Source organism: Embiotoca jacksoni, unplaced genomic scaffold (assembly GCF_022577435.1).
Source record: "Embiotoca jacksoni isolate LCO1_2020_lvr unplaced genomic scaffold, fEmbJac1.0.p SCAF_7, whole genome shotgun sequence".
In the NCBI taxonomy this organism is placed as follows: Eukaryota; Metazoa; Chordata; class Actinopteri; family Embiotocidae; genus Embiotoca; species Embiotoca jacksoni.
This window is the reverse complement of record NW_027185425.1, coordinates 14,428,672-14,561,910: the sequence shown is the minus strand read 5'-3', so window position 1 is coordinate 14,561,910 and position 133,239 is coordinate 14,428,672. Positions and strand designations below refer to the sequence as shown.

At 42.4% G+C, this 133,239-nt stretch overlaps 7 protein-coding genes and 1 pseudogene across 12 annotated transcripts; 5 read left to right on the top strand and 3 right to left on the bottom strand.

The window, feature by feature from the left end:
* The first annotated feature begins 27,785 nt into the window (after positions 1–27,785).
* mfsd2ab (MFSD2 lysolipid transporter A, lysophospholipid b) lies at positions 27,786–43,188 on the top strand. The gene is made up of 14 exons (XM_069176111.1): positions 27,786–28,063; positions 31,108–31,230; positions 32,157–32,281; positions 36,301–36,424; positions 37,089–37,167; positions 37,297–37,472; positions 37,646–37,736; positions 38,172–38,290; positions 38,523–38,606; positions 40,070–40,153; positions 40,248–40,360; positions 40,462–40,605; positions 40,995–41,171; positions 41,256–43,188. Exons 1-14 carry the CDS (start codon positions 27,974–27,976, stop codon positions 41,308–41,310), a joined length of 1,584 nt encoding a protein of 527 aa, XP_069032212.1. The 5' UTR covers positions 27,786–27,973; the 3' UTR covers positions 41,311–43,188.
* A 772-nt stretch (positions 43,189–43,960) lies between these two features.
* Positions 43,961–44,994, top strand: LOC138214302 (SOSS complex subunit C pseudogene; annotated as a pseudogene).
* Positions 44,995–46,645: 1,651 nt separating this feature from the next.
* yars1 (tyrosyl-tRNA synthetase 1) lies at positions 46,646–51,760 on the top strand. 2 transcript variants are annotated; one of them, XM_069175794.1, is made up of 14 exons: positions 46,646–46,752; positions 47,871–47,949; positions 48,036–48,182; positions 48,271–48,446; positions 48,557–48,686; positions 48,804–48,884; positions 49,524–49,616; positions 49,725–49,860; positions 49,963–50,048; positions 50,173–50,305; positions 50,417–50,523; positions 50,662–50,855; positions 50,943–51,084; positions 51,190–51,760. In XM_069175794.1, exons 2-14 carry the CDS (start codon positions 47,893–47,895, stop codon positions 51,298–51,300), a joined length of 1,593 nt encoding a protein of 530 aa, XP_069031895.1. In that variant the 5' UTR covers positions 46,646–46,752; positions 47,871–47,892; the 3' UTR covers positions 51,301–51,760. The 2 variants fall into 2 exon arrangements, with proteins under 2 accessions (XP_069031895.1, XP_069031894.1); XM_069175793.1 differs by lacking the exon at positions 46,646–46,752 and adding an exon at positions 46,761–46,779.
* Positions 51,761–52,620: 860 nt separating this feature from the next.
* nhsl3 (NHS like 3) lies at positions 52,621–92,258 on the bottom strand. 4 transcript variants are annotated; one of them, XM_069175789.1, is made up of 10 exons: positions 91,922–92,258; positions 90,845–91,247; positions 59,242–59,400; positions 59,056–59,099; positions 58,746–58,887; positions 57,709–57,816; positions 57,450–57,616; positions 57,144–57,341; positions 53,580–57,024; positions 52,621–53,096 (listed from the first exon to the last, which is right to left on the bottom strand). In XM_069175789.1, exons 2-10 carry the CDS (start codon positions 91,074–91,076, stop codon positions 53,056–53,058), a joined length of 4,536 nt encoding a protein of 1,511 aa, XP_069031890.1. In that variant the 5' UTR covers positions 91,077–91,247; positions 91,922–92,258; the 3' UTR covers positions 52,621–53,055. The 4 variants fall into 4 exon arrangements, with proteins under 4 accessions (XP_069031890.1, XP_069031892.1, XP_069031891.1 ...); XM_069175791.1 differs by having other exon boundaries at positions 57,144–57,338; XM_069175790.1 differs by having other exon boundaries at positions 58,746–58,884.
* A 13,576-nt stretch (positions 92,259–105,834) lies between these two features.
* sync (syncoilin, intermediate filament protein) lies at positions 105,835–109,907 on the top strand. 2 transcript variants are annotated; one of them, XM_069176366.1, is made up of 6 exons: positions 105,835–105,944; positions 107,058–108,668; positions 108,758–108,972; positions 109,156–109,363; positions 109,453–109,577; positions 109,656–109,907. In XM_069176366.1, exons 2-6 carry the CDS (start codon positions 107,121–107,123, stop codon positions 109,702–109,704), a joined length of 2,145 nt encoding a protein of 714 aa, XP_069032467.1. In that variant the 5' UTR covers positions 105,835–105,944; positions 107,058–107,120; the 3' UTR covers positions 109,705–109,907. The 2 variants fall into 2 exon arrangements, with proteins under 2 accessions (XP_069032467.1, XP_069032468.1); XM_069176367.1 differs by having other exon boundaries at positions 105,835–105,954.
* Positions 109,908–110,230: 323 nt separating this feature from the next.
* On the bottom strand, positions 110,231–115,602 carry rbbp4 (retinoblastoma binding protein 4). Its single transcript, XM_069176368.1, has 12 exons — positions 115,437–115,602; positions 114,704–114,854; positions 114,425–114,570; positions 114,068–114,241; positions 113,781–113,893; positions 113,444–113,604; positions 113,186–113,312; positions 112,928–113,005; positions 112,699–112,775; positions 112,237–112,294; positions 112,026–112,136; positions 110,231–111,055 (listed from the first exon to the last, which is right to left on the bottom strand). Exons 1-12 carry the CDS (start codon positions 115,450–115,452, stop codon positions 110,993–110,995), a joined length of 1,275 nt encoding a protein of 424 aa, XP_069032469.1. The 5' UTR covers positions 115,453–115,602; the 3' UTR covers positions 110,231–110,992.
* A 1,302-nt stretch (positions 115,603–116,904) lies between these two features.
* tert (telomerase reverse transcriptase) lies at positions 116,905–125,839 on the top strand. The gene is made up of 16 exons (XM_069175964.1): positions 116,905–117,127; positions 117,390–118,638; positions 118,720–118,909; positions 119,021–119,174; positions 119,265–119,432; positions 119,603–119,764; positions 120,615–120,716; positions 120,803–120,888; positions 120,978–121,094; positions 121,234–121,305; positions 121,815–122,003; positions 122,263–122,389; positions 123,106–123,167; positions 123,511–123,635; positions 123,727–123,864; positions 125,693–125,839. Exons 1-16 carry the CDS (start codon positions 116,912–116,914, stop codon positions 125,794–125,796), a joined length of 3,261 nt encoding a protein of 1,086 aa, XP_069032065.1. The 5' UTR covers positions 116,905–116,911; the 3' UTR covers positions 125,797–125,839.
* Positions 125,840–125,844: 5 nt separating this feature from the next.
* slc6a18 (solute carrier family 6 member 18) lies at positions 125,845–132,876 on the bottom strand. The gene is made up of 12 exons (XM_069175961.1): positions 132,735–132,876; positions 131,523–131,663; positions 130,890–131,027; positions 130,171–130,352; positions 129,962–130,072; positions 129,764–129,876; positions 129,551–129,679; positions 129,304–129,460; positions 128,896–129,100; positions 128,610–128,769; positions 128,356–128,518; positions 125,845–126,797 (listed from the first exon to the last, which is right to left on the bottom strand). Exons 1-12 carry the CDS (start codon positions 132,874–132,876, stop codon positions 126,585–126,587), a joined length of 1,854 nt encoding a protein of 617 aa, XP_069032062.1. The 3' UTR covers positions 125,845–126,584.
* Between the last annotated feature and the right edge of the window lie 363 nt (positions 132,877–133,239).

Below are 133,239 nucleotides of genomic sequence, written 5' to 3'. Positions count from 1 at the left end.
GCCTCCCCTCTTTGAATTAATCATCAAAAGTGAATGAGTGCAAGAACCGGCTCCTTAAAATGTACGACGAAATTTTCTTTTTTGATTAAATAAGTGAGTTTAAGGAGTCCCTGCGGTCTTAATCATTTACATGCACAAAAATTAGCATTTAATTTACATTAACATTTAATTGGTTTGTAAATGTAAATATGATTCTGGAAAATGACGATCCTGACATGCATGTGGTGCAGTGAGGCTCACAGGGAAATTAATTTCAGCTAATTTACAGTAATTCCCTTATGGATTATTGAACCTTGTTTGCATGAAAATAGGAGGAGTAACTTGTGATGTGGCTGAATCTCTGTTCTGTCTCTCTTTCTTTTATTTTTTTTTTATTTTTTATAAAAACCATCCATTCATGCAGTACAGACATGCAGGAAACAGTCTCATGGGATTATTGAATCGTCATCACTCATGAAGCACCGATTAAGTGGCATCTTCTCCCAGAATAGAGAAACCGATCGTGTATATGCACTTTAGCAACAGCAACATAGTGCTGGTGTGCAACAGTTTAAAGCAAAAATGTATGCCGAGTCTAATTAAAGTCTTGGTTAGCATAGCTTAGCATGAAGACTGTGAACAGGGGAAACTACCCATCCAAAGGTTGAACAAATTATGATGGAAACAAAGGAGGAAGTGAGGCGACGTAGTTATGCTGCAACATTTGAGTCGGGAGGATGTCAGGGTGAACGATGGGGCGATAAAACATTTGGTTTTAACACAGGAGACCGTTCTTTGTCTCAAACTGATCATCATCATGTTACCTTTAACTGCATGGCAACAAAAGTTTTCCTTTTGAATATTTTTTCGATTCGATCTTTCCCGAAACATAACCAAGTTAGTTTTGGGCCTAAAGCTCACTAAGCAGGAACAAACTATTTGGGCTACGTTTCCTGTTGCTTGTGTTGGCAATAATTAAAGAAACGTGCCAAACAAGCTGGTCTCGTCCTACGGTTTCAGAGCCCGCTGGCATCTCACAGGTACACAAAAGGTGTCTTATTTAGGCACCAAAAATCACGTGGTTATGTTAAGGAAAGATCATAGTTTGGGTTAAATTGGCCACAGTCGCAGTTTGTTTAGATTTAGGCACCAAAACTACTTGGTTGGGGTTTGAAAAAGGTCATGGTCATCGCTTTTCCGTTAAAAAGTTGATCCAAATAATCCAAACTTCCTCCCTATATATGTAGACTTTGTCACTCGATCTCCTCTGTCACATGAACTCCTCAATCGTCAGCTCACTGTCCTGTTTGAACTTTCTCCAGCGATCCTCAGTTTCACTGCTGTTTTTCACACTTTTAATTCCAAGAGATCTGCAGCGAGCTACAGGTGGGGCAATTTGTCAGTGAAAAAAGATTTCACCCCACATCAAAGACACTCACATCAGGTGCTGTTCTTTCTGCACTGTCTCTGCAGCCTGATAACATATTGTTCACAGAATTGTGTATTCATTTTATGTAATTTGGTTGCCTCTAATCATTAGATTAGATTGGACTGGGTTTAGTAAAGTGTGAATGATCCCCACTGGGCTGTTGCAGCAGCAGCAAAGGATGGTGTCATCATACACAACACTGCAGATGACAAAAACGATCACACTTATTATGCAAAGAGAAAGAAAGGTAGTATTGTAGAAGGACTTGCGTGAACAGAGAACAGAGGTTTACATGAACAAACTTGTGCTAAATTTGCATGCGCGTACCGATTAGATTCATGCATTTGCAAACAAGTGTGCTGGTGTGCAATGTTTGCTGTCGCCACGTCGGTTTGGCCATCAGTTAAAAGAAAATGAAAAGGCGCATAGGTTTGTTTTGTTCATTGAATATACAAATGAAAACATCTTCTGGCAGGAATATTAATATTCACATAACAGGTGAATAAAAAAGATGCTTTATTGTGCTGTGGGAGGAAAGGATGGAAGTAACGTTCCCCGAAGGATAAAAGGCGATGAATAAAGGAATGACGGCTGGGACATAGGTGTCCCCCCTGCACCTCCCTTTTCCGGGTCACGCTTCCTGTCATTCCTCCGACCACCCCCGCTTCACTCACCTCTGACTCTCCAGACTGATCAATTGAACAGTGAGTCTGGGACCCACCCATCAGCGTGTCTGTGGCGTCCGGGCGGTCGGCTTCATGTAATCTGGGAGACCAGAGAGGAAAAGTGACATCTGCTACCCACTGGATGGTGTTGACCTCCTGCTGACACACACACACACACAAACAAACACACACACACACACACACACACACACACACACAAACACACACACGATAAGTGAGAGGATTGCATTTCAGTCCAGATGCTCATTACATTGAGCTATTGCACACTGAGCTGCCCCTCTCCCCCCCATGTATAAACATACACACAACACTTTCTACCTCTGTTTTAAAGCAGCTGTTCACACAAAATAAAATAAAACATGTTTCTCCTTGTTAACACTGTCTACTGTATGTAGTGTTGGAGCCGAATGAAAATTTGTTTTTGTTTCTTACAACATTAAAAAAAGTGTTTGTGATTTGACTAAGTGAGTATTTAAAGGTCCTTAAACACCTATTTTCTCAATTTGCTTCCTACTTTGAACAATGGAGTTCCTATATGGACACATACATCTGCTAAAGTGGGAGTTGCTTTTAATTTTCCACAGGAGACGTTACTGCATTTGTGTTTTTGTCTTTGCTTTTCTAACTGGTTTGATGCGGGCGGGGTTCAGATGGGAAAACATGATATTGGCCTATCACAGATAAATCCGTATCAGCGTATATGTTGTCCGGTATAAAACTTTTCTTTTACAGAACATACTGCAGAAAAATATGCAAGAGGGGATTTAGAAATCATCTATTTGTGTTTTATTTATTTTAATTTAAAGTTATAACATTCTGAAAGAAGTCCACTGTTTTAATGCACTGATGTCACTTTGTACATTAAACTATAAAATATCAAAATCTGTGACTGGCGTCGCCTAGCCTGGTGCCAACCAGACCCAATTTCATTTTGTGATAATATCGTTCCATCCTACTGGGCGTAGACCTCGGGTTAAAACAATCAGCATGCACTCGAACCAGCCAACACTCTGCCACTGCTGCAACTATACCTACGGCCATGTGCACCACGAGTTTTTTTCCGGTCAGAGAGAGCTGAAAATGTTTAATGTTTCGCTTGTCACTGTCAACAGCCGTCCAATCACATTGAAGGAGAGGCGGGACAAACGTTGTTAACCACCGACACTTGTCGCTGATTGGTCAGCCCTGCGGAGTGGCTGTGCAAACGCTAATATGAATGACAGTTCCCAGACTGTAATCACAGCCAAGAAAAACTGAAGCTGTTAGAAAAACAGCCGGCGCAGCCAGGGGTCGCATGTTTTTCAGTGTTAAACTCCAAAGAAATAATACCTAAAGGTGATTTTTTTTCTTCAACTCCTAACTTTAATTGCTGCTTATTTAATTGTAAAAGTTTAAATAGGACTTTAAAAGGCTTTCCAGTGATGGATGGGAGAATGTTTTCATTTAATTAGAAAATCAAAGCAGGATATTCAGTATACCATACATTTTAACTGCCTCTCACACAAAACTGCAGTATATCTTTATAATCTTTTTTTTATTTGCATCTCCAGGTGTCTGTCATGTGTCCGCAAAAATCCATATATATCTACATCTGTGCAAAAACAACAGCTGTGTGCGATCAAATGAGAAATTGATTTTAATCAAATGGCAGTGCAGCTAATGATCAGCAGTTACCGAAAAAAGCGCCAAGATGGCAGGAAATCCATTCGGCCTTATGAGGATACGACCAAATACTGAAAGTGCTTTCACACGTAACAAACATGCGATGTATAGACAGGTAAATCAACTTTCTACCCTGCATAGCCTGTATGTGTCTGCATGAGCACATCACGGCTCATCCCAAATTTACACACCTATCAGGGCTGATTGACGCGCAGTTGTTACTCAGCTGCTCCTCCTCTTTCTTCAGTGACTTTTATTGCATTCTTGGTAGAAATCAATTCTGGAGGAACAGGCTGTCAGCACAGACGGTACCCTGGAGACAGAGAAAGAGAGAGAGAGAGAGAGAGAGGTAAAGAGAGAGGGTGTGAGTGTGAGTGTGAGTGTGAGTGTGAGAAAGAGAGTGGTATATGTGTGTGTGTGTGTGTGTGTGTGTGTGTGTGTGTGTGTGTGTGTGTGTGTGTCAGAAAGCAAGTGGAAGAGGTGGAGACAGAGGAGAGGGATGCCGTGCAAAATAATGAATCAAAGAAGGGTGAGAAGACACAACTGGGGAAGAGATGGGTGGAGAAGTATTATCCATCTAGGAAGTGAGGGGGAGAAAGAGGGAGAGACAAAAGAGGGGAGAGAAGAATTGAGATTTCGGGCGGTGAAGTGATGGCAGTTCACAGGAACAGACTTGAAGGAGTCGATGCAATTACATAACTGATATTTGGCAGGGGCAGTGTTTCTGAGCATTCTTCAAGCATAGCTCACACTGACACATACACACACACACACACACACACACACACACACACACACACACACACACTGACAGATGTATACGCAAACTCTCACACACACTCAGTCAACACGGGAGTCCAGATAAACCCACATATATGCATACAAAGCAGAGTAAACAAATGCTGGCAAATAGTAGTCTGCTAACGTTCCTTCTGACAAATCGCCTCCTGTTTCGCCTTTACGTTACATAACTGTTGTCTGGGATATTATTGGTGTGTGTGTGTGAGTGTGTGAGTGCCTCTGTGTTTTACACAACAGAGCTGATTGTTTTGAAGGTGGGTGTCCTTCTGCTCTGGTGGCTATCACTATTTTGTCTGCTCCTGTCATAACAACCTCATATTCTCAAATGTTGTGTTCATTTAGAGGAGGATGGGTTTCCTCGTGGTCATCAGGACTTCAGGCTTCTTGTAACTTAAGTAATTATTGATGATGCGATTCTAAATATAAAGGCTGGGTTAAAGACATTTGTTAAAATGTGTAATTCTACGCGAGTAACGTCACGTACGTCATTTATGTGTAATGAATGTTATGCAATTTAAACTTTTGCTTTTTCAAGGACTCCAATGTTGGTCTCCCGTGTAAAGTCCTGCGTTTGTTGCGTCCAAACACCCCTGAAGTCCTCCCGACGCTGACTTTATCACTCTTTGTACTTCGCTACATTACCTCTGTCACATGCATGTACATTTCATGCTCAGGCAAAATGTGACACTGACACTGTCAGGTTTATTACACGCTTTGGCTTGATACCGGGTTGTTCATCATAAGTTGTGTGTCTGTCCACCTTATGAATGTAACACCAATATTCGGTCACATTTCGCTCCGATTTTTGTCCCCATCAGCTTCTGAGGGAAATATCAGGCACCTTAGCTGCTAAATGCTGCGCTATGTTCACTGGCGTGTCAATAATAGTTTTTCTGAGTGAAAACAGCTGCCTGACGCTACAGGAAACAAGAGAGAGAGCGTGACTCACAAGAGTAAACTTGTGGACCAGAAAAAAAAGAAAGGAAAACGATGAGCTGAAAGACACTAAATCGCTCCATTGAAGTGATGGGAACCATGGAATCGGGTTATAATTATCTGTGGGTTCCTCAAACTACCACTACCGTGATACACATAGTTTTTCAGTCCTCTGTTAATAAAGAAATATTGATTAGAGTAGCTTTAAATTGTAGTAATATTTTCAACCCACGGATTAAAAGGTGGGTGTAGAGAGTTAATGTTAAATAAACCAAAAACAGCATCTCTGTGCCCGTTTACAACTTTTAGTGCGTTGCATGAAGCGCTGATTGTCCTCTCTGCAACAGATTAAAACGTACAGTTCAGTAATAAGACATCTAGTGGTGAGAACTAACACTCTGACTCCCGATTTCTTGACTGGTACACTGGCCTTCAAGCTGAAAAAGCAGAGTCAACAATTCTGTTTTGACTGTACTTTTTTCCCCCCATGCATTTAACCACGTGATCATATTCTAACACTGTGTTTTGTACATCATGTGCAAAATGTGAATAGCACTAACCACAGGAGGGCAGATAGTTGTCAAGGCAGTAAAACATAAAATTAAATATTTCTCAATGTTCATTGCAGCAAGAGCGCCGTACTAATTCAACCAAGAATTTATTGACAAAGAAGTACAGACTGCAGCCCTGAATGTGCTCTCTGCCTGCTGACAGGAATGAAGACCTCGCTTGACTTGTGAACACAGTGAGGATTCAGCCTTGACAAGCTGATAAGAACAGTCTATGTTGCTGGCTTTTGTACAGACAACATCTTGGCACTTTGATGCAAAGCAGATGTCAAAGCAACAGCCTGCACTAAGAAAATCTATCAAATATAATGCTTTTTCAAATATATTTTGAAAGTGTGGAACTTAAATATCTCTAAGACACAAAGACGCTTTGAAATTTAAAGGTTTTACCGGTTAGTGACTTATTCAACCCAAAGAGGTCCGTTAAGGTCCTGTGAACATTTCCTCTGAGATTTGTAACCTCTTTTATGGTAACAGGGTGTAGATCAGGTCCCTTTAGTTCATGTTTGGCCACATTAGTTGCGTGCACTGCAGTAGGATTTAGTGGACATCTGTGTAATTGTAAATGCAGAACCCTCCCCAATTGAAAATTTTAGGAAATGTATGCAGAAAAAAAAATCATGCACATGCTGCTGAATTTAAGCTGTTGTCATACAAAATTTTTATGTTGAGTATCAATTTGTTATTGTTCGCATAAAAGAAGCTTATTCAGCTGGTTTGGGTGGAGCTCAGCTAATTGAGTAAATACTACTAAACAGGAGTCAGACACTTTCATATCATCAAAACAGCTCTTAGAGGAAAAAAAGGTTAGAAACCCCTGCTTGAGTCCATCAGAGTCCAAACCCATGCCCTGTCACTCATTTCCACATTTTTGGACAACTCTGTGTCTCCACTAACCTGCGTGTGTTTGGACTGCTGAAGAAAATCCATTCATGTCCTGCTGTTAAGTGACAAATGATGAATAAAACAGAGCAAATGTTGACATGTAATGTGAAACGGGGGCAGCAGTTCATCAGCTCTGTGTAGCATTTGGCATTTTTTTTTTTAGCTCATTGTTTAAGTGTGTTACTGAAGCAAGCATCTTTTTTCAGCAAAAAAAGCTCCAGTAGACCCATTGTTCACACACTCAGCACTGAAAGGTGTATAAATTTAGCAACCAGCTGGTGAACACAGTGATGCAATTAGCAGGAAAAGCCAGATACTTCCCTCAGAGATCGGTGTTGACCAAACAAGAGCTAAAAGAAGTGTTAATGTTGGACCTACATTTGCCAGGCAGCTCTAAACACCACAACAAATGGAGGCTCCGACATTGCTAGGTGTGTACAGGCAACTATTAACACATGCACCATATTAACTGTGTATTGTAATAATAGATCTACGTTTACAGCCTTTTTCTGGAACTCAAAAATGTATTTACTTTTTCCTGTGTTATTCCAATGAAAATGTTTTGAGGCACCTCTAAATCTGGATCTAAATAACTCAACTATTCATCAAAGCAGCAGAAGGTAAACTGATTTAGCCTTTGTTGGTGAGATAAGATGCAGAATATCCAGCATGTCAACATAATTAGCAATAGAAAATGATACGAAAGCCAATTAGGACAAATCTGTGGAATCTCAAGGCCAAACTCTGGATTTAAGATAACAAAATTGAGGTGTTTTTTTTTTTCTTTAAATATAAAAAGCTCACTTCTCGCAGCTTTATATGAAGGGTGGGGGTGTTACATGTGGCTTGGTGGCTGCTGAACACTGGATCTGAGCTGGTCTTGTAGCCTGGAGGCAGGAGAGGCAGAGATGTGTGGTAACCTACAGATGGGCGCCCAGACACAGATGGGTACACGTACACACACACACACACACACACACACACACACACACACACACACACACACACACACACACACACACACAGAGGAAGTGTGACTCCAGCTTGTCAACAGTAAAGACAGAGACATCTGTGTAGGGTTGGAGAATGGGGGAAGTTGAGGGTGGATGTGTGTGTGTGTGTGTGTGTGTGTGTGTGTGTGTGTGTGTGTGTGTGTGTGTGTGTGTGTGTGTGTGTCTGTGTGTCTGTGTGTGTGTGGTCGTGTGGTCTTTTTAAATGATCGTCACATTCACTACATACAAAACAATATGTCTGGGTTCCCTAGAATGTTCGGGAGGACTGAATAATTTAGCATTAGTAAAATTCATAGTCTCATCAAGTGTTATTTCTCGTAACAGTTGCAACCAGCTGAGACATGATGCTTTTTACTGAGATGATGTATCCATGCTGCTAAATATATTTTATAATTATAATAAACTATATTTGTACAACACTTTATTTGAACAAAGTGCTCTACAGTGAGATGAGATGGGAAATCTGTTTTCTTATTCCATGGGCTGTTGTCCGAAATGTTCAAACTGTTAACAGAGCTGCCGTCACAACAGAGGAGGAAGAAGAGTGGAGATGAAAGGATTCAGGAGAAAACACCTCTCCTCATAATTATTCCTAATTAAGATTAATTGCCTTTTCGAGAGAGATGGTAATTTCTACTAGCCCTGTGGATGTGATTTCCCACACGAGGATGATTCAAAACAAAACAAGACACTGATCTCCTCTGTAGTTTGCACAGTGCCTGGTATGTTTTAGCGATGTGGTACATTAATGTCAGAACTACTTTAGAGCTCTACAAGACCATTTCCTTAGCTACTGGAGGCATGTTTGCAGAGCGTTTGTGAGGTAAGCAACCACCAAGTGGCAGAAATCATTTATTTAAAGCTGCCCTGATCAATATTTCTATATTAGCAGTGGGTCACATGACTACTTGTGTATGGTAGCTTCACTTCTCAGTTCCCTAAAGCTGCGCAGGGCATTTAACCAGCCTCAACTTTACTGTTTTGATTCACACCCCAGATGCCTTAATAGTGTCTGTTTGTAGTGATAATTTACACAACCTTCCCCAGCTCCTAATGACACTCCTAAATTGGAAACTAGCTCAGCGCGTTCTCATTCATAGTGTTTCAAATATTGTCGTTTTCTGTGTGTTAAATACTGACTTTTAATCTATGCCTTTTGTGTCTCATAGACAGACAATACGCTTTACGTTTAGGCACCAGAAACCACGTGGTTATGGTTGGGAAAACATCATGCTTTGGGTTACTTAAAAACAAAAACAAAAAATCCAAGTTGACTTTTGCCTTAGAGTCAAACACAGTTCTCCCAGGTGTCAGTCCTGGGTTAGTTCTGTTCAACCACCACTGACTTTCTCCCTCTCTAAACTTCATCCTCGTCACGTGACTTTTTACAACCCTCGTCATGGTTAATAACACGTAAGGTACGTTGTGTGTATCTCTCTGACGTCAATGGCTGTGACAAAACGGCGGCGTGTGACGCTCGAGGAATGAGAATGGGCTGCAACGCTTGGTAAACACAATCGACATTTAGCAGCTAAACAGCCAGATACCTCCCTGAGCAGCCAGCAGAGACCCAAACCAGAGTTCAAATTACTCCTCCCCAGCTCGTCCACTTCTAGCTTACAAAAAAAAAAGAAAAAAGAAAGATGGCGACCACAAAAATACCTGACTCATGGCTCCAAAGTTAACAAACCAATGGGTGGGCTGCTGCTTGCCCTAAATGGATGCTAACTTTGCTCTGTATCTGCCAAATGTGTTTGCCACAGTCACAGATTTAAGAATTGATGACTCAGCTTGAACCCTGATGGCATCCTTACATCATCAAAAGGGTTCTTAACATGAAAGTCTCTTCAAGAGCATAAGACTGTAGAAATCTTATGACAGACTGAGTTGTACTCTATGTGACAAGTGTAAAAAAAAAAGTAAGGCGCCTGCTGGTAAACTCTATTAAAAACCTCAATGTTCCTCTAGTGTCACAAAGCTGGTTTCAAACTGACGATCGACATTTCTGGTTTATTTTTCTGGAGATGAAACAATCCAGAGAAGGAGTCAAAATTGGTCCCATGTTAACTCTCTTTTTTTGAGCATGATTATACTCTCTCTGATGATAGCTCTTGTGCCGACACATTTCAAGTGTGAGTGATGAATTACTGAAGTGAAGATGTGTGTTCAGGTTTTCATAGAGCGGGGGAGGAGACGCCACCCCAAATAAAAAAATAAAAATGTCTTGTATGGAGGCAAATCCAATTTTCTTTTTGCGTAATGGCAGGTGATCATTAAGTGGAGGATACTTATCTTCTATTTTCCACAGACAGAATAATAGTGGTGTGATGATGTTCCTCTGGTCGGTAAGAGGAGATGAGCAGAGCTAGAAAACATTGTGATATTTAAACAGTTGCCTGAAATCTGTCAAGCTCGATAACAAAACTGAACTTTCAGGGTTGACCCGGAAGAATTGTGGGAGTTTCTGTTCAGTGTCCAGCTTTTGACTTAAGTTGTCTTCCAAATGACACTGAGTGCCCACACACAATCTGCTGTTTATATTCATTGGGGCTGTTTGGGTCCTCCTCACCTCACTACAAAGAGTCGGTGCTCACCCCTCCACCCCCGGCATACTCCTCAGCTCCACCTCCACAACCGCAGAAGCACTCAGCGATTGTCTCTGACCATCCCTGCCAAGGAAAGACACAATGGTTCACGTGAACAATGCCTCCGCCAGCTAATCCTAAATGTAGCGAGGCGGCCGCTGTGTGTGAGAAAGTGTATCTTTCTCTTATTGTTGGTGTGGAGCATTTGGCCTTCTGACACCTCAGGCAGAAGGTCAGCGGCTGAAGGAATTCAGGTCGGTCTGGGAATCTTCTCCCTTTCCCTTTAACACATTTAGTTATGAAGCACTCATGCGAGAAAGTGCACACGGACACGCACATAGATATCTGAATATCTCACACACTCGACAATTCAGTAAAGAGGCAGGACCTCACACTTCGCGTTTTTACTAAACGGTTTTAAAGTGGTGATTCCAGCAACTTGAGATCTCAGAAACACGTGAGATCAAATTAAACTTCAGATCAAACATGGAGGCAGATGGTCCTTGTCATCTGTTTGTACGTTTGTTCTGCTGTTTTTCACGAAAAAACAAAACAGAAAAGAGAAAAAAAAAAAACTACAGATGAAGTGATAGATGAGAAGACGTAACCAGCATGTCTTCTGCGTGTCTGAGGTGTGTTGGAAATAAAGTTTTGTTATCTGAAACGGAGCTACTACAACAATGTAATGTTATTTGTATACAGCCGTCCTGAAACAAGTCTGATGAGAGCGGTAAGAATGAATGTGGGCCTAAAAATCAAAACAAAGAGTGGAAAAAAAGTCAAATGTTTCATAGAGCTGAGAGGAACTGCAGAACTATGTGAGAGATAACACCTTTCACATTACACATACTAACTTCATCCCCTGTAATTGATCTATGCAGCATATTTGCCCTGGAATATTTCCATTTTCTGATCATTTACTTTTGGTCAGTTTATATGAATATGATCCATTGACCAAATTGTGAACCAGGTACATTACAATGCTGCTCAAAACGGAGTGAATTAGAGAAAATGATCCACTAATATAAATACATTTTTATTTAAGAAAAGATTGAATGCAGCACTTTTCTATTTGCATGTAATCTATCACTATTTGACCATCACTTTTACTTAAAGGAGATAAAAGCTTCTTCCAGTCATTGTAAATATGGCCAATGAGAAGTGTTTGATAACAATCCCATCAAATTCAGATCTCATAATGAGGAGTTTAATGATTTCCCAGTACGAGATAACATGAAAACATCCTTCACGTGTTGAAAGAAATTGTTTTTTTTTTCTAGTCTGCACTTCATCAGGAATTTCCTTCAAGATTAATGAAGTCCAATCTAATCTTAACTTGAAGTGCCAAAGCATGACCCCATCGTGTATTAAAGTATGTCTTGAACTGAATTTTGCATACCATTACTACCTTATTATACACGCATACACACACACACACACACACACACACACACACACACACACACACACACACACACACACACACACACACACAGAGAGAATCAAACCAGCCAGATGTAATCAACGGGAAGTATCTTGTTGCAGTTTAACTGTGGAGGGAGGGATTCTCTGAATAATACACACTACCACATTGTGATGCTATTATCTCTGGGGGGGGTGGGGGAGTGGTGAAGGTGGAGATGGGATGAAGATAGACAAAAGAAAATGTCTCTATAATCTTGGTCCACTGCATGGCTACACACAAAAAAAAGAAGCAGCGGTGCAAGAGGGAGAGCATCAGAAGAAGAGAGAATTAAAAAAGCAGACGCGTGGAATATAAGTGGAGGTTTTCTCTTTAGAGAGATGCGGGTTTGAGGGGGGAGAAGTCCTAAGACCCAGGGGGACAGACCACCTCTGATGGTGGGTTGCGGTCTCTGAGGTGGCAGCCTCTTGCCTCTGGGGGTGTGGGCGGGGGGAGGGCAGGGGGTGGGGCTCTGGGTGGGCTTCCTTGTGTCAGTCCTGGCCAGTGACAGATGTTGCTCTCTCAAAACAGCAGGAAAGAAAAGGCTCTAATCAGCAGATGATACTGTAACGGAGCGTGGATGGGGGTGGGGGCGCGGGAGGGGGGAGGGGGGTTATTTGCTTTCCAAGAAAAAGTGTGTTGCAGCTATTTTTTTCTGTGAACTGCTCCTCTGTGCATGGCTCCACGTGGCGGCGTTAAATCTAACATTGCGCTGTATATCTTTAGCCCAGAGCTCTCCTCTCAACAAGCAGCAACCATGATAAGAATGTGCTGCTGACACGAATAGATGGTGACGATCACAGACTGTCTGTGTGTGTGTGTGTGTGTGTGTGTGTGTGTCAGTTAATCCATCTGCATGCAGGCTGTTATTATCCAATCTGTACCTGGGTATATTTCTTCAGTCCTGACACATTATTCAAGAGAGGATGTGAGAAGAGGAGCAACAATCATGTGCCTGTCTGTGGGCACTTTTGCATGTTTTTGTGCTTGTAATTATACTTCAAATGCAATACGTAGATGTACATGTGTGTCCCGTTTGCATTTTTATGCCTCGTGTCCGACCGTGGTGATGTAGCATCTTCCGGGGAAGCTGATCCTCAGATCGAGCCTGTCAATCACGGAGATTGATCAGCCTTGTGCCCCTCCCTTGCTCATTCCAATCCGATCCCCCTCTCCTTCTCCACCCACTCCAAGCCCCCCAGGTGATCAATCACTCAGCCGGGTCTGACAGGTAGCAGTGACATCATCTGATACTTCCCCCCGGCCCGTTTTAAGAGACACACAAAGAGTCGGTGGTCAGCAAAGTGATGGAAACAGACAAAATCATCCGCAGAAGTCCCTGAAGTAAACGTGTCAACATTCTTTCACACTTTGTGATCGAAAGGAGTGTAACAAAGGCTGCAAAGACAACTGGACTACTGCTCAATGAACAAGAGCTTATTTGTCTGGCATTCAGCATGCATTCCCTAGAATGTCCAAAATACCAAGAAAAAACTAAGTGAACAAAGCAGACCAGTCACAGTTCATAAAGTGTCCAATTCTGCAGCATCCCTCAGGTGTGCAGTAATATTTTTAAGTATAATCAACAGTCAGTAAACAGGGCTGAAGGGGGCACAAAGAAGTCAGGCCCACTGTATTTTTACAGGAAAATTGGCCGAATAGTGAATTGATGTTAGTTTAAAACAGTCTGTAAGTAATCTGCTACATTGATATGCACATCATAACCTGAAAGTACTCCATACACCAGAGGAAGCAAAAACAGCATCAAGCATGAACATCCTATATATTGTGCTACCTCTAGTTTGTTGGTATGCAGCTGTCGAATAGATTCAAATATCAACTGACAAAGTAATTTGGACACATTATGTTTTATTTGTGATGGCAGAGATACCCTGCATCCTCTTCCAGGTAAACAGTATACAGTGAAAGGAAAGTGTCTCTCTGCTCATGCAAATATTACAATTCCACTATATTAAATGAGTGTGGTAACTTCTTTTAGTAATTACAAATACCTCCTTATGCATAAAGCATCATGCCGACTGACGGTGTTGCTGATGGCAACACCACATTATCTATAAAATATCTTAATACCATAATTTGTCACTGGCTATAATTATTTTTACTTATCAGAACAGCTCGTTCTAATGGTGCAATGTCATTGTATAAAAAAATGATGTTGAAATCGTGATAACAAGAACCAGAGTCGTGCTGCAACCTTGGTATGTCCCTTACTCTCTAAATGCAATGTTTCAACTCAAGGACCAGGAGAAAGACGCCTCTAAGACCCTGAATTCTGCGTGCAAACTTCAAGGTCCTCTGAAAAGAGGAGGTGTGTTGATATCGACACCGTACATGAGAACTCCACGTGGTGTTCCACCAAACCCCGAGCCACCGAGATAAAAACAAAGAGAAAGTGAATCCTTTCTAAGTTCTGTTGTGTAATTGCTTTGTCTGTGGCATATAGGTCAGTAAAGTCAGTGTCCCAGGGGCCTCGCCAACCTTTCACCTGCTGCTTTCAGATCAGACGTTCTGGGCTGTCCGTTCGCTGCTCAATACTGTTCATGTAAAATAAAATATCCTGAGTTAGTTCCTGGAATAATTGCACAGCACATGAACAACAGAAACAACATTCACCATAACACACACACACACACACACACGCACACACACACACACACACACACACACACACAGATTTTTACTGCACCCTACTGGATAAAATGTTTTCCTGCACACAAGATCAATTAGTTAAAAACCATCACATTGTTTTGTGACTGATACATGTGTGCGTTGTTGTTGATTTTTAGTCTTTCAATAATAACTATTATTATTACCATTATTATTATCATTATTATTATACACATTATACAATTGTTTCAACACATTTCTTTATCGTAAGATTACTTTTTGAAAAGTCTTCACAGTTTTCTTTAGCGACATAAAGATCTGCATGGTAAAAAAAAAAAAAAAAAAAAAAAAGGGGGGGGAGGATTCATACATATTTCAAAAGCAACTCTTGCATGGTTCCATTACAATAAAATGAAAGCTAGCTCTTTGACTGCATGGATTGTCCTACTTTAAAACACACTGTATATATATTTTTTTTAAATCATCAGAAGTCCTGGAGTTGAGCATATACTGTAGGTTTGACTGTAAACCTAACTTTAGAAATAGCATAATATTTAAAATATTTTGAGAAGATAAACCAAATTGACTGACTTTTGGCCGTGCTTGAGCTTGAGTGAGAAAACTCACAGTTTTAACAGGAGAAAGGACCCAAACCCATGACACTGAGAAATGAGGAAGAAAACATAAGAGCTACTCTTACAAAGTGCTGTGAGTCCAGGAAGTGAAACAAAACACAGAAGTAAAACAGAGTCTATACTCAAACAAAACTAAAGGAGACACAAAAAAATCAGAACAAAGCTTTTCAAATCTAACTGACCAGCAGGGTTACATACAAAGAGTGGTGACCCTCTATGAAATACATACTAAATTGTTGATTGATGGGTGAGTGCAAGTGGGGCAGATTAGGAAACAGGAAACAGGTGAGGTGGGCGTGGTAGGCCAGAGACTGATGTTAAGGAAAAACAAACTGGGGAGTTTTGGCGGGTGGACACAGGGAATGACATGGAGAGAAATACAAAGGATTACCGATTAGTAGAGAGAGTGACACAGGGGCTAGACAAGAAGAGTGGCACACCCAATCCCAACATCCGTCCTAATGATGTGTTCTGATCAAACACGAAGCTCGCCAGTCGACCTGTGTCTTCTCTACACCACCCATGCTTGGTTTGTTTACATTTTGTTGGGTCAGGACAACTGCATTTATACATCACTAATTTCCCAATGATATAAACCCTACACCCTCGCAGATTTACCAGGAAAGCCCCTCAAATGAGTCCGTGAGTGTGCAGACTGGGACTGGGCCAGAGAGAGACACACAGGGAACCTCTGGTGGGTCGAGAGAGTAACACAAGGAACAAAAACAAAAGACAATCAGACCAAAACCATGACAAAAACAGATCATGAAATGTGGCCACTGAATACATTTTATATCAAAACAGTGAGAAGTTCACCGCTGAAGAGATTTATTGAGCCCTTGTGTGCCTGTGGTGTCCTATGATCAATCTCAGCTTTACAAAAACTGTAATACCACATTCAATCCAATGGGTGGCAGCAAAGTGGCAAAAATGCAAAGTGGGACAAAAAGTTCCGACATGGTCACACTAACAGTGTATATATTCGTCTGTAATATTTGGCTGATTTTTAACAGTGGTTAAACTTCTATTGAAGTGTAAGGAGCTATTAAATGCACATAGTCATAAAATTCATCTTGCTGTCACCAGTGTTCTTGGACGACTCCACATTTATGGAGCAGCTTGAGGCTTCCAGGAAATAAAAAAGTAAATGTTTATGTGGTGTCAAACAGCTCTGGAGAATCTATCCACTACTGACAGTTTATGATTTCAAAGAGGTGTAGATTATTTTACAACTTCCCACAACTGCCCTTCTGATCAAACAATACTACCTTTCACTTTTTCTCACTCTGACATGCTTCACAGAGGCTCTCTTCAGAGACACTATTAGAGAAGTGAAATTTAGAGGTAATAAAGGGCAGGAATTAGAAGGTAATGACTGAAATATCTCTTGAGACGTAATTAACATAACAGCTAATGATTTTAGATAATGGTTTACTCCTCGAGATAAGAAATCTAAAGCTGTGATCGTGACCTTTTTGGAGATGATTTAAATGTGTGTTTGGGAATTTGGAAACAAACCGGGCCTACTGCCACAAAGGTACATGATCTGCTTGAACTGTTTATGTTGCTGTAAGTACTGAGAAGTACAGTATTAAGCGACAGGTGCTTAGCCACATAAATAACAGAAATGCAGAAGAGGCAGCAGAGATGACACCAGTTAAAAAATGTCCCCTCGGGGATTAATAAAGTAACTACCTAACCTAACCTAACCTTAAAACCTGATGACAGAGCTAATAAGTCAACCGGCTGGCAGAGAACCTGTGAACTCCAATTTCCTTTGACTGTCCTTGTCTATTTTCTCCCAAGGGACAGAGGCAGACATGCCAGTGGGTAGATGAGCATGCGCACGCACACACACACACACACACACACACACACACACACACACACACACACACTCAGAGGGAGACATGCACACGTCACAATTTCCATTCTAAACAAATATAAACCCCGTCCGCCTCGTGAGAACGTAGCCATACACAGTCAGCTGTATGAAGCCTATCGTGACACCCCATGCATGTTGTACAGCGTCACATGATGATCTGAGTTGCTAAATGTTTTAATGTCCTGCTTTTCAGCGGATTGACACCAACACAGCGTCTGATGGCTCACCGGACACAACCTCAGCTGCTCGCTCACCTCCAATGTGTGTGGCGATAATGACCGACATCACTCTGATGTCCGTATTCTGACTTAAAACAGAAAAGTATTCAGCAGTCAAAATGACCTTCAGCAGCATGAGGCAACCTCTGACTAAATCATGACCCAGTCACACCATGGTGACCTCTGACGTGGCACCGGACACAGGATCCGTTATGAATACAAGACGGCCCGAAACCTCACAGAGAGCAAGTGTTGCTGATGTGATGTGTGTTATCACTAAATTGTTATCTATAAATGTAATGTCTTAATTTTACTGCCTGTGATGGCTGTAATCAGTGGTAAAGTAACAACAATTTTATTGTTAGTGGATTTCAGAAAGTTGCCCCAGTGTAATTTTCCACCTCCCACCTGGACTTTGACTGTTTGAGTCTGTGGGTGTATGGAAGTCATTTTCATATCAGAGTGTGCTGCAGCAGTCTGTCCGTGTGCATAGGGATTTGTGATGTGTACTTGTTTGTGAACCAGAAATAATAAAAATAAAAATAAAGACCACTTGTTTCCACCCCTGATTACTGTCTCTGTGCTAAACAGAGAGGCCGAAACACATTTCTGATCATTTGACTGTTGATTTGAAGTCAGGTTGTACATTTTAGAAAATACACGTATTTTCTTTCTCACTGAAAGTTGAATGATAGAATTGCAACACGTCCTCATACCAAAACAAAACAAAAGGTCTACTGCCAAAACAACATGCAGTATGTGACTTTTTGTGACACCGGGCCTTCTTCGTCATGATAAAAATAATAAACACATGGTTAACGCTGTGAAACGGTCGCTGGATGATTAGGTTTAGGCACCAACACTACCTGGTTAGCTTCAGAAAAAGATCATGATTTGTGTTCATTATGTAAGTTACGACGCAACACAAGTTATGTTAGCTACGTGTTCGTACGTTAAATACATTGCGTGAGTTAAAATAAGTCAAATTTTACTTTTTGGTTTTAAATGGGAAGCAGACAGCAGTGTCCTTGGTGGAAGTCCTGTTTGATCTGTCCGACCATCCCCAGCCTACCTGCCTTCACAAACTTTGTTACTCCTTGTACTCCAACACCTGACTCCCTCCACCTGTCTAGTCCTAATTACTACGACCACTCGTACATATAAATGTAATATGTTGTTTTAACTCCCTTTAGGAATCGACCAATATCGTCATCTTTGGAGTGAGATTGGGCTCGAAGATTGATACCACTGGTTCTCATGTCTGAAGCTGCAGCCAGCAGCAGGTCAGCTTAGTTTAGCAAATATACTGAAAACAGCGGGGACAGCTTGCATGGCTTGTTCGCTGCATCCCATTTAATCAGTCCTCTTTGCTTGCTCGTTTAACCTGCACAAAAACCAAATGATGTTTTTGGAGGTTCTTATTTCCTTCAGCTTTCACTGCCCGTTGTTAGATTGTGTTACCTTTGGAGCCAGGCCAGCTGTTTCCCCACGTTGCCCCATTCTTTATGCTAAGCTAAGTTAACTTGCCTCTAGCTGTGACTTCACATACAGCAGATAAACTTCAGGGTGATATCAAAATTATAAACCAACCATAGGCAAGTAAGCTAATATTCTCAATCAACAAATTTCCCCAAATCTCCTGTGTTCACGGCTCAACTTTGCTCAGCGACATTTAGTATCTGACTTTTCAAATTTATGAACTCCAGACTGCTCTTCAGATCATTGTTTTTCTGACATGCTGAGTCATCACTCGAGAATTAAACTATCTGTAAAAATTTTTACTTTTTCTACAGCCATTTCTGAATTGTTAGCATATGCTTTTTCTAATCAAATATCAGTGTAATTTGGATTTACAAAAAATGTGATGCTCACTTCATAAATTTCTATTGAAGTGTAATGAGCACAGATGAAACATATGTCCAGCTTAGGAACACAGTTATGTCCTAATGCAAAGGTTTAGAAAAACTGGTAAAAAAAAAAAAAAAAGAGAAAAAGGCAGACCCACAAAGGATCTAGTTAATATTATGAACTAAGATCTAATTGCAGGATAACAAATTTTGATTGTGGTATCAGGCTGAACTGGATTGAGGTGGTTGATACAAGAAAAACAAGTGAAAGTTACCCGTTAAAACAAAATAAAATACGACTCTATTCTCCACATTTGTAGATGTTATTATAATGTTGAAACCTTTACTTTAATGAGGCTTCTAACACGACATACCTGAGGTTGTTTCATGCTGAGCTCTCAAGATCAATTAAATAGGGTGGGGTACAGCAGGAGGAATTTTTTTCCAAGTAATTAACAAACCTGGGACTGGCACATCTACATCTGTTCACCTGCATGTTTTGTGTTGCCGTTGTTGTCTCCCTGTTATTATTACTAAGTCAACTGCAGCACATTTGTGTTTGCAGGTAAGGGATTATTTTGTCTGTGCATGTCAACATGGCCTTCTTTTCTTTCTCACCAATCTCCTCTTCACATTCTTTCTGCTCAGAGGTGCGTTGGAAATCCCTGGAGCTTCTCCGATATCTGCATCATTTCACCAAGATATTGTCTGCGGACACACAGCACTGTTGACATTGAAAACACAATTATCCCTGTGTGAGCTTTTTATTATTACCCTATGTTCTTTCATAACATCCTGATCCTGTTTTGATTTCTTGAGCGCTCTGTGTATCTTGCTATGAAGAAAGGAAAGATGAAAAGAAACAAACTCTCCATTCACCGCCCACTGCTGGAGTGGGATGAGACTCAAACTTCTCACCTTTCTTGACCTTTGAACTTTCCTGTGAACATTTATGAGGCTTAGACAGTTTACCTTTTAAGCTGCAACATTTTGTATACGAATTATGTGAGACTCAAATAGTGAAAAGACTCTTACCAGTATTTAACATACTTTATATTCTCCTTCTTCATCACTACTAAACAGTTCTAAGAAGTAAACATTAGATCGATAAGCATGGCATCATATGATTTCTGGGACGTGAACAACGAAGCAGTCTATCAACAGATATCTGTATTTGAATGTTGAATCTGTAGGAATTTGGACATTTTTGGTACTGGAAGTGTTCTGGTTTCCGCTTGTAGTCCGAATAGTATTCATCACTCGTGTGTGAGGTGGATTTGGTTGCAGTTAGCATGGAGAGAAAAAGAGGCAGAATAGGCTGGCTGAAATGTAATCTCTGAACCCATCAGCTGTTGTCCGGCAATGATGTAACTTCTTATTTACTTTTTTAAAAAGGTTTTAAACTGTTAACTGAGCGTAAACTGCATGCTCAGTTAACAGTTAACGGTTATTAACCCTAATGTGGCAACAACAAGATATCCCTTATCTGCAGTCTTATAGATAACCCACTTTACTACAAAACACATCCACTTCGCTGCAGGACACACCCCCTGAGATAAGTAACCCCAGCTGAGGTGAATGTGTTGTGTTAGGCTTGTTGGGTAGTACTATACATCTGCAGATGGACCTATTTGTCATTTGCTGTCTATCAGCAGGTGAGATGCTCTGCCTGTGATTGGTTGTTACACTGTGGGAGGGTTAAGTTAGGATTTCATGAGCGGGGTAAGGCCCAGCTGATCGACATTTAAACAACCAATCACAGCAGCATAGTGCTCAGAGCACGTGTCCCTCCGGCTCATCCGATCGACCACCCATCATAATGGCCGATGCCCACAAAGTCAAAAACCTCATCCAACCGATATCCAAGGAGTTCTGAGGTTGATCGGGGTGCGAATGTACCTGGCCCATTTCATGTGATCATCTATGACACAACCGCACAGTAGTCTTTGTATAAGCTACAGCCAAGACAGACAGCTAACATAAACACTATGACTTAGTCATGATGTCATCAGGGTCAGTCCAAACCTGATAACAATGAGGTCAATGTTCTGTCACCAGGAGCCACACTTTCAATAAATGTGGACTTTGAAACAGTCACCTCAATTCTGTCAACAGTGTGTCCGTCTGTGTTGTATCAGTGGAGGTTGTTGTGTCTGCAGCCAGAGAGGGGTCATGACAGAGACGGATGACAGTGAAATCTTAAACTGTTAAATATCATTCTTTTAACTCACTTTCCCTTTAGCTGCTTTGCACATATTACATTTATAAAACCAATGTTTTCACAGAGAGAGGAAGGTGCATTTCTTTCTCCTTCCTATCCATAGATTTCATTAGTGTGAGAACCATATCATGACAGTGAGTGAAAGAAAATGATATTCACTGTGCCTGCTGAGCACTGTGATGTACTGCAGTTTATTAAAAATAACTTGATGTGACATCATCTGTTTGCAAAAATAATAAACAATATTGGACTAAATATGCGACACAAGTTAAAGTGTAAACTTCTCTCCAGCTGTAAAGGCAGGCACACTATTAGCACCCACAGATAGTTTGACAGTTCTTTTCTGCATATCATTTTCATATATTCATGGAAAATTAAACACTATAATTGCTTGAAATTTATATTTACAATAACACTCTGACATGGGGGGGAAAAGGCAAGCAGGAAAAGCCAACACAGATATGCAAAACACTTAACAACATACACCAAGAACGTCCCATGACTCCTTTTAGATCCATGACTTTATGCTTACCCTGAATTTCTCAGAGCAAACCACACTATGTGAGTGTGAAGACATCTTTGGTCCTGTATTTCTTATTATACTTGATATAAAGCTATCCTTTGCAACTAAAGCCACCACAACCACTACCCCCATTGAGGGAGTCTTCATTTAGGCATATAATATTTGAGTTTTATTCAGCATCCAAGAATATTTAGATGATCTCTAACTGTACATGTTACTGTATAAAGAATGAAAGGTTTCATCTTATCTGTTGTCCCTTAAAATAACAGCATTTAACCTCAGCTTTATTAACATGAACCAATTACACAGAGCAGAATGCTCTGCCAGGAGCACTATCAAACTGAGACTTCATCATACATCGTACATAAGAATCACCACCTGAACACAGTCTCTGCGGTCAATAAACTTCTATCACATCACCTCTTGAGGATACATACAGTTAAAACAGACTCCATCCAGCCCTTTCATTTCAACTCTCTGCAGACACACACAGGACAGAGCCACCTGGCATGAAGTTAGCAAACCGTCCCTTTAAATCCTTGGTCAACAAGACCTCACATTCTGACGTGTGTTCAGGATGTGGTGTTTATGTTTGAATCAATCACGATCTCTCATGCCTTTCACGTGACTGTGGTGGTATTCGTAGCAGGAAATTAAACAGGCTAAGTGAGATCTGCAGTGAGGCAAGATGTGACTGCTAGTCTTAATGATAACCAGGTATCAGAGCTTTTTCAGACTGCGAGATATGACCTAGAAACAGAAAATGACTGCGCTTAGTACAAATTACATATCTGACTAGCTCTAAATTATACTTCCGCTTTGATCAATACAGAGATGCTTTTGTACTTTGTAGATAAAACATAATGGTAAGGAACTCCATCTTTTTCCGTAAATGTTATGTACACCTGTGTTTCTTTCAGTGTACACGAAGAAGGGATTAGACACCTGTCTACGTTTCAATAACTCAACAGAATCAGCACCAGTGTACTTTAGCACATTGGGCCGACTTAAACTACAAGCAGGAATGCATGGGTGTGGACAGGAGAAAGAAAGTAGCTTCTTGATACAAGTCACAACTGGTTGAGACAAACACAATCAAGGAAGGGTTTTGTCCATTTTCATCGGTAAGATCTCCTTCATATCCCGGTGGATTAACTGTGATCACAGCCACAAAGATATGTTAACCCTCGTGTTGTCCTCGGGTCAAAATGACCCGCAGCTGTGTTCAACCAAGTTCTATTTTATTTCTATATTTTTTGTATTTGTTGGGATCATTGGTCATCATTCTTTAAAGAAACCCTCACAGCCTCCTTGTCACCAATGATCCTAAAAAATATGAAAATAAAATAGAACTTGGTTGAACACAGCTGCGGGTCATTTTGACCCAAGGACAACACAAGGGTTAAGTCAGAGCTGCCACATTGACCTGACTTGGCTCCGTCGAAATCAGGTCACATTTCATAGCTCAGAGGTGCATTACCTCTATTACTAAATATGTGGGTCCTGTTAGGAAAACCTAAATGAATGGAAATTGGAATCTGACACAAACTCAGAACTTTAAACACATATATTGGAAAAAACAACAACACAATTGTGTCTCACTGAGATCACAAATATTGACAAAGTGAACAACTGCTTTCCATTTAATCAATCCTCTTTGAAATCCACTTCATGGGAAAACCAGAGCACATGACGACTCCCCTTTCCCCTGCTACTCCCCTCGCATGGTTTGATGTCTTTGTGTTTGAACACGTGTGTATTCCCCTCCCTCCTGAGTTTCCATCCCACCGGCAGCTATGAATGACCCTGCTGCTTGCTTGACGCACACAAAGTTCACCCTACTGGACTACCTCTACATTCACTGCATTGCTTTGCATTCTCAGGCTTTCACACACACTGTGTTTGGCAACAAACACACACAGTCATGAGGCCCTGCTACCACACACACAAAACAGATACACACCATGAAGTCATCACAAGTGCCAATGGGATGCATTAACAAGCAGCGTGACTTTAACAGTACCACTCACATGTGCACCTGCCCTCAAACACACACATGCACACACAAAGTCCTGCCAAAAGATTTGCTGCCATGCCGCGGTCAAGCTGTTCCAGTGTACCTGCATCTCTGTTTGCACTCATTTTCACAACATCAAGACAAATGGGCATCACTTTAAATGCTTCTTCCAGATTCCACCCATTGGTCACTGGCGGTTCCTCAGGTGGGGGGGGGGGGGGGGGGGGGCGCAAACCACTTTGGGTGCCTTTTCAGTAGCCGTGCTAAAAGAAATGGGACAGGTAAGGCGATCCATGGGAAAGTGCCTTGCTGGATTAGGGTTAGGTCTCTCAGGATGCACGGTGCAGAGTACAGTCCTGTTGCAATAAAGTGCGAGGGAGTTTGATTTCCATACTGGAAAAAGTGGTGCATTCATTAGTGCTAAGACAGAATGCTTGACTTTTACATAAACCTTTGAACACGATGATACAAGTGCTTCAAACACAGGAGCTGTGTGAAAACAGGGAGATAATTATGGCGTAATGGTAATGATAAAATACAGCATGAGTTGGATAAGTTGAAAAAAGTCAATGAATGGATAATTGTTCCACAGTAATATTCATCTAAAGTTATCTCAAAGCAAACATTAGCCACCATGATGTGCTGGTCATAGTGGACCTGGTAAGGCCGTAGCTGCTAAATGCCAGCTTGTATAGAATGAACCAGAACAGAACCAGAAACAACAAAGATGATTCTGATTGTAAACAGATACTAAAAAATAAAAATGTTGATTTGTATGCAGAAGTGGTATTACCATTTTAAGGAGTTGCACAGTTTCACTTTTAAAAATAAGAAGTCAGTGATGCCTTACATTTTTTTCTCCTGCATATTTTGTTTGTCAGTCTTGCCCAAGCGGCAACCGACACTGACGTCACCCGTTGGTTTGCGAACTGCTGTTCTGAAGCCTGGAGTTCGGCATTTCGGTCGTCATCATCTTACTATTTTGGAGCCAGAAGTGGTCATATTTGCACGAGCGAATGGCGAATCTGACTTGATCTTTGAGGACACTACGCCCCGCCCACCTTTAACAGAAACCTGACTGCACCCCAAAAAAAAAAAATGCAGATTTTTTTTTTAGGCCCAATATGTAATTAATAATGGAATTATACTCAGATGGACCAACAACAACAAAAAAACTAAAGAGAAAGAGTTGCTTTAGCTAACAATACCATTATAATTTGTGGAAAAAAAAAATGTTGACTTTGTATTTCATGAGAAGTTGAATGGGAGTCTATAGAGCCAGAGCCCCTAGTGGCCCTCAGTGGTATTGTAGTTTATAGCACTTTCACATTGGCCTCTTTTTTTTAGACCTGCAAGCTACATCCTCTTCTTTTTTTTTTCTTTTTCACATTACCATTTGCATTTCTCAAAACTTCACTCCTTCTTAGCCTTACAGACAAGTGATATTTTTGCAGATATTACTAGCAAATAGTCACATTTCAGCATGCAAACCCCACTTTGCAATCTTTGCCCCGGGGGATTGTAACAAATCCCTTAATTATATCGAAATGAGCTCAAAGAGGTGAAGTCAACTGGAAGAATGTAGAGAAATTGTGGTGTAATGTGTGACACTTGTGTAATTCTCACAGAGTACAGAGGAAAACACCCTCCAACATCATGAACGTTTACATTGTCTCTGCTTTGATTAACAGTTTTTGTGCAGTTTGTTTCTTTTCTTGGAAGCGACTGAGTTTACCAACACAACTTCAAACATGGCCAGGATATTTTTATCTAATCTGCAGTGTGTTGACACATTGGTTCATCTGTCCTAGTACACATTCATACCACGTGTGCAAATGGTCTGAACTTGACTCTACAGCTGGTACGGTCAGGGTTCAACAATCTGACGTTTAACAATGTTGCCGGCAGTGTCCCTCTCAGAGGTGTCAGAGTAAACAAACAGGTGAAGGTGAAGAGATAAAACTTTATTGCAAATGTGCTGGAGATAGAGGAGACGGCGGGTTTGTGCGCTCGTACCTGTGCGATGCGTTAACGTGTGTGGAAAGACTGTATATGTGCAAAGCCAGAAGAAAACACTGCAAATGTCTATACGTCTCCTGTAATCCAGAGGTTCCTACCAGACACGCAAATGCGTATTCATCCTTGTGGTGGTGTGTGTGTGTGAGTGTGTGTGAGTGTGTGTGCGTGCGTGCGTGCGTGCATGGGTGTGTGTGTGTGCATACGGTATCTATACTGTAGGTGTCATGAAATGTGTGCTCAGTTAAACTGGGAACATATTGACCGAAGAGAAAAACACTTTGCAAATAAATACATTTGAGAAACCCCTGAGCATGTGAGCAGGCAATCTCAAAAAGAAAAGTAATTTTTTGTTCTACCACACATGAGGAATCTTGTGGATGCTTCTATTTAGCAGTCGGGCTACATGTGTGTCCACATTAGGAGGCGTTTAAACGGTCGTCTGATGGTCAATACAGAGGAAGGTGGTCAGTTGGAGTTGACCAGTATCCAGGACATGTGAAGGTTGCAATATGACCAGAGTTACACACACAAACAAACAAACAAATACAAATACACACACACGTGTACATCACAACTAGATGGATAACCCCAACCCTTCCTCTAACCTAACCCTTTAAGGGGTTTCAAAATGTTGTTACTTTGTCAAAATATCCTCCCTCTGATACTTTAAATAGAAAACTGGTCCTTACAAAGACACCAAGTACACACACACACACACACACACACACACACACACACACACACACACACACACACACACACACACACACACACATTTGCCAAAATACACATCTGTTTCCAAAGAAGTATTTGCATATGCATATGAGAGTATCTTATATATTCAAAAAAATAATACATTTATTTATATCACGCTTTTCAGGATACTTGATATTTTGTTTTTAAAATATATAATTTTGGTGAAAACGTTTGACTTCACATGAGTAAGCACAGAAGTACAGATAGGATACTGTATGTGTAAGAGATTTCCATTTATTAATGTAAAAAATAAAATCACAATTTATAGGTTACTAGAGCATCTTTGAACCCTGAATGTTTTTTTTATTAAGGCTATTTGTAAAGAACTGGAACGTTTCAGTGTGTTTAAATACATGTATGCAAAGTGGGAAAAAAAATTACTGCTTTGAAAAAAATATCAAATAACATTTGTTCTTTAATTAAAAATTCTCAACTGGGCCAGAAATGTTACGATATTGAGGAGAACAGGATTTTCTACACCCCTATCACATAACAAGATGTTTAATTTGCATATTTATATTTAATTAATCTGTAAACTGTTCAATGGTCATTTCTGTATTTCTGTTTACATATATTGGGCTACAGCTTTCTTTTCTTTTTGGGGGTCCAAAAATCATTCAACTTGAACAAAAACTGGAACCAGATTAGACCCAGTTTACATTTTTTTTTAATTTTTTTTTTTTTTATTACAAATGGTGATCTGTTTAGGATTGCTCCGGAAATCCCAGGGAAAAAAAAAGCACATGATGAATCCAGTATCCTCAGTGGATTGATATAATGACAATACAGGAGCAGCTAATTTATTACAGACTACGATGATTAAAAACAAAAAACGTAGCCAGACTTTGATATAGTTCTGACGAAATTTTCCACGAGGATGTGGGTGATATCTTACAAGGATACAGCGTGAGCGCTCGTCACAACTGGCTGTGAGCCGGCTGGAGGGCGGGGTGAAGAGATGGGGTGAATGGCACGTTAAAAGGGGCGGGAGCTCTAAAATTACTATATTCTCCCCCCGCTGCCACCGCATCTTCTCAGTTTTCAAACAGCCGATAGCCACGACGATATTACAGGACGTGTTTTCTCATACATTAAATCGGGAAGACTTGTTTGAGATTGTTTTTTTTATTATTTGTTTGTTTTATCAGTTGTTATCATTACTATTTGGACCAATTTCAACCGAGGAACCAGCTTCTTTTATTTATTTTTTTTCTGCGATGGCAAAGGGAGAAGGAGGTGAACAATACTGCAACGCCAGTTTATTGAACAAACCGATCAGCTCGGATGGCATCAAGCTCGCCAGGAAGGTGAGTTATTTAATGATTTCAACTTCTTCTTTCAATTCTTTCACTTGACTGAAGAAAGAGGAAGACGCGGGTTTTGACTGGACTGTTGGGAGAACATTTTAATGAATGGAGCACACTGCCGAGAAACTGACATGTTAAAGAAGTGAGTCATGGACGTTAGTCAAGACAGGGCGCGTGGGCGCGCGCGACGCTCATTGTGATATTTGTAGACAGCCGCCGACCAACTAACTAAAAAATAAATAAATAATAATAAAAAAATGAATCGATAGAAATCTTAAATTCTCATAAATATAATGCATTTCATTCATTTCTGTTTCCAGGCGTCTCCCTCTCTTCGTCTGCTCCGCACGAGACATCCTTCAGATAGTTTAAATCATTCAAACCGGCGCTTTGGGAGGCTCAATAAGCAGCTTTAAGTCATAATTTCGGTTTAATGCTGACATTTTTCGGTGCATCCATTCCCCCCCCCCTAGCCTCATGAAACTGACTATAAATCCTGGAAAAAAAATGCCAGTTTTGTCTCATAATTGCCTTTTTAAATATGGTTATTCATTAGTTAATCTTTTTTTCGGCGTAGAAACTCTCATTAGCCACACACACACACACACGTGAATTTCTCATATTTGGATATCCGTCATGAAAGTGGTGAAATTAATTGGATACAAATGTTGCACTCACACTAAAATGTGAGTGTCTCCTCAAAAAACAAAAAAAATACACTGCAGGGTGTTGTCGACTATTACCATGAGATATCCTCGGATACAGCCTTCCAATCAGTGTGTAGGTGTGTTAGTGATGCGTTCATGGTCTCCTGAAGTCCCCACCCCCGAAATAAAGGAATTTCCCCATCCCTTGTCGGTGTATAGGCTATTTCTGAAACAAACTTGTTAAAAAAAAAAAAAAAACCCATGGAAACAAATGTAGAATTAGAGGTGGGTGTGTTTCTACTTCTGAAATAAAACGACACAATGATTTGCATTGTAGTAGCTAAATTAGCAGGAGATTTGCCTCTGCAGGAAAGTTCATTGACCCAGGAGTGTGTTGTAATGAAAAGACACTATCACTTTTCTGTGTCTAGCTTTTCATATGATGCCAAACGTCACCTCGTTTACTAAAACAAATTTAATTTGATGTTTCGAGCGTATTTCTCGAGAAAATATCCACATTTCCGATCGCCTTGAATGCAACATAAAGCACCCACCAAGGCGACGTGTCAGATACAGAAGGAGCAGGCACAGGATCATTTTAAACCCATCCAAAATCAGTTTTTAATATTTCTGTCCTGGCTCTTAGTTTTTCAAATTATTAAAAGTGATTAAAATCCTTTAAATGAGGCATGACCCAAAAAGGTTTCTGCTACTTTGAGGTATGTGTAAAAACCCACCTGTCTCAGGACAATCCTCTGGCCTGCCCACATCATCTGTTTACAGATAGCAACGTATCATTACTAGTGGCACTGATAGCAGAAGTTGTAGCCTTTGAAGTAATGTAAAGCACAGCTGGGCCTATTTATTTAATCCAGTAGTAAGATACGCAGACTAATCTAAATAATCCTCCTCCACTTCTACCAGTAAAGACACATAACGCGGCATAAAGCCGTGAAGACGGTGACGGTAATATGCCGTCACACTGACACATTCCTGTGGAAGTTATATAACGAAGCCTGCACGGTGTCTGCGGTGTATTTTTGAAACTAGGAGTGGCAGACATATTTGTAACCTCCTGTACACAGGTAGAACGGGTGCAGGTGAATAAAGTAGAGAGAGAAAAAAAAAAGAGTTGAGACTCGAGGGGTAGATTTGCATCGCAGCACATGGAGACATGATCTAAAAGAACAGGTATTCCAACTTCAGAAATGCCGGCCATAGTGTTCATAATTGTTTCTCAGTTCTGGTGGTGCTGACTTCTCACTGCAGCCACACAGTGTGCTGTCACTTCAACAAAGGCCTAGTTGGGTGTATCAACAAGGCTGGGTTTATTCATTCGCAGACACAAGGATGTTTTGTGTTGTGGTCCGACGTGAGATCGGGTGTTTTCTTCCCATGCGTATCAGTGACACGCGCATGCACCAGTAATCCTGAAATGTTGCTTGCGTTTCAAGGTCCTTTTTTTTTTTTTTAATTTTTTATAAGATGATATCTCGACAGCGGACCTTTTCTCATTCAGCACCTGGGATGACAAAATTCTTGAAAATGTTGGCAGCAGTGAACACAACGTTTTGATTGGTCAGGAGGAGGGTGTGTTTTAACCTCTCTTTTGGGCCGTCAAACTGGCAGTCCTGCCTTTGGGGCATTAAGCCCATCCTTGGCTGCTACCAAGGTGCTGTCACCCTGCCTTTTACACACGTTGTCATGACCTAGCGCCAGTAATCAACACACATAGTCTATTATTAGAGCTGTTTAGATTCTATCTGTCGAGGAGATTATTACATCTACAGTGGAGAAAATGGAGAAGAATACAGCGCTTGTTAGAGAACCGAGGGTTTCTTGTTTTCCACTCGCTGCCTCTGACTTCTGTCCAAACCCTGACGATGGTATAGCTTTCTGCCTGCTGAACTCTCGGGGCTCGTAAGACTCTGGTGATTTAATAATACGCCGCATGCCTTTATGAGGCGCTGAAAAACGTGCTATCGTCACGTGTGAGAAAGAGGCGAGCCTCGAGATGAAATCCTTCAAACAGAATCTGAGAAAGTTTTTTTTTTTTGGGGGGGAAGAGGGGTGGATGTGAACTGTATGCTGCTGTGTTGCAGTTCACCCCGTCAGTATCGAGCTGCTGTAATTCACCCCGCCTATAATTACTAAGGCTTGGTCCTGCCAAGAGCCAAAAAAAAGTTTGCAAACAGCTGCAAGTCAATTCAGGACACTTTCTCCAAAAGTTTAACTTTAAATATGTTGATGTGTCTCAAGTCAGTGTTTAGTTGTGACGTGTTATCTTTACAGTATGCAAACAAATGTGAGGTGTCTGTGTGAAATGCTCTAACCCTGGTTTCACAGGATTCATGTGGTTCTCTGTTCTTTTCCTTGTGTATTTGTTTAATCTCCCAGGAGGACAGGAACAGGTTGTCGGTGTGCAACAAGATATGCTACGCCATCGGCGGAGCGCCCTACCAGATCACGGGATGCGCGCTGGGCTTCTTCCTGCAGATCTACCTACTAGACGTCGCTCAGGTGAGTCATCCGAGATCTCCACAGAGCTCCACGATCGCACCTGTCCGGACCTTTAGAGTCACTTTCATATCACAAGAACCAAATATAGCCAACCCTGCTGTCTTTAAACGACCACTCGGGAATGGGAACACAGTGGGCATCCACGACTGCCCTTCTCACACCTTGCTGTCCTGCCCTGCCACAATATATGCGAGGTTGTATTTATAGGCTTGGTGACAAGAAGCTGGATGTGATCTGTGCAGTGTCCTCGAAGCACCTCGGTCATAAAGCCACATGCAGAACATTGTGTGTGTCAAAGCTCCCGGAAACCAGTTTCTCTCTCGTTTCCATTATTGACTCAGTGATCGGGTTGCAGCGTATCATGAGATTTACAGGGGCTTGTTCAGAAAAAATGTTTGGGGGAGGTGGTGGTGGTGGTGGGAGGGGGGAGGGGGGGGGGAGTGGCCCGACGAGGAGGGGCTCGCTTTAATGGGCTCTGACACTAATCTGATGGTTAAAGCCGCGATAGCATGCGAGTCAAAGGCTTCCCAGGGTTCGGCTTTGTTCGCCCTCCAAGGTTGTTGGTTAAGAGTCTATTGGGTGACAGCGTGCTGCAGATTGTACAGTCAGACGTCAAGTATTCATCAGGGTTTGGCATCCAGTCCGGCGTGTCCTCTCCCTACAGCCGACCGGCTGAGCTGCCAGCAGCCACCTTAACTACTAAGTCTTGTCAATGGTTTCCCTTTGACTCATCCCAATAAAAGCACTTTAAAAAGTAAACATTGCTGGATGTAAGTTTCATGTTGAGTTTTACAGCGTCACTGCTGCTGTTTATATGACCTGTTTGATCAGGTGACCTGTGACCTCCAGTCTGGGTCCCTGCACTGATACTTGTGTATTTTCACATTCACAGTTGATCTTATCTTTCATGTCCTCTGCTTTCACAGTTGGATCCCTTCTATGCCTCCATCATCCTGTTTGTCGGCCGAGCTTGGGACGCCGTAACTGACCCCACAGTGGGCTTCCTGGTGTCTCGAAGCCCGTGGACACGCTTCGGACGCATGCTGCCCTGGTATGTCTGACTCCCAGCTCTGAATCTGTGAGCTACACTCTGTTTGGCTTGATTTGTATGACAGCTACATCTCCCCTTTACAGCTTTTTAGTAGATCTGGGTCATTGTCTCCTCTTCTAGCTGTAATATCGGAGTCTCTACCAAACCGTTTGTGTTACCTTGTTTATAAAGCCCACTCGCATAATTCAAGCACTTGTCACACATTTGCTGCTAGAAATGCTTAATGGGGGGCTCCCCATCAGCCTTGAAGAGTCACAGCGGATGTTTTCCAACTGCAGCTGTGCATGCGTCAGTGTTTGGGGGCGGGGCTTACTGCCCTGACTGCATCTGTCACTGTGATCTCCCAGGAAGGGTTACTACTGGCCGAACTGATGCAATTACACTCGTACCACTTTCTCATTGCCCACACATGCGCATGTGTCCTTTTCAAGCTCCCTCACCCACCCTCAGCTGCTGCTGTGCATACAGGCCATAAAATAACCCACTGAAAAAATGCTTTCCGGTTGCAATAGTTCAAACTGGACCGCTGCAGCCAGAACACACTAAGCCTGTTTGTTTTTCGTTGTTGTTGTTGTTTATTTGCTTTACTAAACAAATACAATGGGGTCTAGCAGGCACTAGACTTGCACATTTCCCACAGCATGGCTTTTGGCATGGCATTGACAAATATCACCCCCGCCTGCTACCAAGTCTGGTTTTTCCAGGAATTTCTTCTCGGATACTGAATAACACTCTTATTTGTTCAAACGAATCCTTCAGATACTTGTAAATGAAGCATAAAAACACACCATTCAAGAATTACACTTAGTGCTTTGATTTGCTTTCAGTATCTTTGTGCGTGAGGTGGCCGGGCTGAGCGAGTGGGAAGCCTGTGAGGCTTCAGGCCTTTTTCATGGAAAGGTTATCGACCCTTTTTCTTTTTTCAGATTCTACTCTCCACCCTCCTCCCCCCTCCCCTCCCCGCCCCTCCACGTCGCTCCATCCCTGAGCATCCCACTCTGCTTTATCTCGCATTTACAAGTCCGATCTTGAATATTGTATGACTTTGAAAATGGTTCTTGCATTGTCAGTATCTGCAGACCCTCTTGGCCCACATCTGAGGGGCTATAAATCACCCTGTTACGTGACAGATACGAGGTGTTGGGTGTCAGCCGGGGTGCTAGTTATAGACGTGATCGCCAGTGTCCTGTCAGCACAGAGGAAGTCTTGGAGCCACTGTCCCTTCAGTACATGCAGTTCCTCATCGCAGGGTTAGGACAGAAATGGACCAGCGGCGTAAAAGTCAGGTGAACGAGGGAGAGAGAGAGAGAAAGACGAGGTAAATGTCTCCGAGGCCTCTTTATAATGAGCGCCACAGGGCTGGGCGCATATTTACCTGCTTCTTTAAAAATATAATCTCCCAGGTTGCTTATGCACCAGTGGGAGACGGACCCAGGCACCAAGGTGCCGTGTGGTCCCACTCCTTAGTTTCCCACGTTAATGTTCCTTCGGGTGTGCAGCGCATACTACAAGAGCACCTGCTAATTAATTTAGGACACAAAGGAATTACCATCCTGTTCAGACGGTGGCCAGCAGGCTCTGAAAATGCCAAAAATGCACCTGCCTGGTAACGAAATATGTCACTTAGAGGAAAATTGACAATAGTTTTTCCAACGGAGGAGCAAATGCAACCACTGCAGACATCAGTGTCATAGATGTACATTTTAAATGACTTTGTAATCCAAGAATCTATCATTTTATGCTTGCTTTTAGCAAGAAAAAAAAAAAAAAAAAAGCTTCCATGAACTTATTCATAAAATGTATGAATTATTATTAAGGTCAACTGAACGGATGTGCTTGAGGGTTGTGGTTTGCATGTCGTTAGTGTAATTTTTCAGCTGACATCCAAGATGCTGACGATTGAATCTGCAAAAGTCGGTCAGGCAGGATGCTGCTCGGCAGAGGAGAGATGTGTATCGTCCTTTTGTCGTCAGAGATGGGTGTGAATGTTCAAGGGAAGAGGGAAGGATGGGGGGGAAGGATGGAGGGAAGGATGGAGGGAAGGTTGGAGGAATGTTCGGTTCCATTAGGCTCAGTTCAGTCGTTAAGATATGAGCGCATGGGAGCAGTGAGGAAGCTCGACAAAGGCGGTCCATCTTAAAAGCTCTGTGTTTAGGTAGGGGGGGCGGAGGGGGACTGGAGTTGAGCTCGCCTCTCATTGGTCGAGCCCACAACACACCACCAGTCTTGGCCAATGGCGCGTCGGCTCTGACTTGTAAAGGTCCCTGCAGTATTTTTAAAGAGTGGCTGAGGAATCCAGGGAGGTTACTGCAGTTCAAGTTGAATGAGCGTCACTGTTGCTGCCGAGCCACAAGTGACAGCTGTGTATTTTACGGCTGTTTCTTCAAAATTAATAACAAATACTGGACATCTGTCTTATCTAATAAGAATATAACATTTAAGATATGAAGATTTCCTCACAAGTGATTCAGTGATTTCAAAGAGCTTTATCTAAAACGTGATTTTTTTTTTTTTTTAAGCATGAAATCATGACGTCTTCGCCCCAAGCAAAACATGTTTGGGAAATGAGCTGGGTGTGAGAGAAGCTGTAAAGAACAACTTGATTACAGTTTCTCCCTCCAATCTCAACGAATCACCCCCAGCTCTTTAAGACAAGCTCTCCCACTTGATCAACAACAGACTCAGCTGCTATCTAATAAGTTCCTGTCCTTAGATAAACCCCCATCTCCCCCCTCTCCTTCTTCCTCAGCACAGCTATTTCAGCAGAGATTTAAATATGATACCAGGAGGGTTATCATGTCAGTCGTTATGTCACTGCAGTCCTGCATGGACAGTGCAGGTCTTGGTTTAACCCCGCAAACACTAAAAAAGATGGGACTTCTTTGGAAGTGTATTTAGAATACAGCCAGAATAACACGTATGCTTTTCTACTCGAGATCGTTTCATCTGCATTGTAAGATGACTGCATGAAAATAGAATCAAAAGCACTTTCAATGAAGCCAAATTATGGCAGGACTAGTTTGATGTGCTCCTCTCATGCAGCACAGACAGGAAATCGGCATTAAAAGCAGCGCATTCCTAAAGTGTACTGTCACCTCGAGATAAAACATTCGCTTTAACTTGCCCACCACTCCCACACGCGATGGCTTCGCACAAGTGTACAGTTAATCACATCACATGTGTGAGAGAGCACCCTAAATGACACGAGAGCAGTCAAAGCACATACTGCGCATCAAGGCTTGGTGATAAATAGGCTTAAATTAATCAGCAGTGAGTCTGAAGTGAAGCTGTTCGGCTGCTGAGCACTCGGATCAGATATTAACCAGCTTGGAGGGAAGCTGCATCACTGTGGTTATACTGTATGCAACAATTGCATACTCTTTCTTTCTGATCAGCGTGCTTCACGCATGACTTCATATCCTATCCAATGAGGCGCGAACAATTCCCGCAGAGCGATAGCAGACGAGCAGGATGCTGTGAGCTGCTTCCTTTTCCACAGCAGAGGTGCGGCCGCACGCACAAGCTCACATCTGATTGGAGAGCGTTGATCTGACCACAGGAAGATGGGGAAGTGACCTAAAGTGTCTCATTCCCCACAGGATTTCTACATTGTTTTGTTTTGTTCTCATTGAAATGTAATCACCTCATTTATGTAACAAGAGGCGTTCAAGCAGCCGTCCGTACGCAACAGCAAGTTTGTTTCTGTTTCGTGAGATTTCCCAGTGGTGTGTCCTCACCCAAACTCTCAGATCAGGCCAGACTTGAAGCTCAACTCGTTTCATTCACATGAACAGAAAGAACACAGTGTCCCTATTAATGATGATCATTGTGAAACTCCAGTGAAACACGGCGGAGGAAACGTTGGCACAAGTTGAATGACAGTCAATTGGTTTTACATAGAGGCCCCCAGCTCTCAAAAGACGGGTGATTGTTTACGGAGCGAGAGCGTTTTCACGCTTCAATCTACTCCCGTTTTCATCCGCTCATGTTGTTGTCGTCGTTGTCTCTTCCCCCTTCAGGATCCTGCTCTCGACCCCTTTGGCTGTTCTCTCCTATTTCCTCATATGGTACGTTCCTCCCTTTGAGAACGGCAAAGTCATCTGGTACCTTTTATTCTACTGCATCTTCCAGAGCCTTCAAACTGTGAGTACCACACAAAAACCCTCTCGTTGCACACACGCAATACAGGTTCAAACTATTACAACTGTTTACGCCCTTTTCACCTCCTCACTGGGTTTATAGGAGTCACATCAGCGAAAGTCATCATAAGGTTTGCTTAATTGTGACTCGCATAGGGTAGCAATCTTTCCAAGTCATCATATCCTGTAGTTTGACACTAAAATAAGCATCAGCTTCCAGTGAGGAGAAAGTGAGCCTAGTTTACTATAAACACTGAAAACAGGGGGAACAACCAGCCTGCCTCCACCTGTCCGCACCGTAAAAGCTCACTAATAAATTAATTGTGAGCTGCATCTTTGCAATCCATACAAAAAAACTGATTTTTGTTTTCTCTTATTATTAAGGAATGATTACTTCCTGGTTGGGGACAGTTAACTGGACTGTTACCCCTGGACAGAGCCGAGATAGCTGTTTCCTAATGTTTCCTGCCTTTGTGCTAATTTAAGCTAACCTGCTAGCCTCATTTTTACTGTAATTTTTTTTTTTTATATCTCTGATATCTGTCTTCTTATTCAACAGAGGCAAGAATGTAAATTTAACAAATTTCCCCAAATGTGAACCATTTGCTTTAAGTTGTCTGCGTGACCAAAACAGTGAAAGACTTTCTCATCTTTTTCATCCCCGTCAGTGCTTCCACGTGCCGTACTCGGCCCTCACCATGTTCATCAGCTCAGAGCAGAAAGAAAGAGACTCCGCCACTGCGTACCGTGAGTATCACCAGAAAAAAACAAACAAAAAAAAACATCTTCGAAATGAAGTCACCCGACGACAAAGACATCTTGCGTGATACCTCTTCAACTGAAGTCCTCTGATCTTGTGATGCGTCTCGTCGTCAGGGATGACGGTGGAGGTGTTGGGCACTGTGGTCGGTACCGCCATCCAGGGGCAGATCGTCGGCATGGCGAACGCCCCCTGCCTCCCGGGACCCGCCGACCTCGCGGCAAACCTGAGCAACTCCTCCAACCCCGTCGGGCTCAACGAGTCGGAGCATGTGATTTCCCTGGAGCACACGGTGAACAAATATATTTATTAGTCCCGTGTTTGACAGTAACGGCCGATGACGTTTCTAATTACATGAGTCACTATTCCAACAACTTCACCGCATGAGAAAGGATTAAGTCAAGTTTTGAATGCAAATGTTGTTTGCTAACTTTTTCTCTTTCACCTGTCACCCCTCCTTCACAGAAAGTGGCCTACCTGATTGCATCTGGCATCATCTGCTTGATCTACGTGCTCTGTGCCATCGTTTTATTCTTTGGCGTGAGGGAACAAAAAGGTGAGACTTCAGCTCTCGTCCTTCAGTGGCTTTAATTGCCTCATTTACGCTTTGAAGACAAAAGCAGTTAAGAACAACCCCCAAAAATAAGTCCCAAAAGTTCAGCTCCCTGATCGGCCGCAGATAATCGCATGTCTTTTATGTAACAAAGCCTCATTGACGTTTCTACTCCAGTCCAATAAGGATATCTGTATGCTATTGTATGACTGTGGGCTGACGGGCAGTGTGAGCGCATACAAGGCTCTGGTTAAACTCCAAGCCTTGTGACCGGCGATGGGACTAGTAAGACATGTGGAGGACGGGCCTGAAAGGCAGCTGCTCATGATAAATGAAGTTAAAAAACCAGGGAAGGGGCATCAGAAGACGTCAGAAATGTGTTCAAGTGGGATGTAATTTTGCGTCTTTATTCATTTTCTTTCCCCCTCCTCGTCCCAGATTCTTGTCGTCTCAGGTTAGAGCCCATGTCCTTCTTCCAAGGGATCAAGCTGGTGATGGGACACGGACCGTACGCCAAGCTGGTCATGGTCTTCCTCTTTACCTCGCTGGGTTTCATGGTGCGTTTCCAGGCCCACACATTGATTGATCCTGTAGTCCTGATAAGTTCATGTGAAGTCGCAGACACCTGACAGTGTTTGCTTTTCGGTTGCTAAGTTCTTCTTCTGTTTAACGTTTGGAGTCTCTCGCTGATTGAGTCTACTTGGCACCTGTGAAGTTGGCCACAAGGTGTGTTTGCGGGTTCAGGCAGTAAAATGTGGCTGAGCGAGTCTCTGTGTTTCATCCCTGCAGCTCCTGGAGGGAAACTTTGCCCTGTTCTGCAGCTCCACGCTGGGGTTCAGGAACGACTTCCAGAATATTCTGCTGGTTATCATGGTGAGCGCACTCACACTCACACACACTCTCACACACACACACTCACACACGCACATAGTAGTGTTTCCAGACAAACAGATAGGGGCACTGTTCCCATAGCGATGGCTGCATCTCCCTTCAGCACATGAAACCTCGAGCCGCCCGTCTGTGTGGAATAAGTCGGGAGAGCAGACAAAAAGGCTTCCCTCCCAAGACGAACACATAAATTGTCTTCAATTACAAGCCCCTCTGTTCCCGGTAATAAAGCAGAGTCTCCTCTGACTCTTTCCATGATGTGTGTCCACTCTGACTGGTGTGCCTGAATGCCATCCCATTCCCACAGACGCTAAAGGAGCCACAGTTGCTCCTCCTTTCATGTCACGACCTCCCTGATGCTGAAAATCATATAAAAAAAAATAGTCAGCCCCCAGATCCTGACAGGTATTAAATCCGATTAATCCACAGATGTGCTGGACTCACACACACTGTAGGGTGAGAAAGTACAGGTTAGTGAGGCTGAAAAGATTACATGCTTTGAGCCTTTACTTTATGGAAAGGATTACATTTTTTTTTTATTCTTCTGAAGTCTCCCATAATCGGCCCTAAAAGATCCTAATCCTCACTTTTGGTAATTAGATGAGATGTCAGGCTAATCTCGAGACGTTCAGTACATGTTAGAGCCAAGTTAAACAAATCGAGCTAACGGGCGTTACGTAAAGACTCAAACCGGTTGTGTTACCAGATCGAAAACCGTAAAGATCAAACGTACGGAAACATTGTGTGAGAAAGCAGCGAGAAGTTCATTAAACAGACGCAAACAAAAAGACCCTTGTGTGTCCTTTTGGCAATCGTGAGGCACGTTGCAGAACGCATGCTGTGCACGTCATTGTTCTCCAGAAAATCATTTTCAAGGGCGGCGTTTACGTTAGAAGCTCCTCAGTTTCATTTTGATGTAAAATATTAACGTCAGTTGTGTATTTAGAGCATAAAAGCTTATTGGTTGATAACGATGTTTGATTTCCGAAGGACAAGGTTCAAAGGGTCGAGGGAGGAAGCACCGCGGTCCGAGCACGTCTGAAGTGGAAGTTCATTACTGAGTTACTGTACACAATTTCTTACTCGAACATGTAGAGGTTAGAGGTCAAACTGATCTGAGTGCGCCCACTGGCCCCTTCCTGTAGAGTCCGACAGTTTCCTCCCGTGGAAACTCAAGATTTGTTTTGGGAAGAGCCGTGGACGCCGTGTTGTGTTTGGCAGATACGAGGTCGAATGTTCCTCAAACTGAGGATGAAAGTGAAGCATTTAGAGAATGCGTCCAACATCGGCTTCTTTCCTGTGATGTAACAGACAACCGACACATCCTGCCTCCTCCTCTGCACCGTCACATTAAACTGTAATAAAGGGCCTTTTGTGGGCATTGATGGGGACTTGGTAGAGATTTGTCAAAACCAGACTTTGAATATTTTCTTCTCTTCTCCTCTCAGCTCTCAGCCACTCTGGCCATCCCCTTCTGGCAGTGGTTCCTGACTCGCTTCGGGAAGAAGACGTCGGTTTACGCTGGCTCCTTGGTAAGGCCGAAGACTTCACGAAAACCCCTGAAGTGCCACGAAGAGATTTGTTTCGGGGGTAAATCTTTCAATGCGTCGTTTCCTTTCTTTCCAGTCGGTGGTTCCTTTCATGATCCTGGTGGTGTCTATAAAGAGCAACCTGATTGTCACCTACGTCGTCTCCTTCGCTGCCGGCGTCGGAGTGGCTGCGGCCTTCCTGTTGCCCTGGTAAGATCCCTGCTCTCTGTGCGTTTGGATGAATTTTTAGTTTTTCTTCTTCAGTGATGCGCATGTACGACCAAATCTGACCAACGTTTTGTGCTCCACAGGTCCATGCTGCCTGATGTTGTCGATGACTTCCAAGTGCAAAACCCTGAATCCCAGGGCCACGAAGCTCTCTTCTATTCCTTCTACGTCTTCTTCACCAAGTTTGCCTCCGGAGTCTCCCTGGGCATCTCTACTCTCAGTTTAGAGTAAGCACAAACGCATTGTACATTTATTTTAAAAGATTTTGTGGGTCCATTATTACGTTTTTTTTCCCCCCAATGCAACTGGAATGAATTATTTAATCCCACATCAAAGCAAGGAATTCCTTTCACTTTCATTGGATTAAGTACAGTACGGCTGTAGTGTGTCTGTGCGTGCATCACATGACTGACTACAGCAGTCGCCTTTTGATCAGCGATTCTTTTTTTTTTTTTTTTAGCACCTCTCCCATCAACATTTTCACTTTTTGCACTAAAAAATGAACGACTATCTGAACGCCAGAATTTTGCAATTTATACATTTGTAAAGTGCTTCATGGATTTTTCCCTCCAAGTCTGTTTTCTGTTTCATATTTCTTTTTGTTTTCCTATTTTAGTTTTGCGGGCTACATCAGTCGAGGCTGCTCTCAGCCACGGGCAGTGGACTTAACCTTGAAGCTGCTGGTTTCAGCCGCCCCCATCACTCTCATCATAATCGGCCTGGTCATATTGTATTCATATCCGATCGACGAGGAGAGGAGGCAAGGCAACCGCAAACTTCTGCAGGAACAGAGGTAAGGCTGTGCCAGCCGGAGACGCTGCGCTTGTCTTGTGTGCATCCGTGAAGCAGAACTGAAGTCTTCTCGTTTCTCCTGCAGGGACAACGAGGTCGATTCGGAAACAGACTCCACAGAACTGGCCAACATGATCTGAGCACATTTTTTTTTAGAAGATCAACGGACCAATCGGCCGATGATCTGGCATTTTGCACTGGGCGGGACCAATGGACCTGCCCCCGCCCCCCCCCCCCGGCCTCGGTCCGGTCCTGCTGCTGCTGCTGCTGCTTCACGTACAAAACTTGATTCACTCAAACGTGTCAGTGCTTCGGCCAAGCTGGAGACAAATGTCCTTCTCTCTGCGTTGGTGACTTTCTCCTCCTCACTCTTCTTTTGTTCAGTCACATCTCAAAAGCCTTACTTCTTTTTACAACAATACTACTTTTGATTACTGTGGGAAAATCTTTTTGTTTTTTCCTTTTTTTTCTATAAAGGTTGGTGTGGCTGTAAGCTGAAATTGCACAAAAACCATGAAATGTGTCGGGGAGAATGTTTCTGTCTGCATTACTGGTGCTACTCACTGCAGCTGAGCAGCGTCCCTCCTTGTACATAGCACACTGGACATTAATGACCCCGAGCACTGCGCCGAAAACAACTCTGTAGTTCAGAGACGTGAACATTGTGAGAAACTTCAACAGCGATACCGTCTTAATTTCAGCGCGATTTCGGGGTTAAAATATCTTGCTCCAGTCGTTGACACGTTGTTTATTCTGAACATGTTTTGATCATTTCTCCTCAGAGTTTATAGAAACCAGTCAGCCAATCTGTTTCCATCTCAATCCCATCCCAACGGGCTTTTTGTTTGTTTGTTCATGTTGGAGAAACCCGTTAAAAATGTGATGTAGGAACTCGTGACCGATCAGTAACAGCTGTGCTCAGAAGAGCTTGTTTTAGTTCCCACCATAAAACAGAAACCACTACAGCGTTTATCCAGAAATTGCATCATTTTATTTATAGGACAGCTACTGAAAACTGGAAAAGCGTTTCTTTTCTCTAAATGCTTTAAATTTCCTTCGCCTGTTCTAATTTAGCAATATCATTATTTAGATATTAGTTTTGATTTTACAGTTGTTTTTTTTTTCCCACGTCTTGCAGTATTCAAGACTAGTTAAGGCCTGTAAAGGTTGTTCCAACTGAACGGGGAGTTTCGACGTGAGGGAAAAGGTGGGAATCAGATTTTAAAACATTTACGCGCCTTTTAATGCATGTCGCCATCGCTACCGTCTTTGCTCTATATGCATTTAAAAAATAAAAGGGAAGCACATCATTTTGTGGGGCAAAAAAGAAAAAAGAAAAAAAAAAAGATGGAGAAGTGAACTTGTAGTGTGTTTTTGGGCCGTTTATTTTTTTTTCTTTGTATATATGCCTGTTCACTGAAGAAACCAGGATGCTTTGTGATCATCTTAATCCCTGCATAAAAATGAGGTTTGACATATTTCATATCTGTCGATATGGAAATGTATATGTAGTGTCATATGTTATACATACTGTTACATCTTTGACACGTTTCTCACAACCGAGTTGCCAACGTGAAATTGTTTGATTCATTTTATTTTGTTGTTTGTTTCTTTCCCCTTCTTCATATCCCAAGTAGAGGACGTGCCAACATGGTGTCATTTTCACTCACAGACCCACACAATAATTGTTGTTGTAATATTATTGTAATAATTGTACATCCTGTAAATCTCCTCTTATTTTATGCTGTCCGTGTTGCACGGACTTGTTGGTGAACTTCCCTCACGACTCTGAGGCTGTAGCCAAATGTGTGAGCTTTAATCCCACAGGGACACACAGAAGCCTTGTGTACATGCCTCCTGTGCATATGTATATAGTGTATATGTAAACCTGTAAATATCTTTGATATTTGTGGCCGCAAGTGAGATAAATCTATGTACACTGTACTGTGGTTATTTAAGAAAAGAAATTCTGCGATGGATGAAGACATTAATAAATACTAATTGATGTGTACTGTGAACGCCTTGTCAACACTTCTCTTTGCTTTAAACAACTTTATCGCGTAAACTTGTCAATTTAAACCTGGATAAAAGTGAAGAGATTCAATTGTCTTTGCTCGATACACCATCGTCATTTAGCCAGAATCAAATGCCTAGGGGACAGTTATTGATATATATTGTAATATTTGAGTAGCTTCTTGTAAACCGTGCCTTTGAAACATGCTAAACTAGCCTAAGCAGGACCTGCAAACTACCAAAACAACAGTAACATTAAATTAGCTCATGAAGAAACAATATCAAATTAAAATGACCAATATGTACTGTAACTTAACACTTAAATATTAGCAAAAATAATGAGCAAAACTCATCTATGATACACTATTTACCAATCCAGCTGTCAGATTATTCTGATTATTTCCAGTTTGTAAAGGCTCCAGTGAACTGATGCCATCTGGTGTTGGGGTCTTTAAAGAATATTTACAAGCAGGAAAAAAAAGCTTAAAGTTGCTGTAAATATGCATTTCTAGTTTTACATTGCATTAAAGTTATAATGGCCACAACAGTTATAACACCAACTTAATTGATCCTGATATTACATTTATATTTTAGTCTCTTACGTCATCGTCCGATGGATGCTTTTTAAACATTAACCAAAAGTTTAAATAAATGAATAAAACTGAACTTTGATTGTTTGGGGTTGATGAAACATTTTGTAATGGTTATGTGATTCTGTGCACTTTTATTTTGAAGGACCAACTCTCCAGCCGGAAGTGCTTTATTTCTGTTTGCTAATAACAGCGAGCTAAAGGGACCCAGATTGTTTGACTCAATCCTGGTGGCGGGACATCTTCGGTGTCCGTCAGGTGTCCTCAACGTTGACGATACCTGAACAAATACACCCCGTAAACAAGCACCGCTGACGGCTAAACGCGCGTCTTCCTCATGGACTTGCGGAAAGCCGCGCTCGCCGGCTGCCTGAGCTAACATGGCTGCTACCCCGCCGGGACAACCAGGCTTTCAGAACAAGACCCGGGTGGCCATCCTGGCGGAGCTGGACAAGGAGAAGAGGCGGCTGATGCAGAGCCCCGGGGCAACCATCCCGCTGTCGTCCAGGGCCAGCGTCAAGGAGACGAGGGACAGCGCGGAGCAGCAGCACATCGCCGCGCAGCAGAAGGCCGCGCTGCAGCACGCGCACGTGCACTCGTGCGGCTTCTTCATCACTCAGGACTCCTCGTTTGGGAACCTCATCCTCCCGGTGCTGCCCCGGCTGGAGCCCGACTTGTGACTCTGATACGGGACCCCCCCACCCACACACCCACCCTGACAGCGACTCGTAAACCGGAACCAGCTGTTCTCTTTCTCGGTGTCCCGCGGTCTCGAGCCTGTGATGACCGAGACGATGTTTGAACGTCATGAACTCTGTCAGCACGTGTTCAATCTGTAAATAAATACTTTATACCTTTACACAAGTACTGCAGTTCAGTCCGATTTTAAGTTACTTCTGCTCTACATCTGTGTTTTCTCTTGTATTTATTGATCTCACTACTTTTAAAGGGACATATTGTACTTTCTACTCCACTACACGAGTTATATTGTACTTTCTACTCCACTACACGAGTTATATTGTACTTTCTACTCCACTACATGAGTTATATTGTACTTTCTACTCCACTACACGAGTTATATTGTACTTTCTACTCCACTACATGAGTTATATTGTACTTTCTACTCCACTACACGAGTTATATTGTACTTTCTACTCCACTACATGAGTTATATTGTACTTTCTACTCCACTACACGAGTTATATTGTACTTTCTACTCCACTACATGAGTTATATTGTACTTTCTACTCCACTACATGAGTTATATTGTACTTTCTACTCCACTACACGAGTTATATTGTACTTTCTACTCCACTACATGAGTTATATTGTACTTTCTACTCCACTACACGAGTTATATTGTACTTTCTACTCCACTACATGAGTTATATTGTACTTTCTACTCCACTACATGAGTTATATTGTACTTTCTACTCCACTACATGAGTTATATTGTACTTTCTACTCCACTACATGAGTTATATTGTACTTTCTACTCCACTACACGAGTTATATTGTACTTTCTACTCCACTACACGAGTTATATTGTACTTTCTACTCCACTACACGAGTTATATTGTACTTTCTACTCCACTACACGAGTTATATTGTACTTTCTACTCCACTACACGAGTTATATTGTACTTTCTACTCCACTACATGAGTTATATTGTACTTTCTACTCCACTACACGAGTTATATTGTACTTTCTACTCCACTACATGAGTTATATTGTACTTTCTACTCCACTACATGAGTTATATTGTACTTTCTACTCCACTACATGAGTTATATTGTACTTTCTACTCCACTACATGAGTTATATTGTACTTTCTACTCCACTACACGAGTTGTTGACAGCTTCATCGAAGAGTGTTTGGGTTGATTTGTTGGAAGGATTTGAAACACTAAACTTTATTTTTTTTATTGTATTGTGATACGAGACCAGATATCGTCCTATTTTGGATATCGTAACATCATAAGGTGTATATTTCTGGTTTTTGAAGGCTGCATTACAGTCAAGTGATCTCCTTTTCTGAACTTATCATCTGATCTAATATTTCCCTTTAACCACAAAGTCACTATAACCGCATTACTGATTATGACTTATCACAAATCTCATTATGTAAATGTTTTGTGAAAGCACCAACAGTCATCCCCACAATATTGGTACAATATTAATATTGAGCTATTTGGTCCATAATATTGTGATATTTGATTGTGTCCATCTTGCCCAACTCTACTTCCCACATGTCAGTAAATGTCTAAATGATCCACTATCTCAGCAAAATCAAAAGATTGAAGAAAAATTCAAAAAAACTGAAAACTGATTTTGAGACTCTTGTTCTTTTTTTTTTTTTTATACTCAATCATGTTACCGACCTGTTGCCAATTATCCTAATTAGTTGCGAAATGTTCGACCAGGTGTTTTAAATTATTATTATTATTTTTTTTATTAATCTTTACACAACTTTTCCAGTCTTTTGTTGCCCGTCCCAACTTTTTTTGGGGGGGTCTGTTTTACATAAAACAGTCATAAAACAATACAATTTCTCCGTTTCAACATTTGATATGTTGTCTTCGGTCTGTTTGCAATTAAATATGGGTTTATGGGATGTGCAAATCACTGCAGTCCGTTTCTATTTACATTCTCACACAGCGTCCCAACTTTTTTGGAAACGGGGGTTTGTAGGATTAATCCGGTTTTTCTTTGTTTAACTATAAAATATCACAAACCCTCAGACCTGACACACTCAAATCAAGCAGATCATAATTACCGGCTGTATGTAGAAAACGTGTTGATCTGGTTTTACTTCCCTGGAAAAGAAAATCTGAAGTTGCACCTCCAGTTTACTTCGCTCGGCACTCGATTGCTTTCCCTGGAGGTGTGGTGCGGCTGATGCAACGCGCTGACGGGTCCGTCGCAGCTGGCCGGTCTCTCAGACGCTTCTCCGCGTAAGAAGAGGACGGGTTTGAAAGGTGGGTCAGCGGGATGTGCACCGATGGGTGAGATTAAACGAAAAAAAATAATATTATCCTCGAGCTGACGCGGCTAAACAGTCCCGTCAGCTGTTAGCCGCCACATGGTTTTACTGCTAACTAGCCACACAGCCCACAGTGGCGTGTTCATTCATGGCGTGAATCAGTGAAGTAGCTCGCTCTTCATTTTGAAGCCGAATAAATCGTAATATTCTTGATATACGGAGGAACATATTCGCGGTCTTGTTTTCTATTTTCTAATTTCCTACTCCGCTCCGCGTCATCTTCCTCAGGCTGACTCACGGTCTGAAGGGGAATCGGCCTTCAGACAATAAGAGACATTTGCAATTTATTATAATGTTTTCGTCTTAAAACAAACAAACAAACAAAAAAAAAACGTCACAAGTTACGAAGGTTTCGGTGAGAAGAAGAAATTGTTGGGAAGCAGCCAAGTTAAGCTTTTTAAAAAGAAATGTTCCTGTTATCAGTGAAGGAAACGATTGGGGGCGTTTTACAAAATGTTTTTATTACTTACAAAAATAAAAGCCTAATCAGCGCGTAAAGCTGCTGTTTTTATGTCAACTGAGTTAAGATTAAAAAAAAAAAAAATATATATATATATAGTCATCACCAACTTGTGACAACAGGAGTAAATAAAAAGGCATATCAATATTGTTCCTAAGAAAAAGTTTGCAATCACCCTTATGTGTGTGTTATTGGATGTAACCCCGGTTCTATGAGTGCATGCTTAGCCCTCCATCTGTATGTGAGAGAGGAAGCAGGAGACCATTATATCTTTTTACACTTTTATTTAGTTAGTAATAGCCTTCTTGTATGTACGATGCGTATCGATAGATTAAACGCTTCATCACTGCAGGATTGCAGAATTAAGATATTGGCTAAAACTACAATATTGGAGGTCATTTCAGTGCCTCAAAGAAAGTTTTTGGGGGCATTCTGACATTTCTTGGTGCCCCCTTAATTTTGTAAGGTGACTGTTGTTGTCATTAAGGAAGGCGTTAAACCCGAAGCGAGTTCCTGTGAATTTTTCGAAAGACAAAAGGAAAATGAAAGTGATGCCTGAGCTCTTCTCTCTTTTTTTTTTTTTTTTTTTTTAGTCAGTCAGAGGGACCTGTTGCCATGGAGGATCAGCTAAGTCCAGATGAGAAGTTCCACCTCATCAGCAGGAACCTCCAGGTGGGACATGCAAAACATTTCTTCACAGTGACTAAAGCTCTCTGTTGTAGCTCCGTCTCATCAGACTCTGGTTGTGTGTATTGCAGGAGGTCCTCGGTGAGGAGAAGCTGAAGCAGGTACTTCAGGAGCGGGAGCTGAAGGTGTACTGGGGTACGGCGACTACGGGCAGACCCCATGTAGCTTACTTCGTCCCCATGTCCAAGATAGCAGACTTCCTCAAGGCTGGATGTGAGGTGGGTCAGAGCTCGCCGAGTGGGTTTGTTTTATTTGTCTCACTTACCAGCGGCTTATATGTATTTGTTTGTTTCGTCCTGTCTTCAGGTCACAATTCTGTTTGCAGACTTGCATGCCTTCCTGGACAACATGAAAGCTCCGTGGGAGCTGCTGGAGCTCAGAGTGAAGTACTACGAACAGGTGATCAAGGCCATGCTGGAGAGCATCGGCGTGCCTCTGGAGAAACTCAAGTTTGTCAAAGGAACCGACTTCCAGCTCAGCAGGTCAGTGCTGCTGACGGCACTCCGACACTTACTTAACATGCGCCGTTTAAACTTTACATTCACTGAAAGGAGACACTGAGACTGCAGCTCTGTGTCTCCATGTTGGTCAGAGAGTACACTCTGGACGTCTACCGCCTGTCCTCCATGGTGACGGAGCACGATGCAAAGAAGGCTGGAGCTGAGGTGGTCAAACAGGTGGAGCATCCTCTGCTGAGTGGCCTGCTGTACCCTGGACTGCAGGTAACAACACTGCGACAGGTGGAGGAGGAGCTGCTGGAGACATCGCGCTGCTACAACGCAGTGGAGTAAAATATCTCAAATGTCTCCTCTTTCAATGTCCTTTGTTTTTGTCCTCAGGCTCTGGATGAGGAGTACCTGAAAGTGGACGCCCAGTTTGGAGGAGTTGACCAGAGGAAGATTTTCACCCTGGCGGAGAAGGTATCCGGCATCTTTGCACTTTTACAGGGTTTTTTCCCCCCAGAACCCAGAACGGGCCGCTTAGCTGCTCTGAACTGTGATGACGTGTGCGTCTAATGCAGCCTCCCAGCCGGGGGATACTCGCGCTGCTGCAGCTAAACTGTGCTACAGACGAGAGAGAAATCCGTTAACATCACAGGAGATTCAGTTTCGAATACCTTATTGTTTGTACAGTAAGATATGAGCCTTAGTTTACTGTTTGTTTTTAAGCTGTGTGAAGTTGCTGCTTCACAGTAAAAGCTTTCCACTGGTGAACTGGCACAATGCTTTTACTGTGACGAACGTAAAGGGAATGCAATACATGTGTTACAGAGCTTCATCGGCAGTTCAGGAGAACTACCGTACCTTTCTGACACATCATTTTCACCGTAGACTTTATCATTTCAGCAACTCTATGATTAGTGAAGCAGTGGCTCCAACACTTGGCTTATTTCTGACATCAGTTGATTTGTTTGAGTTTGTTTGCTTGGGCTGATGGACAACTAAACAGTATAGAAGCGATAAGATTCAGGTGTTGAAGTGCAGACATCCCAGCAGCTTGATCGAATAAAACTGTTTTAATACGGATCCATAAAACCTAAAGTTAAACTCTGTCTGCAGTACCTGCCCTCTCTCGGCTACACTAAGCGCACCCACCTGATGAACCCGATGGTACCTGGACTGACGGGGGCTAAGATGAGCTCGTCAGAAGAAGTAAGGCTGCAGAACTGTTGTTTGTCAAGGAAAGAAAATGATTCAAAGTTCAGATTTGTGTGGAGACACATGGCCAGTCCTAACTTTGTTCCCGGTTTGTGGCTGCAGGAGTCGAAGATCGACCTCCTGGACTCCAAAGAAGATGTGAAGAAAAAGCTGAAGAAGGCTTTCTGTGAGCCAGGCAACATCCAGAACAATGGAGTCCTCTCTTTTGTCAAATATGTGGTCTTCCCTCTACGAGGAGGTAGAAAACTTGAATCTACTATCGTAGCTTTGGCTTCAGACTTTTCCTCGACTTGTTAGAAGAATATAAAATGGGTTGATAATTGGGATCATTGTGTTTCAGAGTTCTGCATCAAGAGAGACCCCAAGTGGGGGGGAGACAAAGTTTACACTGTGTTTGAAGAAGTGGAAAAGGAATTTTCTGAGGAGGTAAAGTGCAGTTTAACTGTTGATAAGGAGAATAGAAGCTCCTCTTAAGGTACATCTCTGCTAAAATATAACATTTTCTCCGCATGCTGTGGTCTAACCGTTGGTAATCTCTCGCTTTTTTTAGACGATCCACCCAGGAGACCTGAAGGCTTCAGTGGAAGCTGTTCTAAATCAGCTGCTGGAGCCGATCAGAAAGAAGTTTCAGTCTCCTGAGCTCCGCAAACTTACCAACACGGCCTACCCCGACCCCTCAAAGAGTCCGTGTTTAACTTCATGACTAATCTGACACAAAGTGGGAACCGTCTTCATGCTGAGACTTAACACTGCTGTGTGTGTGTGTGTGTGTGTGTGTGTGTGTGTGGTATCAGAGGCAGGAGAGAAGGGTGCTAAGGCTGGAGGAGGAGGAGGGGAGGACGATGAGCTGGCCCCCTCCAGACTGGACATCAGGGTGGGAAAGATCGTCAGCGTGGAGAAGGTATGTGATAATAAGCTGAGGCCTGATTATCTAAATGATAAGTAATCGGATCTTTGTTTTGGATCGTCTGCGTGGAGATGATGCCGTTTTATCGCTGCAGCCGTTTTTTTTGTCTACACGGGTTCCTTCTCTTTCCAGCATCCAGACGCCGACTCGCTGTTCCTGGAGAAGATCGACGTTGGCGAGCCGGAGCCGAGGACGGTCGTCAGCGGGCTGGTCGCCTACGTTTCGCAGGAGGACCTTCAAGACAGGATGGTGTTGGTGCTGTGCAATCTGAAACCCCAGAAGATGCGAGGGATCGAGTCTCAGGCCATGCTGCTGTGTGCCTCCGTGTGAGTGTCATTTCTGTTCTACACAAAGACAAATGTATCCGTCGGCCGTGTCGTTTGACTCCTCTGACGTGTCTGGTTGATCTCCAGTGAAGGAGAGCCCAGGAGGGTGGAGCCTCTGGACCCTCCGCAGGATTCGTCGCCAGGGGAACGGGTCTTTGTGGAAGGATACGAGACGGGCGAGCCAGACGATAAACTCAACCCAAAGAAGAAGGTGTGGGAGAAACTACAGGTACGATCTCTAGTCTGAATAGCTAATCATCACAGTAATAATGACTTTACTTAAATATCAGAACTTTTCAAATACAGGACCTGTTTTTTTTTTTTTAAATTTCAGGTCGACCTGAAGATCTCAGACGAGTGTGTTGCTCAGTGGAAAGACAAGCAGCTGATGACCAAACTGGGACAGATCACATGTAAAACACTCAAAGGCGGAAACATCAGTTAAACGCGCACACACACACACACACACACACACACACACCCACCACTGAAGCGGCTCCTGCCGGCCACACGACAAGAACACTTTCATGAAGAAATCGCCATGGCAACAATATCAAACTTCATCTGGACGTTTCTCGGGGAATGATGGGACGCTGACGCCGGAAGTCTCAGATGTGTCGGACGAATTCTGTCTTATGCTTTTACTTGTGTGTAATTCCTACAATCAATCACAACAAATATGTAACTAATCAAACAATAATTGATCACCAAACCTAGATAATAAGGATGGTTTTATGATATCAGATGCATATAAAAATCAATATGCCTTGTACTATAAGAAGGTTGTATATGGAGCAATGTTGCCGAAAAATCCACGTCTGGACATTAAATGTCATAATCAAATAATGTATCATCTCTAATATGAAATAAACGCTGGCTAAATTCGATGGTTTGCATGAATAAAATGTGTGTTGAATGACAGAACCTGTAAAACGGAATGCAGGAAACAGCATTTAATACACTTCATTTTTTTTATTTATAGAAGTAATAACTGTACAGAATTCTTTATAATCAACCAAAACATAGATTTTTCTCGACCCATTAGGAAGAGTCAGTATAATTCACTTACCACTGATTCTGCTGGGGGGGAAAGTGTTTTTATTTTTATTTTTTATTTGTGCAAATAGTGACGAGCTGGATCTGCCACCATTAAAAGGCTTCGGGCCAAAGTTGTAAGATACAGAACGTTTCATAAAAACACTGACCTCACACTAAAAGTCTGCTCCAGTGTATCAATCATCCAGGGCCGACCACCACGTCCACGGCCCTGAAAGTGGTTTTCAGATGAAAGAGATTCTTAAATATTTCATATTTGGTAGGAAAAAAAAAGGTGACTGACAGTGCTACTAGTGGAAACAACCACACATAAATAAATAGGATACTTGTGTTACTGTTTTCCTTAATGATTTTTCAGAAAATGTTGGTCTGCTGTTTACTACACCACCTGAAAGCATCTAGTTGGCATTTTAGCAGTTGCTGTATTCAGATGCTTTTTTTTTTTTTTTCCTGTTTTATGATTTATCATCTGTAGCGTTACAAAAATGCCTCTGTCGCATCTGACGAAACATCTCATTCTTGTTTGTTTACGGCATCCCTTTTTCTCTTAATACTTTTCCACACAAGCAGGACTGAAACTAAAGCATGGCAATTTTAGTTTTTCACTCAGATGTTTAAGCAAGTTAGCGACGTGTCCCGTCCTGTAATAGATGCTCTCGTCAGCCTTTCTGTGTGAATCCCCATGACAATTATGAATTATATATTACAACAGGAAAAAAAAAAAAAAAACAGACACTAAACCTCTGTACAGAAATGCTTTTTTTTTTCCCGAGCTGCAATTACCACTACCAAATTCAACCTCTGGGAGGCGATCTCACACAAGCCAAATATTAGCAGTTCAGCCAATGTACACCATTTCACCCTGAGGGGCCTGAAAGAGGAGACAGACTATACCTTAGAAAAATACTCCAGAATAAAGCTATTTTAAGAAATTGGGAGTGACACGTTTTTTTTGTTTTTGCATAAATATGTAGGAAGGCCATTACAGGCTAAGGCTTTTGGAGAGGACTTAACAAACAACAACACTCAGATGGTTGAGCTTCATGACTCTCGGTAATGTCAGTCAGTCCTTGACTTGCTTGTAGTCGTCGCTTTTTTCCTCCGGCATGAGTCTGGGTCTCGGTTAATCACCGGGGGAGCTCTTTCAAAACAGTGTTTCAATTGTGTCCGCTGTCACTCGTGTAGCTGGTGGGCGAAGACAAGAGGAGGTTAGCCATTACGGCATTGCCATAATACAGTTACAGGAACACGCGTAATGACTATTCTGTCCTCGTGTTATTGAATTACTGCGCCATGATCACGAGCTTCACGTTAAAGTTGATTACAGCACATGCTTGCACATTTGACTGGAAAGAAAAGCTGCAGGAAAGCCAGCAGCATTTATATTGTGCTGGTGCAGGATGCTGCTCGTGTGTGCACTTTCTTTTTGCTGGTACACGGAGCACAAAACATTAGCGCAACATGAAACTGCTCTGCTGTTCAAATTCAGGGTAATGCAAGGATTTACAGTCTGCTTTGTCATGGCAAGACACCGGTACGTGAGTTATTGATTTATGCTCAATCAGCCTTCGAGAGTTTACAAACTCAGCAACAGTACACTGGAACTCGTGCACGAAAGCTATCATTTTCACGTATTTAATGATACAGGATCACGGTTACTGCACTTACTTGTACTAGCTGTTACTCCACTCATATGGTGTACTCCTCCGTTTGCTCCGTTTCCTTCCACGCTGAGCTCCGTCTTTGTCGAACAACTGGGAGGATTCGGCGAAGGGCCGATGCTGCCGTGCGCCGGCTTCTTAGCAACTGGCGGAGGAACTTTGTCGCACTTCACTCCGCCATTTGAGAAAGCAGCGGCCTTCGAGAGGTCAGACACCTGCATGAGCTCGGCCGCCAAGCTCTGCTTCAGACTCGCCTGCGCCTCCGGGGACGAGGCAGACGCAGTCTCTATGACGACCTTTTTTGTGCTCCTAGAGAAGATAAAGCTGGCGGTCGAGGCCGGGGACTTGTGCATGTCACATCCTTCAGGTGATTTCAGAGGCAGAGCGCCTGGTTCACTGACGCAGCTGAAAGTGGGTGATCTCACAGCCAGTCTGGAGGGCAGACCGTCTCTTGAAGACATGGCTGCCGTTTTCATACGTATGGCTTCCTGTAAGCGCATCGAAGGAGTGCTCATTGCCACAGAGGATGGTCTTACGGTGTGAGGGGGAGATTTCAGTGACAAAGACTTGCGGATGGGCTTTTGAGGAATGTTTTGAGTTCCTTGGATTGAGACCGGGAGATTGTCCTGAACTGGAGCTCCCTTGTTTGTGGACTTGTCCTCGGAGGGAGCTTTCACCTGATCTTCAGTCATGTTGACTGACCTGAGGCGAACCATCTGAAGCAGGGAGGGGGTGACGAGAGGTATGTTGGCATCCTCTTTGGGAATGGGTGCACTTTTGTGCCGGGAGAGGAGCTCCTTGCTCCTTGCGTCTCGAGATGCCACACTGGGTTGTCTTCTGAAATTAACCCCGTGGGTTAAACTCTCTGCTGGTAGAGGCGGTGCGACTGGCACAGTAGTTGAAGCAGAAGGTTGAGGAGTGACGGGAAGCACACAGGCAGACTGATCTTCAATTTTCAGTGAGTTTCTCTTCAGGAAACTGCTGGGAGCCATTACAGCCGTGACTGTAACAGGGCTCTCTGCTCTTGTAGTAGGTGGGATGGGAGGGGATTCCACAGGTGGAGGTGAGACACTGTCTGAAACAGATGAAACATTCTGCACTAGTTGGCAAGAAATCTCCTCATCAGTGTTAGAGTTTGAAACTTGCATAACAACCACTGGTTTGTTGTCATCTACGGCTGGTTGTGAAATAGCCGGGGGCAAATCTGGACTTTGTACTGTACGCAGCTCTGTGATGCAACTGTCCACCGCATCTGGCACGCTGTCTGTTATTAATGGTGGGGGAGGTGGAGGAAAGTCGACCTCATCCCCACCATCGAAGACAGGGTCTCCTTCCAGAGGAGGCGGAGGAGGTGGCCAGCAAGACTCCACGACGTGGATCTCCTCCTGTACCCGCTGTAATTCATTTGGTGGCATGGATACTGACGAGGGAGGCGGTTTCCTTGACAGAGGAGGTGTAGGGTGGTATGGTGGGGGAGGGGTAGGCGGTGGTGAGACCTTATTCATTTTGGGCACCTCTATTGAAAGCGTCTGCATGGATGGGACTTCGCTTCTGTCCATCTCCTCCTCACGCTTATCAGCCAAAGCTGTTACATCGTTCCCTGAAGACGTTTGGTCCTCAACAGATAGATGAACCTCCGTTGTGGCACTGCGACTCATTTCCTTCAGCTGTCCCTCCAATGACTTCTCTGTTAACATCATTTCCTCTCTGTGCAGCACTGTCATGGGTTTCTTCATGACAGGAGGGGGATCTTTCCTTGGAGTTGTCTCTTGACCCTCTGGGTCCTTCTCTACAGAGATATTACTCTGTTCTTGTCTCTGGATGTCAACACTTGCCTTTCCTTTGGCCTGGATCAAAGGCCTCTCTTGTTCTCTACCTGGACATTCCCTCCCCTCCCGCTCCATGTGGACACCTTCTGGATGTGTTTCTGACACTGTCTCAGGCTTCGCTTTGTTCCCTGACAGTTCTGAGACACGTTCACTCGTCACTGTCTGGTCTTCAACTAAAACTCGTAACTCCTTTCTGGTTTCAGTCTGGGTTCCTGCCTGGTTATTTGTGCTGCCCTGTACCTGTGCTGGATTGTGGGCGACATCGCTGACATTAGGCCCACAAAGTAGCTCAAAGGTGTGACTGTTGTGCACCCATGTTTCTGGAGGAGGAGGACATGGTGCTTTGACTTTAGGAGGTGGTGGGATGTTCAACAGATCTCTGACTTCCACTCTCAAATTTTCCGGATTGCTATTTGGTGTTGCAACAATGAGTGGTGATACCTGTGGAGGCAGACTTAGGCTACCTGTGGAAACATCTGGATTGACGAGCTCAGATGTACCCGATGATAAAGAGGTAAGCGAGGACGAAGGAGAAGCTGCTGAAGATGATGCACGAGACACGGATCTCTCTGGTTTGACTGGTTTCTTCTTGTGTTTGTCTGGGGAGGTTGGGGAGATCCCTTTTGGGGAAAGCGTTGGGGTGCCACTCTGACTTGAGTAGCCGCTCGAAGGGGACATGGTCCGTTCAAATTTCCCCCCCTCTGAGGGACTTTTCTGTGGGTAGGAGGTGCTGGACTCTTGCGGTGGATCTGTTGCTCCTCCAGACTCACCAAAAGAAGCCTGTTTGGGGCCCGAAGGAGATGAGGAACAATCCGGAGAGCTGGACCCAGTGGAGTTCGATGCAGGTGTGAGGATATTACTGGTATTTGGAGTAAGCAACTTTGTGTCATCCTCTGCTGCAATATTTTCTGTGGTAGATGTCACTTCCCCAGAAACAGAGTCGCTGAGTTCTTTGCTATCAACGAGAACCCTGTAGTTTGCCCTGATCTTATTACCATGCAGTGAGTTTGTTCTTTGTGGAGGTGCCGGGGGTTGCTTGGTCTTCATAACCGAAAGACTACGAGCGGAGTTGCGCTTGTTCTTTGCATCTTCCCCAGCACCGGCCTCAGACCCTGGTCCTGTAACAAGCTTTTCCCCTTTACTGCTGGGGCTGCTAATCATACTAACTGAGCTGCGGAGACTGACGAGGTCTCGGTCCCCACCAGACTGCTGTGCCAGGCTATCCTGCAGATTACGACCCCCTCTGTGCGAGTCACCGCTGCGTGTGCTACCCTTGGAGGATGCAGGGGAGGAGTTTAAAATGGTGGTCTTTGAAGACTGCGACTCGCTCCAGTTTGACCCCGAAGCTGATGTGGGCATCGGTGCGGAGTCATTGTGGGAACTGTGAGCCTGGGAGCCGTCACCATCTGATCTTCTGGACAACATAGGGCTGACAGATAAGTCCCCTGATGTCAGGCTGCTTTTGCTTACAGTGCGAACACTGCTGCCATGGTTGACACTGAAGCCACGAGTCCGGCTGCTGCTGCGGTCAATCTCAATGACTTCAACAGAGGCTGGTAAGACAGCATTAGGGATGATCGTAGACAAGTAGGTGGCCTGGGGAGAGATGGACATCACTGGACCCTGGAAATGAAGAAGAATAGGTATTTCACATCGACGTGTCACGAATGGACAGCCATACAGCAAAGATTCAAGGAATTTTAAGGCCATATCCTTCACTGACAGCCCCATGCCTTTCTTACTGGGGGTTCCTGGAGGAAGTTAAACATCGAAGGAGAGAACGAGAAGGAAGTGGTCATGCCGGGTACTGCCAGGGACTTGGGTCTCAGCATGGAGGTGGGGCAGAGATTGGAACCAAAGCTTTGGTGGTTGAAGGACTGCTCGTCTTGGTAAACTGCCTGGAAGTGCTTCTTCACCAGCTGTTCATCTTTAAATGTCTGCTTTGGAGTGAACACAGGACCATTTTTGAATGATAAAACCATATCAAACCTGTAATGTAGGTTCAAACTATTCAGACTTAGTTAATTCTATCTGGAGAAAACTTTTACCTCCAACTCTGAAAGGTGCACCCTTGCTCCCTCCTTATTCGCCACTGGAGTCCCTCCATCAACCGTAGGAATGATAACAACACCTGATTGGCTGTCATTGACATGCCTGCTGTGATTATGGTGCTGGGTAGAAACAAGTGGCTGAAAGGTGGAGCTTCTGTGCAGAGCTGTAAAGAAGGCGGATCACTATCAATGACTATCAAGGATACATGTGTTTTTGTTTCAGTACGGGATGGTGATGGTGATGCTGTGGACGTACCGAGCTCTTTCTGGACCTGGTTGGGAATACCCATGATGGTGGTCCTCCTGCTCCTCTTCTTGCTCCTCTCTAATCTTTTTACTGGATTCAGAGGCTTGAATGTAGAACCTGCAGGACAAAGGAAAAACGGTAGATGATGGGGCTTGATGACAAGTCAGGAGATCAACTTTATTACCATTTATCTTTTGGACAATATCATGTGCACAAAATTGGAGGGAAAACCATCGAAAAGTTGCAGCGATACTTCAGTCCAAAACACAATGTCAGTTGTTTTACCAAAGTCATAGGGATTCATCATTATTTCTACAGAATTACATGACAATCCGCCCAATAGGTGTCGAGATACTTCAGTGTGGATCGACTCTGAAGCCTCCTTGCTAGCATGGCTAAAAAATTTAGTTTGGCACAGAAGAGCCAACTGGTGAAATGATTGGAGCAATGCATGGAAATGAATTGAAATGCAGGGAAGTATATGAGAGTACTTCTTCAGGATTTTGAAAAGGATGTTTGAAACACAATCAGAATACCAATCACAGTGCCTGCGTGCACACACACGCACGCACACACACACACACACACACACACACGCACACACACACGCGCACACACACACACACACACGCACACACACGCGCGCACACACGCACACACACACAGAATAACATGCCTTGCCTTCCGCAGTACTGTCCTCAAATGCATCAAACTTCTGAGTAACTGGAAAAAAAAAGCTTCAGCTGTGCTTAAGAGTGTGTGTGTATTAGTGTGTGCGCGTGTGTGTCAAGTTTCTCTTCCTTTGATTTCACACCATAACTGCAGAGGCACAGAGCAGCTGGGAATGAGACATGCATGCTAAGTAAGAACCCGCCTATGACGAGTCATACACTCAGGAACAAAACTCAGACTGCTTTCACAGCCGCTATGATCGGCTCCTGTTTCTCTAAGATGAACATGATACAGATGCTTCCTTTCCGAGCACTTCTACACACACACACACACACACACACACACACACACACACACACACACACTGTCATTACCTTGGCGGGTAAGCACAGGCCTAGTCAGCACAGCAGAGGTTACTGTGGTATCAGTATTCCCGGTGGTGGATCTTGACTCCGGAGAGCCTCCTCCGTCCTTGGAGCTGACATCCTGTTCTGGACGGAGAGTTTCTGTGGACTGCTGGGGCGCACACACACACACACACACACACACACACACACACACACACACACACACACACACACACACACACACACACACACACACAAAACAGTGTTTAGTTAGATGGCAATCTTTGTGTGTCTGAAGTGGAGGAAAATTATCCACAGAGCTTTTGGGGCCACTTACAGCAATGCTTTCATCGTCAGGAAAGTTCACTCCGTTCTTGTGTTCTGTGGGAACCAAATGAACAAAGTAAGAAACTCCATCTACAGTCATGTACATACAGAATCACCAGCTATGTAGTGATAGATAAAAAGATAGGGTCTCCAGGTTGTTCATGTGCATAGCAGCGATGCAGTGAACGTGTCTGACCTTCCTGCTGTAGTATCTTGAGTCCCTCCTGAGCCTCGGTGTGCAGGTCTTCCAGGTACTGTGGCCTGCTGCCCTCAATGAAAACATTCTCCTGGTAGTGCCGTGAGGCCGTGTAGTGGACCGTCAACTTCTTCTGGTCTTCAATCCCCTTCGGGCCAGCTGTTAGTCAGAGAAAAACAGAGAAGACAAATGTAATTAGGGCCCGAGCACCGAAGGTCGAGGGAATTATTATTCTTTTCGTTCCTTATTTTTCTCCGCAAAGAACTGCATTTTTGGAGGCTGTATCATATTCAAAAACTCATGAAAGTTGGTACAGCCATCTCTCCCGGCGATAAGTTTTGTATTCTCGTGGAGTCGCGAGTGGGCGTGGCCAAATGGCTCACCAGCGCCCCCTAAACAGATGCCCCGGCAGCTACATTGACCTACATGCACGAAATTCGGTGGAGATGTACAAAAAGGTTCCAACACACCATTACGTCAACTCAACAGGAAGTCCGCCATTTTTAATTTAGTTGCCATTTTTGGCGATTCACACACGTTGTACTTTAACGAACTCCTCTCAGGGATTTTGTTGGACTGACTTGAAATTGAGTCTGTGCACTCTTAATATGTTTGGAATTAAAAGTTATCAAAATAATACATTTTTCGTCGATCGGTGTGCCCGTGGTGTGGAGGCCAAAAAGTGACCCAAAAATCATGCATGTTGTTCAAAATATTACTGATGTTTTTTTTTTTAAGTCATGACAAATGGGGGGGATTGAACCCCAAACATTCTAGCTGAGGCAGCAGTACTAACCACTGCACCATTTATCTTCCCAGGAGTCAAACAGCATTGTGACAAATCTTTGTCTCACTGCAACCTAAAACGCCACCGTCCATAAATATTCATTCAAATGCGACCAAAATTAAACAAAATAGTAGATATACGTGTTTTCAAGGGGGTCTGCGGTGATATTAAATATCTTCCTGTAATGTGTAGTGTATGCAAAACTTTTTCAATTTCTCCAAATATTTCAACTTCACTAAAAGTTGAATCACCATCAACAGGCCAAAGTGGAATCTGAACCATTAATAACAACCTTGGTGAAGCAGAATATTTTACCTGTTGAGTTAACCGGACTGTCGGTTCAGAAAAGTTCAGAAAAAGGTCATACTGCAAAAAGTGATCAAAAAGTGATCCAAAATATCCAAAGTATGTTGTCCAAAATATTCAAAGAAAAGTCATACTATCGTATGTCGTCCAAAAAGTGACCCAAAATTCATGTTTGTATAGAGTATATAGTATATAATATAGTCAGGGTGATGCGGCTAAGTTTGATGTTTCGCGGTGACACAGGAAGTTGATGTTTAAGGGCAAACGATGCTCCAAACCTCAAGAAACTTGCGTCAGGCACCAATTTTCATGAGTTTTTGAAGATGTTAAAGCCGCCAAAAAAAAGCAATTTTTTTTTTTTTTTGAAGAATAAGGAACAAGATCGAGAAAAACAATTAAACTGCAAGCGAGAATATGCGGACCCTCGCATGCTGCACGTCAGGGAGCCGGCGGCCCCGACCCGCTGGATCCCCGACGTGCAGCGTGTGAAGGCCTGCATATCACTGCTTGCAGTTTAAATTTTTTTTTTATATATTTTAACCTGAAGACTGCAGTCTTCCAAACAGGATTGTAGACATTTAACAGCATCTTATTACACTTCTATTAATTGTACTCTGTATTGACCCATTTGGCAATTTGTTCAAGGCATTCGAAGCATATATTTTATTGTACTGTGACGCTTTTCCATTGGTGCTTCCCTGCAGACATCAACACACACTCAAAAGGTGTCCAGTGTCCAAAACTTTTATCAGCTTTACAGAGAATCCTCTGCACCTCCACCTGCCTGCGTGTTTATCGGTGAACATTTCACGCAGCACTCTCACCAAATCTCGTCAGACAAGTTTGCCCGTGGGTAGACGGCCCAGCCTGGCCGCGCCGTGCCGTCTGCACTAAACTATTGCCTGGATAATCTCCTGCAGTATTTTGCTCCCTCGATTAGGTAATCTGGACTGCCCGCATGAAAAGATGCTACTGGACCACCTGCTGTTGGACCTCCCGTGTGGGAACTAGGATCGAGGTCTCCCTTCAGGTTGGCTTTATTCCATATCAAAGGTCAGCCAAAGAAAGAAAGTTGAGACTGAATAGAAAAATAAGCACTTAAAATATAATTACTGTTTGGACTGACGTCAGTTTTGGCAATGTTAGGTGTTGCCATGACCTTAACAGTGACACTAAACTACAGTGCTGACTTGGCAGACTTGCAGGGACCAACCCAATAATGCTTTCATTTTGGTTGTTGCTTTGTGGGAGGATATCAGGCGACGACTAGTTTTGCATTTTGTTGCTTTAAGTTTACACAAACGATAATATTTGGTCATTTATAAAGTGGAAACTCTCTTCTCTTGAATAATGTTGTACTATTAGCTAAACATTTTTTTTTGGTGTGAAGACTTAAGAAAGATGTACTTTTGTGGCTTTGATGTGCATGTAAACACTATTTTAAGGGGGTATAATTGCAACTATAGTTACAGTGTCTAGAAAAATTATAAAATTGTTCATGTTTTTATTTTTGTCAGTGAGTTTTTGTATGTTTTGTGTTCTTTTCTTATAAATTTTGAGTGTTTGTTGTTGATGTACAAGCTATGTACCATATCATCATATTGTCTGTAATTATTTTTATCCACAAAAACATGAGAAATATTTCAAATATGGCTACAACAGCAGATATTGAACCATGATTTTCTTCAAATCTATGTAATTGTGAATCAGACAGGAAGCCACATCTTTACATAAAGTACGTAAAGCATAAGGGGTCCGATGCGGAGAGCATGACCTACTGTTTGGGAACTCAGCCATGCAAAGAGGCTAAAAGCTCAGCGAGGCAAGGGTCAGCGTGAGGTGTCCGCTTTCCATCCTTTGTCACTTTCAACACTGCGCTCCTAGTCTCACCTGCTCAGGTAAGACTGGGCAAGTGTGGATGAATATACTGTATGTGTGTGTATGTGTATCTGTGTGTGTGTGTGTGTGTGTGTGTGTGTGTGTGTGTGTGTGTGTGTGTGTGTGTGTGTGTGTGTAAGGGACAGACACTCCCACCCCCATCCTCCCACATTCACACAGGTGAGACAGCCCAGACACAATGTCCTCCCCTGTGTGTGACTGTGGGAAATCTCTCTTCATTTTCAACCTGGGCCTGTCGGGGGAAAGACCAAGGAGCTCCACTACACAGCATTTCATCACACGTATTACTCACATACACGGAGCTGTAAGCACCAGTTGCGATTAATTGGAGAAGTAGCCCTCCCTGAGATTCAGCTGGACCCCCGCAGAAGGTTCAGGGATTTTGGTTGATTAAGACGATCGTCAAAAAAGTCAGTAAAGCCCTTTATCTCATTAGAGAGGACCCCCAACACTAATTCTGGCGTGCCAGTGTGTCTGAGTTTGTGAGACAGACAGACAGAAAGGATACCAGTGCACATTTTTTTTTTGTTGCAATTATCTTCACATCATTTCATTAAAGCAAAAACAAGTTGAAAGTCCATACCCTCATGACATCAAACAAACCTTTAGGATATGTGAAGGGTTGAAAAACATAACAGGTAAACTCCAGAGAAAGAAATCAAAGTAAAGTTAAAGAGTATTACTGTCGTGTAAACCGGCGTTCATTTCTCACAATTCAAAGCTGCAGCTTGTCACATTCCTCCACGCTGAGTCAGCACTCACCCTTCTTCTTGAAGACAGACAGCAGAGAGTGGATGCTCTTCCTCAAGTAGACAACCATGCCTACACCAGCGCCATAGCAGACACACAGGATCAAAAATAATGTAGCAAAGCAGAGTCCAACAAGTCCTCTTCCTGTCAGTGCCGAGAAAAACCCAAAGATCAGGATGCTCTGGCTCTCTGAGGTTTGGCTAAAGAGGCATAAAAAGCTTGACAGCAGTTTGTTAGAGTCCTCAGATGCTGCTGCAGAGTGTCGGAGTGACTTGAGAGAGACAAGTGCACAATAAGATCTGCTTCCAGCCAGAGCAGCCTGTCCCAGCTGCCTTATCCCTGAGTCTGATACCCTCCTCCCCCTCCCCCCTCTCTGCTCTCCTCTCTCCCTTCCTCTCTCTCTCATATATTTTGCTCACACTGGCTCTCTCCATTGTGAAATGATGAACCCCCACCCACCAGCAAAACGTCTGTCAAAGTTTGGCTTTCAGGACTCAACCACCCCCACTTCACCCAATATAGACAGACACGTGTGAGGTCGTATGCACACAGACGCCCTCCAGTTAGACCCTCCTTAAATTTATTAGTTTGAATACATTTCAGAGCCTAGACACACAAAACTGTGACTAGTAGAGAAATGGGTAAAAGATAAACGTAATTTTATTAACAGGGGCACTTAGCCAACTGCTATTGGATTTACACTGGTTTCAGTTATTGTGATGTAAAATATTAACTTAATCATCATTAGAATAACAGTAAAACGGTGCTGACGGATTTTGATTTCTACCTTTTAGGAGAAAACTGACTGTAATAAGGTAAAAATGATTGAATTAAGGTTTCTTCAGGTTCTACTATAATAAATCTGCACTGGATTCCTTCTTCCCTATTTATGTGCTTATAAATCCAATTCTGGCTCTAATAATAGCTCAAATTACCTGATAATCATTGATATATTTTAAGTATGTTAAGTTCTGTTGGTCATTGTCTCCTCCCTTAATGGAAGCCCTTAGCATTTTGCATCTGTCTGATGCTGTGTCTCATTAATTGAGGGCTACAGGGGCTACAGTTGACAGCGAAGGTTGCGTCCTCGCAGTGGAAAGCTACAGTAAACAACCATTTCAATGCACTGTATGTTTCCTCCTCTTTGTGTATCCCGGCATCACTTTCCCCAGTGCCCTCTTCCTCTCCTCTTGTCTCCGCCGATCTGTCCTCCTTCACATCTCTCTCGGTCTCTGCCTCTCTCTTCCTGTCGGCCCCTCAGCCATACAGCCAACAAAGGTCTATTTTGAGTTATAAATAGCTGACATGGCCTTAGTTCATCATCTGTAATGGGGCTGCCTGAAGATGAGTTTCTGTGCGCCTACTAATGTTTCCAGACAAAGTGCAGAATGTAGGAAATACAACGCTGGTAAGAAAAAAACCCTCTAAAAATGCTGATTCTGTGCCAAACAAACAACCAGCGCTGCGTGCCCCAATTATTTTCCTGGTGAAGAAGCAGCACTTTGATCCACTTGCCCTCCGAATGGATGTTTATTTCTATTAAAGTGGCTCGGCAGGGGGGCTACAGCTGGTCCGGACCAGCTGGAGGGTGGTAACACAATTGCTTTCACCCGTTCGCCCGCCGTCCCTCATTCTCAAACTGGACTACCACAAGACTCCTGGCTCTGGAAAAATACAGGAGGGGGGACACTAAGCTTCTGTCCTGTGAAGAAATCTGCCTCCCAGTGTCCCGGGTGAGATTGACCAGCTTGGGTTGCTGGATACGCTGCGGGGTGAGAATAAGATGAGGCCTTCAGGAGGGCAGCTTTAGACATGGGAGCTGAGCCAGAGGATTAACTCTAGCTTAACCTGTGCATCTCTTCACCGTCCATCAAACCTGACATTTGTCCCCCCACTACTGCCACCATCTCTTTTATACCACATTTCATGCCATGTCTGTGCTTCACATCCATGATAACATCGCCCGGGCAACCAATTCATACCCATTAACTCCTAATCCATATTAAATTCTGCGAGACACTTTACCAATATGGGACATCCAGGATCTTATGTGCATGAGAAAAGAGATTTGCTTCACACTGACGTGGCTCCTAAAGATCCAAACACCCAGTCCTCCTTTAACACAGACCTTTACTCTGTGCCAGTTTTTTGGGGGTCTCTGGCTCGGCCTGCGTACCCCCCTGTTGTTAACCAAGACCCCTCATATCAATATTCATGAGAGGGCCTAAAGAGACACCATCTGGTCCTGGGGGAGAGGGCAGAGGGGAAAGCGAGAGGGACAGCACATGCCATTCCACCGCATTAGCAGAAAAACACAGCGCAACACAAAGGAGGAAAGAAACATATGCTAACTTCGGCCTAAAGCACAGTCCTAGTTGCATTTGTCAAGTCAAGAAAGAAAGTACAGCCACAAATATTCAACTCCAGAGAGTCTGAATACTTCAGCTTTAAATCAGCTGGCGTGTCTTTTTAAGAGATGACCAGAGCTTGTTTTACAGCCTTCTAAAGATAATATCATAAATCACCAGAGGCAGACTGTTGGACTTGTTAGCGGGCCAAACAGCCTGAAGAAGAACCAGCAGACTTCAGGCAGGACACAAAAGTTGCTTGTTAAAATGTCAAAGGCCAAAAAGCATAAACACTTCATTAGTTGGAGCCACATTTAAAATAACGATAATCATCTAACACGCGGTTCTCCTCCACTGATTTACATCTTATGTTGTGAATTCCAGCCAGGAATGACTAATGAGTAAGAACCTACATTTGAACTGTATGTGTCACGTACAGATGAAACAATTCAACATCAATTAATCATAGTGCAACTATTTTGATTCATCGTTAAATCCTTACAAAAACATCTGTTTATTTATCTTTTTGTGGTTTAAACTGCCTTCCTCTATACATTTGATTGTCTTCTCATTCTTTGATATAGATTTTGGTTGTTAGTTGGATAAAACGACACATTTGAGGACGTCTCCATGGAAAAGTGATGGAAATCCTTCAATATGTTTTGAACCAAACAATGAATGAGATCATCAACAATAATAATAAACTTACTGAACATAATTATAAACTTCATTTGTATAGCACTTTTTATACAAGAAATGCAGCTCAAAGTGCTTTAAAAAGTACAATAAAATCTCACTGCAGACTAAACTAAAATAATTATTAGTTGCAGCTGTGATGTTATGAGGGCAACATTTTGTACCTATATATTCAGTTATTTTCATTATGTTCATAAGAAGGAGCATACAAAAAGCAACTGTTGCACTTATAAACACATAAAACACAATAATGTTTGGGTTCTTACCCCAAGACTTTTTGTCTCTAGTTCAGATCAAACAAAAAATACTGACAACCACAATTCCCCCTTCTATCTTTAATTAGAGCTCACTTCTTTCAAACCCCACACCTGCAGTTCATTACGCAGGTCCCGCTTTAATTAAACGAAGTCTGAAGCCGAAACAACCCTGATAGCATCATCAGGGTTCATTTCTCTTTAATCTTGGAAAGCTCCCAGTAAAGCCACAAATGTAATTTTACAGGCTGAATATTAATCATCATGACAAAGTGAAATTCATGTGTAAAAATCAGTGGACCTCCCCTTTAAATCCAAACTAATGAGATTCATTTTGCAGTTAGCAACTCGTCAAAGCCACCACGCTTGTTCAATGAATTAAATGACTCTGGGATATAATATATAAAACTCACTTCACATCATTCACAAAATAACCCACCAACACTGACTGACCTATTCAACCAAAGCAGAATATATCAGTGTTACCAGAGCAGACGCCGATATACCACATACTGTACATACATCATTCCCTGGACTGTACACACCTATTGAACTTGCTCCACTAGAGAGTGCTGTATCATCTTTGACTGCGAGTATGATGCTGCAAAAACAGCAGGTCGTTCGATGAGGATGTTTACTGAGATACACAGGCTCAGTTTGTATTGATGCCAGACAAAAAGCAGCTAAGTGTAAAATATGACTCCCGGTGGACTGACCAAGCCCAAGCCCTGACGCTAACACACACACACATGCACACACATGCACACACGCACGCACGCACACACGCACACACACACACATGCACACTTATTGCCGTGTATGAGCTCATCTCATGTCCTCAGCTCAACCCTCACATGGGAGGAAGTGGGTGAAGAGAGAGAAGAACAAGTGATGGCTGCACCGGCTTTGTCATAACCTCCACGTCAGTATCAGGTGAACGTAACGGCCACTGGACTGTGACGAGCTGCAGGGTTTCCACTTCATGCCCGGCTGGCCTTGAAAACTGCCCGTGTTTATGTGTATTACAGGGTGTGTGGTTCAGTGCTCACATGCCGGGTTCATGGGGGAAAAAAAAGTGGGAGGACACTGGGTGACAGGGACATGGGCTGTAAAGTCAAAAATGTAAATGAGAAAATAAAGATAAAAGAAGCATATTGATCACTACGGTTGTAAAGTAGAGGCAGTGTCAGGACGCACACAACGTCACAGATGTGGATCATTGAGACGGAGGCTTGGGACTTGTCCTTTGTTCATTTTCCAGTGTTTTAAGGAGATTACTCTCTTTGTTCTTAAAATTACCACCTGAAATTCAACTGCATGAGAACGTCGTCAATAATACAATGCAATTCTGATTGTAAGTGTGTGAGGATGTTTTTTGTGACGGTCCTTAAAGGCCTAATGACCTGATGCTGTGAGTGGATTATGAGGAGGTGCCTGAGCAGTCAGTCTCTCTTTCCTCTGGGTTGGTTTGACTTTGGTCGATTTCGTTTAGTTTTCTGACACCTGTACATGTTCACACAATCACACACTGCACATATGATTGATGAAGTTTTCTTAAATAAATACATTTTACTTTAAAGAGTCATGTGTGGTCTCCACATTTTGTCCTTACTTTTAGCCACGTCGATACATTTGAACAAATTCAATGACAAAATCAAATGTATTAGTTTGTCTCTCAACACTTTCCAACTGTCCTGAACACTGCCTGTAGGCATTGTAGCATAAAACCTTAAAAAAATGTATCAAACATAAACTCTTTTTTTTTTAAGGTTAATTTTCTTAAAAGTTTTGCACTTTGGTATTTAAGAAAGACTCTATCAGGATTCAATAATGCATTTATAGGGGGCTGCAAATGAATACATATTTGGTGAACTAGTGGATATTTACAGCAACTGAACGATGTGTGTTGAACTGACTCAAAATACATAAGTGTCCATGTTCATGGTAATGAAGAAACATGTAACAGTGTGGCTCGCTGATATAGTTCATGGACAACAAAAGAACTCTATGGCACAGATGTGTTTTGTTAGTGTGATCAATTCATTGTTTGTTTTGGTCTTTTCATGGGATTTGTGAGAAATAAAATACACACACACACACACACACACACACACACACACACACACACACATAGGTGTCATTATTCAGCTCGTTGCTGTTACTGATTTGTATTCAGTGGCTGTTGTGGTGGACTTGAGTTATGAGCGCCCTCTCACTGAGTGGTGTGGTATTAACCTGAGAGAGAGATGGAGGCTAACCTCCATCCTCCAGCCACATATCCAGTAGAATATTTCATGTATTTTATGACGATAATCTGGCCGTGTTGAAGATTAGGCTCATTCGTCACTGTGTTTATCTGATGAGAGCTAACAGTCGTAGACGGAGCACAAACAGTAAAACATACAAGATGTAAAACTTGTACAACGGGAAGCCTGGAGATGATGAGGAGATGACAGCGGGACCAAGAAGTAGACCAAAGGAAGGTGAAGAAGTGCGGAGGAAATGAGAGGATGGTGGGAGAATACAGGGCGTGGAGAGGACATAAATCACTGCGTACAGTAACTGTCACTACACACGAACCACCTGAATTTCTGATTACCTCTGGGTGGGACGCCGAGAGAGATAAGGAGGGAACGAGAAAGGAGGAGAGCTGGTTGAATAGAAATACTGAAGATGAAGAGATAAAAAAAAAAAAGAAGAGACAAATGAGTCCCGGTAGAATTGTGAACAAAACTGTTTCATTAAAAGTGTATGATACAAAAAACAAATTCTAAACACCGGATTATTTTGTGAGTACATGTGTATATATTATATTTCTCCACCATTAATTGGCCAAACCAGAAAGGGGAGCTGTCATTTCACTTGCTTAATGGCAAGCGGCAACCGTGACATCATCTATTGGTTTGTGAACTGACGTTTTGAAGTCTTGAGTTTGGCAATTTCAGCCATTATCATCTTGGTTCTCTAGAGCCAAAAGTGACCATATTTGGACGAGCTGGGGGTGGAACCCGAGGTCACTATGCCCCGCCCACCTATACCACTACCAACTGCAACCCAGGCATGTCAATCAAACCAGGTATGCCTCTCTTTGACACTTAATATCTAATTAATAATGGGAATATTTTCAGATGGACCACCAAAAGACTAAACAGAAGGAGAGAATTTAGCAAATGACACCATCAATTTACTGACTTTGTATTTTATGAGAGAATTTGGTGCTTTTTGAATGGGAGTGTAATGGAGGCAGAGTTTTTTCTTGGAGCCAGCCCCCAGTGGCCCTCTGTAGTACTGCACTTTAAGGCACTTTGGCCAGGAGACTCCAAATGTCCACTTTTATGTAAAAAAAAAATGGAGGATTGCAGTTAATTAGTTAGCCAAGACAAAGAGCTTTGATAAATATCAAGTAGCTGCAACTTTAAACTGGTTCTACTAGTTAGGATAAAACACTTCAGCCAGGTCACTTTAGTTGGTAAATAAGTCTTTACTAAGAATTTAAATTTCACTCACAGTAGAAACAATCTTTCACTAAACGTCGTGGTTGTAGGGACATAATGTGGAAGGATATTACTGAGTATTTGCTGAACACTGATCAGTGAATGCAAGCAACAAGCAGCCATTGTCCAAGACACTTGAGCAACTACTGCTCAGCTACCAGAAGTACATAAAAACAAGTGTGAAAAGTGAAATGAGAGGTCAAACAGCTGATCTGAATACAGGCTTGGAAATGACATCTAATTATTAATCAAAACATCACTACTACAAAGGCCAATGAAAAAGCCTGGCCCCTTGCTGGTTCAGACAGAGCTGTGTGTCTTCCTAACCTATCCGTGGTGTCTCAGATCATTAATCAGCAGAGGCAGATCTTGTATTTGCTGCAGTTCTTAATCCTGACCTGAAGCAGACTGTAAACGTGAGCTGACGTGACTGATTGCACCTGGGGACCCTGTCCGAGGGCGCACAGACACACAGCTAAACTTAGCTGCTGCAGCACCCGCTGTGCTTAAAAATAGTAACTGTCACTGTTTTTGTAATTATCCCATTCTCGCTCCCTCCATCCTGTTTTTTCCTTCTCGGCCTGATAAGGGGATTGTGGGTATTTCTCCTAAAGAACCACAAGCTGTTTTTGCATCTTGTTGTTCCCACTTAAAAGCTTTTTGTGAGGCAAACTGAAAGCTTTGTAAACACAGATACACAAGTGCCTCAGAGCAGCGACGCAGTTGACCCAATGTGCACTGCATTCATCTAAAGACTCAAAACAAGATAATTAATCTATTTGTTGCCAATTGGTACGTGGGAGTTAGCACAGGAGTCCTTTGGATGACCCTGGGAAATTATACAGGCTTCAGAGGGACATGAAGGCCTCCAGCCTGACACAACCACTCGGAGACAAGACATCCAAGTACAAGTGTAAAAGATGATGTAAATATCAGATGCTAATAAACTGATGAAACAACCTCAACTGTATAGAAGCAAAAACCTTGGAAAATTCCTCCACTGAGTTAAATTGCATGAGTCAATAATAATGTACACATGTACTTCAGAAAAAAAAATACATGTAAGAGTTTTATGTTTTGGAAAACTGAATTACTTTTGTCGCATAATCTGATGACGTACCCTGATATACCTACGAAACACGGGCAAAATATTGAACAAAGAACAGGTGCCGCAGGTTATTCGAGGTCACGTATCCCTAATGGTGAATACTCTCCTTCTGTGTGATTGATGAGGCAATGAAGGACCTACAGCTTCCGCAAAGACTCATCTCCAAGCAGGACAGCACAGGACAGGACAGGATGGGAAAGGACGAGACGGGACGGGACCGGGCTGGACGGACTCAAGTCTGATTCCTCTTTCAGACCAAAAATATAGTTTTCAGTAAAGTCTGGGCGTTTAATCAACTCGTTTAAATGAAACAAAACACAGAACAGTCTCAGCAAAAAAAATGCATATTTAAAATACTGACTGAGGATACTGTAGCCACAGGCTTATGTAATGTGAGCTACTATCAGACAAAGGTGCAACACGTTATTTTTTACTTAAGGTTAAATGAGAAGATTGATATTACTATCATGTCTGTCCACAGATATGAAGGCAGATCCACCTGCCCGGGTGTCGGGGTGGGTATTGCCAATGATTTCCCAAATCGATTCAATTCCTGACTCACAAGGTCCCAATTTGATTCGATTCAATTCGATTCAATTCAATATTGATTCTGTTGGGGATATTTCAGTTTGAATAAAAAAAATGTCTTGGATATGAAACAGAATTTAAGAGAACTGGTTCTGTAAGTTGTACAAGGAACCCTCTAACATAGTGCATTATCGAAAATATGAATGTTTAATAAACCCCATACATTACTGCACCTTTTATTTAACAAGAACAAGTCTTCACAACAAGAAGATACTTTTTTTTCTGGTATAAACACCGCCCACTAAAGCCGGATATACTCATGTTCAGAATGGCATTAGCATTTGGATTGGATTTACTCGACCTTTGCTGACTTAAGCAGAGCATTTGTTGTTGACTCGTTGCTGGACTATGAGACTTTATAGTGAAGGCCACAACTCAATGCAGCCAGCAGGACCACATCATCTGCAAAAAAAACAGATGCAATCCTGAGGTTTCTATAGCTTTTCCAAAAAATGCCAGTCAACCCAAATGTATGCTGCACCTCATACAAATGTGCTTTATGTGAGTTTGTCCATATTAAAAAGAACATTTATTTACTGTACAAATTCAATAGTTTCATGGATGTACTGAACTATGCCAATCGTTTTTCTTGGATAGGAAGGAGACTTTAACTCGCTTGCTGGATGACAAACCACAAGATCGTGTCACATATAAAGACCCATCTCACCATCAAACTTCTAACTGAGAAAAAGACGTCAGTTCCACAAGAAAAAATTGTTTCACATCTGGCAGCTGTTCAAATTCCCAAACTTCTTGACCTTTACTCAATTGCAATGACACAAAAACTAAATGTCACTGTCTTTTTTGTCTCATTAGCGAATCAAAATCTATGACCTGCATTTCGCTTTTCTTTTAACCAAAATGTCATTCATATCTTTGCATGCGCTCCTCTGCCTCTGGAAGTTAAAGAGATAGTACATTTTTCCAGATGTCGACTTTTGCGCGAGACAACCGTCCCTTGTTCTTCGCTGTACATAGACCCTCATTCTATTATAACTGGAGAGTCAGCCAGTGACTGCTCTGACAGAAGAATGGATGTAGAGCAAAACTATAACTGTATCCAAGGCCAATGGGGAACTGCCATAATGTGCAATGCCATCGAGGTCCGCAAGGGGTTGGCTAAAAAAAAACTCTGACTCCATAGACTCCTATTCAACTTCTCTCATGGAATCGGAGGTCAATCATTTTTTTTACAGAAGTTATTATAATGCCATTAGCAAAAGTCAATCCTTCTTAGTTTTCACATTATTAATTACACATTAGGCTTAAAAAAGAGGTATGCTTGGGGACCTGTTTGACTGACAGGCCTGTGTTGAAATCAGGTTTCTGCTATCAGTGGGTGGGGCTTAGTGTCCTCCGGTTCCCAACCAGATCGAGTCAGATTCACCGCTCGCTTCTCCCCAGCTCGTCCAAATATGATCACTTCTGGCTCCAAAAAAACACAAGATGGTGACGGCCAAAATCTGAACTCAAGGCTTCAGCACAGCTGTTAACAAACCAATGGGTGATGTCACTGTTGGTTGTTGCTTGGCACTGATGGACTCCCATTTAATGCATCAACTTCTCCCGTAGAAATACAAAGTCAGTTTTATTATACTGTCATTAAAATATTCACTCCTTCTTACTCGTGTTCAGGTGGTCCCTCTGAAAATAATTCCTTAATTAATTAGATATTAGGCCTCGAAGACAGGTATGTTTGGCGGCGGGCCTGGTTTGGTTGACATGGCTGAGGTGCAACAAGATTTCCAGTGTAGGTGGGCGGGGCATTGTGTCCAAATATGGTCACTTCTGGCTCCAAAAAAGAAGACGCAGACAGTCAAAATGATTCAAAATGGCAGTTCACAAACCAATGGGTGATGTCATGGTGGGCTGCCACTTAGTCTGAAATCACCTCGTTTACTTATTCACGACTTTTATATAATTGGACAGCTAACGGTTTGTGCATTGGGGGGGCAGTTAACTGAGATTTTGGACATCTTACACTGTTAGCTGTTGAGTCACTCATTGTAATAAATAAGTAAGTAAAATGCAGCACATTGCTATGTCTTATCAGAAAGTATAAATACGTTTATTGTTCCATTGTGGGAGTTTTGAGGCCGCTGAGCTACAGAGTGGATATATTTATCATCTATACTGTCACTGTCGCTAAGTGTGCCACTGAGAAGTGACGAGCAGAGTTTAGATGAAATAAACAAACATCTGCTGACGTTGTACTGAGCTGTGAGGTGTGAGTGAGGAGACTGACAAGTTCATTAGACTGTGTGTCATCTGAATCACACCAGACACATTAGGCTTGAACAGATGCAGCTTGTTTTCAATACACACTACAACACACATGTAACAAACACACACATGAATGTACCCGGAGTGAAAGCCTCAGTGTCCATCAGCAGTATGAGTGTGACAATGTGTGCATGTGTGAGAAAGATATGCAGAGAATGAGTATAGCGTGTGCGTGTGTTAACTTGTGCAAGCGACTTCTGCCCACAGAGAACAACAACTCATTCTGCCAACAGTGAGCCGTCATTAACGTCCCAGAAACACTCTCTTCCTCCTCACTCTTCCTCAGTGCAATCCCATTATGCACGGCGAACGAACTAAGCCTCCCTTTTCGTAAACAAGTCAAAAGCATTTTGACTCAATCAGTCTGAAGAGACTTGTAAATCGGTGTGAAAAAAATGACAGCATGTTTGAGTAAACAGGTGAAGTACAAAAAGAGGCCGAGGCTGCGGCTGACAGAAAACCACCTGCTTGGCACAGATACCTGCAGGAGTCCGAGGTCTCCTGACAACAGTTCAATTTTATAACTCGTTTGGTGGAGGTTAATGATGGCTGTTTTGCTGGCAAAATCCCCACAGTGTAAGACACATGTTTTCCTTTGTATACAGTATGCTTAAGTAGATCAATTTTCAAGTGTCCGTTCGCAAAAAACAAAACAAAAATAATGTTGATGCTTTTCATTTATTACAAGACTTCAGATGAAACCAAAGTAGTTGTGAAGAAGAGATTCTGTGTGGGTTAAACTGAAGGTCGGTAAACATTTCGAGTTCGTAAATTGAAGTTCAGAAATTATTTCATAGCCTGTGGATTTATACAGCATCCAGCTTTAAAAAAAATACTGCATACAAGATTCCAGTTTGTGAATTTTTAGCCATAGTGAGGCTGCACAAAGACTTTGACAAAAGAGAAGTGCATTTGTGAGCATGTGAATACAGATTTAAAGTAGAAAACTGTGTGTGAATCTTCGTACTAAAAGTTTCAACACAGTGTGTGACATTGAATACAGTTGTATAATTCTGAGTTTCGGCCCTGCTTTCTTAAAGCACGACAAATTGTTTGTCCTTTCTGATTCATTTCGGACGATGCAGCCATCGACATTTTCAATTATATTTAACCACGATGAATATTTTCTACACACTTACAGTGACAGGGTTTTGTCACAAATCTATAAAGAATGATAACACTGATAAATATTTCTGAACATCACAACAGCGAATATCTATTAATTCAAATGTAAAAACAGAATCTGTGAAATTTAAATCTTAGATTTTTTTTGGAATACTTTATCAGCTTTAATTACAGCAATAACTTGGTTGTGGTACTGGTGAAACTTTGGTCAACCTTCCTGATTTTATTGTAAAATGAATCCAAAAATGTTGTTTTAGTTTTTTGACCCACAGCATTTATGTTTGACCCACAGTCAAACCTTCAAAATCCACTTGTCAGATTTATTTAATCTGCACCAGAAGAAAACTCTAAATAAGCACTTTGAGACGAGCCGTAAAAATAAAGGCCCCTTTGATGAATGACTGACTTGATTTCACTGAGGTTTAATCTTTGGTTTGATATGATTTTCTTACCAATAAGCTTGCAGGACATGCTCAGCTGAGACTGTCACCAGCTTTCAATTACAGATTGGACACAGTAATGCTGGAAAATGAAGCCTAACGTAAGCATAAAAGATAAATTTGTTTTTGAAATTATTATCATCAAATCCCACGCATGTCCCAATTTGATATACTGACCTTTTAATGGGAGGGTCGCACACGGAGGTCGGCATGTATATTTGTGTGTGTGTGTGTGCTGTTTAACGTTATAGTGTGATGCTTTAATCGAATTTAGGTGGCAATGCAGGAAGCGTCATTACAGAGCTATACAAACACTTTGTCCTTTTATACTGGAGACCGAGAGACCACTCAGGTTACGGGAGATTTGAGCATCAGCATGGTCATAATCAGTGTTGGCTGGTGGCATGTCACATAAAATAAATGTTACTCAAACAAAAGTCCAATAATGCAACTTTTCTTGACACCTCCTACATTAAAATCCCATTTCTTCAAATTAAAGCTGCATTAATTAAACTGTTTGATACGTGGGGACAGCACAGGTAACATAATGTCATCTAATAAAGTTGTTGTTTAAACAACCAGCTGTCGACTTACACATTCAGTAGACACAGTGCAGCATCAACATTTCTTTGATGTTGTGCTTCTGACCACATGAAAAACAACTCCAATAATTTGCTCTGGTTTAGCTTGATCATAAGCCACTCCTTGAGTGAGTGTCTGTGATGTTTGGTGTCTGCTGACGCTTGAAGCTACATTATCAAAAGTGGATTTTGAAGGTTTGAAAATTATGAAAGATGCTGAAAGGCCTTCTGAAGCTGAGGAGAACTGCAGTCGGGTGAAAACTTTACAAAGTCTTCCTCTGAAACTACACAAGTCATTGAATGCATTGTTTATGTCAAATTTTTGACTAGTTCAGCTTTAATCGAAGCTGGTATAGGCATTTTTGTAACATCATTGGCAAAACTTCCACAATAACCTTACAGCATTTTGTGATTCAAGTGATCTGAGAGAAAACTAAACCTCTGCACCTTTGCTCGACTCTATATTCCCAGTGGCTGTTCTACAAATGCACGCCCCTTCAGAAATCAAACCTGATTTGGTGGTGGAAAATTCTGGAGAAAAAGTGGCACTGGTTACATCTGCCCACACTGCAAAGCAATTCAAAAAAGGTCAAAGGAATCATCTAAAAACGACTGAAAAAGGGAGCAATAAAATGTGTCAATATTATGAAAGCGTTTCTGCGATAAACTGAACTTCGCATTTGAATCTCGTGGATATGCCAGTGGTTTGGTGGGAGGGGCTTATGGGACAAGGACGGGAGACTGGAGAGCTATATATATTTATTGAATTACGGAGTTGTTTTTAATGTCTTTTCCAGGACTGTGGCCTCCAGCTTCAAGCAAAGCGTTTTAAAAGAACATGATTGTAATCAATGGTGTAATGAGTCCCACACAGCTCTCAGCAATGGTTGGAAATGACCGAATTTCTGTCCTAGTAGCAGCTTAAGTTAAAATTTAGGTCAAGTCAACACACCACAAACTAACGAATACTTCACACTCACTTTCTTTTTTTACATGCATGAGACTTTTCTAACTGGCTGAAAGAATTATCTTTGCTTGAAGGCAATCTGAAAAAAAAAAGAAAAAAGAAAACATCCAATGGCTTAAACTTCCCACGCTACATTTAGAAGCAGAACAGTCAGACAAACCACAATTGTATGTTGCCAAAATGGTCCTCTCCTTAAGTTCCTCCTGCAAAAGGGCATGAGAGGAAAAGAGAGAGGAAGAAGGTGACGGTTGTCTTTTAAAGAAACATTTTGATGACACTTGCAGCTTACAAACAGGCCACAGTACAATGTTACAGGTGAGAAACTGATGGCAACTATAAAAACAGGCAGGTAGTGCTGCCCTTGAGGAAAACCTAATGTCTCAGGAAGGAGACGAGCAATGACAGACAGGGCTTTTCACTCCCTTTTAGACGGAGGGCTTCAGTCTTAGTCGAAACCATAGACAACAAGTTGTCGGAGAAGAAAGAGAAAAGAAGTTGGTTGAAGAATAACTTTGTCTTTCAATTTCTTCCCATTGTTATGTCTCATACTGGGAAATACAGCTTCTAGTAGAGCAGAACAGACAGGGAATATAGGTAACATGGTATACGTCTTACATTGAAATGTGCCCGTGTGTGCACGTATCGGCCTTTCTGCGTGTAAAACAGAGGAAACCAGCGAGATGCACCGAGTGAAACATCACCAGATCAGTGCTGGAAGATGAGATGGGGCGAGGCACGGGAGGGATACAGAGCAGAGAGGCTGTCTAAGCTCTCTGCAGGGAGTCCACGACTTTGACAGTGGCACACAGTAAATGGGATCTTCAAAGGGAGGACCACGAAGAGAGCGTCTTAGCCCCGCTTACAGAAATCAAAAGGCTTAGGCGAGCTTTAACCCAGCAGGATAATGGAATATGGGATATCACACCCGGCACCAGACAGTCGTAATGAAAATGGCAGGGAAATCTGCTGGCAGCCTTGTTCTCTAATTATACGTAGGGCTATACAGCCCTCTCTTCTTCTCTCCCTGTTATATTCTCACTGGAGTCACCTTCTTACTATTCTCCCTCCCTAATTCTGTCATCACTTTTCACCTTCCTTCCCCTCTCCATCCTTTACTGCCCACAAAGGAAGATTTCTTTTTCCATTTTTCAAAGTGCAGTCCATGCAAATCTCACAGTGCTCACATGCAAACATATCTCTGCTTTCACATGCTGGAAGATAAATACCAAGCCAGCCAACAATCCAAGGTCAAGATAGCTGCATTAAAGCGGAGGAAGCAGAGAGGAGGGTAGTGAGCAGAGAAGCCAGAGGAGTGGTTTGATCTCAAGGATGTGCCCTGATATCTCAGGTTTTACAGTAATACCAGTGTATGAGACGGGTCGTTAGACATTTCATCTTTGTGAAGACAGGCGACCCTGTGATAAAAGCCAGCTGAGGATCTCCCTGCAGTTATGAGAAAGTAATATGAAACATCTGGAGATCCATTGGCTGCATTGCATGATTTTTTATGAAACCTCAAAAGAGGCCTTAGAGTGAAAGGATGAATCAGCGCATGTGTGTGCACGGCGCTTACTGTATCACTGACCACCTGTGAATGTAGGAAAGAAAGTTCATAGTGCGCCAGCCTCGCCTACTGAAGCAGCTGTCCTGATGACATCCTTGTGAAAAGGCATCAAAGCGCTCATTTAGAGTTTTCTACTGGCACAGATAAAAATAAATCTGGTTCGTAAGCAGACACAACTACTTTCTAACGTAGGTCCGGTCATATTTTTGAAAACATTTTTACTATAAAATCAGAAATATTTACCAAAATGTGACCAATAATACTCAAGCAGTAGCCGGTAGGAAGCATGACACGAAGAATGAAACACTCCCGTGTGTGACCTTGACTAAAAATACAGAGAAAGCCAGCTGGTCTACGTGTGACATCCAGTCGACTCTCAGCCTGAGAGGTGCTACAGAGTCGCGAGCATAAACAACCTCTCAGGTGTTGCAGGGCTGCGTTTGGATCGAGCCCAGAACCACAACGGTGACACATATTTCAGGAGCCTATAATGAGGATCTGGTCACTGAGTTCATCTTCCATCACGGAGTACATCCACCGTCTGCGTGGGTGCCTCCGTTACAGTGGCTTTAACCCACCAACCTACGTGGACATGTGTGCAACAATATGTGCTACAATGCACCGATGTCGGGTTTTATTTTTACGCGACTGTGAAGCAAAAAGCAGCTGCAGTCACCTCAAACAGGAGGAGCATGAGCCTCATGTTGGGCTCCTTTTGCTTGGAGAAATTGTGCGTTTGTGTGCTGGTTGGGTGCCCATGCGTGAGCAAATCGTCTGGAATGCGGGAATGCATTCACCCCCCGAAGTTTCTGAATAAACTCCCCGTGAATGAGGTGGAGAAGAGAAGCCGACAATCACACACGCCCACAGAGACATCGACCACCCTCGGAGAAAACGAGCATGTGTTTGTATGCGAACGGAGTCATCATCTGTTTGACGCAGACACACAAATGCCATCGTGATGTTTTGATTAGAGAAGTTATTTTACTGACAGCTGATGCATAACTCCATACTGTTAACAAAGAGGGCTCAGCAGGGGCAAATATTCCCACAGAAAGCAGCGGCGTCAAGGACTAATTTCAGTTTCAAAAGCTGAATTGAACTATGAAGATAACTATGAACAAACCTTCGGTCGAAAAATACAGGAAATTGCATTTCTTTCATATGAGAGTCAAACTGCAATAGAAAACACAACCACAGGAAAAGTCTGTTAAGATCTGATTCATCTATTCTGGTTAATACTGATGTTTGGGTCCAGCTGACGGGTTGTATTTTATATCTACAATGATGTCATCTGCTTATAAAAAGTCTTTGCATCATTTCCTATATCACATGTCAACATTTTTTTTTTTTTTTTAAATGGAAAGCAAATGTAACAATTGAAATCCCTTACAGAAAACACGCCTGAGTTTCCATGTTTTCCACGTGACCACATGTATGACTCATGTTTACCACATGTTGCTACATATGATAACATTGGGGAAACATGTGGAAAAGTTTTCACATGAGCTTCATACATTACACCATGGAAATGTTTCAAAACCACGTGTTTCCTATGTGCACAATACATGTTTCACATGTGCACAATCACGTGTATGTGATCACAAGTTTTTGCAAATATGAAATTCATGTTTTTCTGTAAAGGATAATAAACTTCTCAACACTGACTCTGCCTTTTGATTTTGGTATATTATTTTTGCTGAGTAAGAAACCAAACATGTAAACTGATTACAGTTAGAATGAAAGAAAAAAGATAATGCAGACGGCACCCTTGTGAAAAGAAATGATGTCAGTGGCGGAGCATTATCTGACAATCTGTCTGTGTCAGTGTGAGCTCACGTTGAACCTGTTTGTCGGGTGTTTTTTGTGACTTCAGTTACCAGAGACAACGATCAGCGTGGGACAGTTCTCCACTACAAGTATAGTGGTCTGACAAGTCAACTGAGTCCAAAAATCATGCCCACTGTTAGCCACAGGGTCACACACACAACACACACACACACACACACACACACACACACACACACACACACACACACACACACACACACACACACTGTGGCTGTAAGGTGGAAGGAAGTGTGTGTGTGTTAAGAAACAGCAGCGAAAAAGGTAGATTCAGTGTTAGTCCTAAATTGAAGTCCTCTGTTTGTTGTCTGTCAGCAGGAAAAAACAAATCACAGCAACAAAAACAAGACCTTTCCCGACACACAACCCTCTTCTGCACACTCGTGCAATAAGCAGGAAGCCTTGAAGCTGACTCAGGTAAACTCAGCATGGGAATATTGTCACTGTGCACCTAAAGAGCTTACCGTAGGAACTAATTCACATGTACACACACACACAGGCATTCACAGACAACTACGTAACTTAACTTCAGTTTTAAACTCTGTACAACATTATCCTTTCTGAACAGATATTTTTCAAAGCTCAGGATTGGACATAAACACTTTCTGCTCTCCTCTTACCTGTTTTCAGTTTTTCTGGACGTCCAAACAGCCACAAGCCTTTTGATTTCTCCCGGCTGGGACTCGGGCTCAGGGACCGGGGTGAAGAAAACTTTCTGTGTGTCTGGACCTTCTTCTTCTGGACGCTGTTCCCCATTTTGGGGCAGTCCTGACGCCCCCTAAAGAGGGTCTACCATCTCCTCGTCCTGTGACATTACATCTGTGTTCCTCCTCTTCAGTCCCTCGCTCTCCACCATGAGGATCTAAATCAATAACGCTCTCTTGAGTCTCTGTGGTCAAATCATTCCTGCTGATTCAGCCCTGCTGACACACACACACACACACACACACACACACACACACACACACACACACACACACACACACACACACACACACACACACCACAGTACGGAAGAGCTGTGCTAAAGACCCACTGACACCATCCTTACAAGGCAAACAAGCTCCAGCTCTGATGATGCTATCATAAATGAAGATCCAGCGAGCAAAAATAAATAAATCACACACAAATCGGTCCTGTTTTCCGAGCTGACAGTTATGTACATCCAGCCACTGAAGCAACGGCAACATCCGAAACTGACAAGCTCAAGTGTGTGAGTGTGACTGTGTGCACATGTGCCCCTCCCACTCTCTGCCTCTGACATCGCTGTGCTTCCAGGCTGAGCGTTCGCACAGCTGAGGATTGTCAGTGTAAGAGAGGGGAGAAAACACACACACACACACACACACACACACACACACACACACACACACACACACACACACACACACACACACACACACACACACACACACTTCTCTCCATCATATAGAGCATCAGATTTGATCTCATGGATAATGGCACCTCCCCTAATTCTCTCTTATATTGAGCAGTGATCAGTTGCTACTATTGCAAACCATTGTAAGCACAGCTGACTAACCCTGTCACAGTCACACACACACACACACACGCACACACACACACACACACCACACACACACACACACACACACACACACACACACACACACACACACACACACACACACACACATACACACACACACATACATACGCAGGCAGCTGCTGACAGGAAGACAGCAGTATATCAGTGGTGCTTATACTCAGGAATGAGTAACAAAAATAGGTAATATATACTGCGATAAAAGCAATAGAGAAGACTATAAACAGCAATGGCATGCTTAATAATTCAACTGGTCTTGACAAGGTGCAGCTCTCCTATCTGGCACCTTTTGAAATTCCTTAAAGCGCAAACACACTTGTGAATTTACACATGCCGTCACCGGTAAAGATAAAAACTAGAAAGGGCAGGATTTGTGGCCGCTGACCGGTCAGGCAGATCAAAGTTGGTTGTGAGATGAGAACATTCCAGCTATGTGTTAAAGGAAATACAGATGCAGAACCAGATGGGTGAGTTAGAGAAAGAGAGATGAGGATGTGGAGTTCACGAGGAACAACATGAGTACAACCTCGTACAAGCCCCCCTTCCTTATTCCTTCTTTCTATTTCCCTCCGCCTTGTCCCTCTATCTCTATTAATGAACATACTGCATGTGACAGTGCTGAAGAATCTCTCAATACTATGAGGATTTGTCAGGGTATGTCCCAGAGTGATGATGTCATGACCTTTGCCGTCACTAAAAGGCAGTGACAACACGTCACGAGCTCATGGATCGATAGCAGTCATCCCGAACGAGGTCAGAGAGACGGAGATACATGTAACTGAGATTCCTCGTTCGGAACAAAATGGAAGAGGAGGAGGAAGGGTGAGTGACGATGAAGAGCAATAGAATGAAACCACACACTCCTCATCATCGTCGCCATGCTCACGTTTTCTCCCACCCCTCGTCTGATGTGTAGGGAACTGCAGGAAGATAAAAAGCCTCCAATAAAAAGCAGATTTACTGACTGGTGGATCGGTGGGGGGAGTGGTGTTGAAGTGAGAGCTGTAAAAAGAATTTACAATCCCTCTCTTTTTCTGTTTTTTTCACAAGAGGAGGAATCGATTTGAATCTGAAGAGCAGGAGGATTAACTATGAATGCTTGCAGCATGTCTGTTAAAATGTATCTGCATGAGAGGAAGAGAAAAAGAAAAGATGCTGTGTGTATGATATCACTCACGCTCCCCAGCGCAGTGTAAAGTGATCTGCAATAAAACGCTCAGAAAGACATGCTGCCTCCTAATGCAGTCCCAACAGAACCACACCCAGCACATTTGTACTGGTAGAGTACCACGAGCACACTATCTCGTCTATCATAGAGCTATGTGAGAGTGGACTTTGTGCGTGTGTGTGTGTGTGTGTGTGTGTGTGTGTGTGTGTGTGTGTGTGTGTGTGTGTGTGTGCTCTGTACCCTGCCTTCACCTACGAACTGGAAAACATTGTGGGGAAACATGCCCCAGATACATTTAAATATGAGCGTGATCAAAGTGCGCGTCATTGTCGGGAGAGATTGTAGGTTTTGACAGATAGAGCGAGCTCAACGGAGAGCAGAGAGAATCAGTTTGTGGGTGTGTGTTTGTCTGCATGTGCAAGTGTGTACATTAAAGGATGTTTGTATAGAGGAATGTCGTTGCCAGGGAAAGCAGTTGTCAGGGTGACCATCACCAGGGTCTCGAAACAGGAGTAGGGAATCTACCTTTCTGAATGTCACTTTTCAAATTTGCATGTGTGTGTGTGTGTGTGTGTGTGTGTGTGTGTGTGTGTGTGTGTGTGTGTGTGTGTGTGTGTGTGTATCTGAGAAGAGGGAGCTCACCGACCACGACCTGAATAAGAACATTTGTGAAAAAAAAAGTTGCGAACTGAAAGACTGGCAGTCCCTACATATTCTCTTGTACTGTATGACCTTGATCGTGTCTATTCACCTTGGTCTGAGCCTTTTACAATCAAATCCTCACATTCATTAAATCTGCTAACATCAGCCTAGTGCTCCCATCTTGTGGCAAGGATCTGCTATCACTATAAAAACCCTCAGGACAAACAGTACCAGTGATGCAAAGCACTCAACCCACCAATAAAATTCCCTTTAGAAACGCATACCTACAAGAGCAACAGTCTCAGATATGGACCAGGCTAAAGCAGATGCGTTGATAGACATGTAAATGTGTGCCATCTATAGGCAAGAAAAGAAAAGAGTGGTACAATCATAGACTGTATATAAAAGTGGTCGTCGCTTCAGGGTCTACAAAGTGAAGCCAAAGCAGAAGTGCCACTACAGGCTGGCTCCAAAAACCTCTGGCTCCATAGACTCCTATTCAACTTCTCTCATGAAACACAAAGTCATTGTAGGCCTCAAAGAGCGGCTATCAGTCAGATTGACTCAGATTCACCGCTCGCTCCTCTCCAGCTTGTCCAAATATGCTCACTTCTGGCTCCAGAATACCAAAATGGCGACTGATGAAATGCCAAACTCAAGGTTTCAGAACAGTTCATGAACCAGTGGATGATGTCACAGTTGGTAGCGCTTGGGTGCAACTGCAGTTTTTCTCTTTGGTAGAGCTGCTGTTATCGTGAGTGTGTTTGAGTTGTTGTCCAGCAAAATGAAAAGACTTTGCTTAACTTAGCATATTTTCTGCTGTTCTAAATGTCGCTTGTCTCTCTTGTCTGATGATTAAATGCCTGAAAAGGTTCATCTCTTAAGCCTTTAAACCCAATGTTTGAATGAAGTGATTTTGTTCCTTTGTTATTCATAATTGTGAAAGTTAGCAGTTAAGACAGATGTTTACTTCAAAACTTACACACATACACGCAGCAGCTATAAGAAGAAAATACTGCAGTTCTGAAGATCATAGCCTGCAAGTGTTAAAACTGCTGCAGTTAACAATTTGAGACTTGCGATGATTAGTCTTTGAACCCGATCAAAAGAAAATTAATCTGGACCTATTTTGATAATTACTGTTGTTTTAATCATACATCATTTTTTGAGTAAGGAAATGTACCAATAACGGCCTCTCAGATATGACATTTCTAATACATAAATTATATCAAGCCTTTAAACATTTACATTTATAGACTCTGGGAAACTGGGATGGGCATTTCTTTACTTAATAGCACCCCTAATTAGTTTCTTTGCTGGCCGGTGGTGACATTTCCATATGTACATTTACAAGTCTAAAGTGCTGCTGCTGCAGTGACTTTTCTTTTGCTGTTGGGCAAAAGCATGCAGACAACACAGGTCCTGAGGACAATCTGCAGCCGGCTAAATATAAGTGCCCGAGCTTCAGAGTCTGTGAGGCCACAAGAGATGTAGCCGGGAAGCAAACTTTACTGAAGACTGACTGGATTCCTGAGTCGCTTTCTCATCATCTCATTTATTCTTCTCTTTACAGAGGAAAAAAAAAGTCTGAAAAAGTCAGACAGAGAAAGCACGCAGCTGGATCAGGTAAACAGCGTTCAACAGGTGTATCTATTACAACACATTACGTAACAGGAACACACACACACACACACACACACAGAGTCTTGAGGGTAAATCAGTTGTATATCCCTGTGTATATAGACTCCCACTCCCTCAGTCCCCTGTTGATGTCTTCCAGATGCTTCCCTGCCACATCAAACACACTTCATGTCCGACAAAACAATCTTTTATTCCATAAACAGAACCTCTGGAAAAAAGCGGGAGTAATTTTAGTAACCTCTTCCTACATACAGTGCATGTAAGTGTCTATGATAAAGACGTTTTTAAAGAATGATGCGTCCTTTAACCATATTTCTTATGGAAATGCATTAAAAATGACTAAAATAAGATATAATGCCCTATTAGCTAAAATAAATATGATAAAACACTATCATAAATGGTAATGGGGACAAACAAACACAGGTCATCTCATGGGTTGAGCTGGGATGTATCATCATGTAGTTGACAGTAAACCTGATAAACATAAACAGTGGGATGTTGAGACTCTTATTTATATGTTGTCTGTTTACTCTGCCGCTCTGCTGCAGTTCACCTCTGCACGCCACTCCTCCATATATCCTCACATTAAACGTGACCTGAAAGACGATTAATGTTTCATTCCGACATCACAGTCAGGACCCTATTGTTGCCTCGCGGTATTGCTGCCACGGCGACATGCTCCTCACAATGCCGTTGCCCGGGAGACGTTTACCTCACAGACGTGGCTGTAGGTCCGCGGTGATGGATGAGGGCTGCAGGTATCTGCTTACCCAGGTGAAATTACCTGCGAGCTGATGTTCGCAGGGGACGTGGCGGGGTTGCATTAAACTTTCACACTCCTCCCTTCGCCCTCCACTCACCGCCTCCATCCTGTCACGCTGGATTAAAGTGGCCCTGAGTTGTGGCCTGTAATAAAGCAGAGGCTGTATACAATGTTCTCTATGTAATGAGATGTTTGCTCTTCAATTACTCTGCTTTGGTCTGTAATCTACGTTGTAGTTTGTGAATCTACACACCCAGACTGTGTTTTGTGATGTGGCAGCCGCACACACACTCTCAGACCTACACAAACCCATGCAGATAGAGAAAACCAAGCAAAGAATGGGATCCATTACAAACAGATTTACAAGGCCTTCACTTGTGACAGTAAAAAGCGTTCTCATACAGACACACACACACACACACACACACACACACACACACACACACACACACACACACACACACACACACACACACACGGCTTTACTGATGCAGAAAACAATGACTACACACACACATGTGGAATCCTAGGGATTGTGCAGAATGACCTCACTGCTCAAAGCCAAAGATGGGCTGCGCTGGACAAAGCAGGTAGTTGCGGGGGGCTCTGTACACCCTTGTGTGTGTGTTTGTGTGTGTGGAGGTGATGTAATGAATGTTGGCGCTGGCTTGGCGCCGCCCTAAGCCCGGCAATATGCTGCTGACACACACACACACACGCAAACAGAAGATACCCTCTGATACAGGGTAGCACTCGGTCGCACACCCTCGCATGCAGCGCTGCAGACGTCCACTCACGACTGTAAACACACGCTGATTACACAATAATAAGCAGTGGTGACCAACACACCCACAGTGGTGCTGAATAGAGGGTGTTAGGCAATCTGAGAGAAAAATCAAAAACAGTAATATGCAGTAATGAATACACTGAGAAACTGCAAGAACCTGTGAGAGGGAGTGAGAGGTGTGTGTGTGTGTGTGTGTGTGTGTGTGTGTGTGTGTGTGTGTATGTGTGTGTGTGTGTGTGTGTGTGTGTGTGTGTGTGTGCTGAGAAGTCGCTCTAATTAAAAAAGCATTGAGAGAGTGTTCCCTAAGAGTCCTCTCAAGGCTGAATAGGGCTTTGTGATTCGTTGTAATCTCTCCTCTACATCGCATAACTCTAGGCCCAATCTGGCATCCAGGCTGCCACGCACGCTCACATGCATGCTCACAGGCACTGACACACACACACACACACACACACACACACACACACACACACACACACACACACACACACACACTGCTCTGATACACGGCTCCCAGGAATTCAGCACATCAAAGACTGTTATTTCTCTTTTTTATAGAAGGAGAATCTCTATAAAATATAGCCGGCAGTCAGTGGTGGACGGCAGAGCTCTGGATCACAGAGGAGCAGATCTGAGCCAGTTATGCAGGGATGACACGGCCAATGTAAACCCACCGACAAAGGCACATTACAGTCAACAGCTACATGGAAGTAAACCAGTAGGGGACATAATAAAAGATGCTGACAGCAGGTTTATCACGAGGAAACAGGAAGGTGCCGTGGATCATCAAAGAAAAAGGAAAATTAATTAAATCTTGTCCACATACTGCAAGACTTTTATTTTAATTTTATTTATTTTAATTTTAGTCGCAGAGAGATCGTGAAGTGCTAATGCTTCGTCTAACTTCTAGACAATTAACTTTTTTTATTTTGTAAATGGAGAAAAGGTCAAAGTAACTTGTGCAACATCCTCTATCATACATACTAAAGCCATGTAAGATGGACGGGGGGGGGGGGGGGGGGTCTTATGTCAAATGAGGATGGAAATGTGTGTACTTGCGTGTGCAGAAACTACAGTGTGTTTGCGTGTGTGTTTGTGTGACACTTTTCTTGGTAGAGACTCATTGTTTGTCTCCTCAGGTTGATGAAGTCGCCCAGCAGGTTCAGAAAGAATGAACTGCTGTGGCGACATAATAAAGGTGCAATGCGCCAATTATTTACTGGCGGGAGAAAAAAAGGCCCTCCTCACTTTCTCTGTGGTTCCAAACAAAACAAGACGGTCCAAAACTAACAATGTGCTCATACACACACAGACACAGGTGAGACAGAAAGCACTGGCAGTTCATGTTTGTGAAACGGTATGATTGTTCCTTTTGTTAGAATAAGAGCCGAACCATCTTCTGTGGATGACATCATGCAGTTCATATAAACAGCTGCTTTGGAATATTCTGAGCATGAACACAAAACAGGAAACGTCATGTTGTCTACTTTCCAATTTCTGCTCTTCTAGATGTCACAGATGTTTTACTTTCAAAATCAAACTTTCATCTGACAGGATTCACCTGTAGTCAGTCTCCATCCTCTCAAGTCAACAGACCAACTAAAACAACAGTGACAAAAACACCAAATAAAGGCAAAAGCAGTAACTGGTCATTAACAGCACCTATTATGCTGTGAAACAATGACAGAACTGCTGGCCTAGCTGGGTGTTCATGACTATGTGCTTCTTGTTGTACTTCACACAAGTCCTCTTTAGTCTTAAAATGGAAAAATCACAGACACAAAATGCCAAAAGAATATGGTTCCCACACATTCTTCACATCAGCCTTTGACCACATCCTCTGCAGGGGAATTATTAGCACTACCACTGGTTAATCTTTGGTTTCAAATGGAGTCACTGTCTGTTACCCATCCAGTATTCCCAGCTCTCTATAGACCTTAACAGGACCACATCGTAAGGCATAATAAGGGATCATGGATGTCCCTTTTAGGCAGAACAAGTACAAAAAACCACAAAGGAAACAGACCAGAAAAGTTTGAAAGACTGTGAATCTGGATTTCCAAGGGATACTACAGTATCACATGCACAATGACAGAAGAGAAAGGGATGGGTTTAGAGGTGGAACAAAAACAGGAAGTGGGGACTGTGGGTAATCTCTGTGCTGCCGACCAAGCAAACGCATCAGTAAACAGAAAAGGGGATTAAACTCCTGTTTTTGTGTGTGTCACTTTTGCCAAGTTATAAAAGTACAGACTGATGTCCTGATGATAACAAAATCTTTCTTAACTTTCCATCTTAATCCAAAAGTCAACACATTCCTCGGAAGCATGTCACGACCCACAGGCTGTGGTCATGACAGATGAAATTACACCAAACCAGTGTGGCTAAAATAACGCTGGTCCTCAACCAACCTTAACCTTGACGAGGAAACACAAGTTTTCATTCATTCAGGAACTGCTGCTGTCCCTGCCTACAAAATGTTGAGCAATTAATTGTATGTTTTCTTAAGTTTCTTTTACATCTTGAGTGTTTTTTTGGTTGGTTTTTTTGCCAATTGGGGGAAGTGTAACAAATTGCAAAAACAACACAAACATCAATATTTTAAGGTTGTTATGGAGAACATCTTAGGTAACACTTGCACAGTTAAACATTCAGCAGACACGGAGCAACATTAGCATCCTTTTGAAGTTGTGTTTCTGAAATTGGTAAATTGGAGCTCCTTTTATCTCTATTTATGTCTCCACCAACTCATGAGGGAAATATTTGGCTCTTAACTGGTTCTTGTTCTGTAAATGCTCCAATATGTTCACCTAATTGCAAACTACTATGTATAGCTCTCCTATTTGGTGCTGTGGAAATTGCGAACAGTGAGGTGTGAGGTTTCTTCTGAAAACAACTAGCTGCTTAAAAAATGGGGTTCATTAGAGCGGGGAGAGTGAAAGAAAACAGTAAAAGTTGCAGGCCATTAAACCAAAACAATGAGCTGAAAAAAAACATAAAACGCTTGATAGAGTTGAAGAGAACTGCATCATGGAGAGGTAATTCTTTGTGGGTTCATCACTAAAAGCAACAAATTTAACATGACAAGCATCATTTGATCCATTGTTACTGCAAATATATTGATCTGTGCAGTATTAATGATATCACATGGTTCAGATTTAGCCTTAAAGCTTCCCTCCCTTTGTTCTTTTTGCTCCAAAAGTTGTATGTTTGAGCTCCACTGTAGAATGTTATATGTGCACAGTTTAAAACTAGAAGGCTGTTGTTTTTTTTTACATATATTTGAGTGCAAAGTTTCTCTGTGCCCATTGAAAATCTGATTTTATGGGGCGTGACTATAAGCAGGATTTGTGACATCACAAATTGTTGGGAAGCTGATCCTGGTCCAATATTTAACTTGTACAAGTATTATGAGGAAACTTCAAGACTCCAGTGCTCACACACTGACAATGGACTTAACAGAGAATTATAAGACATCTTGTGTTGAGCAGTTAAACATTAGAAATGAAGTGTGTTTGCATATATTACATGTTTTCAGGAATTTGTGATGAGGGAGAAGGAGTAGATGTCATTTTAATAATTTTTATAAAATTATCACTTTTTTGAGGAAAAACCATATCAAGCACAAATTATCATTCAAAGTAGAGTATTTTAGATACAAGAGGGGATCTTTAAATAGGCCTTTTTCACTTTCATAAATACTGACAAATGAGAAATTCTATTTTTGCTGAATTTTATGAGGACACTGAGTCTCTTATACTTAAATATTACCCTTAAACATTCTCTCATTATTTGTTATTGAACACTCAAATCTTAACAAAGCTTCATGGTCAAAAAATACTGTAAATGTGAAAAATAATTGAAATTTTAAGGCTTTAAAATTTGTAAAAGTTTAATTATCTTGTCACTAAAGATTCTTTGATCGCCTTGTCACTGCATTGATGCATCAGCTGAACACCTCAACTAAAGAAGGTTAAGTGTAACATCATGGCCTACTCACCTTTTGTAGGGTCATGGTTCTGAAGTCCCAGCTTGGCATCTGTCCCTCCAGTACCAGTGCGGTTCAGCCCATTGCCAATGCTCTTCTTCCTCCGGCTCCCCTTTAACCAGCTGAAGGCCTGTCCAAAGGAGCTTCCTGGCTTCCTCTGCCCACGCTGAGCCCTCGCCTCGCGGGCTAAGATCTCAGTGATGTCCCTGGGCACCAGGTCACCTGTAGACCTCCTCCGGGACATCCTGGAGGTCGGTCCTGGACACTAAGGCCCGGTACTTCTGCCTGGATCAGTATGTCCTCTGTTGGAGGTACGCCACAGGATCTGAAACCTCCGTGCTCTCCAGGGTTTGATGAACCACGCCGTCCCTCTTTGGCCTCTCTTAGTATCTCTGTTTTTCCTGCCTGTCACCACCTGGGACAACAATGAGATCAGCAGGATGAGAGAAAGAGGGCGAAAAGGGAAAGACATAAAAAAAATAGTCAGAAAAACAAAGCCAGAGGAAGGACAGAGAGGCGTGAGAAATCAGGAACAACACAAAGAAAAGGCTAGATTAAAAATAATATTTAGATTAACTGGAATCAGTCAAACTCATGCAGAGTTATTACAAATTTAAGTTATTGAAAATATAAGCAGAAAGAGAATAAAAGAAGAAACTATACCAGCCTGACTTTTAACAGAATATTAAGAGCATTCCCACATTGTCCTACTAAAGTTTTCCCGTCATTTGTCCGCCCCCGATCTCCCTTTTCTATTCCCTCATTTTTGTGCATGCCGTGGCCCCAGGGAGGAGAGCTAGACCTCTGCAGCGTCTGTGTGTACGCATGTGTGTGTGTGTGTGCATGCATGCGTACCATGTGGTTCACATCAGCAGAAAAGAGTGTATAGGTGAGTGAGAGAAGAGAAAGAAGCTCAATTCAATAAAACCAAAAATGAAAAAACTTTAAAAGAATACTTCTTACTTCACAAAGACGTTCACACAAACAACAGTTAACTACACACACATGCTCCCTCCACATGTTGTCACCTTAAATAATACAAAGTTCCTGCTGTAAAATAGTCAGACCTGACATGACTATACAACTTACTCAGCGAGCGCGCTGTCCTCTCCTCCGCTCCCCTCTCTTCTCTCAGCCTGAGAACAGCCTCACAGAGTGAGTGTGTGTGTGTGTGTGTGTGTGTGTGTGTGTGTGTCTGTGTGTGTTTAGCAGGGTGAATGAAGCTCCATGCTCTCTGAACAGCACGTCCCTCCCTCTGTATGAGAGCCAGCCTCTCCTCCACCCTCTTACAGTGCTGTTAGGAGTTAGCCGGTTCCAGCGCTGGCTGCTTCTCTTCCCCTTCCATCCAGCTGGGGCTTTAGCATTTTAGTGTCAGTGTTGAGACTTTTACTTGAGCTGCATGGGTAGTTTCTTGTCCCGCAGTTGGATTTCCTTTTGTCTTTTCTCCCCGCCTTCTTCATGGGGATCAGGTGTAGACATCCCAGACTCCCTCAGGAGGGGAACCCCTGGGCAATGATCCACTGTGGCAGCTATAGTAAAGAAAAAACACTCCTTAGACCAGTGTAGTCACAGATAAATCACTCCATAACCGACGGGAAATCTGGCATAACTCTGGTGCAGCTTTCTCACACAGACGGAATTAATTTTTTTTGAATAACGAAATCTGATGACATAGCTTCCTGTGAAACAACTGATCGGTCCAGTGTTGGAAGGTTGCTTGGCAAAGATGAAGAAATTCAGCTGTTTTTTGCAGATAAGAGGAGGTGGCTCTTCCCTGTCGCTGTGTGGCCAGGTGGAAACCCAACACCCCCTGTTAAATGCAACACACAAATAATTAGGCAGACCGGTAGGGCAAGTCACAAGGGGGCAGTTACCTTTAAGTCATGTTCAGTTGTGCTCCCCCTGAACATGAAACCTCTGCCACTGAAATCTGACCGGAGGTTCAAATTGCACTGATGTGGGGAACGAGACAGGCTGACATCACTGCATCTGGCTGGGTAGCTGGGTGGGTGGCTGGGTGAGGGTGATAGGGGGAGACATTTGTCAGAAGTGGGTGGAGTACATATAATTGTGCATGTGTGTTGTGAGACTGGCTCATCTGGTTTAAATGTGGTGGAGGAGTGTGGGGAAGTTGGAGGACAGGGGTTGGAGGTGGAGGAGGGGACGGTGTCGCAGCCTTGGGGGAACAGACTGAGACACAAGTGTGACTATACAATGCAATTTTTCCATTAGCAACACAGGGCTCCATTATACTTATAGTGTAATCAATGTTAAATGAACAGCCCAATATTTTATGATCATTGAAATTAGAGCCTGACTGATGCTGGCTCTTTGAGGCCGATACTGATATTGATATTAGGGATAACAAAAACAAAGATCTATATTGGATAATTTTCTTTTAATAAAATACTGCAAATATAGTATATTAAAATAATTTTTTTTGCAATTAGCCCTAAAATATCAAACTTTTGACACTTGTGATGGAGATATCTGAACTTCATTAAAACAGTAAACTTCACTGGGAATTTAGTAATCATGAATAATTATCCTTAAAAAACACAAACAGAACAAGTTATAATTTACCTCAAGCTGCATTATGTTCTTTAAAAAAAAAAAAGTTTTCATATTGCCACGTGTCACAGACATATACGCCGATACCAATATATCTGTGCTAGGCAAATATCAGCTGATAAAATTTGGATGGCAGATTTGTTGTTCGGGCTCCAATTCCAATTTCTATACCAAAAGAATGTAGACTGAAAATGTATGTTATTATTAAGAAATTAATATCTGTGAAAACCCCCAAACTCTTCCCTCTGGTAAACCCTTTAACAGAAGATTGTAACACAAACAACCAACAACTTGTTAGTTAAAGAAAAGATCCAACAGAAATATAAGAGAATAGGTAAGACTGGATATCCCCATGAAAAATACAGGTACAATAGTGCTGCTGGAGTTTTAGCAAAGCATAGAATAGCATAGAAAACAATATAATGCACCTGGTTTAACAACACCACAGAATTTTTTTTATAGTCAGTTTTCCAGCGATCAAAGACAGTCACAATGCCTCTTCATCCTCTAAGACAAGACTACTTATTATTGGTAGGTAAAAATGAATTTCACACACATACACATTCAGCATATGTGAGAATAAATTCCTTATATACGGCACATGTGATTTAAATTCAATGTCTTTTTCATAAGGTCTACCTCATGTATAGTCTAGCAGTGAATTGTGGGTCCTTGACTTCATTTAGCTCCTGAGATGAGGCAGCCAAATTACCTGTCTGTTGGGATCCTTGGGCTATTTCTGCCACAGCACCGAAGCGTATCACTGTCAGTCAGGTTTAAAAAAAAAAAAAGACACACAAAAAAAATTCATAGAACATATGGTTCCCATATGTTCCGACTTTAATAGCCATCATCCCTCAAGTCGATCATACACTGTCAGCACGAGTCAGCAGCCTCTTGCCATATATCTCATGAGAAAGCAGAATGGAAAATCGTAAGGATCGTCTACAGCCTTGAGGGAATTAATACATATGGAGTGAATTTGTTAAATACACTGTGTCCATTGTGTCACATTTACATCGGGTGAAAGATCCCCTTTGTCTCCCATCTAAAATAATTAAAAGTTAATTAGCTTTTCCAAAATCGGACCTATTGGCCGATTATTAATGTGAGATAATTCATGATGTCTGTGTGCGATGATGTTTTTGTCAAGTTGTGTATGTGTGTGTGTGAGACTGAGAGAGGTGAGGGGATCCATACTGTACAGTATGTGTGTACACTTGTGTTGGGAGGGGTTCGTCTGAGTCATAGTCTAGTTCACTCATGCCCAACAGATTGAAATGTTTCAACGTTTCCATGGCGATACGAGAGAAAACAGCCACCCTCAGTATGTCTGCAAGGGAGCTGTAGAGATCCTGTGTGAATGTATGTGTGTGTGTGCGTGCGTGCGTGTGTGTGTGTGTGTGTGTGTGTGTGTGTGTGTGTGTGTGTGTGTGTGTGTGTGTGTGTGTACAAAATCATTAACCACCAGAACACTATGAGCCTTCTGGGGAATGTATCACCAATCCTCCCTTCGTCTGTTTCCCTTTGTTTCTCTCCTTGTAACTGTTGTAGTGACATTTGCTGGTTATTTCTATTCAACAATATCCTTAATCCTGCAAAAGAAAAATTACATCTTAATACTTTTGTATGGGAAATGTACAATATTAGTACAGTATATAGGCAATATGACAATTGAGCAAGTTTTGGAATACGACTTTGAAGTAGATGCCAAGAATTTTGTTTTGTCAAACCTTTTTATAAATCGAAATGATAAAACAATATGAATACATGAGTTATATTGAATACTATATGCAAATAAAACACAACCCCTGCCCAAAACAAGTCCAAACTGTCAAAAGTCTACAATAAGCCTATTGCCTCAGCGATGGTGATACACAGTGGACAAAATTGACAAGTATATGCATATTACTTAGATGTTGCAATGCTTTGAGCTAATGTCTGCAGGTTAGCTTCTTCACAATGATAATGCTAACATGCAGACACACCATTATCACCTATTTCTGGTATTACACCATACAAATTCCCTGTGTAAATATATGAGTCTGGCCATTGGGAATTGTTTCCAGTAGTTGCATCTTAATGGGTGCAGACCTCATGTAAATTTTGAAACTACTGGAGCAGCCATTAACCAATCAGTACTGACCACACCAACACTACCATCGCTGCCATTACTGGAACTACTTCAACCCTCACTGGTCGCTGACTGGTCCACCCTTCATAGGAGCTGAACAAACCTGACTATAATGGGAAATGGTCTGCGTTTATACAGCGCCTTTTTACCTTAGCTATCTCAAAGGGCTTTGGCTTCCACTCAACAATTCACAAACACATTCACAACCTGTTCACACACCAAATGGCAGCAGGGTGCTCGCCTGCCATTGGATGCAACTTGGGGTTCAGTGCCAAGTGTCGGTCAAGGACACCTCACCATGTTGACAGGAGCAACCATGGATTTAACCACTTATAATTAGTGGGAAACTAGCTCTACCATCTGAAGCTGAGGGCAATAGTCGCCGGGTTAGTGTTCACCATCTTTCACCAATAACTGTTGAGATATTTCAGACTGGACCGTGATAGACAGACTAATGAACACTACCTCCATATCAGTAAAACTGCTAGTGTGGCTAAGAATCAACAAATAAAATCACTTTCAAGAAAAACTCAAACAATCTCAGGTAAAAGGATAGAAAACTCAGTGTAAACAGTTTGAGTTTGTAGGTCTGGCAGTAAATACCATCATAGGACCCAGCCCTAAATAGGCTATTAAATTATAGCTCTAAAATGACTTGGGTAGCTTGAATTTATACATCATAAGGTAATGCCAGCCCTAAAAGCTACATTCAGATTGTTTTTTATTGTACAATTATAATATTTGTGTCACTATAATGGAGTGCAAGGATACAGTCAAGTTAAGGAACAACGTCCCAACACCTTGTTCAAGGACATTTGAGACTGACCAGCCACACAGTACCATAAACTGACATGATCAGACAGTACTAACAGAGTAATGACAGCAATAAGAACTTTCTGTCAGTGACCTGTGTGCATGTGTGTGAGTTAGATGTGACTGAAAGGAGGCTGCAGGCAGGAAATCCATACTGCCGGTGGGGATAAGCCCAGCTCTCTCGGACCAGCATTATCATTCCCAACCTGCTATTGTCCTGCGACAGACGCATTCTTTCTGCGCCGACTGCTTCTGTCTGTCCCCTTCTCAAACAAAAGCTCACAGCACTGTAACTACAATAAAAAACACACCAAAATATGTCTAAACTGCACTAATTTAACGCATGAATGCACGCTTATCGTCTAGCAATGCATTTCTAAGAACTGACGAATCGTCAAAAGCTCCAACAAAAGAGCAAAAATACATTCTGCAGTCTGTTATTTATAACATAAACTGGCTGAGAGGATGGGAGGGGTGGAAAGGGAGGTAAGAGGGAAAAAGAAACGAGGCCAGAGAGAAAATTATGGCATGTAATAATAGTTTCAGAGAACGGAGAGAGGTTCCAGGTTGATACTCAGCTGTGAAACACACAGAGGGGATTCCTCTGTGCAACAGAGACAGCTTTGTCTCACTGGCCTAGGACGAGAATAGAGGCTGGAGTCTCTGGTGGCAGTGAAAAAAAGGGGGGACCGAGATAGGAATGAACTAAAGTATGAACCAAGGTAGTTCAAAAGTGAATAACTGTAAAGAAAAAGACAAAGGAGGAGGTAAAAAAAAAAAAAAAAAAAAAAAAAAATAATTTAAATTCTCCGACCCCTTTGCAGTAGAGTTTTCCAGGCATGTTGCTGCTCTTCCTCCTGGACGTAGTCCCTCACTGTCCCTACCACATTCCTCTGACCTCTCTCTTATGCAAACACAAAAAGAACACATTTTATTTTGTAGGAGGGCGAGGGCGGTGTCCATTTCATTGCCTTCATAAGAAAAAAGGAGAAAGTAGATTAAATATTGTTGAGTCATGCATCAAGTGATATGATGAGGAGAGGAAAATGAAGAAAAAAAGGGTTGAACCTACTGAAAATGAAGCTGTAAGAGTAGGTTGTTATCTGCTTTACTGTGTCTCCAGGGAACAACTTTGTCCGAGAGCCAGCTGACAGAGACAGTCAGGCTGAAGGAGGGTCATTTTCTTACAAGTTGTAAGTTATATACTAAAACAAGGCAATATCTGTGAAACAGCAAGTTTTAAATTTACTCCACTCTCATTTTGAAGGACAAGTGTGTAATATATTTTTAGGAAGTTCACATGTCAGGCAGACAAATGACACAAACTACCCATAAATAGTGCAGTATGGATTGCTGTATTGTAAACTATGTTAACTGCTGTCACTATACCTCTTCTTAACCATTTCCTTGTTAGTGAGATGACAGCTGTTGCTTTGTAGCACACATTTTTATGAAACTAGAGAAACTGAACTTTTAGGTTTGATCAGTGTTCGAAAGATTTTTCTGGTGTCTGATGTTATCTACAGAAGAGGAGGAGGTGGGTAGAAATTCCATAAGTGTGTGTAACCCTGTCATACATCAGCTTTGTGACCCGTAAGCCGTTCATCAAACTTTACTGGCCCATCAGTGAGTGCGTTTGTCCTGTACGAGTTGAAGATGGCTCGTTCAGGTTGACTTGACCTTTCTTGGACCCACATACACAAACATAAATTAGATTAAAAAGAACTATAAATGTTATAAATGGTACATGACCAGCTACAGTTAATGTTGTGTTTTTACTAAAATGTGAAATAGTAAAACAGTCAGAACAAGCATACAAATCCCTGTGTGTGTGACGTTCAGAGTCAAACTGTTTTCTTGGTGGACAATCAAGTATTTCTAAGAATCTGGGAGCAGTCAGAGCCAAAGCACGCTGGCTGTGTAGCCATCTGGATGGCAATTCATACACACAAAGATACAAACACAGAGTTACATGTTTCCTCAAGTAAAAATGACACTAAAATTAGGGCTAAATATGAGATACCTTTTTATAGCTGTTCCAAACCACAGTCTGCAATTCTTTCACTTTCCTTTTAGCTACGGAGGTAAAGAAGTCAGCTGATGGCATGTTTTGCTATTTTTAACCAGCAGTGGAGAACTTTTGTTCTGCCAGTGAGAGTAATTACAAAAACACTGTCAACATGGGGTTATATTATAGACTCTGCTGTAACTTAATCCTTCACATCTGCTGCAGCTGGAAAACGGAGGATGAAATGTCACACCCACACAAAATAATACATTTCACTTTTGATAACATTTATTTTATGCCCATTTAAGTTAGCATTTTGCTAAACCAGTAGTTAGCCAGCTTCGCCAGCGTATGTCTCTGGTGGGCATGCTCTGCCAGTGACTAGTATGTAGGTCAGTATGTATTCATCTAGCTTGGTGTTATCAGACCAAAATTCACATTGTAAAGATATGGGTCTGAGTACGCTCCATAGAGAATCGTTTACCGTTGTTGCATCCTACTGGGCGTCACCATTGGGTTCATTTGAACACTGTTGGAGCAGCTTTAACTAATTGGTATACAAGACCCTACCACTGCTGCAACTACATTTGAAAAATGTGTAAGTTATTGTTTTTACCCACCGACAGTGGTCACTGACTTATCCGCCCTTCAGAGTGGCTGAGCGAATGTTAATGGAGCCGCGTTTCCAGACTGTAATGAGATTTAAGAAAACTGAAGCTGTGAGCAAAAGCCTGGTGGAGCCATGCGAGTGTTCATCCAACCAGCACGCAAATGTCTCACCAGACACCAGATTTGAAAACTCCATATACTGTGAAATACAGAGAGATTTGTTTGGCTGTGATAAGTTTAATCAGCATTGTGTGTACTTCTTCACCAAAATATCATTAAAAAAAAACCTAAAAAGAACATTTTATTCAATCTCTGGTTGCATTAACATCATTACACATCCATATACATACTGTATTGCCCACAGTATGTAGCCATTAAGTGAAATGGAGAAAGAAAACTTAGTATAAGGGAGAACTGCTCCTTTAAAAACATGACACGAAATATTTTTGAAGCAGGAATTCCTGAGGGTGTGGTCGCTGCTGGGTTGTTTGGGGCCGGACAAAAACAGGCTACAACTTTCCATCCATCCCATCCAACTATCCCTCATTCTATCTTTCTTTGTCTCTCCCTCCTTCCATTTGAACTATCTGTCTGTTTTCACTCTCACGAGGGGGTCGTTCAAACGGGGCACTGACGTCACCACCAGGAAACCTGAGGTGACCTCTGTCAATTCTTTATTAAAATAACAAAACTGGCACTCGCATAGCCTCAAATTAAGATTCAAAAACACAGCGGTGATTCTATCGAGTGTAAACATTACACAAAACAACAGGGATTAAGAGCATATTTGTGAAGTCCAAGTCTACGGACTTTGGGAGTGTAATAAATATATTTGTTAACTGTCATAAACGTTAAATGTCAAACAACTTACTTCGTTATAAGAGGACATGTCAGTATTTAATGCAGTACTTCAAACTATCATTTACTCCATCAAATGACTTAAAATATCAAACTGCAATTTCTTTAAGGAATGCAAATATACTCATACAAGTCATAGCACTAACAACACTGACTTTACATCTAAGCGGTTTATGTTTGGATTTAGAGGCGAGCTTCAGCTGAACAGAGTCCTCTTGGAGAATTTATGATATATAGTTGTGCTAAAAGTAGCACCAGTAAGAGCTAAATGCGCCTCTACTGTGGTGACATGACTAATATGTAGTTTGGTACAGTAATAGTAATTGGCACTAAAATCAAAGTACGACTGAGGCCGATGGGAATGTCTTTAGTTATGCAGGTATTTGATCAAATATTTTCCAGATTTAATTTGATTTTTTTCACCAAAACCACAAATTCGAGTCAGGGGATCATCAAAGTCAGACGGTACATTGTCATGAATTTCCATACAAATTTTTTAACAAGCCATCCAGTAGATGTTGAGATATTTCACACAGTCTGGCCAGCTCCATTAGGGACTGTCTACAGTTGTTGCATCCTAACCACTCTCGAGTTAAGTTTGAAACTATTTAAGCAACCTTTAACCACTGACCACAATATGTTGTTAGTTGTGCGTGAAAACTCACCAAGCTGTAAACAACAAATACCCTTCCCAAATGTGACTGCAAAACCATGTTGGTAAATGAGCATTATAGACGTTTTTAAATTGAATTTTAAGCATTGTCCAGGCAAGCATTGCTACAACTGTTAGCATTGCTTCATCTTGCTCTACAACCACCGCCACCATTATTGGAACTACATTTTGAAAGAAACACGACTTCAGTATCATCACACTTATCCCCCAACGGTCACTGATTGGTCCACCCCTTACCAAGTAGCTGAACGGACATTCTTGTGAACAAGGTTCTCAGATTATCAGTGAAAAAACTGAACATGTGAGCAACATGAGGGCAGAGCCAGGGTAGTATGGACCAAGATGGTGGATCCCCCGATTGATCAACAGACTGACACTTCTTTGTCTGCGCCTACACTGTCAGTGTGGTGACAAACTGCAGAAACATTTTCTAAAACAAGTGAACAACACATCTGGCTCTTGCAACACTGACTCTGCAGTCATTGCTGATACAAATCAATTCAAAGCTGTTTCATTAAGTTAGAAGAAATATCTACCCCCGTTGGCAGATGATGATTTTATTTCATTTTTGGTAAGAATTGTTTTTTCCAAAACTACTTCAAATGAATTACCTTGTTGGGAGAAATTCTACCGACCAACAACAAACCTTACATGCAAGCTGGTACGCACAGTTTTGCATGAACACAAACAGCCTCAACACTCTACTAACTATTCAAGTTCTCTCTTTAAATCTAAATACTAAAAGATCAGATCAACATCAAACTTTGTGTAGTAATCTAATTGTTGACTGCTGATTCTGTTCATAAAGCCTATCACCAATGACTGAAACCACCGTATGATCCTCACTAACTGAACACGGGTGATCTCATCTCTGTCAGCTCGTCTCATCTCTCCATATCAGCTGTCTTCATCTGCAGTGTTCCTTCATGGGAACTAGTTGCGCTTGTGCAACAGCATCAAGAAGATACACTGAACAAAATGATGAAAGGTTGATGCAATAGTGAAAATCTGGGCACTGCTCCAATGCTTTTAAATGCTGGTTATTTTCAAAACAGACTAAAACTGCTGGAAAGTGGGAGACGCCCTTACAGTTTGTATTTTAAAGAGTAGTAGGTGACTTTGAAAAGATTTTTAAGTTAATCAAAGGAATGTGGGAACAAGCTGGATATCCTCTGTGTCTTTTTAAAGGTAAGCATGTCTGTCATCTTTAAATAGAGGAAACATGCTTAATCCAGAATAGTGGAAAAACACACTGAAGAAGGACACAAGACCACCTACTTCAGTGATCCCTTAAGACCATGAAAAGCCAACTGGTGCAAACACTGGGTGGCTGATGACAGTAAGAAGATGGCGGCTGACAATCATGTAGTAGAAGCACTCTCCTCAAAGTAAACAAAAGATGAGGTCACTGTCATTAAAACACACTTAGCAGTCGTGAGACAATAATGTATGATGCACGACATGACAGACGGCCGGGAACAACAAAGACCAAAGTGAGAGAACAGAAGTCAGAAGCTTGTGATGAGATGGCAGCCAGTACAATCTACACACCAGCCGACAAAATGTTCTACTCTGGCTCATTAAACGCTTGTCACGGTGCCTTTGAGCAAGGCAGCTTACTACCGACGTAACAGTATGTGGATGTTGGATGTTCTGGGAAACTTCCAGGCGTGAAAGTGAGATAATAAAGTATGATTGTGATTAAAATGACATCCGCTCATGCTCAATTGACTTTTCCTTGCCACACAGTAAATAAAATAAACAGATTTACCCTATGGCAATTTATGTAACCATATCGAAACACATCGCAGTAATTATCTACAATCTCTTTACAGATCAGACAAAGCAGAAATCACATTGACACTACAGGGCTAATTTGGGAAATGCCACAATGACATTTTTGACACCTGCTAAAATCCCTTTTGTTGGCATGAGACCGTATCATTACAGGCAGTTCCCCATAAACCACATAAGAGCAGTGTTAGCCTTATACATTTTTGAAAGCATACGTCATTTCATAAATAAATGCTGATAACTTTTTCCAAAGTTTTGGGGCCTGTCACCATTTAAAGGTGTTCCCACTGATGCCCAGCTCGTCTATGGATTATTCAATTCAATGTTTGTTTCCATGAGTGTGGATTACCATATGCACATCTGATGCATCTATAAGAAACAATGCATGTAGGATGCAGAAAAAAACCAACTGTTACTATTTTGGCTGTACATGAAGATCGGAGAGGTGAAGAGGGAGCTGAGCCGGAAGTCGAAGCTTTTGATTTAGTCCTTCTACGTTTCCACCCTCACCTATAGTCACGAGCTTTGGGTAGTGACTGAAAGAATGACATCCCAGATACAAGCATCTGAAATGAGTTTGAGCCACTGCTCCTTTGTGTTAAAAGTTGGTTCAAGCATATGATTAGGATGCTTCCCAGACACCTTTCATGAGAGGTTTCCTGGGCACATCCAACTGGTAGGAGACCCGGAGGCAGACCCAGTATTCAAAGGAGGGATTATATATCTCATCTGGCCAAAGAACACCTTGAGATCCCGCAGGAGGAGCTGGAAAATGTTGCTGGGGAGAAGGTCTGGGCTAACTGTCACCGCAACACGACCCCAAGTAAGCAGAAGTAAATGGATGGATGGATGGATGGATGGATGGATGGATGGATGAAGGGATGGATGGATGGATGGATGGATGGATGGATGGATGGATGGCCTCGACAACTGAATTGTCTTCTAAATAAGAAAAATTTCAAAATGAAGAATTTGTTGAGCTTTGTTGTTTGGTGGTTTGTGCGGGTTCAGATGTTCGCTACTTTAAAGAATTACTATCTATCACTGCTTGTATTTAGTCAGGACAATGAACCATATGTTTTGTTTTGAATTTAGGTTTGCTATGGAGGCGGTAAATGTATCGTCCACCAGTCAGCAAAGGTGTTGAAAAATACCAAAAAAGATGATCTCCAGTTATCTTAACTGATCCCAGAACAGATTTGAGTGACTAATACACAACATAATGATCAGCATAGGTGGCCCACTAACAAAGTCAGATTATGAGCCCAGAAATACGGCACTGCATGCTCCAAATGACAGAAAAGGGAAGAAATTTGAACAATATAAAAGTCAAAAACCATGTACGTTTCACATGTCTGCAATAAAGTAAACTACAGAAGAATGAAGAAAAAAAAAACATTCATGATTTCAGTTTTCTGTGAATGCTGATACCTTAGAGGAGAGAAACAGACGGAGGAGGAGGAGGACATACTGACAGGATGTTCTGCTGATTGGAGCAAACAGTAACAGACCTGTCCAAATCAAAATCCAGCATATGGCCTATCTCAGTGGGACACTGGGTCCTCAACCACAACACCCCCTTAAATATTTGGTGCACCCCCTTGTCCTAATCCACACCCACGCACACACACTGATGATCGCTCCATCCGCTACAAAGGAAATGGATAGAAAAGAGTCAAAAAAAAGAACGACAAAGATGATGATTTTTTTATTGCAAGCAAGTGAGGGAGCGTCTCACAGTCTCCCAGAGGCTGCGTGGGTGTGCATCATCACAACACTGCTAAACAATGTGTTGAAACAGACAAACCGTTGACATAACGTCATATAAATTGCCATCTCTCCCCTCAAAGCCTGGACTTGCCAAAACACAGAGATGAAGTGGTCAAGAAGGGTGAACTAGATAAACATGACATCTTGTCTCGAGCACTAGGGACATTACCGTGCCGTGGAAACACTGAATCAGAATCTCACAGGAATGACTGTCACTGTTTTACAGGGTGTTAACTGTAAAGACTGTATAATTCAGTAAAACAGGGTAATCCCACACACAAAAGTGGGATTTGTAGTAAATTCATTTTAAACAGTTTAGGTCCATCATTTTCTTTCTGGTTTTCTAGTCTTTGTAAAGCAGGAATTTGTTTATTAAAAGGAACTTTGACATGAAATGAAACAAACAGAAGAAAACTAGATCTACTAGTATGATAATTTTGTATTTAGAGCCAAGTCATGACTATCATTTAATTGTTGTTTTCATGAAAAGCAAACAGAAAAGATTGGTTGAGAGGTTGGAACTGTTTCTTAATGTTATAATACTCTGCATTTTCTTTTATGTTACCTTTAGTCTAAGAGGTCAAATGAAACTGTGAGGCCATCTAGTGGTGCCAAACTGTTATAGGTGTTCCTTTAGAAGTACTGTCTAAAGAACGGTTTGGAATATTTCAAGTAAGGCAAAACAAAATTAAATACACACCATAAAATGTATCTTAAATACATGATAAAGTGTAATTACAAAGAAGAGAGTCGATAAAATGATTTTTTTAATCATAGTTTGGGGGTAAAAATAACATAAAGACATCGTCTTTGCAGCTCAAGATCCCAGGAAAATATACTTTTAACTGTCTCTCTCAACACCATTTCCGTCATTTCATCATCGCTTCATCATCTCCGAGGAATTTTTTTCCCTTTCCTTTAAATCTGCCTCATCTTTTTTATGTCATTCACAGCCCTCTATGTTGTCTTGTCTCAGACTAGAGAGCAGGAACACCTGTCCACCAGTCAATTTGATGGGGTCAGAAGTTTAGGTGAAAACCAATCCTGCCGCTGGGAAGTAGCCAGAAAAGTACAGGCAGCTATTTAAAGAGCACTCGATAATGAGGCGGCACAGGTGGAATCCTGCAGCCATGTTCTTTCAGCACAAACACACGCACACGCACACACACACACACACACACACACACACACACACATACCTCAACAACCATAATAGATGCTTTTGGCTATAGCTCCTCTGATCCCACTGGTATCACAGATGTAAAGAACAAGAGCTGGCTACAGTATGTGCGTGTTTGAATACTGATTTTCTTGCAAAGCCATTCAGTTTGGTGGTCTCATTTTTGAAACAACAAATGAAACACTGTGATACCTTAAAAAAAAAAGGCAGAATATTTGAAGATCAAGTCAACTAATTCAAGAAAATATATGTTTTCTGACAAAGAAACATATTGACCCTTTAGAAAGATTATTGTGAGGTGTTTTCATGCCTTTTTCACTGGTTATAAACTACATATTTCTACCAGTTTTTCTTCTTAGGGATCCATTTTGATCAAATCCTTTATCTCTCTTGGGCTTAAACAGCCTGCTGTGGCTCTTCTTTCTCACAGTCCAGTGTTTATTAATAAACCTAAACAGATCTGAGGTAGTCATGGTCACACATAGCAGCACAGTGACTTAGAGCGAGAGGAGGCTGGGTCAACTGTCGTTACCCCCCCCCCTCCCCCCCCCGCCCCCCTCATCTCAGTTCATCTGCACCCGCTGCTCCCGCTCATTCTTTGCCACTCACTTTGCTTTGTACGTCTGAACCACAACTTTGGTCAAGCTATTCATCCTCAGGATAAAGCACAAGGACAGAGAAAACAGGGACAGATGCTGACAGGTAAGTTCAGGTACATTTGGCGTTGATGTTTGATGGTTTGGTGTATAAATGTACTTGATACTTTTCAAATCTGCACAAATTATTCACAAAAATCCTCCATGTACCTCCTAGGTTTAAGTAACTACGTCCATAGATCCATTATCAAGAAAGGGCTTTTTAAATGTTGTTATTTCTTAACTGAAGAAGAAACGTTTATGTTTAGGATGGTCATAAAATGTAGGCCAGTGCTTTCTCTGGGTGGCGGAGCTCTAAAGGAATGTGCCTTGTGCCAACGCCTGTCCTGCAGCCAGACAGCTGGTCACTGTCATGTTCTTCCCAAGAGCTTTAGTCAGCCATGCAAAGTCAAAGTGAGAGAGGACTGGCTGGCTTCTAAAATGTACAGTCACTCAACAGTTTGTCTACTGACTGACCTAGATTCATATAAACACAAGAGCTGTATCTTGGATTTTTTTTGGAGGAGTTTCTGGTCAGTGAACAGCAACTAGAATATCACATGAATGTCACACGTGTCTTCCGTGAACTTTCGCCATTACAAATCTCAGTCTGATGATACTTTTGGGTCAATTTGATCAATCTACTGTCGGGGAGTCTCTGGCCAGTCTTGGCAAACACAACAAAGGGTAATATTACAGCTGCATTATAAACCCGCTGGGAAAAGGGTGCAAATGGCCATCCGTCGGCAGGCACAATGACATGTTATGATTATCTGCTTGCTAATGTAATCTGTGCATTGGCACTTGTTGGCATGTGTCGATATTAGCAGTGTTGTGCAATCCATGTGAATACATAAGTAGGCTTGTCTGAGGTGTGTGTCTGTCTGACCGTTGCCGGGCAGTGACTTTAGTGACCGGGCATCGAGCCTGAAGGGACAGCTGTCAGTAGCATACCCTCTGCTAAACTGTGCCTGCTCTGCTCTACATGTCCACATGTGCCAATGACATCGGCATAACTTACAAGCCCGGCCAAAATATGAACTCAACACTTACGCAGACACGTTGTCAATGCAGGCCAGGCTTAGTATTTGTGACATGCCACATGATGCCAACTTCGACAGCTACCAGCCTGCATGTGCATCAGCAAGGCGGTCTAATATATTCCTGTGCTTCTGTCAAGGAATGAGGCGGGTATAAAGAAGACTTCTACATCGAAACAGGCGAGAAGAATCAGGCTAAAGCAATGGAAGACCTGGCTGGTAGCGTTCCCTCAACTGGGTGCGAGCCGCTCTTCATCAAAGAAGAGGAAGGGGATCCAGACAGAATGCTTATGGGACAAAGAGAGCGCCGCACAAACCTATCTGGACTCACCTTCACAGGACAACAACTAAAACAATCAGCTTCAATAAAGCCACACCTGCAGGAGATGGATGAGTTACTGAAGAACTGCGAGGACCTCACTGGTATTCCCTTTGGCTCCGACTACACACCAGGTTACAGCGAAACGAGTCTGAGCGAATCGAGTCAGGCCAAAGAGGAAGTTGAAATGGAAAGCTACGTAGGAACAAGTTTACCTCCCCAAGCATATCTTTCCACCAGCTACATTGACACACATATGGACAGGGCTGGAATAGAGGACCGGCCGGCACAAGACCAGTCGCAAAGCATCAGCAGGTGTGGAGCGACCGCAGAAGTGTCCCGACAGACAGATATGCCTCTCACCTCGGCAGGTAGCAAACTGAGTGAAACCATGGTGGAGTACGAAGGCCAGCTGGTGGGGATGTTGGCCATGCTGGAGAGCTGTATGGAAGAGGCTGGCATGGACTTTGAGCCCCAAGACTGGGCGACCGATGACAGCCAAGAATATGTGCACATCAGTAAGAGTCCTCATCATTACAGGGGCACAACACTGGTGCCAATCCAGCAAGAGAGGCCATTGAAGTTGGAGCCTCAGACAATGCAAGTAGAATCATGGGCTGGTCAACATGTGGAAGGAGATGAAGTTTCTAAGGACAGCGGGAACACAATGACAGTGGGTTTATCAACTAATGGGAGCCAACAAAACCCTTTGCCCGGCTGTGACAACATGGGAAGGTTCTCAGTGGCAAGACAGGAAGGTAATTTCAACACAGATCAGGAGGTCCTCGATCTGCAGTTCAGGTTTCCAGGGTCACCAATGCAATTAGATGGTAGAGAAAAGGATCAAATGTACTGTGAGGGGACAGTGACAGGACAAATGTTTAATAAAGACACAGAAACAAAGGGAGATGTAACTGGGATTGAAGTAGATGACACTGAATCTGAAGAGGGACATGACCTTCAGATGGACACAAATGATCTGGGATCTGGCGAGAATGAATTAGGGGCATTGGGGTCTCACATGGAGGACTGCATAGAGGAGGTGCAGCAGTTAGAGAAGAAAAGGAAGGAGCTGCTGGTGGAGGTGCTGCAGCTGAGAGGGCAAAAAGGCAGAGAGGAAGGAGAGGAGATGAGTGAGGAGGAAGAGAAGAGTGAGGAGCAGATTGACAGCAAAGTGGCAGAGCTGATGAACGTACTGAAGAGGGAGAAGGAGGCAAGAAGGGAGGAGAGGAAGAGGGAGATCCAGAGCCTCATGGAGGAGAGGGCAGAGGAGGAGAGGAAGATGTGGAAGGTGAACCTGGAGAGACAGGGGCTGCAAGAAGAGCTCAGGAAGCTGAAGAGGAGGCTGTTTGCAATGTTGAGGGACTGTGCCTACAGTCAGGCCGCTCTGAACAACCAGCGCCAGGAGGTGGAGCTGCACAAGAGAGAAGAGGTAAGACCCTCGAGAAGAAAAATCTTCATCTGTGCGTCACACTGCGAAGAAAACCTCCACATACGAATGTCTTTCCTCCCATCCTCCAGGAGAAGCTGAACTCCCTGGTGCTCCAGCTGACAGAAGAGGGCTGTCAGCTCAGGTCAGCCCAGCAGCAACAGCTCTTAGACCTGCGAGCAGCGCTTCATGCGCAGCGCTCCAGTCTGACCTCCAACACTCAGGAGGAGCTGACCGAGTGCAGGAGGCACTCGTGTGGGGACATCCAGCAGTATCTGCAGGGTGGGCTGAAAGCACTGGAGGACAGGTACCCGCAACATCTAGTACTGTTTTTGCATGAAATTCCTGTTTTTAGAAGACTTATTCATGAGAGTAACTTTTACCTTTTCACACTTAACATAAGAGCATTTGTTGGTATCTGATTTTCAGGCCTAAAGAACCAATGATACAATATTTTCGCCGTTTAACCTTCAACGGTTTGCACTTCCAGGTACGAACCCATTTTGCTGGCGTTGCTGAAGAGGAGAGAGGCAGCAGTCGGTGCCCAGGTGAAAGCCAAAGAGCAGGCCCAAGAGCTGAAGGCCCAGCTGGGACCTCTTAAAGAGGAGATGCAAAAGCTGAAGCTGGAGATGGCTTGCTTGGAGGAGAAACTCAAACTAATTTACATACATAGAAGAGAGGACATTGGACAGTACAAGGTTAGTCGGGGAAGCTTAAGAAATGACAGACTGTTTCTAAACTGTGCTTCCAGATAAGTCACCTCGATGCATGAAACACTGTCCTTCAGGAGACGGTGTATTTTCTGGAGGAAAGCAGCAAAGAGCTGAAGATGGAGCTAAAGATTCAGAAGAGAAAAACCAAAGAGATAGAAGAGATGAGAGACAGCCTTACCAAGCAGCTCATGCTTTACAGGTAATTTAATCATCTAGTGTTCACCACACCTGAAAACCTTTGAGGCAAGAACTATAACTGAACTGTTTTTTCTTACAGGGCCGCCATTGAGGACCATAACAAGTGTGACCACGAGGAGAAAACATAATTCATTATTTCTTATCTGCAGCATAGTGATCTCCAAAGGGTCGATGAATGCACTTTATACATATAGACACATGTTGTTGTTAAAAAAAACCGACATAAAGAGTGAGATTTTTTTTTTTTTTTTTAGAAGAGTCCGTAATGATTTAATAGACTGCAGCTTGTAGAAAGGTTTTCGCTATGAATAAAGACCTGGTGTTCCTTGTATTCGGTGTGAGTGATGTTAATATCTGTCTCTAAAGAGCAGAGAGGGCTTTATGTACTTATATGGGCAACATGTCTGAAGATCTAAACAGTTGGACGCAGAGTAATAGAGTGAGAGTAAGCTCGGGAGAACGGAGAGCCAAGACGTCACAGCAGACACTTACAAAGGTCTCAGCCATGTGTGACGAGGTATCACAAACTATTTCACCGAGGATTATTAAAGATTGTTTAAAAATACTTCCAAGATTAACAAGATGCTGATTCTATTAATAATATGCTAACAGCTTTTACATGGAAATGTTGACGATACACGAGGTAGTTCAAAAGACTGAGTAAAGACATTTTTATTAAGAATGCACTCACTTTACAAATGCAAAATATTGAACACGGAAACAAATTCAACCACTAATCTACACGACATTTCGATGATTTATGTATGACTGACGTGAGGGAAAGTGACACCACAAATATCAAACACAGATTCAGTCTAATTTCATTGAAAAAAAAAAAACACACAAAAAAAACAGCTGGTGAGGAAATCGGTGTCCAGAACAGTTTGGTGGTGACCAGACTGAAGCAATAAAAGGAACACAGCCTTCAAAGAAACGTCTCCAGCAAAATCACAGGAGCCGTCAGTCTGCTGAGGACTGCGTGTCAAATGCTGGATTACATTTATTTTTTTCCAGACATATTTCCAACATGTGCAGAAGGAGTCATTTATACTATAACAGCAGATTAATGTGAATTAGTGTGGGCTGTCAGTATGATCACAACCACAAGTTCTGGAAAACCATTTTATTTTTATTGAAAAAGAATTGTGATAAACCGTGTCAGTGTAATGGAGAGCCAATTCGATTACAAAAATATATATTTTAGGTGCACTGCAAAAAACATGGATGAGATTGTTCATGTAGTAAATTACTGAAAGGAGCGTTCCTCACTTTGAATATTTCAGCGCTCCACATGGTTACCCTCTTTCTGCTATTTACAGTTACTTGCGGCATACAGTGTCCCGATGGTAAAGTAGAGCAGATGGAAGAAGCAGCTGCGTGGAAGCACTGAGGTGACGGCTTGTGATGAGGTAAATGTTACGCTGTGGCTTCAGGGTCTGTTGAACCCTCAGGATCTTCATCGTTGTAGATGTTCTCAGCCTAAAAGAAGAGTCAGTGTCAGTCACTCATCCACATACTGTCACATTGTTGACATCTTCACGAGTGACATGTTTTAAAATTCAGAAGCAGAAAAAAGACTAAGCTCTTAAAGAGGCATATTTAACCCACTCCGTCAGGTCTAGCTGCTTTTCTCACATTTATGACAGTTCAATTCAACAGGAAAGAGATACGTTTTAGTCATATTAAAAACTATTACAAATTGTAGAAGAATACAAACACACAAATGGGTTAGTACACTTACCATTCTCACCATTTAGTGTCTTCTGTCTCGCTCTGCCCTGACTGAATCACTCCAAATGTTCAAGAAAAAAATGTTCTTGACTGAGAGTTTCTCCTTAGTGGTTAGCCGGAGGGTCAGAAACTCTCATCACACGGCTTTTTCCCGCAAATTTATTGTTGCTTGCTCTGACAAAAGGGCGTACCATATCCGATTGTTAAATCAAATTTAAACGTGATAATGTTCCACACAGCGCAACGGTATGACCTGTTAGATGCGCAATTTACGCACAGCAACCACAAGCACGGCTGAAAGCGGCTCCACGGTGGAGGAATTAGTTTCATAAAGGAAAACAACTTCAGCAGTGTGCAAGTGATTTCAAAACATCAGAGGTACAACAAACCACAAAAATATGTTTGTTTTTTTTACTGAATATTTGAAAGCAAACAGTGACGTATAAAACTATAACACACGTTTTGTTGAAATGATGTGTTATTTCTTAAAATGAATCAAATATTTTGCAGAATTTTGTCATATCATCATCACAGATAAAGCTTGCCCCAGTCACACATTCTTTTTGAGGTAAAAAACATGGGATCTTGACTGCAGATTTGCCTGCTGTCTGTAACTCTAACATGGGGAAACTAATTCCCACTATATTATATCAGGCAGAGGATCTCTGACTGTTAATAGCTAACATACTTTAGTCAAATGTGGTCACAGATCTCTTACCATTTGCCAGACTTGCATGATGTTGTCTTCAGACACGGAGCAGATGACCCACGGCTCGTTGGGGTTCCAAGAAAAGTCAGAGATCTTGGCTGTGTGGCCTCCATGGATGAACTATAGAAACAAGAAGAAAAGCCACCGTTTTTGTTGTATATCGCCACAAGACAGTGATGGAAATATAAGAGACACTTCTGCAGACTTCAATGAGACTCACCAGTAGCTCAGGCGGGCCATCCTCAGCATCCTCTGGTGACTGCTCCTCTCCAATTTTACTACAAAAGGACATCAAAGTTTGACTTGGTGACGAACATTGTTACAGTTCGACTAACCCCACATGTCCACTGGAGGCAGCTGCAACTAGGTCACGATTGTGTCGCGTTTCAAATGTCCAATGAGAGCGTTTCAGAAGTGAAGTGTCTTCAATAGTGTTTTTCAGAAGCCATATTTCCAATAAAAGAAATGACAGCACTACAACACATTATCTCATCTTCAAATTTTGTCTGTACTCTCTAAACAGGTTTAATTAGTATGAGGAAAACCCCTAAATTAAAAAAAAAAAAAAAAAAAAAAAAGACCAGGGGAATAAAGTGAGCAAAGCTGAGAGTTGTGGGTGAAATGCTCCGTTCACGGGCCGATAAACAAGATAACACGGGAGGTAAAATGTTCAATTGTATACCTGAGGTCCCAGACGTTGAGGCGACGGTCTGTTCCACTGGATGCCAGTATTGTTTCATTATGAGGGGACCACTGAACCTGAAACAACCAGACACAAATCTCAAACTCAACAGATTACAACGTATTATTACATCGCTGTGATCCAGTTTATTCTGCCGTCTTTTAAATGACCAAACATGTTTTGACAAGATAGCCTTCTATTCTTATTTCATTCATGATAAATATCTTACCTGAAAGATCTCATCCTTGTGTGACTCAAAGGAATGCAGCTTCAGTTTCAGGTTTCTCAAATCCCAAAGAGCCACAGTCTGTGAGCAGAGGAGAGATATTACATATACCTGCTGGTTTCTTCACTTTAACACTGTAGTTACAGAACAGCAACAATATCATCAGTATTCATATATATCGCACATGATATCACAGTTAAAAGACACGCTGTTAATTAAACCGAATGGTGACAAATGAGATGTGGTGAAATGTTGCGTTACCTTGTCTGCTGAGCCGGAGGCAAGGATGAACTCGCTGTAAGGGTTAAATGACAAACAGTTGACCTCGGCTGTGTGGGCATCAACAGCGTGACTGGGTTTGGAGGTATTGTTTGAACGAGTGTCCCAACTGAAGTGAAAAGAGGCAGAATGATGGTCATCCTTTTGCAGTATTTATAATATCACAGACAACGGTGCAAAAATCACAAAACTTTTCAGGTGAACCGACAGTTAGATTTGACTTTTCATTGAGATTCTTACATCATAAGTCTCTGGTCATCGGCTACAGATCCAAAGAGGGACTCGTGAAGCAGGTGCCAAGATACGTCCTCCACCACGGCGGTATGACCCGTGAAGATCGTCTTTGCATCCACTATCTTGCCCTCCTTTGGCACAGCACTTATGTCCCACAGACAGATTGTCTGAAGATTAAGGAATGATGAGAGATTCAAAAAAAAAAAAAAAATAACACGTTTGCACATTTCTTAATTTTTTTATATGCATCATGGGTTTATAGTTATAAGTATGTGCACAAATTTTTTTTTTTAACAGATGAAATAAAACTCCCAAAATATGGAAAGCAATAACTTGTGCTTACATGGTCATCTGAGGCACTAAGGAGCGAGCCGGACAGATTTGGATTCCAGGACAGACCATAGCCTTCTTTCTGATGGCCTCTGAGACGCAGATCAGGACGACACTCTCCAGAAGCTTTTGAGGAGAATATAATGAATTAAGTATTTTTCAATACTTTTCACTAGTTGTAAAAAAAAAAAAAAAAAAAAAAAGGCACCAATTACTCCACTCTCTCCCCCCCCCCCTCCATAAGGTCGTCAACCACACGTGACCTTCAGCAGTGCCTTGTCCCGTGTTTGATCTATGTACCTGGCTGGGAGGGATGCTTGGTGTAGTCAAACACCAGCACGTCTGAGGTGGGGGTCTTCGTGGCGATGATGCAGGGGTTCTGGGGCATGTAGCGGGCACGGTTCACCTCTCCTTCATGGTTGATCTTGATTTCTATCTCGATCTTGCCGCTCACAGAGCCAAAGCCTCCAAACTCTGAAGGGAAACATCAGGAAATGTATTTATAGTAAAAACATGCAATATAAAGGCAATACGATATTATTATAATGATAATACACTACTTAGAATAAATGTACACCACGGACCTACTACAAGTATAAATAAAAAGTCTAACTCGCTGATTAGTCACACTGATTTCGGACGAACAAAGTCGCCAACCTCCTTTTTCGCTGTCGTAGTGCGACGCGTCAAACTGGGCGTCGTCGTTGGGCAGCTGGACGCTGGCGATGACCAGGTGGTTCTGCTCATCAGACGTGTGGGTGCCCAACACCAGTCTGTGCACGCTGTAATCTTTCCCCTCCGGCCTGGAAACGAAAAGAAAGCGCGATCATCGATGACATTATTATTATTCACTCGGGGAAAGGTTTCACGCTCGCAGGAGGGCGAGGTGAGGACGAGGTGAGGACGGTGGTTGTCTCGAGGCGTGTCTCTCTCTACCTGGAGACGTCGGGCAGCCACTGAGCGGTGAGGCTGGGCCACTCCAGGGCGTGGGTCATCACCAGGTCGTACAGGAAGGGAGTGTTCTTCTTCCAGATCTTGTACTCCTCGTTGATCACCCTCTCCTCCACTGCGTCGTCAAACGCACCAGCTGGAGGGGGGCGGAAGTAGAGGAGGAGAGAGTCGGCGTGGACACACACAACATCCCAGCTTTCATTTGGACATTTGCACGCGCACGCGCACACGCACGTCTTTCGTTACCCGTTCAACGTGAGGAGACAAGATCTCCGCTACGGCGCTTTATCAAGGGTTTAAAATGGTCTTTCCAGTGGACAAATGTCCACTGAGTGGACTTGTCCCCCTGTCCCCCCCCGGTGAAGTCCTTCCGTCCAGACAAATCACCTTCACGCTCCCCGTTCATAAATTAAAGCTCTTGCTAACGCATTAGCATCCTCCCCCCCTCCTCCCTCCACCTCCCCATCCCGGCTACACAACGAGACAGCCGTGCTGCACCCTTTGCTCGCTGCTTCGTGCACGCAGGATTGAACGGAAACGAGCCGAGCAGCTCGTCGTCTCATCTGTGAGACACCTCGTCTCGTGAAGGGTTAGCACAATAAGCTAGCCGGCAGCTCGCGTTAGCCGCTACCTCAGCTAGCCGGGCAGCTAGCTTCACACACACGTCAGAAAACATCGTTTTTTTTATTGCCGCTGAAAACGAAAACATTCACGTTACCTTCCTTGTCCGCCATCGTGTCTAATCCTCAAGTAGCTGACAAAACAACGGAACCTTTCGGGTTAATCGAGACGCGGAGAGAGTTCGGTGTCGCTGAAACCGGACGGCGCTGTTTAAACCATAGTGTGAACGACGCTAAGCTAACAGCTAGTTTACTGAGCACACACAGACCGAGACACATTCGCGCGCTCCGGTACAAGCGAGGACAGCCAATCAGAGCACAGCAGCTTCTGGTAGTGACCAGCAGAGGGCAGCAGAGGGGCAGCTGTACTTGTAGTGACCAGCAGAGGGCAGCAGAGGGGCAGCTGTACTTGTAGTGACCAGCAGAGGGCAGCAGAGGGGCAGCTGTACTTGTAGTGACCAGCAGAGGGCATAGATAGATAGATAGATAGATAGATAGATAGATAGATAGATAGATAGATAGATAGATAGATAGATAGATAGATAGATAGATAGATAGATAGATAGATAGATAGATAGATAGATAGATACTTACTTTATTAATTCTACAAGGAGATTTTTTTCTTCTTCGCTACAGCAGCATTTATTGATACAGGGCAAAGCAATACAAATTACAATAAAAAAATAGAGGGAGTACAAAATATTAAATATAAACTGTAAAAATGCACAATACATACAATAAAAATATAATAATATTAAATTAAACTAAACTAAACTAAAAACAGTGCAAATAATTAAACAAACAAACGTTGCTCATTGACTGTATACAAAAAGTGATGATAATACTGTGGTGATGCTGCAATACATTTTTAGTTTAACATTGTTCAATTTCACAAACGTTTATACACTTTGAGAAAAACGAGAACTACTTCTATTATAAATAAATTGGCACACTACATAGTTAATTACAATCTAATACAATCAGTAAATTAATATACTTATTTACATCATTAAAAAGTCTGTATGTCAAAGTCAAAATACAAGTATGACGTGTATTTTGTTGACCCTCTCTTTATTTGAATTAGGGCCACATGAAGTTGTGAACAAAAGGTTCCAATATTGCATTTTTTTTTTTTTTTTATTTTTTTTTAGATCTGCATTGATTTGAGATATTTCTGCTGCAAATGTTTTACAAAACAAAAACATCTACTCAATGTAAACAGAAATAATAAGAACAATTACAGGCGGCCCCTTCGTGGATTTTCTGTCTCTGAGGGAACCGTTTTATCCCACTTTCAGAGATGTTTTTCCCGCGAAGCTGTCCACTTTCACACTTTCATTGTTGTCATGAAAAAAAAAAAAAAAAAAAAAGAGACAACACGCCTTGTTTTGTTCCCTACTGGTCAACCGTGATCGCAGCAGTATGCTGCTACCTGATTGGACAGCTTCAGTAAACCGATCTCTCATTGGCTGAAGGCGACGCGGGTCTTTAAATCGCCGGATGTCGCTCAGCGCCAAGCTCGCCGGTACCCGTCCCGGTCCTGAGTAACAAACAAGCGGCTTCACATGTCAGCATGTCAGCGACCGACGCGTCCGGAGGGCTCGACGTCGTCCGGTTACTGTACCGACACGTGCAGACACTGGAGGAGTTTGCGGACAGCATCGTGTTCAGAGAGGGACGGAGACCAGTTATCGTCGAGCAGTCGGACTCAAGTCGCTTCAAGTCGTTCGTCAGGAGCGTTTTTGTCTGCTTCGACAAGCAGCTCCAACAAGTACCGAGCTGCAGCCAGGTGACCTGTCCCATCGGTGCAAAACAAACAAAAACCAACACAGGCCCGCTGTGCTGTCACTCAATTTGGATGTGAAACAGTTGCGACAAAGACACGTGCTGTGTCAGGATATTTTAGTTTTGAAATGATGACATTATTCACAATGTATTAAGGATGCACAAACTGTCAGGTGATGAGGAACCTTGTTAGACGGTGTAATGTATGTCGTGACAGTATCGTGTCTTTTTTTATGCTGATATGATGTATTTTATGCTCTCCACAGATCTGCTCTCTGCCCGAACTCCTCGCCTTTGTTCTCAACAGTCTGAAGAGGAAACGGAAAAGAAACGTCTTGGCTCACGGCTATAATATTCAGTCTCTGGCTCAGGAGGACCGTGACGCGGACCACTTTAAATTCCAGGGAGATGTGACTCAAAGTGCTGCCTACATCCACGGCAGCGACCTGTGGAAGAAAGTCACAACTCGCCTGGGCACAGACATCACGCGGTACGTGTTGGAGAGCTGCTCCGTGTTCGTGGCAGTTCCTCCGTCGTGTGTTTTCCAGCTGTGCGGCGTCCCGGTCTACGACAGGGTGTCCACGACCTCCGCCTCCCGCGGGTTCGGTCTCCAGCGTCGATTGAGGAAACCTGACCGTGCTCAGTTTGGAAGGCGTCGAGGGTCGGTGACCTCCAAAAGGAGAAACGCCGTCGAGCATCCCGCCCTCAGCAAGAAGAGGAAGAGGAGGGACGTCGGAGCGAAGACGGAGAAAAGAAAGAGGAGACGGGCGGAGCGCCAAGAACACAAACAGGAAGTCCAGCGGGTTTGCTCCGAAACGGTGGAGGAAGTACAGCCGACACTGTCCGTGAAACCTGTGGTGAACAGCGCCGCTGGTTTCAAACAGCCCGTCGAACTTCCAACAACCGTCCCTCCCTCGGAGGGCGGCTCCAGTTGGAGATCAGGGATTTTCCCGCCTTTGCCGCCCTCACAGTGTTTTATCCGCACTCTGGGATTCCTGTATGGGGGCCGGGGCATGCGAGGCTTCCTTCTCAACAGGAAGAGGAAGAGTGGCGGTGAATCCAAAAGGCTGCAAGGCCGGGATTTGGTAAGAGTGGTCTTCTTCGAGGGACTGGCGCATTTGAACAGGCTCGAGAAGAAGCAAAAGAAACTTCCTCGCCGTTTTTTCAACATGGTCCCGCTGTTCAGTCGGCTGTTACAGCAACACAGGAGGTGTCCCTACAGCCAAATACTGCAGAGGATGTGCCCTGTGATCGAGGAGGGCAACGCGGGGCGGGGAGAATTAAACTCCCTCTCACCTCAGCACTGTGCTCCGCACCGGGTCTACCTGTTTGTCAGGGAGTGTCTCGCTGCAGTGATCCCGCGGGAGCTGTGGGGCTCCGACCACAACCGACTGCATTTCCTCGCCAGGGTCAGGGGCTTCCTGAGCAGCGGGAAGTTTGAGAGGCTCTCATTGGCTGAGCTGATGTGGAAGATGAAGGTGAATGACTGTGATTGGTTGAAGATCAGTAAAACAGGTGAGGTTGTATTTGAAGGTGCTTTATTTTCTTTATGGTTGCCACGTGTGTTTTGTCCGACCTAACCAAACCGTCCTGCAGGCCGCTTCCCGCCCAGCGAGCTGGCGTATCGGACGCGGACCCTGGGTCAGTTCTCGGCCTGGCTTCTGGATGGTTACGTCGCAGGCCTCGTCCGAGCATGTTTCTATGTCACTGAGAGCGTGGGGCAGAAAAACGCCATCAGGTTCTACAGGCCGGAAGTCTGGGCCAAACTGCAAGACTTGGCCTTCAGGTACACACGAAAAACACTCGCGTAATGTACAAAGATCCATATTCATACAGCCGTGGGACATCAGCTCACAAAATAAATAAAATAAAATAAAACAACGTGTTTGTCATGTAGAGGTCACATCTCCAAAGGCCAGATGGAGGAGTTGACTCCAGCTCAGGTGGCGTCCCTCCCCAAAGGCACCGTCATCTCCCGCCTTCGCTTCATTCCCAAGACAGACGGCCTGAGGCCAATCACACGAGTCGTAGGCACAGATGCCAAAACAAGGGTACACTTTGACAGGGATATTAAAGTTCTTCCTTACATATCCACGAAATATTACATGCTGGTAGCATGTTGATGGTTTTTGTAACAACAGCTCTACAGAGGTCGTGTCCGGGAGTTGCTGGATATCCTGCGGGCCTGCGTGCGCTCCTCTCCGTCCCTCCTGGGCTCGACAGTCTGGGGGATGACGGACATCCACAAGGTGTTGTGCTCCGTGGCTCCGGCCCAGAAGGACACACCACGACCCCTCTACTTCGTTAAGGTGAGTTGTTACACTAAATTGTCTCTGAAGAGGATTTTCCATCGTGTGATTGACTTCAAGTTTATGCAGCCATATTATTTTTTAATGATAATATACCGCTACAAATTTCAGCACGCGTGTCTATTTTGCATCTTGATTTATTAAGTCGAGCTTGTCTCTTGTGTTTTAAGGTGGATGTAAGTGGAGCTTATGAGAGCCTGCCACATGACAAACTCATCGAGGTGGTTGGCCAGGCCCTGTCACCGGTCCAGGACCAACTCTTTACCCTCCGCCGCTATGCCAAGATCTGGGCCGATTCCCACGAAGGCCTGAAAAAGGTGTTTGTTAGACGGGTAAGAAATCAAGGATAGAATTTAAAACCCTTTTTTCCTACATATGAAGCGCTTAATGGCCAAGTGCCATCATATCTTATAGAGCTCATACTACCATATAGTTCTCATAGAGCTGGAGTCTTCCAGCAGTGGTGGGCAGTTATTTGACTAAAAATCTTCACATAATTTTGGACTATATTCATTACAATGTAGGTTTAAAAATGCACTGACTGCCATAGAAATAATAATCACCAAACAGTAGTGAAGCTATAGTGGCTTAGGGGCTGCACCTAAATGTTATAATGTTGGGAAAAACCCTGAGAGCGCTTCACTCTGGCTCACTTGTGGTTCCGAGAGTTTCCAGAAGTAAACTTGGAAGCAGAGACTTTAACTTTGAGGCCTCGTTTCTGTGGACCCAGCTCCCAGTTTAGGTTCAGGTAGCAGACAACCTCTCTACTTCTATGACTAGGCTGATGTCCTTCCATTTTGATGAAGCTTAAAGTTTGAACTGGCTCAGGGGATCTTGAGTCATCCCCTAGTTATGGTGTTGTAGGCCTCGGTTGCTGGGGGATCTCCCATGATGCACCGAGCAACTCTCCTCTACCCTGTCTTTTTCTCTCCATGCATTTGTGTGACACTATTGCATTCTGTGTTGCATTGATGTTTTAATGTGGTTGTCTCACTTTATGGTTCATTATTTAATTTACTTACTGTATGTTTTGGTCTATACATTTGTTGTTGCTTGGTCATTCTGCACTTTAAATATATTGATTGGTTGACTGCTACCTACAAACATGCATGTCATTTGAGTAAATAGTATATACACACACATTAACTGACATAGTTGTATTTCTCATCTTTGTGCACGCAGGCAGATTTCCTGGAGGACAACATGGCATCCACCAACATGAAGGGGTTTTTAATGTCACTGCAGAAAGAGGGCAAAGTTCATCACGCCATCCTGGTTGAGCAGGTAACACTGATTTTTTTTTTTTTTTTTAACTAATAATTATTCATGTTTTAGTGTCTTTAACATTTCATTACTTTTTGTCGTTACAGTATTTCTGCTCAGATCTTCACGGCAGAGAGGTGCTGCAGTTCTTTACCCAAATGCTAAGTGGCAGTGTTGTTCAGTACGGGAAGAAGTGAGCTCTGCGTTACGTTACATTACACAGACCTGTGTGAGTAATTCAACCAGGTCAGTTGTTGTGATTTTTGGCCCTCTGTGTTGCAGGACGTACCGTCAGTGCCGAGGGATTCCTCAGGGATCGGTGGCGTCCAGTCTGCTCTGCTGTCTCTGCTACGGTCACATGGAGAATGTCCTGTTCAAAGACCTTATTAAAAACAAAGGGTACAGCAGTCTCCCCTGTATTTCACTCAGCATCAGCATGTATAGATGTAATAACACAGCAGCAGCAGCAGGCAGTCTATCTGTATTGTAGCTCCAGTTTGCTGAATGTGTTATTCCCCCCCCTCTCTCTGTCCTGCAGGTGTTTGATGAGACTGGTGGATGACTTCCTTCTTATCACACCAGACCAACACGAAGCACAAACATTTCTCAAGTACGACACACACCAGCTTCGTCAGACACGTCACTGTTTATATGACATCATGGTTACGTTCAGAATGTGTTTTATGTGCATATTTGATTGGAATCCGATCGTATGTAGCAAATCGGAACGGCCAAGAATCACAAGTGACAAGATTTTTATGATTTCCTCTTAAACCGTATTCGTATGTGGTTCAAAATACAATCTAGTCACATTTTTGCAATTCTCTTCAAGTCAAGACGGCGCTTTAGGTTTAATTTTTGATGCGACATAAAGTTTGCATGGAGGGATAACTTTTACATTACATTTAGCTGACGCTTTTATCCAAAGCGACTTACAACACACCGATGGTACACCATCGGGAGCAATTTTAGGGTTCAGTGTCTTGCTCAAGGACACTTAGGCATGTGGACAGGAGGAGCTGGGGATTGAACCACCAACCTTCCGATTAGTGTGCAACCCACTCTACCGACTGAGCCACAGCCTCCCTTCAACTTCAGCTGTTAACTGTGTGTGTTTAGGATCTTGCTGGCCGGAGTACCACAGTACGGTCTGGTGGTCAACCCGCAGAAGGTGGCGGTCAACTTTCAAGTGTCAGGAAGCGCGTCTGCTTGTCCCGGCATTTGCGTGCTGCCTCCTAACTGCCTCTTCCCCTGGTGTGGACTGCTGCTGGACACGCGCTCGCTGGACGTCTACAAAGACTATTCTAGGTGAAACTTCTCGTCAGCTGGAATTATACTGCCGCATTACTCACTCGAGTGTGCTTCATGTGTACAAAGTTATTGGGCCTTTTTGTCAGTCTTTATGGCTGCTTGTAAGCTGAGTAAAACTGCTCCCCTGTACTTTATTCGAGCATAAAACACAGTAAACATTATAACTGCATCTTCACTTGAAGTCATTTTTCATGCTAAATTGCATTTTCTTTTTCTGTTTTCATTCCATTAACTTGTAACTTCCTGTCTCTTTCAGCTATGCAGGCCTATCTCTGCGCTACAGCCTGACTTTGGGCTTTTCCCACTCAGCTGGACAGCAAATGAGGAGGAAACTGATGGCTATCCTCAGGCTAAAGTGCCATGCCCTCTTCTTGGACCTAAAGGTCAGGGACAAAAAGATTGACCTACTGCAGCAGCTTGGCATGATTCAAACCCTTATTTTACTTGTATATTATCTCATTATGCTGCTCCTCAGTTCATCCTCTGTCTGAAACAAGCCTTTTTAGCTCCTATCTCTTCAAGAGCCCAAACAAAAAAGATTAAATTGATGAATGTGATGTTCTTTACTTGTTTGTGACATTGAGGAGGATTTAGTCTTTTAATTATAAGGCCTTACTGCACGTTAATATCACGTAGACAATGCTAGAAGCAGCAGGACATGTGTACAGTAGCTGTTTCCCAGTTTAAGGGAAAATCTACAAAGATACCCTGCAGATTACAGAAGGCTGATGAGCTGAACCTGCTCTTCATTTAAAGAATCATGCTGCTGGGCGGCTTCATCAACAAGTGCACGCACAAATGTCCAAAGTTTACCAGCTGGCAGTCACCCTCAAATGAAACAATGGTGAATAACAGATGTAAACTTCTTAAACAATTTCCAAAATAATTCAGTTAAATAGTCGGGATGCTTGACTTCAACACTTAATTCACAAATGACAGACTGATGGTAAATATCAGTAAATATGTACAGGACAAATATGTTCTATTTAGTTTATGTTGCTCATGTTCAATATCCTGTACAAACGTATTTAAAATAAATTCTTCACTTCCATTTTTGTGCTTAATATAACGGTAATATTAGATGACCTTTTCTCCTCAGATCAACTCTCTGGAGGCCGTCTACAAGAACATCTACAAGCTGGTGCTGCTGCATGCATGCAGGTAGAGACAGTGAGCTTCTCCATGACTCAAGTGATTTGAAATATTTGTCACTGTTTCTTATTTTGTATTATTTATTGAGATTACATATGTTAAATGTGGCACTGGGAATAACGTGTTGCCATTACCCACCTGTCGTATTGAAATCTATCTGTCGTGTGTGCTCACTGACCTCAAGCTTATAAAATGGCCCTGTAAAGATAATACTGCTGTTAAAATCAGCACACATCTTGTTGTCGAGCAATACCTGCAACGCGCTGAAGAGTAATTGCGCTGCCTTTTATCTCCAAATGTAAATATCTGAGTGTCCCCGTGTTGTCTGTCTGTGTTTTATTTTTCTCCTCAGGTTCCATGTGTGTGCCCACAGTTTGCCCTTTGGTCAGACGGTTGCTAAGAACCCCGTCTACTTCCTGCAGATGATCTGGGACATGGCGCAGTACGCCAATAAGATCATCAGGCTCAGCAACAAAGGCAACGTTTCCTCTTTAAACATGAAAATGCAAGGTAAAGTGAAAAACACACTTTCAAATTGTATTTCTTCATTCTGTTTCTGTTTCTCCAGGGCTGCTTTTAGGTGATAAGGCCCAGACAGGCATCGTGCAGTTTGAAGCAGTGGAGCTGCTTTTCTGTCTTTCCTTCTTGCTGGTGCTGTCACAACACCGTCCTCTCTACAAAGATCTGCTCCCACACCTGCACAAACGTATGTACCCTCAGGAAACACACGCATATCCACAACAATATCACAAAGACACCATCAGAGAGGATCATCACTACTGATGTACCAGAGTCTTCCAATAATTCCATTAGGATTTTATTTATATCCGTCATTGTAAAACAGAAGATAAAAAGATGTCTTTATTTGAAAATACAACATAAAGGTTTTTAAGAGATATTTAAAAGTAAATTAGACCTGTCTCTATGAATTATTTCATTATTGATTGATCTGTTATGATTATTTAATAAGATGTAATGCCCAAAAATTTGTTAAAGACATGAAAAACATGTGACATCCCACATTCCTTGTTTTTTTCTGAATGACAGCCCAAAACCAGAAGGTATTACTATCAGACAAGATGAAGAAACGCAGCAAACGGTCACATTTACCTTCGTGTGCAAATGTTATTTTTATGTGAAGAAGCCAGGGGAGAGATTTTCAATAGATTTCTTGCCAAAATGAACAAGGAAGCCATTTGCGGCATCAAAGTCAAGATGATTTTTGGCAATATGAAGGTTAAAATCACTCATGTTTAGAGCTCTGTCATACCTGCAATGGCTTTACAGATAATGAATCACCAGTAGGGCTGCATTATTAGTCATATTGAAAACATAATCTCAATTCATAACTCTATTTGATAAAAATCCATCATCTGCATCAGAACAAGCCGTCCTGTTTTCTCACTCAGCAAACCAGCACATGATGCAGAGCAGCAGGAAGAACCGGCAGGAAGGAAAATAAACCCAGAGAGAGCGAGTCGGAGACACCAGCAGAAAGAAAACAGAAAAAAAAACACTTGTTAAAAGGTTGTGTTTAATAAGAGAAGACAAGAAACTGAAGTTCTTTGTTTTTATGTTCAGTGTCAGATTCACGAAAGCTGCTGCATCTTAGATAAAAACAGGAGCGTTCCCCTTCTGTTGTCCAAAGATGATGTGCCGGTCAGATATTAGGCACCGTACCTTCTTCATCAGATCAATAAGTGAAATGAGGATTTACGTTGAAAAAAACTGAGAGACAATCGTGATCTTAATCTTCAGCAAGAAAATGGTGTTTATCCAGAATCGTGCAGCCTGAATGATCAGAGATGATAAATAATGACGTTTCTGCAGCTGTGCCATTTCTGCAAGTCATATTAATGCTGTTGTGGGATGGCTAAAGTTATTTAATCAATTGAACAGTAAAGACTCAATGGTTTCCAAGTTGTTGGGGGATGTACTAATCAAACTGAATGTCAGTGTTGATGTTTCTGCAGAATGGTCAGCCCCTTGAGTACCCTCAACGACATGGACGACAACTTTCAGAAGTTTCCATCTTCTGCCCGTTTAAGTTGTATTTTAGAACGATTATCAGTCTGCTGTAGAGGTCGACAACATGTAGCGACCTAAAAGCAGCCAATTGAATACATGCATATAAATGAAAGGTATTTTAAGTGTGCATCTGCCGACTATCAGCATTAGGAGGATCCCAGCAAGACAAAATGCAGCTGTGATGGCAGCTCAACACAACAACTGATAAAGAATCAACTACCACCTGTACAAATCTACATAAAGACTGTAGTAACTGGGTCTGCAGGAAAATAGAGCTCTCTCTCTCTCCAAAGGCTTCGTAAATAAACAATATAAAAACATCCTCATTGACACTTGCCAGGAAGTCCAAACCCTTTGAAGGTGGACTTTGTGAGAGGTGAACCCTTCCCAGAATATGTGATTTTACATGTAAACAAGTCAGTTTACTGCCATGTTTTTAATTAAATTTTTACAGCTCAATTTTACAGTTCACTTTATCTTCTCTTCGGCTCATACCCTCTCGACAGGGAAGCGCAGTCTGGAGCGGCGCCTGGGGGATCTGAGGCTGGCCAGGGTCCGACAGGCCACCAACCCCAGGACCCCGGTCGACCTCATGGCCATCCAGACTTAAACTACCGGCTAGTCCCACTAACAGTTCCCGACATAACCAAAGAGAAGGTATGGATGAGTATTTATTTAGGATGATCATAATGTTGGGGGTTATGTTTATAATGCCTCCAAAGTCCATTAATTTCTGTGCAAATGAGGACAAAGTACAAAACATTTTTCTCCGTGGTTTCGAAAGAGTGAGATGAACAGTGTGTTGAAATCAGTGCCACAGAGTTATATGGGATGAATCTGGCATCCAAGGTTATGAGACTGACAGAGAAATACAGGTATTAGTCATCTGATATAAAACACTTTGGTGATAAACCTCAGTCATAAGTGCACCCCGTAAAACAAATCAGTTTAATCATTGAATTTGGATAATTGAAAATCATCACTACTGTACTGTGCTGGTCTCTCCTACAGCTGTTTGTCTGGACTTTGATTTACATGTCGTGGTAGTTTTCCGTAGAGGACGTGACGCCATACTTTAAATGTAAATAGGTGCACAGAAATAGAGACAAATCATTGTCTTTCAAGATGATGTTCCTCTTCTTCACATTACAGCGATGATAATTTGTAACATTCGAGATTAGTGTTAAATCTACATTTATGTTTAAATGTACCGTTTTGTAAATCAAGCAAGGCTATGTGATGTCTTTTACAGCATATTATTTACATGATGTACATCACACAATGTACAAAGGACAGAATTTTCTTGTTGAATAAATCCAGTTTTTGAGGATGAAACTCCCTCAGAAGTGGGACGTCTTTTTGTGTTCAGGATCGTAGCGTTGTAACTTGAAATGTTCCTTAAGCTCCTCTCTGCTCCTGTGTTTCAATCTCAAAACCTTCATTGATTTGGGGAGTTAAGTCAGCACGAGTCGAGGACCTTTTGATTGTGCAGCAGATAAGGTTGTAGAGAGCCACCACAGGGATGGAAATCACAGGCAGTGCAGAGAGGAGGATGATGATGGCAAACACCCAGTCTGGATACGGCTTCTCTTCGGTTTGGGGGAATAGTTCCTAAACGGACACACAGAAGAGCTCAAATGTGACAAATATGAAGAGTGAAATAGCCTAATTCCATTTCTTATCAAGAGCTAGATCCCCAAAAAAATCTAGTGCTATTTGTTAAAGCACCGGAGCGCAATTGCGACATGAGGTTGCGTAACCACGGCTTCAATAGTGGCAAGTTTACAATAGTCAATAATGTTTAACTCCAGCACTTTAAATCCATAAAGTCAATGATGTAATCATGTTGTTTTTCAACATTTTTTCTCCATCACTCATCTAAATTGTCAATGAACAATTTGTCACAACACGTTCCCTGTTAATGTTTCAATATAAACGTCTTGTTAAGAAGTGAAGAGTTTACTGAAACATCAGAGGGCCTTTAATTTGACAAAAAAAAAAATCAAGAGTGTTGAGTTTGTATTAATGCATAATGATGATTGGCGGTGCAGCACCACACCGATCGACTCATCTCGCTCTCTGTACGCAAAATATGAAGCTACAAGCAGCAAGCAATTAGCTTAGCTTAACTTTAAGTTACTAAGTCCAACCAAGAAGTATTTCTCGGACATGACTTCACATAAAATCACCAGTGAATTTTACTTTTCAGTATGTGTATTTATTTTACAAAGGAGTTTAAGGCGCTGGTGGACATCTTTTAAACATTGAGACAGAGCCAGGCTAATATTTCCTTTGCGACCAGAGCTGGGACTAGCCTTATTTTTAATTTACAAATATTAGAGATATTGTCTTCTTAGAAAAAAAAAGCAAATTTACAAAAAATATAAAACAATTTTTTTTTTAAACTTTATCAATTTTTTTTGGGGCTACTTGGGAACTTGCTAATCATACGTATAAAGTGGATGTGGACAACATGCAAACATTGCAAATTTTAACATGTTAACATGAGCATTTATCTGGGATGGTGTCTGACCACCTGGTTAATGTAAGTCCAAAATTAACCCGCTCTGTGTTTTTGTTCGACACTAACTTCAAAGGAAGCTTTCTGGCTGATGAATGAGTCACCCGTTAGCCGCTAACTTCTGCCAGCTGTTTGCTGCTGACAGGTAGTTCAGGCTGAAGGGCTGAAAGCAGCCTGCTGAGGCCGGCGTGGTGCACATAGAGGGAATTCACCAAAATAGTACATTTGATTTGAGTAAAGTTTGAAGCCGTTTAAATTCTCTGTAGAGTTTAGGGGAACTTCATCGATGCCTCTGGGTTTGTCACTGCTAGTTTACATACGCGTTGTCATTTTGATACATTGCTGATCGGAAAATATAGATTATAGCAATTTGAGACACCTGTAAAATGTTTGCATTTTTTACACAACAGCTTGTAAAACAGTAAATAAGGTACCGTCTTTAGTGCTGCTTCAAAGGCATTTTTTTTCTCCTGCACTTTAAATGACGTTAACTGATAAATACAAGTTATTCACAGAATAATCTTATTGAAAGAATCCTTAATTTACTTTTAGCTGCCGAAACCTTTGGTACAGTTCAGTGTGTTTATGCTAATATAATTATTTACTGATTCTGCCAGTTTCAGTATTAGACATAAGATGGCTGCTTACATAAGCTGGGTTCCATGTGAAGTAGGTGGGGTGCTTCTGTGCCTGGAGGACTATGTAGGCAATCAACACCCCCAGCAGCAATAAAGGACTGATCACCATCCAGCACACCTTCCAAAAGATGTTCGGCCTCCTCCCAGTCATGAAATAGATGTCCTCACTAAAACTGAGAGGACACGAATGTTAAACACACTGTAATTCAAATTGTATGCAAATTTCAAGTTAAGAAAAGGAAAGTGAGGTCCAGAAAAGTTTACGTTTTCATTCCACGGACATAAATGACTCCAACAAGCTCAAAGAATGCAATGATGAGCAGCGGCACGGAGCCCACATAGTTGTTAAAGATCTCCAACCAGTAGTTCCCTGAACCTAGACTGAAGATGAGGGCCACCAAGAAGCATGCCATGACGACGATCGCTAAGGAAGTGTGTAAAAAAAAAAGAAAAAGAAGAAGAAGAAGGTTTTTAGTGAGGAAATTCAACAGGAAAAAAAATGAATATATCCTTTCTTGTTTGTGAACAGTTTAAATTGATTTGCAGGTACCGGTTATGACTTCTTTAGGGACCCACTTGGGTACTAGTTTGAGATCGTTGATGGGCGTGAGGACGCCCTCTATGTTGCCAAACATGGAGGAGAGACCCAAGCTGAAGAGCATGACGAAGAACAAGATGGCCCATACCTGCGAGCCTGGCATTGCTATCACTGCTTCGGTGAATACGATGAAAGCCAGGCCAGTGCCTGAAGCACTCTGGGGGAGGAAGATAAAAGAGAGACAAGAAAGTAATGAGGAAACTTGAAATGACATGTACATGTTTGACCGGCACATTAGCTTCTGTACTCGGGGAAGGGAGCACAAGGTGTCGGCAGACAAAAGGAATCAAGCGAAGATGGAGATTAGAAACTGGATTAACAAGAATTCAGTGCAAAAGATAAGCTTAAAAATGTCAATACCTGATCCAGGAAAGTTTGTAGGTCACATTCCCTGAGGTGCAGACTGGAGACCCTATCTGAAAATGTCTCATTCAGATAATCAAACCATTGTTTGTAGCTCTCCACTGTTATGTTCTGGTCTGAAATCTCAAAGTGGTTGGTCAGATCCAGGATGTTCCTGTAGATAAGATTCAAGAAATCATTTCTCAGGATTTTACTTGATCAAAGGTCAGCAAGAAATCATCTGAAATAAGATATGCATACGTACTCATTCAAACAGGAGTTGTAGGCGTTGGTCGCTTTAAATCCCAGGATGGAAAAAATGGGAATGGAGGCGTAGAGAGACGTGGCACTGTTTATTACTCCGACGAGAACGGCATCCTTCTCACAGTCGTTTCTAACATGGACAGCAAGAAAAAAAGACTTTGTTGTAATGACTCGGACTTTGAAAGGGGGGAGGTTGAGAAGTTTTAGTCCTTACCTCTCTGCGTTGTAGCTGGAGAAGGCAATGAGACCTCCGAATGCCACAGAAAGAGAGAAGAAGATCTGGGTGGCAGCGTCCAGCCACACCTGAGGGTTCTTCAGCGTCTCCCACTGCAGAGGGCAGAGGAACAACACATTCAGGTGTGTCTGGGATTCAAGATGCAACTTTACATCACCTGTATTTAACGCAACTCACATCAGGAGTGAAGAGGTACACCAGTCCATCAGTGGCTCCAGGCAAAGTCAGGCCACGGATCAGGAAAATGGTCAGTACCAGGTAAGGGAAGGTGGCTGTCACATACACAGCCTGAAAATCAAAAAAACTTTCTATGATCCGGTGGATGATTTTAAAGCAGGAGTTTCAGTATTTTAAAAAAAAAATTTTTTTACCAGTTATACACAGACCTTTCCAATGGACTCGATGCCCTTGATGAAGCAGATGTAGACCACACACCAGGCGCTGGCGAGGCAGACCACCATCCACCACTGCAGGGAGCCGCTGGTCTCGATGTCAGGTGTGATGTTCAGGGTCTCCCGGTACCAGAAGTAGTTCACTGCAGTGCTCTTCTCACACTCCACATTAAAGCCTAAATGGATGCAAACACACAAGCAAAAAATAGTGGTAACATGACTTCTTGAGAACTCTTAAAGTTTAGTATTAAATGTTTTATTTTGTCTGGTAATTTGCTGTAATAATTTATTTTAAACAGTGAAATATGCAGCAAACAATGTATGCATAATATATACATAATTTATTCATATCTTGATATTATTGCTGAAAACATGATCAAAACAACTTGTGCTTGTTGCCACTCACTCATTCCACTATCTATCATTAAAGGTGCCTTAAAAGAAAAGCATGTTCTTTTTTTTTTAAATTTTATTTCACGGTGCAATATTCCTTTGTGCCATAAAGCAATTCAGTAGTTTCCCTGTACGTCTCGCAGAGCCTGATAGTTAAACAATCCTCTCAGTGATAGTCTTTATTTTTGTAATTCTGTTAATTTCTCAAACCAAACTTCCCTACGTTAAAATCTTACAATTTGTGCTGAGCTGCTATCAGGCAACGTTTCTGATGTTGCTGTCAGTAATCGCAGCGCGTGACCATACATGTATCTTCTCACCTGTGTGGTTATCGTTGAGCGGACAGTTGGCCCACGGCAGGGGGTTCTGGAAAGAGTGAAAGAAGTACCAGAGCACCCAGGCCAGTATGGTGTTGTAGAAAATGGCCACCAGGAACGAAACCACCATGGAGGCAATTCCTACATACAGGAAGTAATATTGACTGGAGGTACATTTTTCATAACACACACCAAAAAAAAAATTCCAGCTTCAGAAATGATGAGGGACCTTTGGCCAACATGGAAAATAACCAAAGTAAAAAGTGAAACTTAGAGAAAGTGGGACGAGTGAATTTTATTTTATATTTTATAACAGCTACTTTTAACTGTATGCTGCTGTAGCGAAACAATTTCCCCTCGGGGATTAATAAAGGAACTACCTAACCTAACCTAAGAAAGCAGGTCACGTTGTATACTCCTGTTTTTAAGACCTGTTTTTTCTAAATCTGACTACAAATTCAAATCTTTTTAGTTGATAGCATCACCCACTGTACCTGTGTGCTAGTTTTTGATGGTTAGTGGATATTAAATAATGGTGACTGTAACACCAAATTTCTTTCAAATAAGCCAAACACTGAACTGAGACGGTATATTTCCAGGAAAAATAAAAACTTTCATTAATTTTAGGTTACCCACCGACTCCACCGAGCATCGGAGAGATGGAGTTCCAGACCCCGATGCTGCCCATGCGGAGCCTCTGTCCTATAGCCAGCTCCAGGTAGAGCAGCGGGATGCCCTCAAACACCAGCGCAATCAAGTACGGGATGAGGAATGCACCTGAAGTAAACATTCACCTTACAGTTAGACTTCAGCAACATTACATTGTCTTCATCATTAAACTTTGCAGAAACAATAAACACGTTTGTGGAAAATCAATAGAGATAAAATAACTTTATAAGTGAAAAGAATGTACTGTAGTTCATTTTTTCCATTTTTCTGCAGTGCTTCTGTGTATAAACAAAATGAAACATTATTTTTCTACAATGTTTTCAGAGGTTATGCTAAAGATTTGCACAATTGTATAGGTGCCTGTATAGTTTTTCTTACATTTTAGGTTCCTGGCTGCTTTATACTTTGTTACACTGACAAAAGGAAAAGGGAGATTTATAGCTGAGTTTGTTCAAATAGGATACAAAAGTTGAATTAAAAAAATAATCCAAAAATAAACCAAATTGAGCCAAAATGAGGGTTAAAGACCACCAGAAATACATTTTGATGCTCGGAGAATCCCTCAGATTTTCTATGCAAGTTGCCTACAGTAAAACATGACTGGACCCTGAGTTAAACTTATAAAAATGTATTGGAAAATGTATTAAAATTGCCTTTACATTCTCACAGCATGTGTAGACATTAGCACAAATCTAAGGCTAAAGTCACCAAACACAAAGTTGACTGATCACAGAGCTGACGTCAAACGGGAGAGTGTGAAACACAGTGTGGGAGTCTTCAAATCTCAGTCAATATGTGAAGATGATAAGAGTTTGTGCACTTTTTCCACGATTGGCTAAATCGTAACCCCAAGTGGCTTCAGGGTTCAGCATATCTGACCATGAAGTATGAGGAAGTAAATATAGTCATAGAGTGTATTTTTCCAGGACAGTCCTTGATGTTTCCCATAATCAATCAAACATTGATAAGACTCACCATTTCCCAGACATGGGCACAAAGTTCTAGTTCATTTATTAATGACTTATTAAACTGACACAAAAAGTATCTCATTGGTGGATCAGATTTACCTGCGTGATTAAAATACTTTAAATCTCTCACAGGAGACTTGATAAACTATGGTGTAAAGTGAGATACACCAAATATAATGGAAAAAATATAATGCAACATGCAGCATTTTACCTCCTCCGTAGATTTGGCACAGGTAGGGAAACCGCCACACATTTCCAAGTCCCACTGCAAAGCCAATACAAGTCAGCAGGTACTGAACTTTGTTGTCCCATTTGGGTCTCTCCTCCACCTCAGAGCCTTTAGTTTCGTCCATCCTCAGCTGTTAAAAAGGTTCAGCACAATCTCAGTTCTGTTTCAAGGATGCAATCCTAGCATACACGTCAGTCAGGTCCCGGATCTCTCCTGATCTCAGTGGTGGACGGAATAAACACTGCTTCAAGTGGTTTGTTGTAGAGGTGATGTCTAGCAGTCCTCTCTCTTCTGAGTCTACAAAGTCGGTTGTCCTTTTTTATGTCAGATCAGTTGTTGCTTCGAGTCAGGGATGCAGATTTTTATTGGTTTCGATAAAGAAATCAGGTCAAGAGGAAGGGAGTGAGAACAGTATGCATGATGTTTTAGTGTTTCAACCTCCCTGCTAGTTGACAATGGGAGTGTGCTCAGCCTTAAATTAATGGAT

What these genes read in the sequence shown, in the direction of transcription:
- mfsd2ab (XM_069176111.1), top strand. Translation starts at nt 27,974, where the DNA reads ATGGCAAAGGGAGAAGGAGGTGAACAATACTGCAACGCCAGTTTATTG. An exon ending in ACCTACTAGACGTCGCTCAG is followed by an intron (nt 31,231 to 32,156) that starts GTGAGTCATCCG and finishes CTGCTTTCACAG; the next exon opens with TTGGATCCCTTCTATGCCTC. An exon ending in CGGTTTACGCTGGCTCCTTG is followed by an intron (nt 40,154 to 40,247) that starts GTAAGGCCGAAG and finishes CTTTCTTTCCAG; the next exon opens with TCGGTGGTTCCTTTCATGAT.
- yars1 (XM_069175793.1), top strand. An exon ending in TGCTGTACCCTGGACTGCAG is followed by an intron (nt 48,687 to 48,803) that starts GTAACAACACTG and finishes TTTTGTCCTCAG; the next exon opens with GCTCTGGATGAGGAGTACCT. An exon ending in AGATGAGCTCGTCAGAAGAA is followed by an intron (nt 49,617 to 49,724) that starts GTAAGGCTGCAG and finishes TTGTGGCTGCAG; the next exon opens with GAGTCGAAGATCGACCTCCT.
- nhsl3 (XM_069175789.1), bottom strand. Translation starts at nt 91,076, where the DNA reads ATGTCCCGGAGGAGGTCTACAGGTGACCTGGTGCCCAGGGACATCACT. An exon ending in CTGACGATGAAAGCATTGCT is followed by an intron (nt 58,888 to 59,055) that starts GTAAGTGGCCCC and finishes TGTGCGCCCCAG; the next exon opens with CAGTCCACAGAAACTCTCCG. An exon ending in TGCACCTTTCAGAGTTGGAG is followed by an intron (nt 57,342 to 57,449) that starts GTAAAAGTTTTC and finishes TTCACTCCAAAG; the next exon opens with CAGACATTTAAAGATGAACA.
- sync (XM_069176366.1), top strand. Translation starts at nt 107,121, where the DNA reads ATGGAAGACCTGGCTGGTAGCGTTCCCTCAACTGGGTGCGAGCCGCTC. An exon ending in AGCTGCACAAGAGAGAAGAG is followed by an intron (nt 108,669 to 108,757) that starts GTAAGACCCTCG and finishes CCCATCCTCCAG; the next exon opens with GAGAAGCTGAACTCCCTGGT. An exon ending in AAGCAGCTCATGCTTTACAG is followed by an intron (nt 109,578 to 109,655) that starts GTAATTTAATCA and finishes TTTTTCTTACAG; the next exon opens with GGCCGCCATTGAGGACCATA.
- rbbp4 (XM_069176368.1), bottom strand. An exon ending in CTACGACAGCGAAAAAGGAG is followed by an intron (nt 114,242 to 114,424) that starts GTTGGCGACTTT and finishes GTTTCCCTTCAG; the next exon opens with AGTTTGGAGGCTTTGGCTCT. An exon ending in CAAGCATCCCTCCCAGCCAG is followed by an intron (nt 113,894 to 114,067) that starts GTACATAGATCA and finishes TCTCCTCAAAAG; the next exon opens with CTTCTGGAGAGTGTCGTCCT.
- tert (XM_069175964.1), top strand. Translation starts at nt 116,912, where the DNA reads ATGTCAGCGACCGACGCGTCCGGAGGGCTCGACGTCGTCCGGTTACTG. An exon ending in GACCCCTCTACTTCGTTAAG is followed by an intron (nt 119,433 to 119,602) that starts GTGAGTTGTTAC and finishes TTGTGTTTTAAG; the next exon opens with GTGGATGTAAGTGGAGCTTA. An exon ending in GACCTTATTAAAAACAAAGG is followed by an intron (nt 121,095 to 121,233) that starts GTACAGCAGTCT and finishes TCTGTCCTGCAG; the next exon opens with GTGTTTGATGAGACTGGTGG.
- slc6a18 (XM_069175961.1), bottom strand. Translation starts at nt 132,876, where the DNA reads ATGGACGAAACTAAAGGCTCTGAGGTGGAGGAGAGACCCAAATGGGAC. An exon ending in GCTCAACGATAACCACACAG is followed by an intron (nt 130,353 to 130,889) that starts GTGAGAAGATAC and finishes GCATCCATTTAG; the next exon opens with GCTTTAATGTGGAGTGTGAG. An exon ending in TATGTCCGTGGAATGAAAAC is followed by an intron (nt 128,519 to 128,609) that starts GTAAACTTTTCT and finishes GTGTCCTCTCAG; the next exon opens with TTTTAGTGAGGACATCTATT.